At 39.7% G+C, this 144,179-nt stretch overlaps 2 protein-coding genes across 6 annotated transcripts; both read right to left on the bottom strand.

Annotated features, from left to right (window-relative positions):
* Positions 1-36,875: 36,875 nt before the first annotated feature.
* On the bottom strand, positions 36,876-136,481 carry OMA1 (OMA1 zinc metallopeptidase). 5 transcript variants are annotated; one of them, XM_047870705.1, is made up of 9 exons: positions 136,428-136,481; positions 103,925-104,449; positions 101,310-101,538; positions 98,594-98,767; positions 98,384-98,491; positions 94,672-94,800; positions 90,497-90,571; positions 54,676-54,825; positions 36,876-37,330 (listed from the first exon to the last, which is right to left on the bottom strand). In XM_047870705.1, exons 2-9 carry the CDS (start codon positions 104,428-104,430, stop codon positions 37,118-37,120), a joined length of 1,584 nt encoding a protein of 527 aa, XP_047726661.1. In that variant the 5' UTR covers positions 104,431-104,449; positions 136,428-136,481; the 3' UTR covers positions 36,876-37,117. The 5 variants fall into 5 exon arrangements, with proteins under 5 accessions (XP_047726661.1, XP_047726662.1, XP_047726663.1 ...); XM_047870706.1 differs by lacking the exon at positions 136,428-136,481 and adding an exon at positions 115,715-115,805; XM_047870707.1 differs by lacking the exon at positions 136,428-136,481 and adding an exon at positions 115,605-115,726.
* Positions 136,482-137,281: 800 nt separating this feature from the next.
* Positions 137,282-139,106, bottom strand: TACSTD2 (tumor associated calcium signal transducer 2). Its single transcript, XM_047870710.1, has one exon. The coding sequence runs from the start codon at positions 138,956-138,958 to the stop codon at positions 137,984-137,986; it is 975 nt and encodes a 324-aa protein (XP_047726666.1). The 5' UTR covers positions 138,959-139,106; the 3' UTR covers positions 137,282-137,983.
* Positions 139,107-144,179: the final 5,073 nt, after the last annotated feature.

Here is a 144,179-nt window from a genome sequence, read left to right as displayed (position 1 = left end):
TAGCCAAACTATGGAAGCAGTCCAAGTGTCCACTGATAGATGAATACATAAAGGAGGTGTGGTACATATGTACAATGGAATATTACGCAGCCATCAAAAGAATAAAATCTTGCCATTTGTAACAACATGGATGGATCTAGAAAGTATAATGCTAAGGGAAATAAGTCAGTCAGAGAGAGACAAATACCATATAATCTCACTCATATGTGGAATTTAAGAAACAAAACAAACCAGCAAAAGGAAAAAAAAAGACACCAAGAAATAGACTCTTAACTATGGAGAACAAACTGATGGTTACCAGAGGGGAGGTGGGTGAGGGAGTGGGGAAATAGGGGCTGGGGATTAAAGAATACACTTATCATGATTAAAATTTAAAAAATAAATTAAATTAAAGGAAAAAAAGTCTAGAAGCACTTGGTTTATATTGAGATGGAAGTTGATATAATGATTATTATATGATTATATAAAAACAGGAATTATATCAGTAAGTGCTGCTATAATTTGTAACAGTTTTAACAATCCTCTTCCTGAAATATTTACAAGTTCCATACTTATTAATTGTGTGGCTGTCTATCAAGACAACCATTCCACATTGCCCAGGGGGCTGAGAGTTTCCAGAGATGGGACTTGGTGTGGTGAAATCGGAACAGTCCCAGGCAAACCAGGACAGTTGGTCATCCTACCTTTCACAAGTCTCTCAACCTGTCTAAGCCCATCTTTTACATCTGTAATATGGAAGATAATAATCAAGTCTACTTGTGGGGATTAAATGCATATGTAAAGACATAGCACCCCACGTGCATGGTAAGTTCATTACACGCTGGTGATATTACTTATTATTGTTGTTGCACTCCCAACAGCTGGTTAAGATAAACGTCATTATTTCTGTTTTATAGATGAAGACACTGAAGCCCCAGCAGGGAATGAGTCACCCAAGGTGCACACGTGCAAGTCTGTTCTTTGGGCTGCATGACCAGGCATGCACCCTCAAGCCCCCCCGCCCAGGGTCCTGCCAGCAGGAAGATTCGGTTGGGCTCAAGCCCCTCTTATACCCGGGGGAAGTGCTTTTCTGCAGCATCCTGATGGTCTCCCCCTCCGTGATTCACGTCTCCCACGGTGATCTTGCACATGAGCTCCTGTTCTCGCACCTGTGAGCAACGCCTCTTGCTGCTGGATTTCGAAACCTGGGTGTGCGGCTAGTGATGTTCTCAGAAAAATGTCTCCCAGAGGAAGAGGCACTTTCCTCCAGGTAGTGATGAATTACAGTTCCCCTGAAAGGAAGAGTCACCCCTGGTGACCAGGAAGCCCGGGATGTATGACAAAGGCCTTCCATTGTAACCACTCCACTCCTATACCCATTAGGGGGCAGAACAGCCACAACCCCTTTATCCAGATAGGGAAGGTCAGGCCCAGGGGATGAAACAGGTCTCCACCTTATCAGAGTTCTATAACAGACAGAGCCTCCGATGGCACTTCAGAAATCACATCCTGCTGGGGAGACCAACCATCCTGATTTGCCTGAGACTGTCCCACTTTTGGCAGTTAAAGCCACCAGTCACACACAGGACACCCCCAGTCCCAGGCAAACCAGAATGGTTGGTCCACAGTTTCCCTGAGGGCCCCACAAACTACGTCCCTTATCCTGTTACGTAAATTTATATGCATCCTGTGCTTCTCTTCTGTAGCACTCATCACAGCTGTAATTAAGCAATCAATTGGGAAATTTGTTATTTAATTTTGTCTCATCCACCGGACTATAGCTTTAGGCAGGCATCGATCAAATCTGCACCCTTTGCTCCTACCCCACAACATTATGCAGAATGGTCTCTCAATAGGTCTTTCTCAAATAAATGAAAGATTACATGAATAAATGAATGAATTAATTAAATAATTAATTGCTCAGTAAATATTATACAAGAATATTTAGTAACCACCCTTGCTCAGATTGGCATTTCCCAAAATGTCTTCCTTCCAGGAGTTATTAAAATTACTTACAAAAAATAATGGTTTCCTGGATAAAATAAGCACCAGAATTCTGAATTAAACAAAATCAATCAGGTTTTCTTATTTTTTAGGGACCTTCATCTTTACTTAGTGAAGTGCATACTATGTTTTCCAAGTAGTTTTACCAAGAACCCTTTTAGCAAAGAGCATTTGGGGGACTTATGCTCTGCAGAACATCTTTTGAGAAATGCCGGACTAAATAAGCATGTATATTTGCTGCCAAATCCATTTCCAGTCTCCTCTGAGGCTGCAGTTATTACTGTTGTCATTGACGCCATTGCTGTTCCTTGCTAATGGGGAGGAGAAAGCTGAGGATAAGTCCCGCCTCTCTCACTGCAAGCTGGGACTCTTCAAACTCCCATACCTTCACCCTACAATGCAAGCTAATGTTTCACAAAAATAAATCACTATGCCATACTGGCTTGTTTGCCCAAAATACTCGTGAGGGATGACAAAGCTGTTCCAGCTTGTTTTTCCCAAAGCCTCCATATCCCCCTCCAATGACAAGCCCCATGATCCTACTGGACAATGGAAGGCAACTCTTTGGATATCCCTTTAGGACAGTGTTGGTGACAAAACTGCCCTTATTTCATTCGCTAAGAGCTGGGTGTTGAATGCAAGGTAGCCAGATTCCTACACAACCTCCCTGGTCATTATTCACAAGTAATGACTGATCAGTCTCCTAAATCCTGCAAAAGACAAGAGAGAAGATGGGAGAGATGGGGATGAATAGCACCTGCTCCTGAGGGGGATGAAATAATGGTGTATCTCAAAGTACATTTAGAACTATTTTGGGGGCACCTGCGTGGCTCAGTCAGTTGACTATCGACTCTTGGTTTCTGGTTCAGGTCATGACCCCAGGGTTATGGGATCAAGCCCCACATCAGGCTCTGTGCTGAGCATGGAGATTAAAATTCTCCTGCTTAAGATTTTCTCTTTCCCTCTCTCTCTGTCCCTCCCCTGCTCACTCTACACAAGCTCTCTCTCTCTCTCTCAAAATAAATAAATAAAAATAAACCAAAAACTAAATAAACTGTTTTGAAATACAGCAACCAATGACTGGGTACAAAGTTATTTGTTAAAATGAAAAATAAGGAGAGCTGGTCAAATTTTCAGTCTCAGAAAGGGCATGAATGTAGAATTTCCTACTATATGTCAGTTTAGCTCTATACATGTTCATGTATTAACTTATTCTTTCCTTAAACAAATATTTATTGAGGATTGATCATACATTGGGCAGTATGCTAGCCACAGGAAATACAATGGTCAACAAAAGGAACACGGCCTCTGCCTTCACAGAGCCTATAGATCAGTCAAAGAGAGCACAAATAATCAGGTTAACAAACTGGGACAAGCACCATGAAGAACAGGAAAGAAACATACATGGTGCTAATGACTAATGTATGACAGGATGACATGACCTACTGCAGGCAATCAGGGAAGGCCTTCTTGAGGAGGTGACATTTGGGCTGAGATCTAAAGGGTGAGCAAAAAGTTTCTCATTTAAACCCTGCAAGATAGGAGTTATAATACCAAATATCAGGATAATTTTGGCTGTGAGTAGCAACAAAAGAAATGGAAAGCAAAAGGAAATTTATCTTGAATAATATGTAGACTGAAGGAATCACAATTTCTGGGTTGCTCAGTGAAGTGGCTTATCAATGTCCTCTAGAACTAGGCTTTCCTATCTTTATGTCCTGCCATCCTCCTCAGGATGTGGATTTGTCCTTTTGTTCGACACTGTGCAGCCTCTTACAATGGCTGTCCCAACTCCAGGCATCATATGAGAGACAACATGAGTGCTTCTTTCCCTGGGGCTCCTTTTCCATTGAATAAATCCTTTCCCAAAGCCCCCAGCAGACATCCCCCTCATGCCTCAATGGCCAGAATTTTATCCCATCCCCTTTCCTAAAACAACTGCTGGCAAGTGGAAAAGAATTACCCCAATCAGCTTCGACCAACATTAACCCACTGGAGGTTTTAACACCCTCCCTATAAGTTTGTGATTGCTTAACATCTAAACAAAAACAGGATTCATTAGCAAATGAGAAGACAGGAATTTCTCCTACAACCAATTTTACAATTAGAAAATTGATATCAAAGAGTTAAATAACTTCTCTCAAAATATTTTATATTGGAGCACAGATAAATCTGATCCCAAATTCATGTTTTATTTTGTTTTTTTTTTCTCCATCTTAAAGCATGCAGTGAGGACTAGACCAGACCCAGAGCAGGGAGGGTGGGAGGTTTGCTGCTGGGCCTAAGATATGGGGCTGGTCCTGGTATTGTGTCTGCAGGTGAAGGAGCCCCAATTATGGGAAGGGAAAAGAGGCTGGGAAAAGAAAGGTGCAACCCACTTTAATGGGAGAAACTTGGGGACAGAAAACATGAACAGAAGAAATTACTATAACTAGGGTCTCATAAATGAGGCAAAGTCACAGTTATTAGAATTGAGGCACTGGCAGCCAAGTTAAGTACCTGAGTAGAATCCCATGTAATTCCCCATCTCAGTGATACACTGCACAGCTGCCTCAGCTGTGAGGGCAAGAGGGCTAAGGGAGGAGGTAGCAGGGGAGATCATGAGAACAGTTCAAAGGTGAATCATCCATACTTAATAGAAAAGAAAAAAAAAGAGAATCCATCAAAAGAAACAGAAGGGATGGCTAGAAAAGTAGGAAAAGAATAGAAATAGTGTAGAAGACCAAGCAAGACTTTCATAGGAAAGGGGTAGTCAAACCAAGGTCTGGCACAAAGTATGAGCAGAATACACTTAGATGTATCCATGCATGCATGAATGAATAAATGACTGGCTGACTGAATGATCAAATGTAGATAAAAAACAAGATATAAGATCTATCTATATATATATATATATATCAGAGGATGAAGGAGGGCAGGGGACTCTGAGTCCCCAGGGGTTGGGATCCAAGAATAAAGAAGGAGATGGAAGGCCATTGAAGATGAATGGCAAATCTCAGGACTTGTCTCCTCTTGAAAATGAACATCAGTGGGAATCAGGTTACTCCCCCACCCCCATCCCCATTTTCCAGATACAGCTGCAGAGGCAGGCTCTGCTGCCTTCCAACCCTTTACAGATGTCATGTGAGCCCTGTGACAGACTGGCCAGGCTCCTTGGAGCAAAGCCTACATTTTTTTCAAGTGATAGAACATCAAGCAGATGGAACCCGCTAGGATGAGTAAAATTTAGATAGAAGAGACCATCAAACACCAATTTTCTAAACTAAGGGGTTATCTTGAAGGAGTCCTTGTGTTCCATCCTAGGATTATTTTCAGTCACACCTGTCCTGAAATCCTAGAATGCCAAGGTCAAAGACAAGAGACACCACTTCTTTAAACATACGACCTTCATCTCCCAATCTCATGCTTTAGTTCATGCTGTCCTTTCAAAGTGAAATATCTATGGACCTCACATTCATGTGTCTCCAAAAAAGACAACTTCCTAAAGGCAGGATTGCCTTCTTATAGATACCCTCACTTAAGGCAGTTGGTTATTTCCACAACACATCCCACTATATTTATATTTATTTGATAATCTGCTTTCTCTGTAGCCCAAGATTATTTTCAGACAGAAAGTATATCTTTTTCATATCTGTACCTGCAGTGACTTGCATAGCACTTGAGTAGGATAAGTGCTCAGGGGGGAGAAGCCAGGATGGTAGAAGAGCATGGAAGGTTTTTTTGCATCTCATGTCCATGAAATACAGCCAGATCAATGCTAAACCATTCTGCACACCTAGAAAACTGATTTGAGGATTAACACAACAATCTGCACAACCTGAACCACAGATCTCAGCAGGTACACGGCACAGAGAGGTGAACTCAGGGAGAGAGAAACTGCGGAGGGCAGAGAGCTGTTTCTGTGTGCAGAGAGAGGACAGAGATGGAGTGGGGCGGGGGGGGGGGGAGGGGGGAATGGGGGTAGAATACGGGAAAAACACCTCCCAAAAGCAACTAGAGAGAAAGTGGAGAAGTGGAAACAGCCGCAGGGACTGAACTAAAAAGGGAGAAAGGAGAAAGGAGAGGGTTTAAATTCCATTATGATCTATAAACAGGGGAAGCACAGAGTCTGAAACTCCACAGCTAGATACCTGGCTCTGGTGGGTGGTGAATCCCCAGTGATGGTGCTCTGGTGGGAAGGGTGAATCCCCAGGAGCAGAGTGAAGTCCTGAGGTCTTTGGGCCACCCAGGGAGAGGTGGTTCCCCTGCTGGGAGGACTCCCCCAGGCAAAGGCCCCAGTGGACTGGGGAGAACAACCACATTCACTGGTGCTGGAACAAAGTCATTAAGGTGAAACCTAGTGCCAGATGTAAGTTGTGATTTTTCCATAATCCCTGAAATGCTTCTGCTACACAATCATGTGAACTTTTTCTGGGGCGGGCTGGCACCCAGCTGCAGTCTCTGGACGTCGGCAGCAGCATGGGCCCACGAACATTCCTGGGTGTGGCCAGTACCCAGTCATTGCTCAGTGAGACCCTCCACAGAGGGGCAAAATGGGTCAAAGCCGGAGTCCCTCAGAAGTAAGGGGTTGGGAAACACAGTCGCATCTGAGCTAAAACTCAGGAGGGAGGTGCCACCTGGGGCTTGGTCACAGACAGCGTAAAAGCGGGCAGTGGTTGGAAACCAGAGACAAAGGACAGGTGCGAGACTGCTGATGGGGAGAACAGAGTTCTGATATTAGAGACTGGGTAGCTGGGTGACGCCATTTCACCGCTCCTGCGCATGCACATATGCACCTACAAGCCCCACATTATTCCACTTGAGTAAGCTAAGCAGCGCCATCTAGTGGAGAACAGAGGCGTTGCATTAAGCCCCGCCTAACTGGGCCAACTTTACTCTTCAGGAACACAAGTCTCTCAACCTGCTTAGTTTACAAAGTATAAAGTGCTTCATAGTTTGACTTATAGGGGAAAACGAAGTAATTTCAATCGTATTTCAGTCTGTTCACTGGTCCACCTATTCAATTTTCTGTTCTTTCTCTCTTTCTGTCTGTTTTCTTTTTCTTGAATACAGAAACGAAAAAATCTATATTTTCATTTTTTATTAAAAATATTTTTAAAAATTTTAACTATATTTTTTACTTTTTTGTAAATTTTTCAAATTCTATTTTACTTCCATCATTTCATTTTATTGTGTTTCAGTGTATTCATTTTTTCAAATTTTCAAGTGATTTCCTCCCCCCCCTTGTTTCTCTAATCTATCAAGATCTTTCAACACCCAGACCAAAACACACCTAGGATCTAGCATCATTTATTTGATTTTTGTGCATGTGTATGTGTTGTTTTTAATTTTTTATTATTCATTTTTTAATTTTATTTTTTTTAATTTTAATTTTTTACCTCATTAATTCCTTCTTTCAAAATGATGAAATGAAGGAATTCACCCCAAAAGGAGGGCAGGAAGAAACGACAGCCAGAGACTTAACCAACACAGATACAAGCAAGATGTCTGAACCAGAATTTAGAATCATGATAACAAGAATACTAGCTGGAGTTGAAAATAGATGAAATTCCTTTCTGGGGAGATAAAAGAAGTAAAAGCTAGTCAGGATGAAATAAAAAATGCTATAACAGAACTGCAACCTCAAATGGGTGCCATGGTGGCAAGCATGGATGAGGCAGAGCAACAAATCAGCGATACAGAAGACAAACTTATGGAGAATAATAAAGAAGAAAAAAGAAGGAGACTAAGGCAAAGGAGCATGATTTAAGACTTAGAGAAATCAGTGACTCATTAAAAAGGAACAACATCAGAATCATAGAGGTCCCAGAAGATGAAGAAAGAGAAAAAGGGGTAGAAGGGTTATGTGACCAAACCATAGCAGAAAACTTTCTTAACCTGGGGAGAAACATATCAAAATCCAAGAAGCACAGAGGACTCCCATTAGATTCAACAGAAACCGACCATCAACAAGGCATATCATAGTCAAATTCATTGAGGCAAGGAAAGAATCATGAAAGCAGCAAGGGAAAAAAAAGTCCTTAACCTACAAGGGAGGACAGATCAGGTTTGCAGCAGACCTATCCACAGAAACTTGGCAGGCCAGAAAGGAATGGCAGGATATATTCAATGTGCTGAATTGGAAAAACAAGCAGCCAAGATTTCTTTATCCAGCAAGGCTGTCATTCAAAATAGAATGAGAGATGAAAAGTTTCCCAGACAAACAAAAATTAAAGGAGTTCGTGACCGCTAAACCAGCCCTGCAAGAAATTTTCAGGGGGACTCTCTGTGGGGAGAAAAGACGAAAAAGCAAATAAATAAATAAAGACCAAAAGGAACAAAGACTAGAAAGGACCAGAAAACACCACCAGAAACCCCAATTCTACAAGCAGCATAATGGCAATAAATTCATATCTTTCAGTACTTGCTCTAAACATCAAAGGATTAAATCTCCCATCAAAAAACATAGGATAAATGAATGGATAAGAAAACAAGATCCATCTATATGCTGTTTACAAGAGACTCACTTTAGACCTAAAGACACCTTCAGATTGAAAGTTAGGGGATGGAGAACCATCTATCATGCTAATTGTTGACAAAAGAAAGCCAGAGTAGCCATACTTAGACAGTCTAGACTTTAAAATAAAGACTGTAACAAGAGATGAAGAAAGGCATTATATCATAATTAAGAGGTCTATCCACCAAGAAGACCTAACAATTGTAAACATTTGTGCTCCAAATGTGAGAGCAGCCAAATATATAGATCAATCACAAGCATAAAGAAACTCATTGATACCATAACAGTAGGGGATTTCAACACCGCACTTACAGCAAAGGGCAGATGATCTGATCAACAAATCAACAAGGAAACAATGGCTTTGAGTAACACACTGGACCAGATGGATTTAACAGATATATTCAGACACAAATACACCCCTCAACAAGTACAAAAGGATCAAGATCATACCATGCATATTTTCAGACCACAACACTATGAAACTCAAAATCAACCACAAGAAAAAACTTGGAAAGGTAACAAATACTTGGAGTCTAAAGAACATCCTACTAAAAAGTGAATGGGCTAACCAAGAAGTTAAAAAGGAAATTAAAAAGTACATAGAAAACCAAAAAACAGTAGAACAGATCAATGAAACCAGAAGCTGTTTCTTCGAAAGAATTAACAAAATTGATAAACCACTAGCCAGTTTGATCAAAAAGAAAAAGGAAAGGACCCAAAAAAATAAAATCAAGAAATGAAAGAGGAGAGATCACAACCAACACAGTAATGACAAATGTTGGCCAGGATGCGGAGAAAGAGGATCTCTTTTGCACTGCTGATGGGAATGCAAACTGGTGCAGCCACTCTGGAAAACAGTATGGTGGTTCTTCAAAAAGTTAAAAATAGAACTATCCTACAACCCAGCAATTGCACTACTAGGTATTTATCCAAGGGATACAGGTATGCTGTTTCAAAGGGGCACATGCACCCCAATGTTTATAGCAGCACTATTGACTATAGCCAAAGTATGGAAAGAGCCCAAATGTCCATTGATGGATGAACGGATAAAGAAGATGTGGTACATATATACAATGGAGTATTACTCGGCAATCAAAAAGAATGAAATCTTGCCATTTGCAACTATGTGGATGGAAGTGGAGGGTATTATGCTAAGCGAAATTAGAGAAAGACAAAAATCATATGACTTCACTCGTATGAGGACTTTAAGAGACAAAACAGATGAACATAAGGGAAGGAAGCAAAAATAATATAAAAACAGGGAGGGGAACAAAACAGAAGAGACTCATAAATATGCAGAACAAACTCAGGGTTACTGGAGGGGTTATGGGAGGGGGATGGGCTAAATGGGTGAGGGGCACTAAGGAATCTACTCCTGAAATCATTGTTGCACTATATGCTAACTAATTTGGATGTAGACTTAAAAAGTAAATAAATAAGTGCTCAAAGCAGGTGTATTGATTGAAATACATATTCTTTACAAGCAAAGAAGTAATAATGAATGAAAGAATTAACAAATGAGGGTAAGTGAATGGAGTGACTGAAGAAATCAGTGAATAAAAAGTGAATGAGTGGTTTCTTGTTCTAGTCAAGATGGAGTGTGTGCCCTCACTCTGCCCCATCCCTATTGACAGCAACTAAAACACTAGAAAGAAAGCATGGGGTAGCTCTCTGAGGACTCTACAAAGTAAATGGTAGTAGGCAAATCTTCAAAGGAAATACACCTTCAAGTAACACAAACTAGTGCTGAATTTCTTGTTGATTTTTCCTCCAGTATTTCTCTGTCCAGACTAAAAGGCAGTCTAAAATCTAGAACTGTGTATTTGATGAACACAGAAGAAGCTCCTTCTAATTCTGGTTCAAAGAGTAGTTTCCCACTGCAGGAGGCAGAGCTTAATTCCTCTCCCTTCAAGGGTGGGCTGGATTTAGTACTCGTTTCTGGAGAACAGAGTATAGAAGGGGGGAAAAAAAAGTAACTGGACATTGGAGAAATTTGGCAGACAATACCGTAACCAAGTGATCAAGTCTAACAAGGGCAATGGTAAGAGGTGGAAGTCCTGTACCCTTGATTCAATACAGTAAGAAGGACCTTCACCTGTTCAACCCTAGTCTATCATCAGAAAACATCAGGCAGCACCTGGGTGGCCCAGTCAGTTGAGCATCTGACTTCGGCTTTGGTCCTGATCTCGTGGTTCATGGGTTTGAGCTCTGCTTTGGGTTCTGTGCTAACAGCTGGAGCCTGGAGCTTGCCCTGGATTCTGTGTCTCCTGCTCTCACTGCCCCTCCCCTGCTTGTGCTCTGTTTTTCTCTGTCTCTGTCTCTGTCTCTCTCTCAAAAATAAATAAATAAACATTAGAAATTAAAAAAAAAAAAAGAAAGAAAGAAAACATCAGGCAAAGTCAAATTGAGAAACATTTTACAAAGGACCTGACCAGTACTTATTGAGGTTAGGAAAAATCAGGAAAGCCTGGGAAAACCGTACACATGAGAGAACAAAAAGACACAATGACTGAATGCATATAGGATCCTGAATTGGATATCACAGAAAAAAGACACTAGTGAAGAAACGGGTGGATCCAAATAAAGTCTGTAATTTGGTTAATAGTATTTACTAGTGTTAATTTTTTAGTTTTGACAAATGTACCATGGTATAGTGAGAAGTTAACACTAGGGGAAGCTAAGTGAAAGTTATATGAGAAATCTCTGAATATCTAAAATTATTCCAAGATAAAAAGTACTTTTTAATAAAAATATGAAAAAAGACACACCATACAAATACTAATCATAAGAAAGCTAAAGGGGCTAGATTCCTATCAAAGTAGAAACATGGATAAGAAAATTTACCAGAAACATAATTATGATAAGAGAGACAACAAAAAACATAATCTCTCATATCCAAAAAGGACCTGTATTGAGAAGACTTCTTTATATATTCGGAATACAAGTCCTTTTGGGATATGTGAGTTGCAAATATTTTCTTCCAGATTTAATTGTCTTTCATTTTTTTGTTTGTTTTAATTTAATTTTTTTTTTATTTTAAAGAGAGTGTGAGCCGGGAAGGGGTGGAGGGAGAAAGAGAATCCCAAGCGAGCTCCACTCTCAGTGCAGACCTCAATGTGGGGCTCTGTCCCACGAACCCTAGGATCATGTCCTGAGCTGAAATCAAGAATCAGATGCTCCTGACTTCTGTTCAGGTCATGATCTCGCGGGCCCGTGAGTTCAAGCCCCGTGTCAGGCTCTGTGCTGACAGCTCAGAGCCTGGAGCCTTCTTGAGATTCTGTGTCTCCCTCTCTCTCTGCCCCTGCCCTGTTCGTGCTCTCTCTCTCAAAAATAAATAAACATTAAAAGAAAAATTTTTTAAAGAATTGGATGCTCAACCAACTGAGCTACCTAGGCCCCACTATCTTTTGATTTTTATTTTTCTTACTGTTGACATAAACATACAGACCATAGCAAATGGCTAAATTTTTCTTAAAAATAAATGACAAAACCAAGTGCTGACAAGGATATGGAGCAAGTGGACTTTTCATTGATTGCTGGTCAAAATGCAGAAGGGTACAGCCACTCTGCAAGGCAGTCTGCAGTTTCTTATAAAGTTAAATTTACAATTACCACATAACCCAGGAGTTCCACTCCTAGGTATTTGCCACGAAAAACTAAAAACATTTTCATACAAAGACTTGCATGTAAATGTTATAGTAACTCTATTCATGATTACCCAAAACAGGAAACCACATGGAAAGGATAAACAAATTACAGTACATCCAAACATTGGGATACTATTCAAGAATTAAAAACACACAACAGGGATGAATGTCAGAGGCGTAATGTTGCAGCCAGGCACACACAGAGAGTCCGGACGCCAAGGCTTTTCTTTCCAGGAAGCAGTTTTATTCGTGCCCACACATGCTCAGCGGGCTAAGACCCCAAAAGGCTGAGCGCTGAGTGCGGGGGCGGGGGGGGGGGTTGCCTTTTGTACAATTTTTGCTCCTTTGTCTCCCATAGATGGTAACATACAGTCTGATTGGAAGGTCTATATTACAGAGTCGTGAGGAAGGTCACGCATGCACACACAGCCAGGTTGTCTTCTCTTGTGAGGTTTTCCCCACATTCCTTGGAGGGGGGGGGGGCGGTGCTCTATCACAATCATGCTGAGTGGAAGAGGACAGTCTCTAAAGGCTGAATGCTGTAAGGCTCCATTTATACAACATTCAGAAAAAGGCAAAACTGCAGCGACAGAGAGCACTGGGGTTAGAAGTGGTAGGAAGGCCTGACCACCAGGGACATGAGGGAGTTTCTGGGGGCATGAGCTGCTCTGTGTTCTTCTTATGAGGATGGTTACATAAATCTACACATATATTAAACTACCAGAACTGTAAACCCAGAAAAAGGAAGTTTGTTTGTAAATTTGTATAAGAACAATAATAAATATATGCATATATTTGCTCCCACTGTAGCCTCTCTGAAGGGACTTTTTCCCTCCTCTCAGTCTATCTAAATCTATAGGCATTCTCACTAATTACCTGGAATCCCACCTCTCAAGGTTCCTGTCCTTTTGCATCCTGAAGCGTGCTGCAGAGACTTTAGGGAGACCCGGTGCAATCAGTCACCTCGGAGCCAGCCTCTAATATGCTGGTGGGAATCTATGCTCAATTCCCCCAGCTGGCTCTCTAGGGGCTGCATGTCATTGTGGCAGCTGCCCTCATGCCCTGTTTCCATCAAGACTCGTGACTGGATGGAAGAGAAACCCACTGGAGGCAGCCAGGGTCAAAGGCGTTTAGCCTAGGGCTTCTCAGGGGTCTCACAGAACCGGAGAGGAAATTCAGCAGAGCCTAATTTGCGGCCTCTAGCTCACCGGGCCTGCAGATCTCTGCTTTTCTCAGTGAGTCTGTCCCATTCTCTAGACCCTTCCTGCTTTCTTCAGCTTGCATATCAGCTCGTGTGTGTCCCCTCAATCCTCTAGCTGTGAGTCCACAAGACCTTCCCACTCCAGGGCCTACTATGTACTGGGAGCAGTCTCTTTACGTTTCCAATTCCATACTTTGGGGAAATAAATCAATTGGCTCGGCCCAACATTTTGAGTCTGCCACATAATTCTGGGCTGGGGTTATGTGCCCACCTCTGTCTGGCTCAGTAAACAACCGGGTGAAGGATTAAGTGGGCTAGGAAGGGTTAAATGGGCTATGAGCTTCTCCTTCCAGGGGCTGTAGCAAGGGCAGGCACTTTGAAAAAAATGCCACTTGATTTCATTCACAGCAATGTGGAGCTATTGATATACAACACTCCCTCGGGGACAAAGTCAAAACCATGCATCCAGCTATAGGGACGAGTGTAGTTTAGAGCAAGCTCTGAGCCTCAGTACTAAGACACCTCATCCAGCTGCCTGACTGGTGGCCAGAAATACCTTTAAGATTAGAGGAGGGTTCAGAGAGGGTGAGGCCAGGGGGCCCGCTGGTGCCAAAGGAGGCCCGGAGGAGTCGCTGACCCAGACTCAAAGTTCACCTTGAGCAAAGGCAACCAAAGCAACACAGAACAGCTTTGCTGACAGATGGAGGGGCAGGCCAGAGAAGGGCGTGGGAGGGCGGATCTGTGAAGGGCAAGCAGGCACCAGGGCAGGAAAAGGAGAGGGAATCAGAGTTTGAGGGGCACACTTCCCTGCTTTCAGAGGGTCAGCCTGCTCCTCCCCACTACCTCTAGGACCCTCCCTCCTCACCCAGGTGTTGGCAGAGAGGCCACTGCCTTGTCATTGCTAGCACAGACCTTTCTGAGACTCCATTCTGCCTACTCCCTGACACAACAACCCTCTACACACAGTTTGTGGCAATAAAGGACCATCCTCTTTTCGGGGGAAAGGTAATGTTTCGTCACACACTCTTCCTGCCTTCAAATAGTCATCTATTCTGTAAAACTCAAATTCCTCGCCTTTCCTACCACCTCACTATCACTACAAAGTAATATTCAAAAGTGATACGCAAAAGAAGGAATGAATGCTATTGTATTTAATTCTTCATGGGTTTGCTGGGAAATCTCAGGCTGGTTACTGAAGCAGTCTATTGCCTCCTAACTGTCCTTCCTCGAAAAAAAAAAGCCACAGATATATCCCCTAATTTGATAACTGTCACCCAATAGAGAGTTGATTCAGAAACTGTCGTTAAACAAGCAGGTGAGGGTGAGGGTGTCCTTCCTCCCTGCTCCATGCCACAGGCAACCCTCCCAGAGTTGTGAGATCAGTCAAAGCAGAGAAGTGTCCCCAAAGGGATGGCCCTTCTTCTTACATCAGAAACCCACAGCATGGATTCTGGAGTTAGACAGTCTTGGGCAGGACCCTGGCACTGCCTCTACTCACTACATGACTTTGGGCAGGTTCATTAACTTTTCTGTGCCTTGCTTTGTTGTCCGTGAAATGTGCATGTCTACCCATGGGCATCTGGGGCGATGAAATGATATAGGTGTGGAAAACATTCCACTATTGTTTAATATTTCTATTGCTCAGTTTCCTTTCCTTCTCCTAATGCAGGGTAACACTGTAAAAAGGTCACACAGAGGAGAAAAACTGATTTCAAACAAAGACTGGGATCTTTGGGTCCCCAGTAATCAGACAAGGGAACTGAGCCCAGAGAGGTTAAAAAAAAAAAAAATCATCCAAGGCCACACAGCTAGTAAATATCTCAGTTGGGATTAGCACCCAGGGTGGCTCCAGAGTCTATGCTCATAATCATATCATTTACCCGATGCATCTGAGAATGAATGTTGGGAGTGGGAGATAATTTAACGGGCTAGTAAAGAATCCAGAAGTGCACTAATGATGGCCCAGACGGGTGCAGGCAGTGCGAATGGAGGAGTCTGAGGACTAGGTAAGAGGGAGGGAGGATGGGAGAAGGAGGAATCAGTGCGGATTTGTATTTCACAAGCCTAGGGCTGGTTTTTGGCATGTGTAATTTAGGGTCAGGCATCCAGTTTTGGAGAAAGATGGTGACGCAAGTGATCTTAAAAATATCCACTGAATCACCAAATACTAAGTTCCTGCTATGTATGAAACCCCCCATTAGACTGTATGATTCAGAAGCACCTGAGAAGCTTATGTGTTAAATCCCAGCACTCCGACCTCACGACAAGTCAGTATCTCTGGGGGGGTGAGGCTGTAAGCACTGCTATGTTCTTAAAGCACCCCAGGTGATGCTAATGTGCAGCCAGGGTTGAGACCCCTGGAATTCATTACCTCATGGAATCTTTACAGCATCCCTATGAGCCTTTATTATTATTGTCTCAGAGAGGCTAAGTAACAGCTAAGAAGGAGCAGAGCCCGGGCTCAAACTGTAGCTTATGTAACTTCAAAGTCCATACTTTTAGCCACTATGCAAGCTTGGTGCTGAAAGAGGTTTTCAGGATTGCCACATGCAATCCCCTCTTGTTTTGCAAAGTAGATGATTGAGGTTTGGAGGTGGAAAGTGAATTTCCAAAGGTCAGCCATACCAGTAGTGTCAGAGTCCAGACCACCTGTATCTCTGGACCCTCAGCCCAGAACTCACTGCTCCCAGCCATGCCTCATTCTGTTGTAGACTAGAATATTGATCTAGAGAAGAAGCAGCAAGGAAGAGAGAAAAAAAAAAAAAAAAAAACCAGTATTGGGTCAGAGTGTCAGACGGCGCTTTCTTGTTCCCAGGACTGGAAAGACAGATGCTGCATTACAGCGAGGTAACCAGGAAGGGAGCCCCAGCAGGCCACTCTCACCCCACCACCTTTTCATGTCTGCACAACAGCTCCTGCTCAGTGACAGCCAAACCCCTTATTAAGCGGCCTGTGCCATCTTGTCTCTTGCCCTTGCTGAACTTACACAGCTCATGTTGTAGGGATTAGGGGAAAAAATCCCTCCACCCTGAGGCAGAACAGTAACAACATGGAAGCTGACTAGGAAGGCAGTTCATCGTGTTGGCTTGAAAAATAACGAAGGTGACATTTAGGGGGTTGCTCTGGCCTCCCTGTCACTGAGCCTCATCATTAATTTAACCATCTCTGTTACAGGCAAACTTTCTAGTCAGCCTTGGAGGGATGAGGAGAGGGCTTCCTGTCCTCTGTGGCCCATTAGAGATGTAGGGGGCTTCTCTCCCTCTGTCCCCCTGGTCACCTGAAATCTGGTCTCTGTCCAATTCCTGGCTCCAGTGACATTTCTGCAGGAGAGCATAATTGGCTGCTGTTGATGAGGGGAGAGAAGGCGAGAAGCACACGGGCAGGAGGGGTCTGCTAAACATCGATGTTCTGCCCAGCTGGTAGACACCATTTATCGAATGCCCACAGTGGACTAATCACTCATTTGTACATCCATTCTTTAATTCACCAATTAACTACAGGTGCCTTTTTTGTGTCAGGCACCGTGATAAGGGCTGAATATGCTACAGTGAGGCAAAGAGGCATGGTCCCTGCCTTTCTATAGCTTACATTTGGTCCTGTGCGGTCCAGTATGGTGGCCAATAGCCATAGGTGGCTACTTAAATTTAAACTGACTAAACTAACTACAATGAAAAATTCAGTTCCTCTTTTCTACTAGCCATATTTCAAGTGCTCGGTAGATACCTGTGGCTAGCAGCAAGCATAACAGATAGACAAGAAACACTTCCATCATCACAGAAAGTTCTATTGGACGGCACTGGTTTAGCGGGACATATGGACACTATGCCTATATTCTTACATCTAATCCTCATAGAACTTTCTGAGGTGATGTTGTTTCTGTTGTTTTATAATTTTTTTAGTCTAAATATATTCCAAGCAATATATGGAATATACTTATACTGTAGTGTTTATTTTATCTTTATTTATTTTGAGAGAGAGAGAGAGTGTGTGTCAGAATGAGAGAGAAAGAGAAAGAATCCCAAGCAGGCTCCACACTGTCAATGCAGAGCCCAACATGGGGCTTGATCCCACAACCATGAGATCACAGCCCGAGCCTAAATCACATGTCACTCAACTGACTGAGCCACTTAGGAGCCCCTTCCTTTATTTTAGAAAGGAGGAAACAGTGATCACCTGGTCAGTTATGGAGCCAGGCACTGTCCTATTCTAAAACCTACAAGTAAGTGAAAGGAACCAGGATCAAAGTTCCAGGTAGAAAGGTAAAGTAATTAAAAAAATTTTTTTCATGTTTATTTATTTTTGATAAAAAGAGAGACAGAGCATGATCAGGGGAGGGGCAGAGAGAGAGGGAGACACAGAATCCAAAGCAGGCTCCAGGCTCTGAGCTGTCAGCACAGCTGAACTCACGAACCATGAGATCATGACCTGAGCTGAAGTCGGATGCTTAACTGACTGAGCCACCCAGGTGCCCCAGAAAGGCAAAGTAATTTAAAGTATATGGCTTACAGTGTGACCTATTAATGTTTAAATACTAACGTGGGCCAGTTTTTTTAATGTCTCTGAGCCTTGGGTTTATTCATCACATGGGGATAATGATATAGCCACTTCATATTCTGGTAGATTGGTGGCAGGATAATGCAGGTGTGCACATCCTTAGAATGGGATGAATGCTCAGTATTTAGTAGCCATTGTTGTCATTTTGGATGGAGAAACTGAGCTCTAAATAAGAGAGCAAACAGTAGTGGTTTAGGATCAAAAACACAAAATAAACTCAGAACTCACTTGTTTTCGAAAACTCAAGAAAGCAAACATCAAAATCAGTGAGGATAAGGGGCGCCTGGGTGGCTCAGTCAGTTAAGCATCCGACTTCGGCTCGGGTCATGATCTCACAGTTCGTGGGTTCAAGCCCCACGTCGGGCTTTGTGCTGACAGCTCAGAGCCTGGAGCCTGCTTCGGATTCTGTGTCTCCCTCTCTCTCTCTGCCCCTCCCCTGCTCACACTCTGTCTCTCTCTCTCAAAAAAAAAAAAATAAACATTAAAAAATAAGTAAATAAAATCAGTGAGGAACAAGGAAAGTGGGCCCAGGATTTTGGACATTTTATTATTAACTTTTTCTGCATAACAAATTACCCCAAAACTTAGTGCCTTAAAACAACAAATATTATTATCTCCTTGTTTCTGAGGGTCATGAATCTGGGAGCAGTTTAGCTGGGTGGCTCTGGCTCAGAATCTCTTACAAGGCTGTTGTAAGAGCCAATATCAGATGAAGATATTGGCAGGGCTGTGTTAGCTAAAGGTTTGACTGGGGCAGGAGGACTTAGTTACAAGACTGTTGGCAGGAGGCTTTGTTTTCTCTCTGGCTGTTGGTTGGTCATGTTGGGTATTCACCACTCGGTCCTGTACATAGGCTTTCTGAGGGTTCTTAAGGCATGGAAGCTAACTTTCCCCACGGAAATTACCCAAAGGGGAGAGATAGCAAATGAGAGAGGATCACAGTTTTTTATAATCCAATCTTACAAGTGACATACCATAACTCCTGCCATATTCTATCGTATTAAATTAAGTCACTAGATCCAGCCCACACTGGACCAAGAGATGAGCTAAACTCCACATTTGAAAAAGAGAAGTATCAATGAATTTGTGGACATATATTAAAACTACCACAAGTATGAACTGGACTGAGTGTCCTGAGCTCCCTTCAGGCAGAATGCATGGATGGATCAACCAGAGTTAAAGGCGTAAAGTCTACACATATAAACACCATGTTACCATCCAGGAGCTTCAGCCAGATCTAGGAGGGTACCAAAAGGCCTGACCTTATCAGATGAAGAAACTGGCACCAGTGAGAAATATCAACAGTATATATGTATATATGTGGGGCAGGATAGAAAGGGCACATCATCTGTGTTATAAAAGAGTAGGAACTTATTGTGCATAAAGCCTTCCTCCTAAGGGGAGGGAAGCACCAGAAAGACCTACTCAGAAATACTTCCAAAGTTGCATTGTTTAATTTCTGACCAGAATATCTTCCCTGAATACATCTTCTTTCTTTTATTTAGCCTCAGGTTGAGTAACAGAGAAAGGGAAGGAAGGAATTAATATTCATTGAACGTTTACTATGCCATTTATTTATTTCTCACAATGATCCTATCAGCTGTCCATAGTCGTGAATCTCATTGTTCTCTAGCCAAGTGATCTCCAAAATGAGGTTGACCTACCCAGACGGCATGCAGAATGATTCATGGAAGCTTTAGGGAAAAATATTTATATATTCAAATTTAAAATAAGTAAATATTAAGGTTTACTAATGTGTAATATACAGATGGACACTGATGCCCTGATGTTCTCTTTGTTACCTACTCTTTGTGAGGGATCTTAAGGAAACTGTAAGTGTCTTTAAATGTAGAAGGGATACCTCTGAAATCCTCATTCAATTTTTGGTTTTCAATATTTCATGATTTATTTTAGTTGGCATATGTACAGTTAAGTGGATTTACAGATTATATTATCTGAAATACTAGAGTTGGGTGAAGATAATGAAAATCTTCTATACCACATAGAAGTTCACTAGTTATCCCAGAGCTAAATACTTTTAAAAGTTGTATAAAATAAAGATGAGATATACAATTATTTTTCAAAAAGTCAAGAGTTTGCAATTTGCTGACATTTTCTGTGATGAAAGCAGTTGTCGGTAGTCTCTTACAGCTAAGACAATTATTAAATTGAATCTCCGGTATGAATTGAACGTCAGACTAGATCTTTGAATAACTAGCTCAGAAACCAAGATTTTCAAAAACATACTATTTTAGTAAGAGCAAGCATTTTTGTCTCATTAATAAATTATTTTTAAATTACTGTTTATTTTTATCTCACACTTTTTAAAAATCCCGATCTTAAAAATCGCTATTTGTGTATGTTTTATGCATAAAATACTAGTAGAGAAGAAACCATACAATTGTAAACAAAGAAACATGCATACATTGGTATTGGATGCTCAAAATTTCCAAGGTCAGTAGAGGCTCAGGATCCACAAGGATTTATCTGGAAACCAGCTGTTTTTCCTAATGTGGTTGAGACTTGCACTGATTCTCTTGAAACAATTCTAAGTAAGAAAATGCAAGATCGGTGAGAAAGGAGAGAGCAAGGATGGAGACACATCAGAGATGAAGGCTTTAGAAAGCCAGAGACACTCAGGGATTGGCAAGGAGAAAGGAAGATGTGTTCTAAAGTTGTTTTCACATAAGGACAATAACTAAGGACAAAACCACAACCAACTCTCATTAACTAAATAGCTAGAAGAGTCAGAAGGTGCACATCAAGGGACACAGAGGCAAGCAAGGATTGAGATGAACAATGGTGGTCCTGTGGATGTCCCAACAGAATGCCCATGATGAGAATAAAGTCTTTCTGCAGCTGAGTTATTCCAAAGAGCTCCTGTTTTTTCTCTGTTCTTATTTTCTATCTTGATGAGAAATGTGCTGATTTCCACCCTGTCTCAGGACAAATAGAACTTTGACATATAGTTCACAATTCACGTAACTGATTTCATACACTTCTGCTGGCTGTATCTTGTTTCTGACGATTACAAATATTTCTTTCCTCCCTCAGAGGTGTTGTGGGGCATCCATGATCACTCCACTGTGCCCTTGATGCTGCAATTATGGGTGCTATTGTTTCCATCTCTCACGGCAGGAAAGTGAACCAAGACTCAGACAGGTATGTTACTTGCCCAAGGACACCTTTTAAAAGGGGTAAATGACAGAGCCAGGATTTGAACCCAGGTCAGTCTTAGGAAGTACTTTAACTAAATTCTTTTCCGTATCTCAAATGTCTCCAGCCTGGATCCCTTTGATCACCATGCATCTCAATCAGTAGCAATATTTTGGAGGTTCAGTGTTCCCCAAGCTATTTTCAAAACTTCAAAAGTCTCATAGTAATGGCTATAAGACAGGCTATTTCTTTAAGTTTATTTATTTGTTTTGAGAGAGACAGAGACAGTGTGAGTGGAGAAGGGGCAGAGAGAGAGGATGAGAGGGAATCCCAAGCAGGCTCTGTGCAAGACAGGCTATTTCTTAATGAATACAGCGTTTGTAATAAGTAAAATCTTCTAAGGGTGGAGTCAGTGATATATGAAAATCATATATGTGGTCATTGGTGGTCAGAGCATGGTGAGTCATTGCTTTAGATTTTTATGCAAAAGACAAATACCCTGTGCCAAGTCCCTTTAACTGCATATAGCATTCGATGAAGCCAGACTGCTTACCAAGTATGTGACCTCAGGCTGTTTATGTGACCTTATTGTATTTCAGTTTCCTCGTCTGTAAAATAGGGATGAACACAGACCTACCTCGTAGCTGTAAGAATATTTAAAAGTTAAAACATGCAAAGTACTTAGAACAGGGCCTGACAGATAGTAGGAAGCCAGTGACGGCTATTGTTGCTGTTTTAGCCTCACTGTCCTCATCTATAAAATGGACCGATTCATATACTATCTTTCCCATAGGCTTATTGTGAGATGCAAGTGAAATGGTACAAAAGTGCCTTACAAGCTACGGCAGGCTCCAAAGGTGAGAGTATGTGCTGTAATTTTTACTCTTATGACTCACACATGAAACAAGTCTAAGAACAGCGTATTCCAGCTGGGAAATTAAAAGCTTTGTTTCTTTTGGAGTCAGAGTGTGTCCCTGTACAGATCAATGTTGCTGAAGCGCAGAGAGATTTAATTACCTCAAGCCTTAGCGCCTTCCCCGCTGAGAGCCGAGAGTGCCTGGTGAGAGGAGTGGCTGAATGCGGAGGTGACAGGCCAGTGTGTGGGCACCTGGGGACTCCCAGGCCAAAAGTTCCAGCTCTGTTCCTAGGGCCAGACAACCTGACAAAGGCAGAGCTGGCCCCAAGGAGAAGGTGTGAACCTGTGTCTTCCATGCTGTGATGGAATCTTCCTTGGGAAGGAGGAGGCTAAGTCTGCCTTCCTTGCCCTTCCGTGCATGTGTGTTCCACGTAAGTGCACATGGCACTGTGTATGCATACATCGGTAGCCACATTCTGAGAGGTTTGCGCACCACAGACTCAGTCTCAAATGCATACAGTCACGTGAGTCTGTGTGTACATGGACCTGTGCATCTGGGCATGCCTTGTTGTATACAAAACATGAGTGGGATTGCACGTGTGCCCTTTGCCCCGAAAGGCAAAAATGCATGTCTCTGTCTTTGCTCTTGGCCCAGTAGACATGGATCTGTGCGGCCAGGTGGATCCATCTGTGTAAGTCCCTGGCTTCACAGATACAGATGAGTCTGTACATGCACTTGCCATGTGTCTCAGTAGTCCCTAGGAATCTGAGACGGGGCAGACGGTGGGGCTGCCCATAAGACGTCTGTGGAGCTGGCTCTGAGAGACACTGGGTGAATGCCCCAAAGCTAGGAAGAGGCAATTTTAGAAGAGAGAAGCTGAGGTCACAGCTGGAGGGGTCAAGGAAGTGGGGATACCAAGTGGGAGGAGATGCAGAACCTGGACTGACGGGAAAGAACACAGTGCAGAAATAGGGAAGCAGAGCATCTGGCTAAGAGATCCACAGCCGCCGGCAGGCACAGACAGGAGAGCTGGTTTTTATTTTTTCAAACAGAGTTGTTTCCTTAAAGGTGTCATGCCAGCTGCACCATGTGTATGCAGAGAAGGCATGTTTTGAGTGCTGTCTTACACATACGGAGTCTGTATTTGCACAGGGCTTTTCCAGAGTTTGACATATAGAATTGCATCTTAAACACACTGGCTTTTACTCAGACTGCATTTAGAAAGCACCTAATGTGTACATGAGGTGTTTGGGAGGGACTACAATGAAGTGGGATCATGGCCCCCTGTGCTTGAGGTTCTTATATTCTAAATGGAAGAATGAAACATGCAATGCAGAGAGAAATATAAGCAACAGAAAGAAAGCATAGGAATTCTACTTTCTAGATTTCTGTTCAAGTTTGAACTCTGCCTTTTACTAGCTGTGTGGTCTTGGGAAAGTTATTTAACCTCTCTTGAGTTTTATTTCTCATCTATAAGATGAGATAAGAACACCACCATCACTAAATTGTTGTGAGAATTATAGGAAGTAATGTATATAAAGTCACCTAACAAACTATATAGTATGAAGCAAATGTGGTAGATGTGGGCTTGGTCAGGCAGGCTCCCCGGAAGAGGAAGGAGCTGAACAGTGGGATGAGCAAGGCTCACTGTTGTCCAGGAGAGGACACGTTACCTGGATACAGAGCCCCATGGTGGACAATTGAGACCACAAAGACTTCTGGGTGAGCCTGGCTCTGCTAGTTAGCAGTTGGATGGTTCTAGCAGTTCTTGACTTTGCTGAGCCTCAGTTTCTTTATCTAACAAAGGGTGATAATGCCCAGCTCTCCAAGTGGGGTGATAAATGCCCAACTCTCCAAGTGGGGAAGATTGGAAATGAAACACATGAAGCCCTTAATAAGTTGGCTGGAGTACAGTAGTAGGAACTCAAATACGTCAGACCCTCCAACCTGGCCCCTCGCATACCTCACTACAGACCTGACTCCCACATGCAGTGGTGCCCAAAGGCAGAAGCCTTCCTACCTATGTTGAAAAAATTAGTTATTTATGCTCTGCCTTCTGCTCTACCTGCCTTCTGTCTTCACAATCCCCAGTTTCTCATCTTCTGATTATTATTTTTTTTTTATTTTTTTAACGTTAATTTTTGAGACAGAGACAGAGACAGACAGAGCATGAAGGGGGAGGGTCAGAGAGAGAGGGAGACACAGAATCCAAAGCAGGCTCCAGGCTCCGAGCTGTTGGCACAGAGCCCAACGTGGGGCTCGAATTCACAGACCATGAGATCATGACCTGAGCCGAAGTCGGAGGCTCAACTGACTGAGCCACCGAGGCGCCCCAATCATCTTCTGATTATTAAAGTCATAATATACACATATTGCTCTCCTGCTACTGTCATAGCCACTGGGGATTCAGAAACAAATTGTCGAGAGTTGTCTTTCTTAGAGCTCATGGTCCAGTAAGGGTCTGGGAGAGGGAGAGAGTAAAAACAAGGACCAAAGTAATTGCTACTCAGGGCAGGAATAGCCACAATAGACTAAGGCCCAGCTGCTGGCATGTGACAACACAGATCCAAGATTTTCCACTGAACCCAATTCCAAATCAATTTAATATTTTTTTTCAAAAGAGGCAATTTGTTGGGTATGATTTAATATGTATTTTTAATGGAATACTTCAGGCATATAAAAAGCATAAGTACAATGCACAACCATGTACCAACTATCCAGCTTAAAATAAAAACCTGACTGCATTCTCCTTCCTTTCTATCCCCAGTGGTAACCTCTCTTCTGAATTTGGTGCTTATCATTCCCTGGTATGTTTTTATACTTTTATTATATATGTATGCATGTACAAATGATGCATCCCCCCCCTTTTTTTGCCCTCCAGGTATTCATTTCCACACGTTTGCCTTTTTTTCAAATGAGGTTGCCCTTAGGGGCCATTTATTTTACACATTTGAAAACTTTATATAAACAATACATACTCTATGTATCACTCTGCACCTTTTTTGCTTTTGCTCAACATTATATTTTGAGATGTCTCCATGTTGATACCTGTATCTCTAATTCATCCATTTGTCACTGCTTTATCATATTCCATTCCATGACAATATCACCATATTGATCTGATTTCTTGGCAGTAGACACTGGGTTTGGAAAATAGAATCACTAAGTCCGTCCCTCAGAGTTCTCCAAGAAGCAGACACCAAGATAGGATTAGATGTGCAAGAGAGTTATTGGAGAAACTCATGAATGATAAGGGGTGTGGCGGGCAGGAATAGGCAGGGAGAGTCTGCAGACCATGATACAGGTCTCACACATGTGCAAGGGGAGTGGGGAGAAAGAGGATTGAATCAGAAGAATTTCTTCTTTTTTTAATTTAAGTTTTAGTTAACATACAGTGCAGTATTGGTTTCAGGAGAATTCAGGGGTTCATCACATACATACAAAGTCCAGTGCTCATCACAAGTGCCCTCCTTAGTAGCCATCACCCATCTAGCCCATCTCTCACCCTCCTCCCTCTGTCAACCCATACTTTGTTCTCTATCATTAAGAGTCTTTTGTGGTTTATTTCTCTCTTCTTTTACTACCCTTTCCCATATGTTCATGTGTTTTGCTTCTTAAATTCCAGATATGAGCGAAATCATATGGTGTTTTTATTTCTCTGATTGACTTGTTTTGCTTAGCATAATACATTCTAGCTCCATCCACATCATTGCAAATGGCAAGATTTCATTTTTTTTGATCACCGAGTAATATTCCATTGTGTGTTTGTGTGTGTGTGTGTGTGTGTGTGTGTGTACCACATGTTTATCCATTCATCAATCAACGGACATTTGGGTTTTCTCCATAGTTTCACTATTGTTGATAATGCTGCTATAAACATTAGAGTGCATGTACCCCTTCAAATCTGTATTTTTGTATCATTTGGGTAAATACCTAACAGTGCAATTGCTGGATTATAGGGTAGTTCTATTATTAGTTTCCTGAGGAACCTCCATACTGTTCTCCAGAGTGGCTGCACCAGTTTTCATTCCCACCACCAATGCAAGAGTGTTCCCCTTTCTCTGCATCCTTGCCAATAACTGTTGTTGCTTGTATTGTTAATTTTAGCCATTCCAACAGGTGTGAGGTGGTATCTCATTGTGGTTTTGATTTGTATTTCCCTGACGATGAGTCATGTTGAGCATCTTTTCATGTGCCTGTTAGCCACCTGGATGTCTTCTTTGGAAAAGTGTCTATTCATGTCTTTTGCCCATTTCTTGATTGGGTTATTTGTTTTTTGGGTGTTGAGTTTGGTAAGTTATTTATAGATTTTGGATACAAACCCTTTATCAGATATGTTGTTTGAAATATCTTCTCTCACTCTTTAGGCTACATTTTAGTTTTGTTGACTGTTTCCTTTGTTGTGCAGAAGATTTTTATCTTGATGAAGTATCAATAGTTCATGTTTGCTTTTGTTTCCCTTGCCTTCAGTGACATGTCTAATAAGGAGTTGCTGTGGCCAAGGTCAAAGAAGTTGCTGCCTGTGTTCTCCTCTAGGATTTTGATGTTTCCTGTCTTACATTTAGGTGTTTCATCCATTTTGAATTTCTTTTTGTGTATGGTGTAAGAAAGTGGTCCAGATTCATTCTTCTGCATGTCATTGTCTAGTTTTCCCAACACCATTAGTTTAAGAGACTGTCTTTTTTCCATTGTATATTCTTTTCTGTTTTGTCGAAGATTAGTTGACCATATAGTTGTGGGTCCATTTCTGGGTTTTCTATTCTGTTCCACTGATCTATGTGTCTGTCTTTGTGCCAATATCACACTGTCGTGATGACTGCAGCTTTGTAATACAGTTTGAAATCTGGAGTCATGATGCCTCCAGTTTTTTTCTTCTTCAGGATTGCTTTGGCTATGTGGGATCCCTTCTGGTCCCATAAAAGTTTTAGAATTATTTGCTCCAGCTCTGTGAAAAATGCTAGTGGTATTTTGATAGGGATTGCACTAAATATGTAAATTGCTTTGAGTAGTAAAGACATTTCAACAATGTTTGTTCTTCCAATCCATGAGCATGGAATACTTTTCCATTTCTTTGTGTCATCTTCAATTTCTTTCATAAGTGTTCTATAGTTTTCAGAGTATACATCTTTTACCTCTTTAGTTAGGCTTATTCCTAGGTTTCTTATTGGTTTTGGTGCAACTGCAAATGGGATCAATTCCATGATTTCTTTTTCTGTTGCTTCATTATTGGTGTATAGAAATGCAATAGACTTCTGCATGTTGATTTTATATCCTGTGACTTTACTAAAATTCACATATTAGTTTTAGCCATTTTTTGGTGGAATCTTTTGGGTTTTCTACTTAGAATATCATGTCGTCTGCAAATAGTGAAAGTAGAGTCAGAAGAGCTTCTGACTGTAGTACAGTTCTAAGAGTCTCAGGAAGGCCAACAGGAAGTCCCTAAGCAAAAATTATCCATTATAAGTCCCTCATGTGAGGCATGAATGGCCCAACCCAACCCTGGTACTCCTGCTGTGCTCAGTCACAGGCTGGGGGCAGTCTGAGTTACGCATCACAGTGGATATGGAGATGTGGAGGATTGGTCACCCATGTTCCCCACAGCAGGTTCTCTTGAAGAAGGTGGTCTGAGTGGTGCCAAACCCTCCATGACCATCATACTGTGATCAAAGTATGTAGTCATGGGCAAAGAGGAGGTGGATTATTACCCTGCCTGGCAGACTTTCATTCATTCACTCGTCCTCTACCTTTGAAAACAAAGTGAGATGTTTGAGAAGGCCATCATAGAAAGTGTCATTAAAGATGGGTCCTAAAGTACTCTTTCAAGCATTGCTGTTGGAGCCAGCAGTCTTGGTACGTCACTTCCACTCATTTCTTGGTGACTCTATGGAGCTCAGCTGTGAGGGATCTACAGTCAAGTCTCCAAGAGGCTCTGTGTTATGGTTCTAGAGGCAACCAGAACTGCATTTTCTTCTCCTCTCTACCACCTGGTCATTTATACAAGTCATTTCACAGTGATAGGTCTCATTTTTCTCATCCTTAGAGTAAGGATAACCAGACCCATCTTACAGAATTGTTATGGAGACTAAAATAGATGATATAAGCACAATGTTTGATACACATAGTCAGTGTTTTGAAAACCATGAGTTTGTTCCCCTGTTCCGCTAGGTTATTGTTAGGGATATAGAAATCTATTTTTGGATGCAGTTATTTTTTCCCAAACTGAGAAACATTTAAAAACTTAGAGCCCTAGTTTGCAAACTCCAGCTATCTATGGCAATCAAAGTGAATCAAAATGATGTCCACTGGACCTTCTTATTCATACCCATCACTCTTTCTAAAGCAGCATTTGTGATTAATCTCACTCTAGGGCTAAATCGGTCCCAAGCGTTTCCCAGGCACTTGATAAAGAAGCTCTCTGATTTATAGCAAACACCATTATTGAGCGGTGGCAGAGAGAGGCCATTGGGGGATTTGTCTCACTGGAAACTCTGTCTGTTGGAGCCATTTCTTCTATTTTCCTGGATGAGAGCTCAATTTATTTCAAAACAGATGAATGAGGTCCTTTTTTGCTCCCTTGCTGGGGTAGGAAGGAGACAGAAGTATAATTTTTAAAAATAAAGAATACTACTTAATATTTTAAATTTGGAAAGCTCTTCACAGCTTACACAGACATCAGGATTCAACAGAAGGCTAGGCACAAAGTAGGTCCTCAGAAAATGTTTGTGGAAGTGTACAATAATCTCCTTTGATCCTCACAGTGGGCCTGTGAGGTACACCAAGTCCATTTTTCCCATTGGACAAAGGAGGAAGATGAGGTTCACAGCTAAGAAATGTCAGAGTTAGGACTCTGATATAGACCCAGACCTGAGCTTTATCAGTCACCACACCATGGGCCTCAGTAGTCCAGGAGCTGAATCACCATGCTCATTCCTTGAGCATTCCTTGGGAAAATGCCTGAGACACTTTCCGAGATTGAAAAGCTGGTCAGCCAAGGCTGCAACTTCTTTTTCACCTGGTCTTTGGGTCCCTTTGGTTCTGTTCCAGAATACATTTATGGAGCACCTGCCTCTTACTTGGCGTTCATCTTCCTCACTTTGCTCAGATCCTGACCCTCTTCCCCAACAACCCTTACAGTCATCTTCACTTGAACATTTCCAGTGACAGAGAGATACCTACCCAGTGGAGAGGTCTTATTTGACGGGGCCAACATATTGCCCTGGAATGTAATTACCTGGACCTCAGACTTGGCTCCAGGCAGAATAGTAGCAGTGAAAAGCTTAGGCTCAGGCAGACCTGGCTTAAAGCACAGCTGTTTCACTTACTAGCTCTGTGACACTGTTATTTAACCCATAAAATGTATTCTTTAGCTCATAAAATGGAAAATAGAATATTTTATCAGCAGGAATTCTTTTGGGTGCAAGGAAGACAATACTCAATTAATAGAAGCATAAACAATAAAGACATTTAATAATCTCACTTCACAAAAAAGTTTCAAGGGAAGCAATGCCAGTGTTGGCTCAATGACAAGGTGATATGAGAGTTCTTGGTTCGTATCTTCATGATTCTCAGGTTCATTAGAAGGCCACAGCAGCAGCAAGCATCATGTCTTAACACAGTACTTGCAAAGCAGAAATAGAAGACACGTAACACTTCCAGGTGGCATGAATCTGGGGCCCAAAAGCTTGGAAGGCCTACATAGTCCAAATCATGATGTCTGCATCAGGTCACTGAGGCTCCCTGGGCTCTGATTTCTTCATTCATATGGACAGTGGGACAGTTACATCCCCCTCAAAGAATAGTTGCAGGAATCAAATACGTCAAGGGCTTGTGGGTCCTGATTTGTCAGAGGTCTCAGTAGTGAATGGTACTCTTATTATTGCTGTAGTTACTGATCTTACTGTCAGAACCTTCATCTTGCTGAGCCCTGATGACCACATCTCCTGAACTGTCCGACCTGAATGTCCTCTGCAGATTAAGTTCGAGTGCTGGTGAGCAGGCCTCCCCAAGACGGCCTTGTCCTCCCAGGCTGTGTTTCCTTCCCATTTGGACTCCTGACAGATTTCCGTGTTCTGGACCAGGCCATTGAGCAGTAACTCTGCAATCTGTTCCGGCTGTTAAATAAACTTCTCCTGCTCCCAGACGAGCTGTCACTTGTGTGTAAATACCCCTTTACGCCTGGACTATGATTTCCAAGTCAAAATTCCCATTGCATGGGTGGCTATTAGGGTCACTCCAGATTCGAAGCCCATGAATCACAGATAATAGGTTCAAACTGAGAGGTTGCTGTGGGAATTGACTGTGTGGCCTGAAGGAGGGATGATTAGCTATTGTAACTTGGGCATGTTTTTATGGCTATTCTGGGCATCTGAGGATCACTCTCCATGTCACCATCATTAGAAGAGGTAGCACTCTGAAGGGACAATAAGCAACTCACACCCAGTGCTACCGTTTACAAGGCCCATTTATGTCTGAGAGTTGACCTACGACTTCCTCCAAACAATCCTCAGATAAGGATTCTTAGAACTGTTTGCAGTGTAATCCTGGGCCAGTTACTTCACCCCTCGGAATGTGAGTGTCTTCATCTGTTACTGGGGGGTTGTTATGGAGATTCGATAATGACAAGTTTGACAGTGGACTTCACAGTTTTGTTTCCCCTCACAGCAGGCCCCGAGGCAGGTACTACGGTAGGGTAGGTGGGCACCGGGTCATTTATTTGGCAGTGATCTCAGGGAAGCACATGTGAAGAAGTGGATGAAGAGAGACGGAAGGGAGGGAAGCCTATAGAGTACACATTAATGAGGGGGTTAAAGTTCTGGGCAGTGGGGACCCAGTCCCACAGGGGACCTGCTGACAAACTGTGGAACAAGCCCTATGTTAATTTACTCACGGACATTGATCCCCTGGATATGGGACACCAAGGGTGCCCTTCTGAGGTGCCCCTGCTTGTGGATGAGTGAAATCATGTGGTTCATGTGGTGCCAGAAAAACCGTTAGGCAGAAAAGGAGGCAGCAGGGTGAGAACAGGACTGGGAACTCTCCACCCTGGCTGCAGATGAGTTCGGTGGGCCAAGGGGACAAAGGGACAAAGGGGTGGCCTCACAGGTGGTCCTGACATGCATTCTTTTTTGTTCCGTGTTGTTTTTTGTTTTGGTGGGGGGGGGGGGGGTTGAGAGAAAGAGAGAGCAGGGAAGGAGCAGAGAGAGAGGGGGGGGGAGAGAGAGAGAATTGCAAGCAGGCTCCACACCGTCAGCACAGAGCCCAACATGGGGCTCGAACCCACGAACTGCTGTCACACACTCTTGATGCACATACCTCCTCCATGCTGGCATCCTGAGCCCTGGGCATATATTTGGGCCTCATACCCATCACGAAGCCCTAACCATTCCTATGTCCATTTTCCAGGGGAAGAAAATTGAGCTTTTACAGAGGACACTCACCTATGCAGAATGAGCTGGCATCAAATCCAGCTCGGACTGCAGTGCGTGGGCTCTTAAGGGAAAGCCTAACCAGAACGTTAGCCTGCTGGACAGAACTGGGAGACTCACACTGTGAGGATCTTGCCCAGACAACGCTGAAAGGCGATGCTAGTCACTATTCTATTTTTTTTTTCTACTATTCTATTCTCATACTGATTCAAGAGGCACCTCTCGGGGTGCCTGGGTGGCTCAGGTCATGATCTCACAGTTCGTGGGTTCGAGCCCCGCATCGGGCTCTGTGCTGACAGCTCAGAGCCTGGAGCCTGCTTCAGATTCTGTGTCTCCCTTGCTCTCTGCCCCTCCCCTGCTTGTACTCTGTCTCTCAAAAATAAACATTAAAAAATTAAAAAAAAAAGAATAGATCATCTTCAATTCTGTGTTGTACTCGATCAGGCAATGGCCATCCTTTTGGAAATGACCTCTCTTAACTAATAATCTTACAGCCCAGACTAAGACAATGCTAGAATATAAGAATCAGCAGGGGTATAGCTGTTTGGATGCTGTAAAAAACATATACATGTTAACTATATTCAAAACCCATAATAATCCTGGGAAGTAATCAGGGCAGATGTTACAATCCCATGTTGCTCCCCCCAAAATAAGACTAGTCATGTTGTCCTCGATCTCTCAAGGCTACTATAACATCAGAAGAAAAAAAATCAAATTCAACTTGTCTGTGTAGAAAAACAATAATTGCTTTTAAAAAATATCTTTAAATATAGAACAACAGAACACTTAAGTAGACCATCCATCATCCCTAACCTACAAAAATATACTGGTCAAAATTAATACATGTTAATTTTACTTTATATTCTGAAGAGAAGAAGACGGCAATCTGACTTCAGACCCGTGTGGCCCAGGATGAGGTCCCAGGCCCCTTATGGTCCACAAAGATGGTACTGGGAATCTTTTAGCTATGCTTAATATTTCAGAGAGCCTAACTAAAAATTTTATATTTTCTCTCACATAATTAGGCCACCCAGACTAATTAAAATCACAAATTTTTCTCTTGGCTAGAATTTTGATAATACCAGAAATCACATGATGATCAGAGGTCCTGATTGGTGTTTGATGATATCACAAAAATTCTGAGACGTGCAAGCAGGATCACACTGTGACTTACGCCCCACACCCAACTAACTCAACTCCTAAACAGCCAGCATAGCAAGAAACGCTAGTCACGAGTCTATACCCTCCACTCCTTCAAGACAGAACTGTGTGCTGTAAAAGTCCATGCACACAGTTGGGTCATACAAAAGGGGTCCTTGATTAAAGGGCTGGGAGTCACTGGCCTACCTCTAAAGGCTATTGGTTCTCAGATAGAAGTTAGGGGTTGGTATAAAGGGGTATATACTGACAGGGTTCCTTCCAGTAATGAGGTGAGAGATATTTCTCACCACAGATTAAGGAACTCTCTGGGTCCAAATAAAAACAACATAAGGAGCACCTGAGTGGCTCAGTCGGTCAAGCTTCTGACGCTTGATTTGGGCTCAGGTCATGATCTCATGGTTCATGAGTTCGAGCCCCGTGTCAGGCTCTGTGCTGGTGGTTCAGATCTTGCTTGGGTTCTCTCTCTCCCTTTCTGTCCCTCTCCCCTACTCTCTCTCTCTCGCTCTCTGAAAATAAACAACAAAAAACCACATTATAAGATGATTAATATGAATTTTAGCCCTCCCATATATGAATGTACTTAAATATTTTTACCACCTGTCATAGAGTATTAAAATGAATGCATTTAAGAGAAAGGAGGGTTCCCAAGGGAGGGGTGAAGGAAATGAACACTCTTCATCACCACTTCCTTTATGAGATTTGCCACCTGGAGTAGCAGTAACTAGCTGGAGAGCACAGACTTTGGAGTCAGCAGATGAGGGTTTGAATCTCAGTTCTGCCACTATGAGCGGAGTAGTGCTGGGCACACAGTTGCCTAGTATCTTTGAGCTTTGGTTTCCAGATAAAGAATGTAGGTAACACCTCCCTCCGCATAGAGTGTGGTATTGCTGAGAGAGCACCGGATTACAAATCAAGAACCCTTTCCTTCTGATCCCAGTTCAGACGTTCACTTGAAGTGCATCCTCGGGTAACTTGACTCACTCCTCCAAGCTTTAGTCTTCTTCCTTATGAGTAAATAACACCACTTGTCCTTCCAATCACATGGGCTGGTTTTGAGGATAGGAGCAACGGAAAAAAAATATCTTACGGATGATAAAGCAAATACACTAATGCAAGTTTACTATCAACAGAAACAAAACTTAGGCAATATTGTTTTTGCTCAGATTAAGTTATCATTTCTGAACCAAATCTGCCAAGAATTACCTTGTTTCTTTGCCTGCTGAAAGAGGAGAAACGTAACAGGTTTTATTCCAGTTACGGAACAGGCGCTGTGGTTGTATGTGAGCCACTCTGTTTGTAGGGTGCCGACTGTAACCATCCTCAGCTCCAGCCTGTCGGGATCACCCGTCCCCTGTGGTGGTTACTGTTTCTGGGTTGCTCTTTAGAGATTGCAGTTAGCATTCAAGGTTTTGTTTCAATAGTTGCAAGGTAACCTTGGCAGCTGCTCGCAGCCATCTTGACATCAGCAGGAAGAGTGAAACCAGAGCTGAGAAAAATCACAGAGAAAAAGCCACTGCTCTGACGATATCACAATACTCTGGACTAAATCATGTCCAAAGCTAGTGTGCTTCTGGGCTTTTTTGTTAGGTGAGGCAATAAATTTCGAGGGTTTTTTTTTTCCTGTTCTTGCAAGTAAAATAATCTTAAGAAATACACCATATAACATTGAGAAAGTTTAATTAACCCTCTCAACTTCACTATCCTGATCTACAATGGGGGGTAAAATAATACCTATCACACACAGGGCTGCAGTGAAGTTCATCAGTGCTTGAAGAATGTTTAGCACGGTGCTTGGTACAAAGTAAGCCCTCAATAAATTGTGGCTATTTGTATTATGTTTGGCGCTCTACACATTATGCTAAATGCTTTCAGTACAACACCTTCCTTAAGCATCATGTCAACCTCACAACAATCTTTTTTCTTATATAATTTTTTTTAAGTGTTCCTTTATTTCTGAGAGAGAGAGAGGCAGAGTGTGAGCAGGCGAGGGGCAGAAAGAGGGAGACACAGAATCCGAAGCAGGCTCCAGGCTCTGAGCTGTCAGCACAAAGCTTGACGAAGGGCTTGACCCCAAGAACCGTGGGATCATGACCTGAACCAAAGTCGGATGCTTAACTGACTGAGCCACCCAGGCACCCCTACAAGGTAGGATTTCTTATCCCCATTTTATAAATGAAAAGAAAAATGAGGGTTAGAGACTTGAAGTGACTTGTCCAGGGTCCTATGGCTACAAAGAGGCAGAGATTTCATAACATATAACTGTTTCTCCTTTTTTATTTTTTTCATCATCCTTTGCCCCGGTGATGTGAAGTGTACATCATCAGTAAAATACCAATTCGATACCTATGTCAAAAATCATTACTTACCAGAGACATAGCAGTAAATACACATATTCTTTTTGAATTTAGTTTTAGAGGAAATGACCCGGATTACAGGGGAGTTTAGATTGAATTTGTGCCTTGTATTTACTGGCATCATGGTCCTAACAACTGAGAAACTAACCAATGACACCTAAATCCTATAGGCACATGAAAAGCCCTGTCAGTATGGTATGCAACTAAATGCAGAGCTTAGAGGTCTTTTCCATATAGAACTTAGAGCATATGTATACATATTACATGCAACTATTTAATTTCTCCTAAAACCCTGAACCAAAATGTAACATTTCTTTTGTATTTTGATCCCATGGGTTAAAAAAACGTCTTTTTCACAGGCACTATAAAGGAATTCTCTTGATACTTTCTCTGTTCCTTCCGACATGTCAACTTATATATGTTTCTAGGAAGTCCAAACAGTACAATTAGATGTGATAACGGGATGGAAGGAAATATCAACTAGGGCCTCCACGACACTATTTTCTCAGGAAATATACAGGGAAATCTGACGGCGTGTCTTACTGTTTACCTCTAGGTGACATTCTCCAAACGTCTTTACACGTTATGGAATGCCTCAGACAGGACTGCAATGACTACAACAGTTAATCTGAACCTCCTCCTTACAAATGTTATCTTGTGTGCAGATCAAGAAAGTCCTTCCCACTCATCTGTAGTAAGCCCTGGAAAATATAAGCAGCAGCCCCTGAAATTCTCCTCATAACTAGGTACATATCTTGTCTAAGGAGAGGTGTCAGTACACATCCCAAATGCGAAGTCACGGGCTTTCAGAGGCAGTGGGGAGAGGCTCCACCGTCCTAAATTGCCTCACCCCCTGCCTCTTCGTGTACATTTTTTGATGGAAAGGTGTGAGAGGAGTGCCTAGAAAGTCATCCTGCAGGTAGGTGATCCTGATTTTATAATTAGGAGATTTTTACCTATACTGAAGCCCTATATGAGGACGCTAAGACACAACCGAGGATGGCATTTGTTCCCTCTGATAGCACAGTTTTAGATATCTGAGAGCTGTGGAGACAGACTGATCTGCAGCCAGACAGATGTAGCTCTGTTCTTTCTAGGTGAGAGTCCCTGGGTGTACCACATAACCTCTGCAAGCCTGCTTCTCATTGTAAAATGAGGCCACTACAACCTACCTCATGGGGTTTTGGAATAAACGGGTCCAGCTCATAGCAGACAGTCAATAAAAGATCGTTTATTTCCCCTGCAATTCTCTAAGAAACCATTTAATGTAATGTGTCTTTAGAAAAATGTCCCTACCAGGAAGAGAACCTCAACATCACTAGACTGCATCAGTTTGGGAGTACAAATAATTTTATACACATAATAATACACTTTAGAACCCTATTTCCAGATTTCCAGAATATACAGTAATTTCTGAGTACCGCTCGGGCTGTGCCTAGTGCTTCTTCTCCCACCTCCTTCCAAACTTTTACTGATGTCTGCTGCCCAGGGAGGTCAATTTGTGGGTGGCACCTTCTCCCACACCCTTAGTGGTACCCTCAATGAGAACAGGGTGGTTGCCTTCTCTGAGAACCCCCAAGACTCCCAAATTGTAATGTCGTGAAGGAGCCAAGATGACACAACTTTGTTAGGACTTCACAACATTAGCAGCACACTGGGTCTGCAAGAAATGACCCTACCTCCTTGTTGTGTTTCTCATTGTCACTTGGACCACAAAGAGCACTCCTTTTGCCTCCTATGAAAACAGCTTCTTCAGCTTCTGCCTAGACAGTCCTTTTTCCCCTCGGAGTCCATAAGAGAAGACCAGTAAGTTCTCTATCCCAAGGTCCCCTGTTCCACATAATCCTATCCAAGTGCAAATCAACTTCTGTAAACAGTGCTTCAGACTGATGGTCAGTTTCCCAGTTCACCATAACCACCCAGACTTTGAGCTCCAGTTTAGGTTCAGGTGGAACTCTCTCTACAACAAGAATTACTGCACATTCTGACTTCTCATCCACTAGAGGTCTGCCTCCAAATCAAAACCAAGTATGAGACAGAGTAAAACATAATACAAATTTATTCTGTGACATTTTCTTCATTGAATATATTTTAAAATAGATTAAAATACATCAATATTTCATGAAAATACCTAGTAGAAGAAGTTAGATAATACCTGTAATATACATGATTTGACCCTGAATATACAATTTTTGTATTTCAAACATCATTTTTTTAAAAGGAACATAAAAATGGTAAGAATTGCTGCATTCTTCATATATCCCATGTCTCATAAATTTTAATTCAACTGCCAGTTCTTTTCTCAACTATATATGTTAAGGGTATTTGCTTCTGATTTTGAATGGTAGGAGTATCCATTTTCTGTTTCTTAGCAGTGATATTTAGGTCTTCTTTTTCCGATTCTTCAAGAAAATGCTTCATGCTGAGTTTGAACAGTAATCGAGGGTCTGGTCCAGAAAGTGGTGGGCAATTACATATCTCTCTAATTTTAAGGGCCTACAAATGAAGAATACAATACTCTGTGTATATATGTGTGTGTATATATATATATACATATATATATACACACTATATATATATATATATACATATATATACATATATATATACACACACATATATAAATTTATATATACATATAAATATATACATAAATTATTCCAGTAATTCCTACTATGCTCTATGCAAAACAGTGAAATATAAGAATACATTCTATATTTTTGGAATAAAAAGTATCTTAACTACAACATGTGATAGAGGACCATAGAGGCATTCCTGGTAAATAGTTACATTTTTATTATTTGTTTATACAATAATATATTTGAAAAAAATATCTGCAGTGACTGTCTGATGTCCTATTAGGGGTAAATGAGAGGTATCTCTATGATTTCAGTCACACTAGAGCTGACTGTGAGAACACCATTCAGATTTAAAAAGATCTGAAGACTCCAAGACTTTCTCAAGGAAAGGAAAACAAGAGGATATAGAAATATGAACATATTGAAGAAAGATACATGTAACTAGGACAGTCTGAGGGAGCATTGATGCTAATAACCTACAAGATTAAGCATATCAAAATCATGACAATTTTTAATTCCCGGAAAAACAAAATGCTACAGGAAAAGTGATCACAGAATGATGACATGGTTCAGCTGTGACTGGTGTTTACAGTTTTAAAAACAATGAATCTTGATCTACCCCAAATCACAAACAAACAGCTGGAAGAGGGAGAGCTGGATACATGTGGGTGCATGCACAGGTGTATCAGTGATAAGGGAGCCCTTCGTTCTCATCCTCTGCGGGGAAAAGTAAATTGGAAATGCTTAAAACTGGAAAGTTAGGAAGTAGCAATATGACTATGTGATGGTAGACGTGGTGGGAAATACCAAAAGAATTATTTAAGAGCTGGAAATGGTTACCCTTAAAACTGAGGGCAGGTAGGGGGATTGGAGCTTTAAATAACTAGACTTGAAGATCTATGTGATTCTTTACAGTGGTTTCATAAAGGACTTTAAGACATAAAAACTAAAATAGTGAATTAAAAAAAATTTTTTTTAATGTTTATTTTTTGAGAGAGAGAGAGAGAGAGAGAGAACACGAGCAGGGGAGGGGCAGAGAGAGAGGGAGACACAGAATCCGAAGCAGGCTCCAGGCTCTGAGCTGTCAGCACAGAGTCCGACACCAGGCTCAAACCCATGAGCCGTGAGATAATGACCTGAACAGAAGTCGGGCGCTTAACCGACTAAGCCACCCAGGTGCCCCTAAAATAGTGAATTTTTAAAGCAAAAACATTTTATATCTAATGGGGGTTAAAAGAAAGATATTTAGGGGAAGGAGCTAGTTTAGTTTCTTATTACTTATAACTTTAATTTTTTTTCATGTTTATTTATTTTTGAGAGAAAGAGAGACACAGCGTGAGCAGGGGCTGGAGGTGCAGAGAGAAAGAGAGAGAGACACACACAGAATCCAAAGCAGGTTCCATGCTCTGAGCTGTCAGCACAGAGCCCGATGTGGGGCTCGAACCCAGGAACCAAGAGATCATGACCTGAGTTGAAGTCAGACACTTAACCAATTGAGCCACCCAGGCACCCCACTTTTAACTTTTTTATAGTGATGGATGTTAAGGGATCTAAGTAAAGCTGGGAAGGAAACAATCAATGTTTGTGGGGATAGTAAAATTTTAGAAAGATTAGCCTACCAAGGTCTCACTGTTAAATATTGATGGGGACAGAGAGGAGGAGGGGTAGCTGGGGAGAAGACCTGAAGGCTGAAGGACAAGAGGGAAGAGGTACGTGGGTACCTGGAAAAAGAGCATTCCAAGTACCAGCAGCAGGGATGCAAGGACCAGAGATGGGAGTGTGCCTGGACTGTTCTAGAACAGTGAGGAAGCTAGCACAGCTGGAGCAGAGCAGGGCATGGGCAAGAGCAGATTATGTAGGCTCTCATAGGTCATAGGGTTTTAGGTTTTACTATGAGTGGGGCTGCCTCTGCTATTTGTGGGGTCCATGGCAAGAATATAAACACTCAGATACCATATGTTTAAATATCTAAAAGCAGTAAGTCAAGCTAATAAACTACTGTAGAAAACATGTTCTATTCTCCCACTTTGAGAAATACACATTCAAAATGACCCTGAAGGCAGGTACAAAACTAGAATTCTTGAATTTTGGAATGTGTAAGGTTGCAGGGAACCTACCCACTTCCTGTCACTGGTCTGCTGTCCACTCCCTTCTCCTATCCCTGGCTTCCTGGGCACTATGAGGAGCTTTGTGTGCATGTGTCCAAGGGAAGAGATCCACACAGGCCCAGAAGCAGGCTCAAAAGTGTTTGGGCAAGGAATTCCATTATCCCAAATACCCACAGTGCCACATGGTAGGGGCCATAGGTTCTTAGATGGGAATATTCCTTTAAGTTCCAAAGGAGAGAAGGGCATGCAACCAGAGGAAAACCAGAAAAAGGTCTTCTAAATGGGTAATGCCAGGGCAGGAGCTTAGATCTAGGAACACTTCTGATTCTGAAGAAGGCTATGGTTTACCAAAATTAAAGAGGAAAAAGCACTGAAGTGAAATTCTGTGGTGACAGGGGCCTCGTCTGAATTTTCTTTGTATCTCATAATCATCTACTGAGCATTAAAAAAATGTTCATTAAACTTAACTGAAAAATCAAGAAAACGTTTCACAACTATAGCACTGAAATAAACAGAAAGTCAGACCCTCAGCAAAATGGTGACCTACTGCCCAAACCAGAACACCTTTGAGGTAAGATGCTATTAAAACTCAACTGAGACATCAGGCACAAACTGAGCCTGCCCTGGCAAAATGGGGACACACAGTCCACTCTTGCTTTAACTCCTTTACAGCCATGCTGATGTCTTTTTCCAAGTGAGAAGCCGCTATGTTATGGTTGCTACATCACATGCCTGAGACCTTCACTGGTGTCAGTAAAGGGGCAAGTATGGAGCCTAGCAAGTAACAGCTGGTAAAGCTGAGTTTAGCAATGAGAGATGCAAAGCAGCAAAGGGAAAAGCAGAATGCCATCTAATCTTTTATATTCGGTAAAAGCTTTTCTCTCTCCCCTAAGTCCTTTTATTCAGTATTTTTACATAGTTCTAAATGGCCAATAGGTACACATCAGTCAGGATACATAGTCATGATCCCTGCCCTCACACAATTTACTTTGCATTTCCCCATCACTGGGCATTTGAATTGTTTCCACAGTTTCATTTTGTTTTACTTGGCTTTAATAAATGACCCTATGAAAATCTTTGCTTAAAAAAATGTTATAACTTCCATTTGGGTTTACTTGAAGTATACCTGCCAAAAGAATGATGTGAACAGAGTATACTTTTAGTTTATACAGGACCAGACTGCTTTCTATCAGAAAGGCTTTACCAACTTATAATGTCTTCAGCATACAGGCCTATTATCTAAGTTATTCACAATCAGTATAACATAAGATTTCATGATTTTTAACTAGATAATAACCATATAATTCCAAAATTAGAAACCTTAGAAATCATCAGCTGCAGTTTACAGATTGAGGAAATTTAAGCCCCAAAGAGGTTAAGTGACTGGCAGGGAACAAAAAATTGCTTGGCAAATGTTTATAGCAGCTTTATTCATAATTGGCAAACCTTGGAGCAGCCAAATGCCCTTCAGTAGGTGAATGGATAAGTAATCTGTGTTACATCCAGACAGCGGAATATTATTAAGCACTAAGAAGAAATGATCTATCAAGCCATGAGAACACATGAAGGAACGTTAAATGCATATTAAGTGAAAAAAAAAATCTATCTAAAAAGGCTACATAGCATATGATTCTGACTATATACATAACATTTTGGAAAAGGCAAACAATGAAGACACTAAAAAGATCCACGGTTGCTAGGGCTGAGCAAGGAGAGAAGGACGAATTGGCAAAATATTTGTGGGGCAACGAAACTACTCTATGTCATACTGTACTGGTGAATACAAGTCACTATACATTTGTCAAAACCCACAGAATGTACACTAAGAGTGAACCCTAATATAAAGTATGGACTCTGGGTCATAAAGATGGGTCAGTGTAGGTTCACCTTCTGTAATAAATGTACCACTCTGGCACAGGACTTTGATAGTGGGGGAGACTGAGCAAAGGCAAGGGGTATATGGGGAATCTCTCCTGTACCTTCCATGAAATTTTGTTGTGAACCTAAAACTGCTCTTAAAAATAGTCTAATTTAAAAAAAAATTTTGGGAAGAGGCACAAAAGAAGACTTAGGAAAAAAAAAGGGATGAGAATCTACTTCTGTTGTTTTGTTTTTAATCCTCTTACACTACATGCTTTCGTACTAAATTTTTTGCACCACATTGTTTCTTGAGTAAATCTTTTACTGAATAAACGTACTTTTGAGATGTCTGACCTACGTTTAATTGCTAGAAAAACTATATATTCTTCATAAAGGTATTCTATGAATATTTCTACATGTGTGAATCCTCTCCTCCAACTATCGATCAAGCAAAATCCTATTAGACCATAGACATTTCTATCAAATCTTCATCTATTTTGCACAGCAAGATTTTATCACATATGTTGGTAAAATATTTTTATTTTATACTGTCCTTTCCACGTTTATTTATTACATTTCAGGGTGTCAACATCTTTTATTTTTATAAATTCAAACTATCTTATTAAATATAGCTTCATCTCCTTAAAAGTCAGCAATATTTTCCCACAATACAACAAGAATATGCCTTTCTGTTGCCTTTACTTCATTTTCTGCATTTAACTGTATGTACTCTACATAACACGTACTTAATAAATACATGGTGGATTTTAAACAAACACCTATAAAACACAAGCTATGAATAAATCATTATAATAAATGTCATAGGGAAAACACTCTTTAAGAATCGAGAGTCTAAGAGAAAGCAGGAATGTATTCTAATAACAAAAATATACACTTCTAAGAATCCCAAGGAAGATTTGGAGTTAAATATGGAATTAGCCAACCTAAGGATTCCCACTAGACATGAAAGAAACTAACATATACTGTTCATTTTCTATGTGCCTTGTCCTGTACCAGGTATTTTACTTATCTAAATTGGCGTTATGATATGAACCACTTTTAATATTTATTTTTGAGGGAGAGACACAGAGTGTGAGCAGGGGAGGAGCAGAGAGAGAGGGAGACACAGAATCTGAAGCAGGCTCCAGGTCCCGAGCTGTCAGCACAGAGCCCGACACAGGGCTCGAACTCACAAACCATGAGATCATGACCTGAGCCGAAGTCGGACGCTCAACTGACTGTGCCACCCAGGCACCCCTGATATGAACCACTTTTAAAATCTTGGGCCCGATGTAGAGTATTTGTCATTGAAATGTCTTAAAAGAGAGAGAGGCAAGGAAAGAGGGGAAAAGGCAGGACCTTACGACACAAATACTTAAGTATGTACATAAAACAGGAGATATTATCACAATTTTACAGATGAAGAACCTGAAGGTTAGATTAGGTAACTTCTGCAAAGTTAGGTGGGTGGTAGATCCGAATTAAAACCCAAAGCTCCCAAGACCGCTGCTATTTTTATTGTACTTCCCTTAAGCATCCTTTTCCCATTATCAACTATTAGTTTGCTACATGCTAAATTTCCATGAGGGAATGTAACTGCTACTCAACTGTACTGCCCAATTTTTCTATTTTTAACCCAGTATTATTTAGCCTATCTTTCCTATTATGACCTAGCATGCTATCATTTAACAAATATTCATTAAGCATCTCAGGGACTGTCACAGGCTCTATGGATACAACAGCGAACAAGGGCCTTAGGTTGTAGGGGAGGAGACAAGACAATAAACAAGTAAACAAGATCACTTTCATTGTGTACATGAAGAAACAAAACCGTGAACTTTCTTAGAGAGCAGCTGCATGGAAGAAGGGCTATTTGAGATGGGGGGAATCGAACAAAGTCTCCCAGGGGAGATGACGTTTGTGTAAAGAAAGAGCTGAGGGAAGAATATTTCAGGCAAGAAGATTGAGTAGAGAAGCTGTGAGGAGGAAACAAGCGCAGTGTGTAATCACTGCAATCAAGGAAAACCTGGGGGAGAGGGACACATGAAAACACTGGAGAAGGAAGCAGTGGCCCAATCACCTGACTCAAAGACTAAGGAATTTGGATTTTCATTCTAAATTCAAGAGATGTCATTGAAAGGTTTTATGCAGGGAAATGACATTGAAAAGACCTTTCTGGCTGCTATACTGAAAACAGGCTGTCGGGGTTGAGGTGAAAATGGAGCAGGAGGATTAAACATGAGCTGGCTGCAGTGAATTGGGGGAGCGGGGGATGCTGGTGACTTTACTAGGGCGGTAGCAGCAGGGATGGAAAAGGCGAAGTCACAGGATCTTCTTGTGGGAGGACACAGAGAAAGAGGAAAGAGAGGGATCAAAAAGGATTCCTGAATTCTCTCCTGTGTTCACAGCATTGCTTTCATATGCTACCCACGTATCTGAGGATAATTTGCTTGCTCCGAGGAAATAATTATTGTTACTTGGCACTGTATTGTTTGTTGGTTCATGCCCAGTCCATAAATTCTTTTAAAGGTATTTTTTTTAAATCAATTTGTGAAAACAAAATGTTCATAAAATGAATAATTAACAATGTCCCTTTTTTGAAGCTAGAGTTAATTATTTGTTGAATAACAGTTCTTCAAACTTTCAAAAAATTCTTCAAAGTAAATCCCCACCAGGCCTAGCTAGGTGCTCTTTTCTTTGCTAATTTGTTATGACTATGGATTTCTAATACAGTCGTTTTTATTTATTTGATTTAATTATACCTTACCTCTTTCCCTGAGAATTAATTTGAGGGGGTACATTCTCGTCACAATTTCTACTTCTAGATGTACCCACATAGGCAGTTCTCTCTCTTACACATACACTTATGCATGCACACATTTTAATTACTTCTGATCTTGACCTGAGCCATTAATTAACACCATCTACCTAAAAATAACATGTTCTCAAGTATTTTGGTTTTCCTGCATTTTAATTATTGTAGCTTTTCTACTGATCCTATTTATATTTTACTCTTTGTCTGTCTGATTCAATAATTTCCACTTTGACACAATTTCTAAAACAATTAACTATTAAAATTTTGTTTATTTCTACTTAATTTTATTTTCCCTGTCTGGGGCACACTGTATTTCTCAATTTCCTTTCTCTTTTTCTCTATTACTAATACAGACATTTAAATTGATAATTTTTTGACATATATGTTTGACACTCAATCCATGAAAATATAACTACAACCACTACAAAATTTTTTTATTTTAAGGCATGTTCTCTCTGTTTATGGATTTCTTTATTGTCCTACATATACAACAATTTTAATTTTCACGTATTTGCCCATATTTTAATTTTTGTTATATTAATTTTAATGTACTATGTTCTGATAATTTGAACCACATTTTTATATTAAGTATACACGTTTCTGCCCAAGTTAACGACTAATATTTTTATGAAAGTTTTGTATTTTATGTATTTGTATTTTATGAAAAAATACATCTTTTTCCTAGCATTTCGTTTTTTTTTTTTAATTTTTTTTTTTCAACGTTTATTTATTTTTGGGACAGAGAGAGACAGAGCCTGAACGGGGGAGGGGCAGAGAGAGAGGGAGACACAGAATGGGAAACAGGCTCCAGGCTCCGAGCCATCAGCCCAGAGCCTGACGCGGGGCTCAAACTCACGGACCGCGAGATCGTGACCTGGCTGAAGTCGGACGCTCAACCGACTGCGCCACCCAGGCGCCCCACCTAGCATTTCGTTTTTTATGTCAGTTGAATCTTATTTTTCATATTTTCAACTCAATTCTTTGTTAATTCCTTACTTGATCTGTAGTTTTCTAAGAATAGTAGGGTGGAAGCTATAATCACAGTCATATATAAACAAACTAAACTCATACTCTATCTAATTCTTGATCGTCAGTAGATTCTGGAAAGAGAACTGCTGCTGAATACTTCGTGGCATATTGTTTTATGTGTTCCATGTATTAAAGTTTCTTCTATTTCAAAAGAAAGAAAAGCTGGTTTGGCTAGATAGCACACTCGAGTGTATTACCTCCATTGTTCGTTGTTTTATCTCTTTTCCCCTAAACTCTTATACTTCTCCAAAGTCTAAAAGGAAAAATTTAAAGTCATTCTTACTCATATGTGTCTTTAAATTTTCTCTTTATATATGGCAGCTTGTAAAATCCTGTCTTTGCAATGAAGATTAAACACTTGATAGATTTATATACTTAGGCAACATCATTTCAGGGTTTCTCAGCCATAATGCTTTGGGATTCTTCTAAAAGCCCACTCTGAGAAGTGTTATCTAAATCAAACATGTGATACAGAAATCACAGTCAAAGAAACTAAGGCGTAAGTGAAGGTTCTGGACTTTACCACTGTTATACGCAGACCGACTTGTGTCTTTTCAGTATTCTTCCATTTTTCAGATATTTTTTTTAGATGTGGGTCTTTTAGTTTGGTTGTGCTATGTTCCTTTATCTCCAGCATCAATAAGTCTTTGCTCTGGGGCATCAATTCTGCTCTTCCCAGCCTCCACTGAAACTTTTAGAGCTTGTCTGCTGTATTCACAAGTTTAGCAATTTTCTGGAATGGATGTATCTTACGTTTGTAAAATCATTCTTTCTTCTTCTGTCACTTTCAATGTAGTTAGATCAGCCTTCTCATGCCAGCTTCAGGGGGCACCTAGCCTGTCTTCTCCAATGCAGTAAAGCTTTTAAATTATACCTGAGACTTGGGGTTTTTGTTTTTTGTTCTTTTCAGATTTTTCTACTCTTTGAAGTTTATCCTACTGGAAGAAAATGGGCATTTCATGGGCATTTCAGAGGCTTTTTGTGATTGTTATTTTAGATTTAGTTTAGATGAGGGTCCTTTTGGTGTTATTAGTTAAGGGCACTCAGACGCTAAATGTCTTTTAAATACAATTACCTATGATCATCTTTCTTTCCAACTATTATGTACTCATCATCATTGTGATGTTTTAAAAACCTCTCTTAACTACCTCTTAAATCTACTCTTCATGGGAGAAAAATGTGGCTGCAACATCTTTTATTCCGTTAGATTTGATTTGGTTGGTCTGAGCTCCTTCTTCATTGTTCTATATAGATTCCTCCTGAAGACGCACATACAGGTAAGCCTTTTAAGACAGAGGACAATGATAGTCCCCTCAATCAAGAAACTTCTCAGGTTGATGAAAACCTGGCTACAGAGTCCTAAAAGCATTACCCCACAATCACGTGCTGGCCATACGAGAGAAAACCATGTTGACAAAGGAAGGGTCAGGCCACCACCATTCAAATCCCTGATCAAATGTGTCAACACTAATGTGGAGCAGCCAGATTAAGGGAATCCTAATATGAAAAGCATAGCTTCACTGCCTATAAAATATTCTTGTCAAAACTTAACTTCTGTCTATAGGTATATAGACAAACAAGTGTTAAAAAAAAGAACGAATAGGCCCAAAATAGAGTCACCTCTGATAAGCCCCACATCATCAAACCAAGACTTTAACTACTAATCTAACTGCAGTTTCAACCTCTTCCAGAAATAGAATTTTAAACCAGTAAATCTGGATTTTCCTGGTCAGCACTTAGTGAGGTAATCTGCCAGACAGTCCCCTTCTGTCCCCCAAAGAAGGATGAGGTAACCCCTCTTTCCCTGTGCCCTTCTGCCTACAGAAGTCGCTATTTCATTCAGCTCTTTGGAGCTCCTTTCCATTGCTAGATGGGATACTGCCCAATTCATTAATCACTGAATAAAGCTAATTTAATCTTTAAATTTACTCAGCTGAATTTTGTTTTTCAGCACAAGTTAGGTTAGACAATCTCACCAAAAAAACCAAAACAATCAATAAATATAGACTGTGGGGCTAGATTTGTTGAGCAAGTCAATGGCATGTTTAAAAACAAACAAAAACGGGGTACCTGGGTGGCTCAGTCAGTTAAAGGTCTAAATTCAGCTTAGGTCATGATCTCACGGTCCATGAGTTCAAGCCCCATGTCAGGTTCTGTGCTGACAGCTCAGAGTCTGAAGCTTGCTTCAAATTCTGTGTCCCATCTCTCTCTGCCCCTCCCCACTCACACTCTGTCTCTCTCTCTCTCAAGAATAAGCAGTAAAAAAATTTTTAAAAAGAGAGAGAGAGAGAAAATAAATACAACAAGGATGATGGCTATGTGACTACTTAAAAATAACAAATCCTTCCATGTATATATAAGCCTGACAGGATGATTTGATTTATTATCTTTACTTGAAAGACAAACGGATGACAACAGAAAATAAAAACCGAAAAAAATGTGAAAGACTTGGAAATGGGCAAAAAAGATCATTCGGGGTATCCTCTCCAGTGCATCCTTCAGCGTCACCTCTACCTTTCATGGTCCTAGAGTTGTTTTACAACTCTGTAAGTAGTAGAAAACTATTAACAATGCAAATACTTATCCACAGAAATGTAAGTGAACCATCTGGTGGAATGCAATTGATTATTGCCTCATAACAGATCAATTTTGCATTTATTTGTAAAGTCATTTCAGCATTCCTACTTGTCTATATTCTTATGGTTCTTAAATTCTCCTGTAAGCTCCCTGTAACCTATTACTGGCTCTTTCAGTAATAGTAAGTTAAAGAAAATCTCAGATATTGTTCATCTTATATTTGCGTAAGTCATGATTTTACCTTAAAAATTTTTTTTCCCTCTAATTCATTTTCTTTCATAAACTGCAATGAAAATTGGAGTCGGATTAGTTTTTTAAGGGGTCTAAAAATTAATTATAAACAACTAAAATTTTAATAAATACAAACAATTAAATTTAAGGCCAACTTGGCACAGGTCAATTTTCTTCTAGAAAGATAAGAAAAAGTTTTCAAATAAATTTATAATCAAACACTCCTGACGTGAGAATGATATATTATGAAATGGCTGTATTTTATTCCCAGTAACAACTGAAGTATTTATGCAATTGCTAGTGCACATCAGGATTCTTCTGGGCTCTATATATCAAGGAAAACAGTTATCAATTACTCACTCATAAAAAATAAAACTATAATAATTAGGTTTTAAAGAAAGAAAAAAAACAGGAGAAAAAAACTATTGGCCACAGAAGCTTTATAATTAGGTTAAAAGCTTCCTTTGAAAGTAGAAACCAAGTCATTTCAAGAGGAAAAAAAAATCACCTCCAATTTTTTAATGTTTTCTAAAGATATCATACTTTTCTTTCCTCTAAAAGCATTTTTTTTTTCTAATAGCCCATTCACTTCAGCCTCAAGTAGATACACATCACATGCACCATAATGTTTTTTTAAGGTTTTAGACAATGTTACTGTCAGGCTTCCTGGCTTTATATGATTCAGAGGCCAATTCAATTACAGCAGCTGCTATGATATTTGCCTTTTCCTCCACACTCTCCACGTCAGACAAAATGAAATTCTGTAAGGTGAACAGTGTACGCTTGTGTACACTGGCCAATAACGACATTTCACTTCAGTGTTAAACACCCGTATTTCCTAACTCGTGAGATGTGTAATATTAACGATTTATGCATTTACTTTGTCCAATTATAAATGCATAAGAGAGATTTACAGGAGTTCAACTCCCAGCTTCCTGAAAGTTTAAAGAATTCAAGATAAAATGAGATTAAAATGAATGCATTTATAGCCTGCTAGTAGCTATAAAAACTGAATGTGGTAAATTTGAACATCAAGATTTAAAAAACAGTTTAAAAATAAGGCTGACATTGAAAGCTCTAAGAAACATTAAGAAATAAATCTTATTCAAAATTATTATGATAATATAACCCCAAACAACAATAAGGCCATTGAAATGTTTTTCCTTTATATTCTGTCATTCTCCACCTCTTCCCCCTAACCAAGAAAAGGATGGCAGAGAGTAAGATGGTGAGAGAAACAGAAAATAAAAAATTCAGTCTAAATGCTTTTGGTTATAAAACAAATCTTACAGGTAAATTTCTACCCTGGGTTATCTTACAATTTCCCTTATTCACATCTATTCATCCATATTTTATAACAGTCTTTATAGGAAGAAAGTTAAATAACGTTATCTCTTTCAAGGACAACTTATGTTATACATAAATTTAAAATCTGAACAGTGTAAGTAGAATTTTAAAACTGTCATACCACTAAACATCAACAGGTTGATGTAACATCTGTTCTTCAATTTTTCACCCAAGTTGTTATGGTAACCAAAATACGTGGAGTATTTGTTTCCTAAATTTAACTGATTATTTCAAGTAAATAAAATTATAGCATATCAGCTTATTAACTACAAATATTATTAATACTATAACCCTATACTTATCCTTTTTAAATGCTAGTGAATTATATTTAATAGGCATTTCTACATGCTTTATACACATTAAAAGAATAGCAAGGGTATATATTTTTTCTAACTTGGGGGCATTTTCTTGATTTAAAAGCAAAACAACAACAAATAACTAGTCTATTTTCTAAACAATATACTAAAGTACTTCAAAATTATACGATTTTAGTGCTTTGTAGGAGCTATAGATCACATTCTTTCCAAACATAAGTCAATCCTATTACTCTTCTAGTCCCCTGCTCAAAATTCTCCACTGGAGGCCCATCTGTGAGCAAAATCCAAAGTCCTTACATTGACTACAAATCCCACGTTCTCCCTTGCTTCCCCATCCAGCCACACTGGTTTCCCTGTAGTCTCTCATATACACCAGGCTCACTCCTGCCGTAGGACCTTGTAGTACTTACTATTTCTTCTGCCTGGAAAGCTGTTGTCCTAGGAAGCCACATGGCTCATTCTTTCATTTATTTCAATTCTTCATTCAAATACCATCTTCTCAGTGAAACCTTCTCAGACTGGCCCCATTTCAAAGAGCTATTCCAACACCTCTACCACCTGTGCTCACACGTTATCTATCTGCTATGGACTGAATTGTTCCCCCTGTCCCAAATTCTTACGTTGAACCCCTGCCCTCTAATGTTATGACAGTATTTAGAGATGGGGTTTTGGGAGGTAATTAAGTTTAGATGAGGTCATGAACGGGGAGCCCTCATGAAGGGATTAACATGCCCTTACAAGAAAAGAAAGAGACATCAACACGCTATCTCCCCCCATGTAAGGACACAATGTTCTAGAAGGCAGCCATCTGCAAACCAGAAAGACCTTACCAGAAACTGAATCTGCAAGAAAATTATTGGATTTCTGGCCTTCAGAATTATGAAAAAATTAATTGCTGTTGCTTAAGCCAGAACCTTGATCTTGGTCTTCTAGCCTTCAGAACTGTGAAGAAATTAATTTCTGTTGCTTAAGCCACCCAATCTCTGGTTGTGGCAGCCCAAGCTAATACATTGTTCTTCTTGTATTTTCCTCATCAACAGTCATTACTAATATGCAATGTATCAGTAATTTATTCTGTACATTACTAATTAATGCTATTTACTGTCTCCCTTTACTGCATACATAATAAGCTTCATTAGGGCAAGGTTTTTTGTCTATTATGTTCATAACATCTATGGTCTGACATAACATGTAATCAATAAATATTTGTTGAATGCACAAAATACAGATTTTAAAATAAATGTTGATATGCTATGGTAGAAAATAATACATTTCTTTGATGATATTCAAGGAATCCAATAAGAAATATATAATCTTTAATAAGCTAAATTTTTTTAGAAAATAAAAATTATCAAAATTTGGGTTCTCACAGAACCAAATCATTTACTTTCCTGATTTTCCTGATCTTTTCTCCTCTTATAAATCTGATTTACCAGAAGCTCAATCTTTATCCTACTAATTAAATAGAGAAACTACCTTATACAGTTAAATCTGTCTAGCATCTTTTTCTCTGCTTACTTCCTAAGTGAACTCATCCATTCTGCTTCAACTATAACATTTTCAAGTAGCTCTGAAATCCTCATCTCTTGCCTAGATTTCTTTGTCCTATGGCGCGGTATTCCCAACTATCTTTGAGATGTGTATCACTTCAGGATTACTGTCAGCAATGTCAAAGACAGAAGCTTTAGATAGAATATAACACTGCACTCACTTAAGTAAAAAACAAAACAAAACAAAAAAACAACAAAAAACCAAAAACCAATGACAACAAAAAGTAGTCTTTATTAGTAGTAGTCTATAGATTCACATAATTCTATATACTGCCTGAGGAACTGCTTTCTTTCATTACAGAAATTAGACTTACAATGTTAGGGAATTCCAATCTCTGAATTATGACTATGTATTCTAATTAACAATATACTCTTGTACTATCAGTTTCACTTCAACCACTGAATTATTCCCAATATTGTAGTAGAGTTTTATTACTTTCAAATTGAATTTAATCACTTGGGGGGAAAATATAAGAAATTATATGAGGTTTTCAAATTAAGTTTCTAAACTAGGATAGTTTATTTTTAGAAGAAAAAAATCTCCCAGTGTTTTTCATCATTGGTTGCCAAATAACATTTGCTTCTCCAATCACTTTTCCTCATACTTACTAATCAATTCATTATTATTTTAAAGACTTCTCTAACGCATATTTCTTACAGACTTTAGGACAGGCTTCAGATGAAAGTTGGCTAGAAGTCATTATTCACTTTACGCAAACCATATACTTTTAGAATTTCACTGAGCAAATATGCAAAGAAAAGAAATTCTGAAAGAAAACCATGTGGTTATTATGACTTTAGAGACAGGCTAAACCTCCCAAGGTGGTACAAGGTCCCGGGTCTCAGGGAGGACCAAGAAGATTCTCAGAGCCAGTGACCTTCAGCACTCATAAATTACTAATGAAACACATATGATACCAGTTCTATGTTGCCCTATTTTAAGATGAAGGATTATTATACATTATATCAAGTAAATTTCACTTATGTTTCTTTCTCAAAATTTTTTCCTTCAAATTAGGAGTATAAACGAAGTATATTTAGAAAGGTCTGGCTATCCCCCAGTTCTCATGAAAGGTACAAAGTGTGCCCAAACTGTCAACAGATTCTCTCATTATTCCTTTCAAGATATATCCAAAATCTCACCACTTCTCTTTCTCTCTTCCACCTCCATAACGTCTTACTAGGATTATTGCAAGAGCCTACTAGTCTCTCTGATTCTGCCCTTGCCCCACTACAGTCCACTCTCCACACAGGAGCCCCAGTGATCACTGTAAAACACAGGAGTCAGGTCAACTCTGCTGAAAACCCTCTACTAGCTTTCCCCCATCACTTGACATAAAAGTCAAGTCCTTACAGTGATTTAGATGACCTTCCATCGTCTGTTCCCCTTAAGTTTCAAGCATTCTCCCACCTTTCCTTACTCCATTCAGCCCCAATGTCTTCCTTGCTATTCCATGAACACACCCAACATGCTGTCACTTTAGGTCCTGTGCACTTGCTGCTTCCTCAGCTTAAAAGACTCCCTCCAAATATACATAAGATTGGCTCCCTGGCTTCTTTCCAGGTTCTATTCAGTGAGGCCCTTCTTACACATGAACAGAAACTAGCAGACTTTCTCCACTGCCCAGTCCTCTCTATTACCTTTGACATGCTTTATATTTCCCATCGTGCTTATCACCACTTGACATACCACACGTATGTTTGTTTATTATTTGCATTACCTAAGTAAAATGCTAGCTCCAAGAAAGCAAAGCCTGTTTTGTTTTGTCCTTGCTCATTCCCAGCAATAGAACACAGAATAGGAGATTAGTAATGAGTATCAACAAATACTGATCACATAAATTAATGAATGAATCTTGTGATTGTTTCTTATCTTAACTAGATGCAGGCTACTATTCCTTCAAATTGCATACCACTACATTTCAACTTTTCTTATGAGAGGTCATATTCCCTGTTGTATTAAGAATCAATTTGTTGGGGCGCCTGGGTGGCGCAGTCGGTTAAGCGTCCGACTTCAGCCAGGTCACGATCTCGCGGCCCGTGAGTTCGAGCCCCGCGTCAGGCTCTGGGCTGATGGCTCAGAGCCTGGAGCCTGTTTCCGATTCTGTGTCTCCCTCTCTCTCTGCCCCTCCCCCGTTCATGCTCTGTCTCTCTCTGTCCCAAAAATAAATAAATGTTGAAAAAAAAAAAAAAATTTTTAAAAAAAAAGAATCAATTTGTACTTAGCATGAAAGTATCAAGAACCATATCTTACTTCTATTGTATCCCCTGTACCTACTAGCATCATTTCTTTCTTATAATATGTACTCAATATTTCTTAAGTTGAATTTGAAGTTATACTGAAAGATAGTTTTATAATACACCTGGATCTGTTGTCATCCTTTAGCAAACAGCCCAATACCAATTCTTAAATTCTAAAGAATATTCCGCTTTTACAACCAACCAGCAAATTTAATGCAAGTGAAACAGAAAAGAGATGTAGCCTGGCTTAGAGATGTCTGACATGCATTCTGCACTGATGTGATAACTAAAGAACACATTTTGAATGATGTTAAGTCAAAAGATTTTCAGAAGATAGTAAAAACTACTTGAGGGAAAGCTGCTTCAACTTGATCCATTCAGGAGTTCTACCCAAAAACAAACAAACAGGGGCGCCTGGGTGGCGCAGTCGGTTAAGCGTCCGACTTCAGCCAGGTCATGATCTCGCAGTCCGTGAGTTCGAGCCCCGCGTCAGGCTCAGGACTGATGGCTCAGAGCCTGGAGCCTGTTTCTGATTCTGTGTCTCCCTCTCTCTCTGCCCCTCCCCCGTTCATGCTCTGTCTCTCTCTGTCCCAAAAATAAATAAACGTTGAAAAAAAAATTTTTTTTTAAAAAACAAACAAACAAACAAACAAAAAAACCAAAACACTACACAGCACATACTTTACCTTTATAAACAAATAACTAAAAAGAAACTAATACAAAGAGATTTTTTTTCTAAGAAAACAAATTCTAGCATCAATATCAAGATAACCAACTGACCTAAAAATTTGGTACAAGTCATTAATGGGTATTTTTAACAAGCTTTTTAACAAAGGTTAAATCACCAAGAAGATACTAAATTAGGATCAATATGTTGAAAAAAAATATGCCTTGAGTTTTAGACTTTAGCCAAATCAGTTAAGTTTAAAAGGTATGATACTAAAAAGGTTAAAACATCCACCAACAAGAAAAGTCAACTCTACTCCAATTTATTCCCCAAGACTTGTGGACAAACAGGATTTTACTTTTCAGTCAAGTCTTTTGAAAACTGATAACCCATGATTACAGTAATCAAAATAATTGATAGGCTAGACTAGAACTCTCTTTTTCTAAACATAAGAAGTAACAACATTAAAAATAAGTGATACAGTAAAAATAAAGTCTTGCCTTATACAGTCTTAGCTCACCTGAGGTATGAGTCTATCCAAGTGCTCAGCTCGATTTCCATGAGAAGGGTGTGTGGATAACCATTCTGGCAACTTGGGATGACCCTGGAGGCTATCTGCAAATTCCATCTGCTGCCAAAACACTGAACTGGCTCTGACGTCCACACAAGCCTAGAACAAGAATTAAATGACAGAAAAAAATGAACTTAGTTATGAGAACATTTTTAAAAATTTATCTTTATGTCATTACATTTTAAAGGCATTTTCTACCATTATTTGCACATGATATATCTGATCAAGGACTGGTATCCAAAATATAAAAACTCAACATCCAAAAAACAAATAAACCAATTAAAAAAATGGGCAGAAGACATGAAGAGAGATTTTTCCAAAGAAGACATCCAGATAGCCAACAGAACATGAAAAGATGCCTATCGTCACTTATCATCAGGGAAATACAAGTCAAAACAACAAGATATCACTTCACACCTGTCAGAATGGCTAAAATCAAAAACATAAGAAACAACAGGTGTTGGTGAAGATGTGGAGAACAAGGAACACTGGCGCCCTGTTAGTGGGACTGCAAACTGGTGTCACAGTGAGAAACAGTATGGAGACTCCTCAGAAAGTTACAAATAGAACTACTTTATGATCCAGCAATGCACCATTGGGTATTTACCCAAAAGATACAAGAGCATGAATTCGAAAGGATATTTGCACCCCTGTGTTTACAGCAGCATTATTTACAATAGCCAAAATATGGAAGCAGCTCATGTGTCCATCAATTGATGAATGGATAAAGAAGATGTGGCATATATATACAAAGAAACATTATTCAGTCATGAAAAAGAATGAAATCTTGCAATTTGCAATTACATGGATGGAACTTGAAGACATAATGCTAAGTGTAGTAAGTCAGTCAGAGGAAGATGAATACCATATGATTTCACTCATATGTGGAATTTAAGAAACAAAACAGGGGCGCCTGGGTGGCTCAGTCAGTTAACTGTCCAACACTTGATTTCGACTCAGGTCACGACCTCACAGTTTGTGGGTTCAAGCCCCAGGTCAAGCTCTGTGCTGACAGCGTGGAGTCTGCTTGGGATTCTCTCTCTGCCCGTCTCTCACTTGTGATCCCTCAAAATAAATAAACAAACACTGAAAAAAAAAAAAGAAACAAAACAAACAAGCAAAGGAAAAAACTTGACACAAAACAAGAAACAGATTCTTAATTATACAAGACATACTCATACTAGAGGGGAGAAAGTGGAGGGATGGGTTAAACAGGTGATGGGGATGAAGGAATGCACTTGTGATGAGCACCAGGTGTTGTATCGAAGTGTTGAATCACTGTATTTATACACTTGAAACCAATATAACACTGTATGTAAACTGGAATTAAAAACTTAAAAAAAGCAAAAAAAAAGTAGCAAGAAACAAAGAAAAAGGCATAAGAATGAAAAAAATTTTTCTATCAGTATTTTAATAAAAGAATAATATACTCATTACTTTTAAAAAAGCTCATAAAATATAGTATTAGAGAAGCCCAGAAGAGAATGCCCACCCTCTCTCTCCATGTATAACATTGACAGTACACTCACTCCCAAAGATAACCCATTATTGTCAGTATGACATATATTAAGAACACGTATTGAGGGCAAAAATCTTCCACACAAATTAGTATTTTGTTTTCATAAAAGAAAGGTTTTAAAATCTAATCCATCATGCCAAGATGGCAAAACAACATGGAAGATTTTTTGCGTCTCTACTCCATGAAATGCAGCCAGATCAACACTAAACCATCTTACACACCTAGAAAACTGACCTGAGGATTAACACAACAATTTGCAGAACCTGAACCACAGAACTAGGCAGGTACACAGCACGGAGAGGTGAACCAGAGGAGAGAGAAGCCACAGAGGGCAGGGAGCTGTTTTTACTTGCAGAGAGAGGACAGAGACCGGGGGGTGGGAGGGAGAGTATGGGAAAAGCACCCCCCACCAAAAGGAGCTGGAGAGAAAGTGGAAAAGTGGAAACAGCCACAGGGACTGAACAAAAAAGGGAGAAAGGAGAAAGTAGAGGGTTTAAATTCCATTGACTCTATAAAGAGGGGGAGCACAGTCTGAAACTCTGCAGCTCAATACCTGGCAGTGTTCTGGTGGGAAGGATGAATCCCCAAGAGCAGAGACCAAGGTCCAAGGGGTCCATGGGACACATGGGGAGTTGCAGTTCCCCTGCTGGGGACATTTGGTAGAGGCTGTGCAGCCACCCCACAGGCAAAGGTACCAGCAGACCCCGGAGAACAACCACATTCACTGGTGTTGGAACAAGGATGTTAAGAGCGAAGCCTGGAGCCAGATGTGTGTTGTGATTTTCCATAAACCCTGAAACACTGCTGCTAAAAGATCATGCAAACATTTTCTGAGGCGGGCTGGCACCCAGGGGCAGTCTCTGGGCATCAGCAGCAGCACAGTCTTGCAAACATTCCTGGGGGCAGTCCACACCCAGCCATTGCTCAGCGAGACCCTCCGCCAGAGGATCTGAGTGGGTCAAAGCCACAGTCCCTCAGAAGTGAGGTGTTGGGAAACACAGCCACATCTGAGATAAAACTCAGGATGGAGGTGCTACCTGGCAGCCTGACAGCTTAGTCACAGACAGTGCAGAAGTGGGGAGGGGACACAAGCCGGAGACTAAGGAGGGGTGCTTGACTGCCAGTTGTGGAGAGCACAGAGTTCTGATACTAGAGACTGGGTAGCAGGGTGACACCATTTTCACCCCTCCCATGCATGCACATACATGCCTAAACACACCACAGCAATCCACCCCAGTAAGCTAAGCAGCACCATCTAGTGGAGAACTGAGCCATTACACTAAACCCCGCCCAACTGGGCCAACAGTGCTCTTGACAAACACAAGACTCTCAACCTGCTTAGTTTACAGACTATAAACTGCTTCATGGCTTGACTTCTACGGGAAACCAGTTGTATCATTCTTAACTCTGTTTGCTGGTCCTTTTATTCAATTTTTTTCTCTTTTCTCATTTTTGAATACAGAAAGAATTTATTTTTATTTTCCATTATTATTAAAAAGAAGATTTTTCTTTCACTTTTTTCTACTATATTTTTTACTTTTTCATAAATTTTTAAAATTCTATTTTACTTTCATCATTTCATTTTATTTTATCGTATTCATTTTTCAAAATTTCAAACGTTTTCCTTTTTCCTTTCTTTTTCTTTTGTCTTTGTTATCTTTTCTTATCTTTCCCTTTTTTCTCTAATCTGTCCAGCTTGTTTCAACAACCAGACCAAAAGACACTGAGGATCTAGCATCCTTTATTTGATTTCTTTGAACGTTTTTAATTTTTTAATTTTAAGGTTTTTTTTTCTTTTTTACTTTATTAATTCCTTTTTTTTCCCCTTCAAAATGACAAAACAAAGCAATTTACCACAAAACAAAGAAAAGGAAGAAATGACAGCCAGGGACGTAATGAATACAGATACAAACAAGATGTCTGAACCAGAATTTAGAGTCACAATAATAAGAATAGTAGCTAGGGTTGAGATAAGATTAGAATCCCTTTCTGCAGAGATAAAAGAAGTAAAGCTACTCAGGATGAAATAAAAAATGCTATAAATGAGCTTCAATCTCAAATGGATACCACAGGGGCAATGATGGATCAGGCAGAGCAACAAATCAGCAATACAGAGGAAACTTAGGGAGAAAATGAGGCAGAAAAAAAAAGGGAGACTAAGGCAAAAGAGCATGATATAGAAATTAGAGAACTCAGTGACTCATCAAAAAGGAATAATATCAGAATCATAGAGGTCCCAGAAAATGAGAAGAGGGGAAAAGGGGTAGAAAACTTATGTCAGCAAATCAAAGTGGAAAACTTATCTAACCAGGGTAAAGACACAGATATCAAAATCCAGGAAGCAAAGAGGACTCCCATTAGATTCAACAAAAACCGACCATCAGCAAGGCATATCATAATCAAATTCACAAAATACTGAGGCAAGGAAAGAATCATGAAAGTAGCAAGGGAAAAAAAGTCCTTAACCTACAAGGGAAGACAGATCAGGTTTGCAGCAGACCTATCCACAGAAACTTGGCAGACCAGAAAGGAGTGGCAGGATATATTCAATGTGCTGAATTGGAAAAATATTCAGCCAAGAATTCTTTATCCAGCAAGGCTGTCATTCAAAATAGAAGGAGAGATGAAAAGTTTCCTAGACAAACAAAAATTAAAGGAGTTTGTGACCACTAAACCACCCCTGCAAGAAATTTTAAGGGGGACTCTCTGAGGGGAGAACAGACAGAAAAAACAAAAACAACAAAACAAAAAAACCACAGTCCAAAAGCAAAACAGATTAGAAAAGACCAGAGAACACCACCAGAAACTCCAACTCTATAGGCAACATAATGGCAATAAATTCATATCTTTCAGTACTCAATCTAAACGTCAATGGACTAAATGCTCCAATCCAAAGACACAGGGTAACAGAATGGAAAAGAAAACAAGTTCCATCTATACGCTGTTTACAAGACACCCACTTTAGACCTAAAGGCAACTTCAGATTGAAAGTAAGGGGATGGAGAACCATCTATCATGCTAATGGTCAACAAAAGAAAGCCGTAGTACCCACATTTGTATCAGAAATCTAGATTTTAAAATAAAGACTGTAACAAGAGATGAAAAAGGGCATTATATCATAATTAAGGGGTCTATCCGCCAAGAAGACCCAACAATTGTAAACATTTATGCTCCAAATGTGGTGGCACCCAAATATATAAATCAATTAATCACAAACATAAATAAATGTGTTGATAATAATACCATAATAGTAGGGGACTTCAATACCCCACTTACAGAAATGGACAGATCATCTAAACAAAAAGTCAACAAGAAAACAATGGCTTTGAATGACACACAGGACCGGATGCACTTAACAGATATATTCAGAACATTTCATCCTAAAGCAGCAGAATACACATTCTTCTGCAGTGCACATGGAATATTCTCCAGAAGAGATCACATACTAGGACACAAATCAGCCCTCAACAAGTACAAAAGATTGAGATCATACCATGCATATTTTCAGACCACAATGCTATGAAACATGAAATCAACCAGAAGAAAAAATTTGGAAAGATAACAAATATTTGGAGACTAAAGACCATCCTACTAAAGAATGAATAGGCTAACCAAGAAGTTAAAGAGGAAATTAAAAAGTACACGGAAGCCAATGAAAATGATAACACCACAGCCAAAACCTCTGGGACACAGCAAAGGCGGTAATAAGAGGAAGGTATATAGCAATCCAGGCCTTCCTAAATAAGGAAGAAAGGTCTCAGATACACAACCGAACCATACATCTCAAAGAGCTGGGAAAAGAACAGCAAATAAAACCCAAAACTGGCAGAAAACAGGAAATAATAAAGATTAGAGCAGAAATCAATACTATCGAAACCAAAAAAAAAAAAACAAACCACAAAACAAAACAACAACAACAACAAAAAACAAAACTGATCAATGAAACCAGGAGCTGGTTCTTTGAAAGAATTAAAAACACTGATAAACCCCTAGCCAGTGTGATCAAAAAAGAAAAAAGGACACAAATAAATAAAATCAAGAATGAAAGAGGAGAGATCACAACAAACACAGCAGAAATACAAACAATAAGAATATATCATGAACAATTAGACATCAATAAAATGGGCAATCTGGAAGAAATGGACAAATTCTTAGAAACATATTAACTACCAAAACTGAAACAGGAGGAAATAGATAATTTGGACAGACCCATAACCAGTAATGAAATCAAATTAGTAATCAAAAATCTCCCAAAAAACAAGAGTCCAGGGCCAGATGGCTTTCCAGGGGAATTCTACCAAACATTTAAAGAACAGTTATCACCTATTCTCTTGAAGCTTTTCCAAAAAATAGAAATGGAAGGAAAACTTACAAACTCTTTCTGTGAAGCCAGCATTACCTGGATTCCAAAAACAAAGACCCCACTAAAAAGGAGAACTACAAACGAATTTCTCTGATGAACATGGACTCAAAAATCCTCAACAAGACACTAGCCAACCATATCTAACGATACATTACAAGAATTATTCACCACAACTAAGTGGGATTTATACTTGGGATGCAGGACTGGTTCAATATCTGCAAAACAATCAATGTGATACATCACATCAATTAAAGAAAGGACAAGAACCACATGATCCTCTCAATAGATGCAGAGAAAGCATGTGACAAAATACAGCCTCCTTTCTTGATAAAAACACTCAAGAAAGTAGGGATAGAAGGAGCATACCTCAAGATCATAAAAGCCATATATGTAAGACCCAATGCTAATACCATCCTCAATGGGGAAAAACTAGAGAGCTTTCCCGCTAAGGTCAGGAACAAGATAGGGATGTCTACTCTCGATTGTTATCCAACATAGTATTGGAAGTCTTAGCCTCAGCAATCAGACAACACAAAGGAATAAAAGGCATCCAAATCAGCCAGGAGGGAGTCAAACTTTCACTCTTCGCAGATGACATGATACTCTATATGGAAAACCCAAAAGATTCCACCAAAAGCTATTAGAAGTGATCCATGAATTCAGCAAATTTGCAGGACATAAAATCAATGCACAGAAATCAGTTACATTCCTATACACCAATAATAAAGTCATAGAAAGAGAAATCAAGGAGCCAATTCCATTTACAATTGCACCAAAAATAAAATACCTAGGAATAAACCTAACCAAAGAGGTGAGAAATCTATATACTGAAAACTATAGAAAGCTTATGAAAGAAATTGAAGAAGACAAAAAAAAAATATTCCATGCTCCTAGATAGGAAGAACAAATACTGTTAAAATGTCAATATTACCCAAAGCAATCTACATATTCAATGCAATACCTATCAAAATAACACCAGCATTCTTCACAGAGCTAGAACAAAAGACCCTGAATAGCCAAAGCAATCTTGAATAAGAAAAACCAAGCTGGTGGCATCACAATCCCAGACATCAAGATGTATTACAAAGCTGTAATCATCAAGACAGTATGGTAATGGCACAAAAACAGACACTCAGATCAATGGAACAGAAAAGAGAACCCAGAAGTGGACCCACAAACGCATGGCCAACTAATCTTTGACAAAGCAGGAAAGAATATCCAATGGAATAAAGACAGTCACTTCAGCAAGTGGTGCTGGGAAAACTAGATAGCGACATGCAGAAAAATGAACCTGGACCACTTTCTTACACCATACACAAAAATAAACTCAAAATGGATGAAAGACCTAAACACAAGACAAGAAGCCATCAAAATCCTAGAGGGGAAAGCAGGAAAAACCTCTTTGACCTCGGCCACAGCAACTCTTTATTCAACATGTCTCCAGAGGCAAGGGAAACCAAAGCAAAAATGAACTATTGGGACCTCATCAAAATTAAAAGCTTCTGCACAGTGAAGGAAACAATCAGCAAAACTAAAAGGCAACTGATGGAATGGGAGAAGATATTTGCAAATGACCTATCAGATAAAGGGTTAGTATCCAAAATCTATAAAGCACTTATCAACCTCAACACCCAAAAAACTAACCCAGTGAAGAAATGGGCAAAAGACATGAATAGACACTTCTCCAAAGAAGACATCCAGATGGCCGAACAACACATGAAAAAATGCTCAACATCACTCATCATCAGGGAAATACAAATCAAAACCACATTGAGATACCACCCCACACCTGTCAGAATGCTAACATTAACAACTCAGGCAATGACAGATGTTGGTGAGGATGGGAAGAAAGAGGATCTCTTTTGCACTGCTGGTGGGAATGCAAACTGGTGCGGCTACTCTGGAAAAAAGTATGGAGGGTCCTCAAAAAACTAAAAATAGAACTACCCTACAACCCAGATACTGCACTCCTAGATATTTATCCAAGGGATACAGGTGTGTTGTTTCGAAAGGGGCACATGCACCCCAATGTTTATAGCAGCGCTATCGACAATAGCCAAAGTATGGGAAAAGTCCACATGTCCAACAACAGATGAATGGATAAAGAAGATGTGGTATATATATATACATACAATATAGTATTACTCGGCAATCAAAAAGAATGAAATCTTGCCTTTTGCAACAAAGTGGATGTATCTGGAGTGTATTATGCTAAGCGAAATTAGTCAGAGAAAGACAAATATCATATGACTTCACTCCTATAGGACTTTAAGATACAAAACAGATAAACATAAGGGAAGGAAAGCAAAAATAATATAAAAACAGGGAGGGAGACAAAACATAAGAGACTCTTAAATATAGAGAACAAACAGAATTGCTGGAGGAGTTGAGGGAGGGGCTATGGGCTAAGGCTTAAGGAATGTACTCTTGAAATCATTGTTGCACCATGGGCTAACTAACTTGGATGTAAATTATAAAAAATAAATAAATTATTAGATAAAAAACAAAAGAAAATAACAAGAATATGTTAATGCATATACAATATAGAAATATGTAAACTGCGAAATCAATAACATAAGGTGTGGTGGGGGAGGAAAAGTAAAAGCATAGGGTTTTTGTATGTAACTCTTACCAGCTTAAAATAAGCTATTTTAACTATAAAACATTTTATGTAAGTCCCACGTTAACCACGGAGTACCTATATAAGATACACAAAAGAAAGACAGGAATCAAAGAATATCAATACAAATATCAGCAAACCACAGTGACAAAAGGACTAAAGAACTATTAAGACAAAGAGAAAACAATTAAAATAGCAACAGTAAGTTCTTTCCCTATTAGTAATAACTTTAAATGTAAATGCATGAAACTTCTCACTCAAAAAATAATGTCTGAGAGAATTAAAAAATAGATCTAACCAAATGCAGTCTACCAGAGACTCATTTAAGATATAAGGACACAATGGAGATTCCTCAAAAAACTAAAAATAGAACTACCCTACAACCCAACAATTGCACTACTAGGCATTTATCCACGGGATACAGGTGTGCTGTTTCAAAGGGACACATGCTCCCCCATGTTTATAGCAGCACTATCAACAATAGCCAAAATATGGAAAGAGCCCAAATGTCCATCAATGGATGAATGGATAAAGAAGATGTGGAATATATATACAATGGAGTATTACTCGGCAATCAAAAAGAATGAAATCTTGCCATTTGCAATTGTGTGGATGGAAGTGGAGGGTATTATGCTAAGTAAAATTAGTCAGAGAAAGACAAAAATGATATGACTTCACTCATATGAGGACATTAAGAGACAAAACAGGTGAACATAAGGGAAGGGAAATGAGAATAATATAAAAACAGGGAAGAGGACAAAACAGAAGAGACTCATAAATATGGAGAACAAACTGAGGGTTACTAGAGGGGTTGTGGGAGGGGGGATGGGCTAATGGGTAAGGAATCTACTCCTGAAATCATTGTTGCACTATATGCTAACTAATTTGGATATAAATTTTAAAAAATAAAAAATAAAATAAAAAGATACAAGGACACATACAGGTTTAAAGTGAAGGACTAGGAAAAAAAATATACTATGCAATTAGTAACCAAAAGAAAGTGGAGGTGGCTATACTTAAATCAGACAAAATAGACTTAAAAACAAAAAGTGTCACAAGAGAAAAGGGCCATTATATAATGACAAAAGGATCAATAAACATGGACACTATAATAATTATAAATATATATGCACCCAACATCAGAGCATCTAAATAGATAAACATTGATAGAACCGAAGGGAGAAACAGACAGCAATACAATAGCAGTGGGAGAATGCTAGAAGCTACTTTAAGTAATGCACAGAACATTCAGATAGAAAAATCAAGATGGAAACAGTGGACTTTAACACTATAGACCAAATTTATCTAATACATATATACATTAACATAAGCAGATACTCATCTTCTCAAGCATACATGGAACATTCTTCAGGACAGATCACATGTTAGGTCACAAAGAGTATCTTTTCCAGCCACAATGAAATGAAAGTAGAATTCAACACTTGAAGGAAAACTGAATATTCACAAATATGTGCAAATTAAATGACACACTCCTGAACAACCAATGGGTAAAATTAAAAATGAAAAGGTAAATTACAAAATATTTTTGCAACAAACAAAAACAAAAATACAACATATTAAAACTTACACAATGCAGTAATAGGGGAGTTTATAGCAATAAACATCTACATTAAAAAAATCCCAAATAAACAACCCAACTTTATACCTCAAGGAACTGTAAAAAGAAGAAGAAAGTAAGTACAAAGTTAGCAGAAGGAAGTAAATAATAAAGATTATAGGAGAAATAAACAAAATAGAGAAAAGTAAAGCCAATAGAAAAAAAAATCAATGAATAACAGCTAACCTTTTGAAAAGATAACTGAATTAACAAACTTTTAGCTAGAACTAAAAAAAAAAAAAGATTCAAATAAACAGTCAGAAATGAAAGAGGAGACATTACAACTAAAGTCACAGAAATAAACAAGATGCTAAGAGAAAACTACAGTTACATGCCCCCAAACTGCATAATCTAGAAGAAATGGATAAATCCTGGAAACATAAAACCTACTCAGACCAAATCATTAAGAAACAGAAAATCTAACCAAACCTAAAACAAGCAAGAAGATTCAATCATCTAACAAAAAAGAAACGTCCAGAACCAGATGGGCTTCACAAATTAATTCTACCACACATCTAAAGAAGAACTGACACCAATCCTTGTCAAAATCATACATAAAAGTTGACAAGGAGGAAGCACTTCCAATCATTTTGCAAGGTCAGCAATATCTTGATACCAAAGCCAGACATTAAGAAATATTAAGAAAACTGCAGACCAAATGTCCTGATAAACACAGATGCAAAACCCCTCAATAAAATACTAGCAAACCGAACCCAAGAGCTTACTGAAAGAACTGTAGAACAGGGGGAGTGAGGAGAAATGGCAGAGTAGGAGGATTCTAAGATTATCTCCTCCCATAGATATATCAAGGCAGGAACTACATGCTGCGCAACTCACGGTGTAAATGACCTGAAGACTTACAGAACAGATCTTCCACAACTGAAGACATAAAGGGAAGGTCACAACAAGAAGGGTAGGAGGGGCACAGACACAGTAGGGAACCAAACTTATGGCATAGCAATCAGTACAGAGGAGAAATAGTAACAGGTGTGGAAGAGGTAGGGGATCAGGCCCAACATCTAGCACTTCCAACCCTGAGGACCCGAACCAAGAAGGCAAATTCCCATAACAGGTGGCTTTGAAAATCAAAGGGGCTAAATTCCAGGGGAGCCAGAAGGCTATAGGGAACCGAGTCTCTGTGCTTAAAAAGTCAGGGCCCTGTATTACTCAGTCAGAGACCCAGCACAGAAGCACCGATTTGAAAAGCATCTGTGTTATACATGAAGGTGATTTAGTGTCTGATTTTAGGATATATGCCAGAGCGGTAGGAATCTGCAGATTTCTCTGGGAACAGAAGTGATGACAGGCTCCATTCTTCTTGTCATCCTTTAGCCTCATTGGCTGGATGTTGTAGGAACCAGTTCTGACACTCTCCATCACTGTGCTGGCACCATCTGCCCCATTTCAGCATTCCTCTACAAACCTACCCCAGCAGGTACTCCAAAGCAGCAACCGCCCTGCCACACATGGCAAGCAGCCAGGCCAGGAGCAGTGCCGCTTTGAAGTGACTGCTGTCCAGGAGAGGGGAGCAATAAATCCCACCCCCTAGCACGGCTATAGTACCTACAGCCAGGTTTCTCAGCCAGGTGACAAGCCCTGCCCACCAGTGCACCCACAGCAGTCACAGGAGGTCATCACAGACAACGAGGCTGAGGGCTGGCCCCATCTACCAACATACCCAAAGTGACTGCCACCAATCCTCAGCCAGCTGCACGAGGGGCAAGCCATGTCCACCAGCGTGCTCATAGTAGTTTCAGCCACTTGTCGTTGATGGGAAGGCTAAAGGCCAGCTCCGGCCACCAACACACCCTCAGTACTCACAACCAAGCCACAACAGGAAAATGCATTCAAGCCCACACAGGTGCATTCAAGCCCTAGAGCACCTGGTTCTGGTGACTAGGAGGGACTGTGCTGCTGGGCACTACATGACACCTTTGACATAGGCCACTACTTTCAAGACCAAGAGACATATCTGACCTAATTAATACACAGGAACAAACACAGAGTTAGACAAAACGAGAAGACAGAGGACTGTGTTCCAAACAAGAGAACAAGACAAACCCTAGGAAAAGAACTAAATGAAATGGAGGTAAGTAATCTATCTGATGAAGAGTTCAATGTAATGTTCATATTCACCAGACTTGAGAGAAAAGTGGATAAACTTCAGTGAGAACTTCAATAAAGAAATATAAAATATAAAATATAAAATATATAAAATATAGAAATATAGAAAATATTAAAAATATAAAAAATATAAATATAAATATAAAAAAATATAAAATATAAAATATAAAATATAAAAAATATAAAAAAGAGCCAGTCAGTGCTGACCATACAATAACTGAAATGTAAAATACACTAGAGGGAATCAAACGCAGATTAGAGAATTCAGAAGAACAGATCAGCAATCCAGAAGACTGGGTAATGAAGAGCAACGAAACTGAACAACAAAAACAAACAAACAAAGAAATAAACAAAATAAATATGACAAAGGAGGAGAAATTATACAATGGGGAAAAGGCAGTCTCTTCAATAAATGGTGCTGAGAAAACTGGACAGGTACATAGAAAAGAATGAAACTAGACCACTTTCTAAAACCATACACAAAAATAAAATGGATTAAAGACCTAAACGTGAGACCTGAAAACATAAAAATCCTAGAAGAGAACACAGGCAGTAATTTCTTTAACATTGGCCATAGAAATATTTTTCTAGATATGTCTCCTAAGCCAAGAGAAACAAAAGCGAAAATAAACTCTTAGGACTACAGTAAAATAGAGAGCTTTTGTACAGAGAAGAAAACCATCAACAAAACACAAAGTCAACCTACTGAATGGGAAAAGATATTTGCAAATGATATATCTGATAAAGGGTTACTACCCAGAATACACAAAGAACTTCTTAAATACCTCCACACCAAACAAAACAAAACAAACAAACCCCTTAAATAACCCAATTAAAAAACAGGCAGAAGACCTGAATAGATCTTTATCCAAAGGCATACAAATGGTCAAAAGACACATGAAAAAGGGCTAACATCACTAATTATCAGGAAAATGCAAATCAAAACCAAAATGAGATATCACCTTACACCTATAAGTAAAGCTAAAATCAAAAATCAAGAAATAACAAGCGTTGGTGAGGACATGGAGTAAAAGCAACCCTCACACACCATTGGTGGGAATGCAAACTGTTGCAGCCACTGTGAAAAACAGTATAAAAGTTTCTCAAAAAATTAAAAACAGAAAAACCATATGATCTAATAATTCTATTACTGGCTATTTATGCAAAGAAAACACAACATTAATTTGAAAAGATACATGCACCCCAGTGTTTGCTGCAGCGTTATTTACAATGAACAAGATATAAAAGCAGCCCAAATGTTCATTGATAGATGAATGGACAAAGAAGATGTGATATATATACACACATACATACAATGCAATTATTACACAGCCATAAGAAAGGATAAGATTTTGCTATTTGTGACAACATGTAGAGAACCAGGGTGAAAAAAATTGCTAAGTGAAAAAAGTCAGATTGAGAAAGAGAAAAAGCATATAATTTCATTTAATGTGGAATCTAAAAACAAATGAATAAAATAAACAAAAAGCAGAATCAGATCTATAACTACAGTGAACAAACTGATGGTTGATGGAGAAAAGAGGGTGGGGGAATGAACAAAATGGGTGAAGGAGAATGGGAGATATAAGCTTCCAGTTATGCAATACATAAGTCACAGGAATAAAAGCCACAGCACAGGAAATATAATCAATGCTACTGAAACGTACTGTATGACAGATGGTAGCTACACTTGTGGTGAGTATGGAATAACATATAGACATATCGAATTGCTATGTTGTACACCTAAAACTAATATAACATTATGCATCAACTGTACTCAACTTAAAATTTTTAAAAATAAAAAATAAACATAGAAAATTTTATAACAAGGATATAGGTTAAGGGACCTCTGGGACATTAAGCACATTAACATTTGCATTATAGGGGTCCCAGAAGGAGGATAGAGAGAAAGAGGCAGAACATTTATTTGAAGAAATAATAGCTGAAAACATCTCTAAGCTAGGGAAGGAAACTGACATCCAGTTATAGGAAACTAAGAGAGCTCCAAACAAGATGAACACAAGGGGGTCCACACCAAGACAAATAATAATTAAAATGGCAAAAATTAAAGATAAAGAGAGAATCTTAAAAGCAGTAAGAGAAGAGCAAACAGTTATGTACAAGGTAAACTCTGTAAGGCTATGAGCTGATTATTCAGGGACATTAACACCGAACTTACATCAATGGATAGATCATCCAGACAGAAAATCAATAAAGAAACAGTGACTCTAATGACACCTTAGACCAGATGGACCTAACAGATATATACAGAACATTCCATCCCAAAACAGCTGAATACACATTCTTTTAGGTGCACATGGAACATTCTCCAACACAGATCACATGCTATATTACAATATACACCTCAATAAATTTAAGAAGATTGAAATTAAGCATCTTCCCAACCACAACAGTATGAAATTATAAATTACAAGAAAAATACTAAAAAAAAAAAAACGGACGCTAAATAACATACTACAATACAACCAATGGGTCAGTGAGGAAACTAAAGAGAAAATTTAAAAATATCTGAAGACAAATGAAAATGAAAATAAAACAGTTCAATATCTTTGGGTGACAGCAAAATCCGTTCTAAGAGAGAAGCTTATAGTGATAGGAGCCTACGTCAAGAAACGAGAAAAACAGCAAATAAATAATCTAAATTTACATCTAAAGAGACTACAAAAAGAACAAAGCAAGCCCAAAGTTAGTATAAGAAAGGAAATAATAAAGATCGCAGCAGATATAAATGGAATCTAGGAGCTGGTTCTTTGAAAAGATAGTCGGAAATCCTTTAGCCAGAATCATAAAAAAAAAAAAAAAAAAAAAAAAGGAAGCAGCGTCAAATAAATGAAATCAGAAATGAAAGAAGTTAAAACCAACACCACAGAAATACCAAGGATTATAAGAGACCACTATGGAAAATTACATGCCAACCAATTAAACAACGTAGGAGATGACAAGAAACTATACACAGAAGACCCTAAAGATTCTACAAAAAACTACTAGGACTAATAAACAAACTCATAGGGGCGCCTGGGTGGCTCAGTCGGTTGGGCGGCCGACTTTGGCTCAGGTCACGATCTCGCGGTCCGTGAGTTCGAGCCCCGCGTCGGGCTCTGTGCTGACAGCTCAGAGCCTGGAGCCTGTTTCGGATTCTGTGTCTCCCTCTCTCTGACCCTCCCCCATTCATCCTCTGTCTCTCTCTGTCTCGAAAATAAATAAACGTTAAAAAAAATTGTTTTTTTAAATAAAAAAAAATTTAAAAAAACAAACTCATAAAGTTGCAAGATACAAAATTAATATACAGAAATCTATTGCCTTCATACACACTACTAACAAAACAGCAGAAAGAAATTAAGAAGACAATCCCCTTCACAACTGCATTAAAAAGAACAAAATACCTAGCATTAAATTTAACCAAAGAGGAGAATGACCTGTACTCTGAAAATGGTAAGAAATTGATTAAAGGAATTAAAGACAACACAAATAAATAGAAAGATAGTCCATGCTCATAGACTGGAGTAATTAGTATTGTTAAAATGCCCATAACTACCCAAAGCAATCTACAGATTCAATACAATCCCTGTCAAAATACCATTTCTCACAGAACTACAACAAATAATCCAAAAATTTGTATGGAACCACTTCAGACAAGAAAGTTAGCTGAAGCAATCTTGAGAAAGAACAAAGCTGGAAGTATTACAATCCCAGATTTCAAACTATACTACAAAACTATAGTAATCAAACAGTATGGTAATGACACAAGAGTAGACACAGAAATCAATGACCCAGAACAGCGAGCCCAGAAATAAACCCATACTTACATGGTCAATTAATCTATGACAAAGGAGGCAAGAATACAGAGTGGGGAAAAGAGAGTCTCTTCAATGAATGATGCTGAGAAAACTGGACTGCTACTTGGGCAAGAATGAAACTGTACTACTATATTACTACATATCCAAAAAGGAACTCAAAATGGATTAAAACCTAAATATAAGACTTGAATTGATAAAACTCCTACAAGAAAACATAGACAGTAATCTCCTGAACATCAACCTTAGGAATACTTTTCTGGATATGTCTCCTTCAAGGAAAACAAAAGCAAAAATAAACTGAGATGACCTCAAACTGTAAATGGTATAGGAAACCATCAACAAAATAAAAAGGTAACCTACTGAATGAAGAAGATATTTTCAAATGATACAACTGATAAGTGGATAATATCCAAATAAAAAACTCATACAATGCAATACCAAAAAAAATATCCAATCAACAAATGAGCAGAGAACCTGAATAGGTATTTTTCCAAAGAAGGCATGCAAATGGTCAACAGACACATGAAAAGATGTTCAACATCACTAATCATCAGGGAAATGTAAATCAAAACCACTATGAGATATCACCTCACACCAGTCAGATGGGTAGTATCAAAAAGGTAAGAAATAACAGGTGTTGGGAAAGATGTGAGGAAAAGGAAACCCTTCTGCATTGTTGGTGGGAATGCAAACTGGTGCAGCTACTGTGGAAACCAGTATGGAGTTTCCTCAAAAAATTAAAAACAGAAATACCATATGACACAGTAATTTCACTTCTGGGGATTTACTCAGAAAAGAAAAAATGAAAACACTAATTCACAACAGACAAGATATGGAAACAACCTAAATGTCCATTAATAGATGAATAAAGAAGACGTGGTATATATATATATATACAGTGGAATATTACTCAACAATTTAAAAAAATGAAATCTTGCCACTCATGGCAACATGGATGGACTCAGAGGTTATTATGCTAAGTGAAATAAGTCAGAGAGAGAATCACAAATACCATGATTTTACTTAATATGGAATCTACAAAACAAAACAGATCAACAAGCAACAACAAAAAACCAGAAACGGACTCACAGAACTCATTGCCAGTGGGGGGTGGGGAGGGGGGGTGGTAAAGGAATAGGAGAAATAGGTAAATAGGTATAAAATTCCAGTTATAAAATAAATAAGTCACAGGGATGAAAAGTACAGCATAGGGAATATAGTTAATAAGATTGTAATAACTTTGTATGGTGACAGACTGTAATTACACGTATCATGGTGAGCACTGTGTAATGTATATAATTGTTGAATCACTATGATGTATCCTTGAAATTAATATGTCAAGTATACTTTAATTTTTTTTTAGTTTTAAAAATAAATTGTACTAGCCTGAAAAAAAATCATACACTATGACCAAGTAAGATTTATTTTTGGGATACAAAGATGACTCAACATACAAAAATCAATTAATGTAATATACTACATTAACAAAATGAAGGATAAAAATTACATGATAATGTCAACAGATGCAGAAAAAGTATCTGACAAACTTCAACACCCTTGCATTAAAAAAAAAAAGTCAACAAACTAGGAATAGAAGGCAATTACTTTAACATAATAAAAGTCATATATGAAGAAACCCCAGCAACCATCATATTCAATGGTGAAAAATTGAAAGCTTTTCCTCCAAGATCAAGAACACTCTTGGGGCACCTGAGTGGCTTAGTCAGTTGGGTGTCCAACCCTTGATTTCAGCTTAGGTCATGATCTCACAGTTTGTGGGTTTGAAACCCACATCAGGCTCTCCACTGACAGTGTGGAACCTGCTTGGGTTCTCTCTCTCTTCCCCTCTCTCTTTGCCCCTTCCCCACTCAAGCTCTCTCTCAAAATAAATAAATAAACATTTAAAAAATTTTTAAAAATTCTTGTTACTTTTATTCAACATAGTACCAGAACTCCTGGCAAGAGCAATTATGCAGAAAGAAAAATAAAAAAAGGTATACATATCAGAAAAAAAGAAGTTACCTGTTTGCAGAGGGCATGATCTTCTATGTCGAAAACACTAAGGATGCCACAAAAGAAAACTGCTAGAATAAGTGAATTCACCAAATTACAAAAATCAACATATAAAATTCAGTTGTGTTTCTATATACTAACAACAAACTGTCTGAAAAGAAAATTAAGAAATAATCCTGTGGCACCTGCGTGGCTCAGTCGGTTAAGCATCCAACTCTTGATTTCAGATCAGGTTATGATCTCATGGTTTGTGAGATCGAGTCCCATGTCAGGCTCTACGCTGACAACACGGAACCTGCTTGGGATTCTCTCTCTCTCTGCCCCTGCCCTGCGTGCTCTCTCTCAAAATAAATAAATTAATTAAAAAAAAAAAAAAAAGAATCCCACTTAGCATCAAAAACAATAAAATACTTAAGAATAAATTTAACTAAGAAGGTCCAAGACTTGTATACTAAAAACCATAAAACATTAATCAAAGTAATAAAGAAGATACAAATAAATGGAAAGATACCTGTGTTCATGGATTGGAAGACAATGTTAAAATGCCCATGATATCCAAAGCCATCTACAGATTCAATATGATGTCTATCAAAGTATCGATGGCTTTTTTTATAGAAATAGAAAAAACAATCCTAGGGGTGCCTGGGTGGCTCAGTCAGTTGAATGTCTGACTCTTGATTTTGGCTGAGGTTATGATCCCACAGTCATGGGACACAATTCCAAGCCCTGTGTTGGGCTCTGCTTAAATATTCTCTCTCTCTCCCTCCCTCCCTCTACCCTGCTTGTGCTCCCTCTCTCTAAAACAGAATAGAATACGGCAATCCCAAAATTCACACAAAATCACAAAAGACCCCAAAAAGGCAAAAAAATCTTAAGAAGAAAGGCGGAGGCATCATACTTCCTAATTTCAAGATGTACTACAAAGCTACAATAATTAAAACAATATTGTCATAAAGACAGACATACATACACACCAAATGAACAAAAAGAAAGTTCAGAAATAAACTGTAGTCAAGTGATCTTTGACAAAAGTGCCAAAAATATACAACGGGAAAAGTATAGTATCTTTATCAGATGGCACTGGGAAAACTGGATATCCACATGTAAAACAATTAAATTGGACCCTCACTTTACACCACAGACAAAAATAAAATTAAATTAATTAAAACCTTAAACATAAAATTTGAAACTTGTGAAACTCCTCAAAGAAAACATAAGAGGAAAAGCTTCATGATATTGATCTTGGCAATGATTTATTGGATAAGACACCCAAAGCACAAGCAACAAAAGCAAAAACTGACACATGGGACCACATAAAACTAAAAAGCTTCCGCACAGTAAAAGAAATAATTAACAGAATGAAAAGACAACCTACAGAATGAGAAAAAATATTTGCAGACCATACAATTGATAAGGGATTAATATTTAAATACAAGGAACTCCTACAACTCAATAGTAAAAAAACAAATAACAGTGTTAAAATTGGGCAAAACACCAGAACAGACATTTCTTCAAAAACAACATACAAATGGCCAATAGGTATACTTAAAAATGCTTAATATCACTAGCCATCAGGGTAATGCAAATCAAAACCATAATGAGAGATCACCACATCTGTCAGGATGATTATGATTAAAAACATAAAAAGTGTTAAGTGTTGGTGAGAACACAGAGAAAGTAGAACCCTAGTACACTGTCAGTGAGAATGTAAAATAGTGCAGCCACTACAGAAAACAGTATTTAGGTTCCTAAAAACAAAAATTAAAAGGTGGGTGGAGCCTGTTTGGGATTCTCTTTCTCTCTCTCTCTCTCCCGCCCCCCTCTGCTCCTCCCCCACTCGTGTGCTCTCTTTCTCAAAAAAAAAGTTTTTTTTTAATTTAAAAAGAAGGAAATCCTACCATATGCAACAACATGGATGAACCTTAAGTACATTACACTAAGTGAAATATGCCTACTCACAAAAGGACAAATACTGCATGATTCCACTTAGGTGAGGTATTTAAATAGTCAACCTCACAGAAGCAGAGGGTAGATTGTGGTCACCATGGCCAAGAGACAGGAAGAAATGGGATGTTGCTATTCAAAAGGTAGAAAGTTTCAGTTATGCAAGATGAATAAATTCTAGAGATATGCTGTACAACATTGAGTCTATAGTTACCAGTACTATGCTATACACTTAAAAATCTGTTACGAGGGTAGATCTGAGGTTAAATGTTCTTGCCACAAGAAAAAAAGAGAAAAAGTGACAATCATAGATTGAAACAAATATTTTAAAAATATTCAGCCCAACACAAATCTAATTCACTTGCCTCAATAAAAACTATGACAAAGTAAGGAACCTGTGTTTATCAAGTGTCTGGAAGTATATTAAGAAAAGATGGGATAATTTCTAGACAAGTAAAACTCTTAAAACCAGTAATGGTCACAGTTGACCAGAGAAATAAGAAAATACTTCAGTGAAATATATAAAATATTTCAGTGAAATATATTAGTCCTGGAATAATTTTTGAGGCATTATACTGGCATAATGAGAAGAGTACAGGTTTTAGAAACAGAAAGACCGGGTTCAAAATATCACTTATTTACGGGGCACCTGGGTGGCTCAGTCGGTTGAACGTCCAACTTTAGCTCAGGTCATGATTTCACGGTCTGTGAGTTCAAGCCTTGCATCAGGCTCTCTGCTGTCAGCGCAGAGCCCACTTCAGATCCTCTGACCCCCTCTCTCTTCCCCTCCCCTGGCTGCACATGCACATGTGCGCTCTCTCTCAAAAATAAACACTTTTAAAACAAGCACTTATTTATTTTGACTAATAATAACTCACATGGCACTATATGCCAAGTACTGTTCTAAGCATATAACAAATATTAACTCATTGAATCATCATAACAAATTTATGAGTTAAGTACTATTACACTCATTTTACAGATCAGATGAAGAAACCAAGGCCCACAGAGGTCAAACAATTTGCTGAAAGTAACAGAACACAAGTAGACTGGTTAAAAAGTTTGTGACCTTGGACCAATAACTTAGTCTCTGGGAGTCTCAGATACATCTGTAAAAATGAAATTAAAGCAGTGGATCATTAGGATTAAATGTGATAACTTTTGTAAAATATTCAGCCCAGAGCCCAGAACCCAGAACCCAGTGGGTACCATTTCTACTCTTACTTTCCCCTGGTGAGCAACTAATATTGCAGGATGTTAGGTTTGGTCATAAGTGATGGTATTACAAATTTATAACTAAACAAGGATTTAGTTTAATTCAGCCTATAATACCAATATGCACGAATATGCATTAAGGGACATATTAATTGACAACAAATTTGTTACTATTCAATTAGAAACTCAGTGGGATATGATATTCATAAGAGTACAATAGTACTCTATTCTTACATTTGAACATTCCCCAATGTTCAATGCCAGAAAAAATGTATAAATAAACCTAGACCTAGTATATCCTACCTGTAGCCAAAGCTTTCATTAGAAATGTGATGATGAAAGTGTCTCTAAAATTTGCTCTCTATTCACCTAGACTCTGGAATAAAACTCTTGCCAGCCATAATCCTAAGAAGTGAAGTCTGACATTAGCAGTTCTGAGTCATTTTTCAGAATGCCATTAACACCGTACACTTGTCCCAGTCCCTCTGGCATCCTCGTCCGTATTCCACACAGACACGTGGTAGGTAAAACAGTCATGTGAGATAATATTACAAAGGACTGTGACAAAAGGGTGGGTGGACTCCTCAGAGGTAGAAGAATACACTGAGGCTATTTTAACGTTTATTTATTTTTGAGACAGAGAGAGACAGAGCATGAACGGGGGAGGGGCAGAGAGAGAGGGAGACACAGAATCGGAAGCAGGCTCCAGGCTCTGAGCCATCAGCCCAGAGCCCGACACGGGGCTCGAACTCACGGACCACGAGATCGTGACCTGGCTGAAGTCGGATGCTTAACCGACTGAGCCACCCAGGCACCCCTACACTGAGGCTACTTTAAAGTAAGACTTAAAGGCACCAAAACAAATATCAAAATGGTCATCTTAGGAGCAGTGCTACAGAAAGCCAAAATTGTTCCTAGTACATTAGAATATTATAAAAAGTTCCATTTCAGAAACAAATGTACCTTTATCCTCGAAGAGAAAAATCTCACTATCTGTGAGACCTTTGGCAAGTTACTTAATTTCTCTATCCCTTGGTTCCATCTGTAAGATGAGGATGATAATAGCACCTATACCTCATGTGTTAAAGAGTTATTAACACATGCAAACACTCAGAACAGTGCCCAGCACAGAGACGTTAATTAACATTACCGCCATTGTTGTCAATATCATCAGCGTTCTCAGTACAACTGTCATCAATGTCAGCATCAACTATCAGGAAACTGGTTCATTTCGGTCTCTTTCATACATTCATTTTCCCATTACTTCTGATGACATCACTCTCTAAAGCTCACTTTAATCTGGAACCCAGTTCTTGTCTCAACATTTTCTAGTCAATAATTAAAAAGTGCTCTTTTCCAATGGTTTCAGCTAAACCATTCTCAATATCTGCCAATTCCTCTCATTAAAAACAAAAACAAACAATAAGAAAAAAACCTTGACTTATTAAAACTATGTTATATGCCCTAAGAGAAATAGATTTCCAACATTTTTTAATTCAGTTCATTTTAATGTTTTTTTGCACCTTTTGACTGCTGACATGTCAGTTCCTCAATCAATACAATAAGGTTTTAATAAACTTTCATGTACATATTTTCCCTATCCTAGATAAAGTTTTATCATAAGACTCAACATTGAAAGCTAAAATCACTGCAACTAAAAAATTAAATGAATACGCAAAAGCCTGTCTTGTTTCTTCAGGTAACATAATGAGGTTCAAAATAAGATGTAAAGCATGATGTATGTATACTTTATGAAAACTGACATTTATAACATACTAGTCAATGAGATGTTCTCATTTACTGGTTTCTATTCTCAAACAAATCACTAAACAAATCATCTTAAAATCTTTGTGTGATTTCTCACACAAATCATCTAAGGTATCAACCCAAATAGAACAAAAATAGTCAGTTTGCTATGACAAAGGCTCAGATTACTAACCTGGAAAATTCTGAGACCTGGATTCTAGCATGGGCTCTTCCTAACTAGGTGTATGTTACAGGAAAAACCGCTTTACCTCTTTGGACCTAATTTCCCTATCTTAACAGGGTAAGGTTAGATAATCTCCAACTTTCCTTCCGGCTACAAAAGTCTATGATTTTAACCTACTATTTTACAGAAAGTTTAGAATTTAAAGTCGATTTTATTTATTACCTATTTCTGTCACTAGATGGTGCTATGTGCATAGTTATCCATATTACTTGAAGAACTCATCTGGCAACATCTCTCAACAGGAGCAGTTAGAAACTTTGGGGGCTAGACAATTCTTCCCTATGGAGGGCTCTCCAGGCCATTATAGAGTATTTAAGATACCTCCCTGCCATCTCTCACTCCTGCATGCCCATTAAACACCAGTAATCTTTACTATTCTAATCACTGTGACCATCAAAACAACCCTATACGGTGGTCTACTAAAAGGCTGCTTGCTCCTGCATTACAACCACTAAAAGAAAATGTTTCCTTTTTCATATTTAAGAAACAGATACTAAAAATAAAAATTATTTAGCTGTTAGTGAAATCAGTCATTTCTGTAAATGAGTGTCAAGTGTCAAATTACCTCTACAGTGACAAATAAATCTACACACACAAAATCAAAGACTTAATTTGACTGCCAGCTAGTAACCAACATCTTGTTATTATTCTGTGATTAAGTCACACCTTAGTCCAACCAATTTTTACCAACCCTGTATTAGCCTTTTTGATAATTTATATAATGATAAATTTAATGTCTTATAAATGAAAAATTAAAACCATAGAAATGTAAATATACAAAATAAGCTCACACCCAATAACAAAGCAATAAAAAAGGGGAGACAAGCGGCCTATTTTCAAAGAGGCCTCCTGAGTAACTTGATTTTAATGAATTTTCCATAGTCTGTTTAGCCCTTGGCCTTGAAATCACATAAATCTAATGGGACAGCACATGACCAATAGATCCATCTCACAGGAACAGTTCCCATTAACCAAGTTCACAAGATTGATAGAAAAGCAGAATATCACCTTATTAATTTGCTGCAATAACTCTAACTGCCAAAACTACCAAGGGCACAGAGCATTTGTGTCCTCAAGCCATCATGTTCTCTCTCTTTTAGGCATGGTACGAAGGAAGCCACGTTATAATCAGAAGGTTACCTAATAAGGACAGAATTTAGGAATAAGATAATTATGTTCTGTGATTTGAATATTAAGTGGCAAGAAGTCAAGAAAGTCTGATTCATCAATGTTCAAAGAAAGGATATAAGCCACAAATAAGAATCAAGAATAGGACATGCAAAATAACCCTTTTGGGTAGATACTGTCGTGATTCCCATTTTTCAGACTAAAAACGGGTCTCAAAAAGGTTAAGTGATTTGTCTACAATTACACAAAGAAAGTAAGAGTTCAAATACATGTCAGTCTGACTCTAGAGTCCAAGATCCCAACCACTATGCTGGATAAGATATAAAATCCTGAGAACTGCTAACAAAGAAGGCTCTACCTTTCAGTTTTATCTATTGACATTGGTACTCTTGAACTCTATCTACATTTTAGCCATACTGAATTTTTAACTCCTGGACTAAGCAATCCTTTCTTTTGCCTTTGAACATGCTGTCCACCATGCCAAAAGCACCCCCATTAGCATCTTCATCAGGATAATTACTCTTTAGCTTTCAGATGTCTGCTGTAAATATCTCCTCAGTCTTATCTGTAGGCCAAGTTCTCATCCCTCACTAATGTGACATCTCTACTCTACTCTTTCAGGGGATCCTGTGTATCTCTATCATTATACTTTAAGGCATAAAAATCATTTATTGAATGTCTTTTTTTTAATTCAAATTCTGACCTTCATCAAGGTATTATGTAACCCTACATCCTAGAAGATGATTAGCATGTATTAACAAATATGAAAAAGAATGTGCCAATCAATAGTCGGGGGTTGGCCAACCCAGAATCTGAAAAATCTGGTGGCAAATGCTGGCCAGTGTCCACTTAAGTCTCACCTTGAGAAAGTGAATATCCCAGCTAACTAGACCTAATTCTTATTTATGGCAAAGTGGAAGGGAATACGATTTGGCGTCAGTGAAAGCTGTCATGAGACTGGGACAGTTGTTTGGGTAAAATGCTAATGATGGAGACAGAAACATATTGAGATAAATTTTATAGGCATAACTACTGACATGTGATGAAAGATTCCATGTGAATGATAAAGAAGAAGGAAGCACTAAGGAGGACTTTAAATTTTTTCCAAAAGCAACTGAATAGAAGGTGGTATAGAAGGAAGACTAGAAGTAGATGTGAGGGAAAATTAGGGATACAATGACTATATTAGGTTTGAGATACTTGTGTAATAGAGTAAATAACAGGTAGATTTCTTTTTAATTTTTTTTTTTTTTTACTTTTAACATATATTTATTTTTGACAGAGAAAGACAGAACGTGAGTGGGGGAGGGGCACACAGAGAGGGAGACACAGAATCGGAAGCAGGCTCCAGGCTCTGAGCTGTCTGCACAGAATCCTACATGGGACTCGAATCCACAAACCATGTATCATGACCTGAGCTGAAGTCAGATGTTTAACCAACTGAGCCACCCAGGCGCCCCGTATTTTGGTTTTAATTTTTCTGAGTATAGTCGAAACATAGGCATATATTTAAATATAAATGATTAGAAGACTAGTGCTCTTAGGACTTTAATTGTATTACTTCTATAATGTAGGTCCTATTACTGTTCCTATCCTATAGATGAGTAAAACTGAGGTTTAGAAAGGATAAAAAACTCACCCAAGATCACACAGTTAGTACTCTACAGCTAGCAAAGCAGATCTCAAACTTGGGCAGTCAAGTTCCTGAGCTCACTAATTATCACTATATTACATTGCTTCTTTGGCAGATGATTGATACCTTCACATCATGGGGACTCCAGAAAGGTTCAGTATTTGGTACTCAAGAAAAAAAGGTAGAAGTATAAGGTTCAAATAGAGAATTAAACAAGAGACTCCACAATGAATGGAATAACCCCACCACCCTCTCCCGTTCTAACCCTTAAACAATGACAGCTAGCTTTACAAGATTCTTCTGCAAAGACACTTGAAAAGCCAAGAAAAAGAGCCTATATATATTCCACGTGAAAGTTCCCAAAGAAAGAGCTAGCTCACTGCCCTATCATCTTACAGTGAAGTCCACTATCCCAAACTATGTACACAGAGCTTCTGAAAAGTTTCTTAGTGCCTTTTTATAAAATATGGATGGACAATCATGAATTACAAATTTGGGGATATACACTTCCACCCATGAGACTAACTGGTACTGGATTCATCCTCCCACTATAAATAACCATAAAGCTGGACATTTGCCTTACGGACTACATAAGGCAAACATTTTCAGGTACTGGACAAGAGGCAAGACAGGACTGTGATTCTTTTATTTATTTTTTATTTTTTAATGTTTATTTAATTTTGAGAGAGAGACAGAGTGCGACTGGGGGAGACATGGAATATGAAGCAGGCTCCAGGCGCTGAGCTGTCAGCACAGAGCCTGACACAGGGCTCAAACTCACAAACCATGAGATCATGACCTGAGCTGAAGTCGGACGCTTAACCGACTGAGCCACCCAAGCGCCGCAAGACTGATTCCTGACATAAAGAGAAATACTATGTACTGTGATCCCCAGACTTGCTCCTGCTCTCTTGGCCTGGGGGCAGTTTTCTGACCACAATGTAAGGGGGTAGAACCCAAGCAGAGAACATGGTAAGTTTGACTCAGCTATGGAGTTAAAAGACAAGAGTTTAGGGCTGCCAAGAGTAGTTGGAATTTATGGGTTAAAGCATCAGAAGGAAGCTCATCCCAGAAATTGGCAGAGTTTCCTTGGGTTCCTTAAACTAGCTTTCATCACAATTAAAAATGTTTGCTCTGCAAAAAAACAAAAAATAACAACAACAAAAAACAAAAACAAAGTTTGTTAAGAAAAGATGAGCCACGAGGTGCCTGGGTGGCTCAGTCGGTTGAGCATCTGACTTCAGCTCAGGTCATGATCTCGCAGTCTGTAAGTTCGAGCCCCACGTCAGGCTCTGTGCTGACAGCTCAGAGCCTGGAGCCTGCTTCGGATTCTGTGTCTCCCTGTCTCTCTGCCCCTCCCTCGCTCATGCTCTGTGTGTGTCTCTCTCTCTCTGTCAAAAATGAATAAACATTAAAAAAAATTTAGAAAAGATGAGCCACAAATGAGGAAGAACTATTTTCAAATCACATATCAACAAGTGACTGTATCCAAAATGTGTAAAGAATACTCGAAAGTCCACCATAAGAGAAGAGAAAATCCTATTAGAATATGGAGAAAAAAAACTGAATGATACTTAACCAAGGAGGAACAGAGATAACACATAAAAACATTAGTTAGGTTATGAAAGATTAAATCTTCCATAACAAGAAATCTTATGTCTAAACCTAATGAGTCATCAAGTTACAAAATAAACATATTATATGGAAATATAGAGGTAAATAACTAAAGAAGTTAAGGTGACTTTATTTCTGGGGTATAAGGCAGATGGGCAGTAAGGGCTGTTATTTCCCATTATGAGTTTACAATACTAAATGACCTTCTATACTATAACAAAATGTGTGGCTACACACGCAAATATACACATATTTTCAAAGGGAAGCATGATTCATAGTGTCAAATGCTACTAAGAGAAAGAACAAGATAAAGGTAGAAAAGTAAGCATGGCATATGACAACATGGAGATAGACAAGTTTATATTGTGAAATATAATTGTGGTAAAGGGGTAAGATCAGAAACAAAACTGGAGCATGGGCTTTGAAAACATACACACTTGGGTCTGAATCATGATTTTACCATTTTGCACCTATAAGAAAGTAACTTAACCTGTCTGAGCTTCAGTTCATTTATCAATAAAACGGAGATAATGATAATAATAACTACTTCATGGAGCTACTATGGGATTAGGTTAGACAACACAAAAAATTTAAGCTCAGTTATTAGAATACGTTAAGTATTGGGGCTCCTGGGTGGCTCAATTGGTTAAATGTCCGACTTCGGCTCAGGTCATGATCTCACGGTTCCTGTGTTCAAGCTCCACGTTGGGCTCTGTGCTGACAGCTCAGAGCCTGGGGCTGCTTCAGATTCTGTGTCTCCCTCTCTCCCTGACCCTCCCCAGTCATGCTCTCTCCCTCTCTCAAAAATAAACATTGGAAAAAAAAAAAAGAGTATTATGAAATGGCAGATAATGGTGTTATTATCTAAACAGGTGATGTCACAGAATAAATGTGACATATAAATGTAGTATATATTTATATTTAAATATATTTAATATATTATATTTAATAGTATATATTATATTTAACATATTATATTTAATATATAAAATATATTTAAATATATACATTTAAAATGTAGTATAAATATAATATTTGAAGTTCTTAAACTATTTAATTTTGAGGTTTCTCCCTTTTGATAGGAAAAAAATACTTATACTCAGAGATGGCGTTTTTATATCCTAAGTGCTCCATAAAAAAGATATTACCTGTATCACTATGTATTCATGACTTAACATCTGTAGCAATATCGTTTTCTCCTTTGAACTAAATATAATATCACAACTGGCAAAAGGTCATCTACTCCACATTACAATATTTAGATGTGTTTTAGAAAATGAAATGATAGTTTTCTCTATCCAGATGCACTGGATAAAAAATGTATGGCTTCCATATTATAAATAATCAAAAGAATATCAATATTTACTAACCTCTCTAATTCCATTCTTCTTTCTTAAATAAAACAGAAAATTTAACTTACCAAGTCACCCAAAAACACAAAACTGGCATTTGATCACTCAAAGTAGTAATTCCCATACCTGCCTAGACAGCAGAATCACTTGGCAGTTTCTAAACACATTTAGATTCAGGGTCTCATCATCTAGCTACTGACTGAGAATTTCCAAGTGGGGCCTAGAATATGTATTCTTAAAATCTACTGAGAAAAACATTTAAAAAAAGGCAATCTTCAAAACAAGAAATAAAATAGCCAATAAAAAGGAAACACCCTCAACTTTACTACTAGGAAAGAAAATGCAAATTTTTAATTAAAAGCTATGAGATTCCATTTTTTGTCCAAATTAACAAAAATTAAAGATACTAGAAACAGTGCTGATATGCACGTAAAAAAAAAGGCATTCTGATATGTCACTGGTTAAGATTTGCTACAACATTCTGTAATAACTGGGAGTATCTTTTTTTTTTTTCAAGAGAGAGGGAGAGTATGAGTTGGGGATGGGCAGAGGAAGAGGGAGAGAGAAAATTAAGCAGCCTCCATGCCCCATGCAGACAGAGGCCTATCGGCCTGAATCTCACAACTGTGAGATCATGACCTCAGTCAAAATCAGGAGTCAGACACTTAACCAACTGAGCCATCCAGGCACCCCTGGGAGTATCTTTTAAAAATAAAAAGGTTGGGGCGCCTGGGTGGCTCAGTCGGTTAAGCGTCCGACTTCAGCCAGGTCACGATCTCCCGGTCCGCGAGTTCGAGCCCCGCGTCGGGCTCTGGGCTGATGGCTCAGAGCCTGGAGCCTGCTTCCGATTCTGTGCCTCCCTCTCTCTCTGCCCCTCCCCCATTCATGCTCTGTTTCTCTCTGTCTCAAAAATAAATAAAAAACGTTAAAAAAAAAATTTAAAAAAAAAAAATAAAAATAAAAAGGCAATACCGGAAAAGCACAAGGAACATAAGGATATGTATATAAGGATGCCAAATGCAGTATTATTTGCAATTTAAACAATAATGAAAAACTCTGGAAATAACCCCAAAACTCATTAACAGATACATGATTAGATGAATTAGTGACATTATAGAATACTGAATCGCTATTAAAAAGACTAAGAGACTTCCTCTTCTAGCAGTGATGGAGTAAATAAATTATAGCAGACCAATGTTCCTATCAAACACAATTAGAAAATCTATCAGGTGAAAGGGACTAAGAGGTAAAAACTTTCAGTTATACAATAAATAAATCATGGGGATATCATGCTTAGCATAGGAAATATAGTAATACTGTAATAACTGGCAACAGATGGTAACTATACTTACCATGAGGATTATTTTGTAATGTATAAAAATACTGAATCAATATTATATACACCTGAAACTAATAGGATACTGCATGCCAATTTTACTTCAACAACAAAAAAAAGAAAATCTGGATAAAATATAAATAATATTTGTTCCAAGGTATTGGAGAGTTACTGAGTTAGCCAATACTAGAAAAGCCAAAATCCTAGGAAGAAGGAAAGCTCAGGGAGAGGGGTCTTATCCGTGTGTTGCTCTTGTTTTCAGCAAAATCTGTTAAATTCTAAGAAGTGAAGGGCCAGAGGCTAAGAAAACTAGCAGAACTCAAAAGAAATCCAAGCAGAAAGAGGTGACTAAGGAGTGCTTATGGCTATCCAGCAGGACTAAACATCAAAACTTACAAGTCAGGCTTGATGAGGCAGCCAAATTTGAGAAGTCAAGATCTGAAAGACAGGAAAGCAAAGACAACACCAGATGCCAGTTCACCAAGGCGCCTATCAATTCTAAAGCTGCATAGGGCACTCTTTAAAACAAAAAGTGGATGAAAACTGAGATTTCAACATCCTCATGGTGCTGGCAGAACAAAAAACTGAAGTTCAAAAACCACTACAGAGAAGGAACTTAGTCAATCCTCCATTCCTTCAGTAGACTTCCCGACAGTAATATCCTTATGAATGAAGGTGAAGTAGAAGCAAACTGAAATTTAAAAAGACTCAGCCCAGGCTGTGACTGACTGAAGGAATCCGCTTTATTCTAGTTGTTCTCCAGACTAAAGGCAGAATCCTCAGTGATGGAATAAATTATCATTCAGAGCCAAAAGTACTGTTTATATGAAATGTTCAGAATTTGATAAAAAATGGGCAAGCATACCAAGAAACAAGACCAAAGGCAAAAAACAGACAAAAGAAACAGACCAAAAGTTAATAAAAATAATAGTTAACAAACATGAAGGTTTAAAAAATTATGATAAACATATTCAAGAAAATATGAAGAAAGTTACGACAAAACAGAATTTCACCAGCGAACTGAAATTTATAAAAGAGAATCAAATGGAAATTCTAGAATGGAAAAATACAGTAACTAAACTGTAAAAGTCAAAGATGAGTTTATGGCATAATGGACACAGCTCAAAGTAAGATTAATGAACTACAAGGCAATGACAGAAAATATACATCCTGAAACGTGTGTTATCTGTGGAAACTATGAAACAGATCTGCTAACAGTCAAATTATTTTAATCGTAGGTATTGGCACATTCCAACAATCTGCACTATTCTAGGGTGTGACAGTTTAAGAGTAAATATGGTTTGAACTTATTCATGTTTAGAGGGTGTCTGAAATTGAGAACTAGGCAGATCTATTTACTCAGATCCTAAGCATGGCCCTAAGGAAAATTGCTTGAAGAAACTGGATCCCAAATATTATAGCTGGAGAATTTTTACAACATGTCCATATTCAAGTGGAGATCAAAGAAGCTCAACTAAAAGAACTATGGACTGAGCAAAACTTCTTTTTAAAAAAAGGGCTGACTTAAAAATTACAACTTAAACTTTGGAAGAACCAAGGTGGTTGGCAGTGGGAGGAATCACAACATGTGAAACTCCTGAAATAAAAATATATTAACTTTTGGGGCGCCTGGGTGGCTCAGGCAGTTAAGTGTCTGATTTCCACTCAGGTCATGACCTCATGGTTTGTGGGTTCCAGCCTCATGAGTTTGAGCTCCTCGTCGGGCTCTGTGCTGTCAGGTCTCTCTCTCAAAAACAAACACACATTTTAAAAATATATTTAAAAACTGTATTAACTTAAAAAAAATTTTTAATGTTTATTTATTTTTGAGAGAGAGACAGAGTGTGAGTGGGGGAGGGGCAAAGAGGGAGACAAAGAATCTAAAGCAGGATTCAGGCTCTGAGCTGTCAGCACAGAGTCCAATGTGGGCTCTGAGCAGGAGGCTGGAACTCACAAACTGTGAGGTCATGACCCGAGCTAAAGTTGGAAGCTTAACCAACTGAGCCACCCAGATGCCCCTGTATTAACTTTTAAAAAAATAAATAAAATATATCTGTGGACTGCAGTATCCTTGAGACACTAAAAATATAGTAAGGGAGGGGGGCACCTGGGTGGCTCAGTCGGTTAAGTGTCCGACTCTTGGTTTCGGCTCAGGTCAAAATGTTACAGTTCAGTGAGTTCAAGCCCACGTTGGGTTCTATGCTGGCAGCATGGAGCCTGTTTGGGATTCTCTCTCTCAACCTCCCTCTCTGCCCCTCCCCGACTCATGCTGTCTCTCTCTCTCTCTCAAAATAAATAAACTTCTAAAAAATACATACATGGTAAAGGTAACAAACTGATGGCTGGCAGCAGAGAGGGGTGAGGGGACAGGCAAAATAGATGAAAGAGCAGGAGAAACAGGCTTCCAGTTATGGAATGAATAAGTCACAGAATGAAAGATATACCAGAGAATATAGTCAATGGGACTGTGACAGCATCGCATGGTGACAGATGGAGCTACACGTACAGTGAGCATAACATACAGAGTTGTAGAACTTCTGTCTTGTATACATTAAACTAATGTAATATTGTGTCAACTACACTTCAATAAAAAATACAAAACACAAATATATATGTACATTAGAAAACTTCATAATAATGTTGAAAATTTAAACGAAACAGAAGTTCCTAGAAAAACAAAACTTATAAAAACTGACACAAAACAGAAAAATGTGAGTAGCTCTATATCTATTAAAGAGACTGAATCTACAACTAAAGGCCATCCCACAAAGAAACCTGTAGGCCCAGGGCACCTAGGTGGCTCAGTTGGTTAAGAGTCTGACTCTTGATCTTGGCTCAGGTCATGATCTCGCAGTTGTGAGTTCGAGCCCTGTGTCAGGCTACACATAGTCAGTGCAGAGCCTGCTTGGGATTCTCTCTCCTTCTTTCTCTCTTCCCTTCCCCACTCACTTGCTCTCTTTCTCTCTCTCTCAAAATAAATAAACTTAAAAAAAAATAAATCTGTATGGTTTCTACCCACAAAATCTCCAAACATTTAAAAAATAAATATCCCTAACGTTACACAAACTCTTCCAGAGAAAAGAAAAAACCACTTCCCAACTCATTATATGAGGCCAACATAATCTTGATACTAAAACCTGACAGGACATTACAAGAAAAGAAAAGGCCAAGCCATTATCTTTTATGAATACAGATAAAACATTCTAAATTCTAAGCTAAACATTAGCAAGCCAACTTCAGTAATATATTGGAAGAACAATATTATTGATAAAATTGGGTTTACTTCAAAAATAAAAGTTGTCCTAGTGTGTAAAAAAATCAATATAGTTTACCACATTAAGAGATTAAAGGAGAAAATTGATATAATCAATATAAAAAATGTATTTGATAAAATTTGTTATTCATAATTTTAAAAAATCTCTTAGCATATTAGAAATGGCAGGGAAACTCTTCTAAAAAGTCAGATTAAAAAGAAAAACAACTTAGACATCAGAATGGTGAAAAATGATGATGAAGAAACAAAGGTGCTCACCGTCAACATTGTACTAAAGTTTCCGGCCATTTCAATAAGGTAAAAAAAAAACAAAAAAACAAAAACAGAAAGTACACAGACCGGAAAGGAAGAACTAAATCTGTCATTATTCACAGGCAGCATAAATGTGTATATATAAAATCTAAAAGAATCTACACACTATCAGAATTAAGTGGATTTAGCAAGGTTTTTAGATACAAGGTCATTTATAAAAATAAAGTGCATTTCTATATATGAAGAAGTTTATTTTTTAAATAACACTTTACAATTAAAATGTCAAACATTTAGCAATAAATCTAACAAAAGATGTATAATTCCTATACACATACACACACATTTAGAAACATCACTAAAATTATAAGAATATCCATATAAATGGACAAATATATCATTCATGGATTGGAAGATTTAATATTATTTTTTCAGTGTTTATTTATTTTGAGAGAGAGAGAGCACGGGGAAGGAGCAGAGAGAGAGGGAGAGAGAGAATCCCACGTAAGCTCCATTCTGTCAGTGTAGAGCCTGATGTGGGACTCAATCGCATGCCCCTGAGATCATGACCTGAGCTGAAATCCAGAGTGGGATGCTCAACCAACTGAGCCACCCACGCTTCCCAGGAAGACTCAATATTTTTGACAGTAGTCAACTATCTCCAAATTCACCCAATTGCCATCAAAATTCCAAGCGTATTTTTATACAGGCATGTAATTTGATAAAGTGATTCTGAAATGTATATGGAAAGGAAAAGGACTAAGAATAGCCAAATCAATCTTGCAGAACCATGCTGGAAGACAGAAGTTACCAGGTATCATGTCTTACTACAAAGCTACATGACAATGCAGTATTGGCTCAGAGACAGATTAAGAGGCCAAGAGAATACAATAGGGAGTCCAGAAATAGACTCCTATATAGCCTCCCACATTTATGACAAAGAGACACTCAAGAATAGTGGAAAAAGATAACTCTTCAATAAACAGTCCTGAGGCTATTAGATATCCACATTGGAAAAAAATTATCTTGACTTCTTCCTCATTTTATATTTTAAAAAGCTAATAAAACAATAAGCTTCTTGGAAATAAAAACAGGAACAATTTATTGAAATAGGCCAAGATTTCTTAACCAGAACACAAAACACTCTTACCTTTATAGCCAATCTGTGGTCCACTATTTGGGAACCTCTTAATCTATGTAGTCAGAGAATTCACTTAAGTCTTATTACGTAACATTCAAATAACTACTTTTGCTTTTGTGAATAGTAGTATCTTCATTAATGAAATTAAATCCATAAAACTAGAAGTTCATATAATAGTTTATTTTTATACCTAGGACTTTTTAATAACTACTGGAAACTCAACAAAGATCAAATACAATTTGAATTTAATGTACAAAGTGGCATTGTTTTTACTCCGCTTTAAAAATGCAGTTTTACTTCTAATATTAAATTCTACTACGAATAATATCAGTTATCACAGATGATAAAAATAGGAGCCAGACATGAAGTTCCCTGTAAAGGAGACATGAACAAAGCCAACCTAAATCATAGTAAAGGCCCAGGGTGCTCTCTGTGCCTAGCAAATGTAAGTCATTGGCTGCAACAAAAATAATCTCAAAGACACAGAGTAATAAGTCTGCTCCTCTACCATTTATTTAAAAGGTAAAAATTCAATCTGCTCATTTGGGATCATAGCTACAATAGCATAAACCTTTCTCTGAGGGGAGGAAAAATAGTCTTACGTTATTTTACTCAAGCCTTCTTAGATCAGTGAAACAAGGGAGAATAGTGAAATAAAGATAGTGTATCAGTTTACAGAGGGCACAAATTTAAAAGGTATTAATGAAAAATTTCATACAGCTCTCATTCTCTCCTCATACCACAGCTCATTAAGACAATGTGTATTTATCTTTTACTGTGTGAAGGACACTGTGTAGTCTCAACTACTAAACATTTTACCTTTGCAGCAAGCTGTAGTCCAATTTTGTCAGCTTCAGCCTCCAAAGTTCTACTGTATGGTCTATCAAACATATACTAAGAAGAAGTAAGAAATAGAAGTTTCATTAAGGATATTTATCATTTCACAACAAAATAAGTAACAAAGTGAGATTTTTAAAATTAATTTCATGGAGTATCTAGGATAAAGGTTTTATGCTCGCGATGACTGACACTTAAAGAACACCATGGTAGGGGCGCCTAGGTGGCTCAGCTGGTAAGCATCCAACTCTTGATTTCAGCTCAGGTCATGATCTCACAGTTTGTGAGTTTAAGCCCTGCCTCAGGCTCTGTACTGACAGTGCTGGGCCTGGTTGGAGATACCCGCTCAACTGTGATCTGGAAGCAGATGGTTCTCCGGACATACTGTCAGAGGTCTATAGCAGCCTAACACCACGTCACAGTGCCTACATTGTTCACATCACTTTATCTCACCACATAGGCATTTTATCATCTCACATTATCACAAGATGGTGAATACAGTACAGTAAGATACTTTGAGAAGGCCACACTCATGTAACTTTTTTTACAGTATATTATAATAGTTCTATTTATAGAACAATTCATCTCTTACTGTGCTTAACTTACAAACTTTTATCATAGGTATGTATGTATAGAAAAAAAACCCATACTGTAAATAGGATATGGTACTATCTGAGGCTTTAGGAAACCACTGGTGGGAATATATCCCACCCTCCCTCAGCCCTATGGATAATATTGGGGGAGGGATTACTACTATACAGGTATACCCCTCTTTCAAAAGTTTGCCTTATGCTACTTTGCTTTTACAAAAGACCTACATTAGAACGTGTTCTCACTAACCAAAAGAAATCCAAAGAGTATGTTTGCTTTTATGAAAAAGCCTAAAAGTGAAGTGACATAACATGAATTTTAAGAAAGGAGAGGATTTCCTAAGAAAGCTTCTTAACGCAAGCTTTTATTATGGCCAAGGAACATTCTGACCTTGCAGTTTTAAAAGAAATTTGAAAAAATATGGCTATATAATAACCACTGACACTACTAGAGAATTTATTTCAGTTAGAAAATTAACCAGAGAGCAGAATTTTCCTTCTTTGATAAATTATCTTAACTCCGTCTTTCTAAGTATTGATTAGTTAGGAAAATGAAATTTTCTTCCAATTTCAATAAAAAAATACAAATAGATATCGTAACTTTAACTTCCCTAATTACTTGTATTTATGTGAATGCTTTCCAGTTAAATTCTAATTTTCAGTAAGTACTAAAATTTGTAGGAGATGGATCAATAAGCAGGACTTTTGAGAACAGAGTTATTTATTAATAGGGGAAACAATTTCACAGAGGTAGCTACATGTCAGTGATGTCTAGAAATAATATAATCAATCTAGTATATAACCATGAGATAGGACTTTCTTCCTTCTCGATCATGACTTTTTAGGTTGTTGAACTATATTATATAGTGTCTTCACTCTCAATGAGCAGTCTGGAGGGGTCGATCAAGTCTACTGATAGTATAACTGGTTTAAAACATTGGCTTTTTTTTTTTTTAAGGATGGAAACTTACATTAAGTCCAAATGCTGACACTTATTAACTGTTAACACTCAGCTAATTGTTTAACCCATCTAAGCCCAGTAGCATCATATGTAAAATGGAGTAGCACAGGACCAACCTCCTAGAGTTGCAGACAGGATAAAATGAGCAAATGATAATAACTCCTATACTGAGTCCTCATTTTGTACTAGGTACCGTGCTAAGTGCTTTAAATCACTGGTTCTCAACTGGATGCGATTTTGTCCCCCAGGGACATATAAAAATGTTTGGAGACATTTATGATCATCACAACTATTGGGCAGGGGGAGTGCTACTGGCATCTAGTGGGTAGAGGTCAGATATTTACAGTAGATGTTTAGAGGCTACTGAACATCCTGCAATGCACAGGACAATTCCTCACAACAAAGAATTATCCAGTCCAAAATGTCAGTGTTTAGATTAAGAGATCCTACTTTAGGGATGCCTGGATGGCTCAGTCAGTTAAGCGTAAACCCGACTCTCGATTCTGGCTCAGGTCATGATCTCAAGGTTCATGGGTTCAAGCCCTGCACTGGGATTCTCACTGACCCTGTGGAATCTGCTTGGGATTCTCTCTCGCGCTCTGCACCTCCCCTGTCCTCTCAAAATGAATAAAAACTTAAAAAAAAAAAATAGGTCCTATTTTAAATGTATCATTAAACCAACAACAGTGCTTTGAGTAGCCAGTATTATGCCCATTTATAGATGAAGAAACTGAGACCTATAATTAGTGAAGTAATCTGCCCAGTATAGAACTTAGGTCTAACAGCCTAAATTCAAACACAAGTCCATCTGTTCACAGCCTGTATTCTTAACCTCTGTACATAATTATAGTGCTTATCCTAATGCCTAACATATAGTAAGTACTCAATACATATTAGCTATTGTAATTATTACTAATTAATACCTGGTAGCACGCTATGACGGCTGCTACATTGTACCTAAATCTTTTAAAATTACAAAAATAGAGGACTCCCCAATGGTTGGTTATGTAAAGGCCCCTCCTTCTTCCTTCATCTCTTCCTTTTTCTGGCAAATAAATGTCAGCAATTCCCCCTCTTTAATAATTCACTATCAGCATCCCCTCCTGCTCTTCAATCACAAGGAACAAGGCTTTCTAGAGAAAGAAACATTTCCCCATCACCAAAATCATGGGGGTGGGGGTGGGGCTTGATTTAAGGAAGAAAAGTTCAAAGAGAAGTAATCACTCTATTTTTAGTTTAATTATTAATTAGTATATGAAGTAGCAGGATTCATCAAGTTTTTTTTTAATTTTTTTCAGAGAGAGCACAAGTGGGGTGGGGCAGAGAGAAGGAAAGATAGAATCCAAGGCAGGCTCCAAGCCATCAGCACAAAACCTGACCTGAAGCTTGAACTTTGAACTGTGAGATCATGACCTGAGCTGAGATCAGGAGTCGATGCTCAACCCACTGAGGCACACAGGCACCCCTTCATCAACTATTTTAAAGAAAAAACAGCCACAGGTTATATTTCCTATAACAAAATCTTCAGATTCCAATACAGAAAAAAGTGATGTATTGATAAATGGGGTAAACACTACATTAACTCCTTTGACTTCCCGACACATAATGGAAATAAAATTCAAAATATGAAATCCTATAACCTAAGCAATAACCATTCTTTTTTTTTCCCCTTTAAGAGCCTTTATTTCAATATAAATGCAGCCAAATGATATGGTAACACTGAATAAAAGACTTAGTTATCCAATTTCAAAAGCAATTTGTCTCAAAGAATTTTACACATTAGATTTAAACAGTACCCAGATGGCACAATGATGGTGCTCCACAAATCATTAAATAAACAAATAACAGATTGTTCCTGAAGAACCAAACCTCCCAGGACAAGAGGAAACATGTGAAGAAAGATGTAAAATAAAATAATTAATCATAGTTAACAAAGCAATTATCAAAACTGCAAGACCTACTTTCAGTAGTGAAGTGTTTTGAACAAAATGCGGGCCTCAGTAAATTTTATGACATGAACACCATTATACATAAGTACTAGAAATGAAAGTGAACAAACACCTAGTAAGATTATCCTTTCACTATTGTGCAGGTAACCTTAGTATAACTGGGAGTGAGAGGATGAGGATGGTAAAGCAGCTTTAGCTAATTCTGTGCCCATAAAAATTTACAGGTTTTAAGAGTTCTACATCAAAATGCAAACGTTTGGGAGAAGGGAGAGTCATCCAGAAAGTATACCACAGTCACTATGAGAGACAAAAGTGAAAAGTTTGAAGGTAAAGTGACAAAAGGAAAGAAAGGATCTGTGACCGCGTTTTCTCTAAGACCAATAACTATATAACACTCTGCCCCTAAATCTTCTGTTAGCCAAAAATTGCTATGCCCTTGAAAATCATCTATCTCCATCATTTAAAAGATGTAGTATTTTCTAATTTGAATGCTCATTTTTAAGAATGTCCCCTAAAAATGAGAAAACATATGACTAAAAATTAGTAGCTATATTTCATGATACGTGAAAACATCTCTTGTATCTGTTACTTTATAGTAATCTTTAAAATATCCTCACCACATACCTTTAAAAACCCAACTTATTGTCTCACACTTACCTCCTGCAGTTTAGACTGTATCCACTGGCCCAAGAGTGCAAAACTATCTCGAGGACAAACAGCCCAAATCATTGTGAGAAAAATCATACCTAGGAAATCCAGTAGGTGAACCAAGCTAGCCTTTTCTGCCTGAGAATAATCAAAATAATGAAAATTACATTTAATAAATTAAGACAGTGTAACCTTAGATTTTCTAGTTCATGATGTGTAATCACATTAAATAATTACATGTTTAAACTTACCTTCACCAACTAAGATCACATGTTCTTTTTCTTCTGTGTGTTTTTCTTTCCATCCCTTGCTTACAGGTATAAACATTCATTCAACTAACATGTACTGAACCACTTACTATAACTCAGATACAATGACAGTTCATAGATATGAATAGAAGTTCACTAACCTATAGTTCTTATATTAACAAGCATAATAATCTTGTGAGATAGGTACAATTATCCCTCTTTTATAAAGAAACTAAGATGGGAGAAACTAAAAGAGGTGCCAAAATTCACACAGCTATTAGTAAAAGGACAAGGAATCAAACCCAGAAGTTTTAGTTTCTAATGTTATTGCTAAATTTTTTTTATTTTTTTTTATATATATGAAATTTATTGACAAATTGGTTTCCATACAACACCCAGTGCTCATCCCAAAAGGTGCCCTCCTCAATACCCATCACCCACCCTCCCCTCCCTCCCACCCCCCATCAACCCTCAGTTTGTTCTCAGTTTTTAACAGTCTCTTATGCTTTGGCTCTCTCCCACTCTAACCTCTTTTTTTTTTTTTTCCTTCCCCTCCCCCATGGGTTCCTGTTAAGTTTCTCAGGATCCACATAAGAGTGAAACCATATGGTATCTGTCTTTCTGTGTATGGCTTATTTCACTTAGCATCACACTCTCCAGTTCCATCCACGTTGCTACAAAAGGCCATATTTCATTTTTTCTCATTGCCACATAGTACTCCATTGTGTATATAAACCACAATTTCTTTATCCATTCATCAGTTGATGGACATTTAGGCTCTTTCCATCATTTGGCTATTGTTGAGAGTGCTGCTATAAACATTGGGGTACAAGTGGCCCTATGCATCAGTGCTCCTGTATCCCTTGGATAAATTCCTAGCAGTGCTATTGCTGGGTCATAGGGTAGGTCTATTTTTAATTTTCTGAGGAATCTCCACACTGCTTTCCAGAGCGGCTGCACCAATTTGCATTCCCACCAACAGTGCAAGAGGGTTCCCGTTCCTCCACATCCTCGCCAGCATCTATAGTCTCCTGATTTGTTCATTTTGGCCACTCTGACTGGCGTGAGGTGATACCTGAGTGTGGTTTTGATTTGTATTTCCCTGATAAGGAGCGACGCTGAACATCTTTTCATGTGCCTGTTGGCCATCCGGATGTCTTCTTTAGAGAAGTGTCTATTCATGTTTTCTGCCCATTTCTTCACTGGGTTATTTGTTTTTCGGGTGTGGAGTTTGGTGAGCTCTTTATAGATTTTGGACACTAGCCCTTTGTCCGATATGTCATTTGCAAATATCTTTTCCCATTCCGTTGGTTGCCTTTTAGTTTTGTTGGTTGTTGTTAAATTTTTTTTAAAGGAAATAAATGTGCTCATTATGCTTATACCTTATACCTTTGGATAGACTAAACACTGCTTAACATATGAAATAGTTAAAACAAGAAAAATTCAGAAAAAGACTGGAAATTTATTTTTAGTAAAAAACTTCTGGACTTCATGACCTAATATATGAAGTATGATTCATTTATGCAAGTTTGCAATTTTACCACTCTGGTATTTCTCAGTAGGAAATTGAGTTCTATAAAGTTTTATATTTATAGCACTAACCAATTTTACTTAAAATAGTTGTTTTAAGTAATAATTTCTAAATACAAGTTTAACGCACTGGATTGTTCACATTCCCCATTAAAGATGATTAATAAATGCTGATAATACAGGAATCATTACTTGAACATATGAAACATGGCTGACAACTAAAAATAATCACACGGAACACTTCTCGTAACAATATAATCTGTCCTCACAAAGCATTCTTTGCTTCATTATACAAACTGTGTGTCATGAAAAACAATTATGGAATTATTTTAGCACAAAAGAATAACACTACAAATGATGAAGTCATTATAAAAGAGAAAATCCTCATTATTAATTATTAAAGAATATAATTATCCATTACATAGTCTTAGAAAACTAAAAAAAAATTTTAAATATGTATTTGTGGAAGGAAGAAAACATGGAGACTGCTAAAAGAGAAAATATAGTGCTGATGATGTCTAAGGCCTCTACAAAGAAATATCAATAACTACTTTCAATTTTTAAGACTGTTATTTTCTTTTTATGTCTTATCTAATTAGTGTTCTGCACTGACAGAGATGACAACAATATGCTGAATGAGACAGTGAACTAGAGGCCAGAAAAATAAAGGTGTATGTAAAATGAGTATCTTTTAAATGCTAAAATTGGCCAAAACTGATTTTGCAGTTATGAAGTCTTTTCTTGAAAGACAATCTTTTTCGATTGCTTAGATTTATTCTTATATAGATCTATTTAAGGAAAATGTTTTTTTATATTTTTCTATAATTCAGAAGAAATAAATGAGATAATTACTGTTTGTGCTTCAGAAAAGCACAACTGTGACCCACCTCAACTTATTAGTACTTTAAGGAATAGACAGAATTTGAAATGACTTTTAAGGAGATTAATAACACTAGCATTTCCATTTAAAGTTAATATTACTTACATTTCTGACATAACATTTCACAATCCTTTCACTATTTACCTTCATGTTTTCAACAGAAAATACACCTCTCTCTAGTTAATGTGGACAAAAGAAATATACTTATTTTTAATAAAAATAAATATATGAATAAACAAATACATTAGCTTTTTGTACTCATACCAAGTCAAACAGATGTGTATTCACAGAACCGTAAATCAACCTGAATTCTATGATCCATTAAAAAAAAGGCTGCCAATACCCAGGTAACTGTGGTGAAAGAAAGCAGGGCTGGATTTGCAAACAGAAGACCTGGGTTAAAGTCCCAATTGGCCAGTTGACCACATTACTCATGTTACTCCAAGTCTTTTTAAACATTAGTTTCCTCATATATAATGTAGGGATATTAAATACATACTTAATGAGGATGGTATTAAAATTATAATTGAGAAGGTATGTTTAAAAGCTCAGTAAACTGTAAAATGGCAAGGTATCATTATTATTACTCTGCATTAATTATATATGGCATATCATTCTAGAGATTTTCAGAGATGCTCCAAGCCATCTTCTGAGAATGAATAAAAAAGCAAGAAAACTGATTTACCCACTTAAATAGTAATATCACTTTCATATAGTTAACTTTCAGACTAGATTACAAGTATGTTAATAATTATGGAGAGTTTAAAATCTAATTTGAAATAATTAGAGGTTGAGAATAATTACTTTTTAGCAAAAGAGACAGCTGATAAAAATAGTACTTAACAGAAACACTAATTATTCAGGTATCAAATACTAAAGACCATAAAAATTCTCAAAATTAGCCAGTCATATTTTTTCAGGTAACAGAGTAAGTCAACTGCTAAAAATTAAAATACCATCTTTTAAAGAAAAAGAAAACTGAAAAGATTCAGTTTTACAAGATTTAACTTGCACACTTCAAAGCAGTTATTTCAACAACTGAACATTCATCCTAGGTACTTACAGCATGCCCAAGTACTGCATGTGCTATTTCATGGCCCAGAAGAAAGGAAAGTTGATGAATATCAGTTACACTATTTAAAAGCCCAGTGAAGATAAACACTTGTCCATTCTGCACCATAAAGAAAATAATGTAAGTAATTGGAACACCTTTTTAAAAAAACAAGGATATTAAATTTACGATTTAAAGTTAGATGGGAGAACATTTACTTACTGGAAGCACAAAGGCATTTATATCTGGGGAATCAACCACATGAATAGTCCAATTGATCTCAGAGATCCCTGGAATATCTTTATTGCACTCAATCAAATGATAAACCACTTCTTTAACCATTAGGTATCGGGCATCCTTCTCAGTTAGCATATCATTTTTAAACTCTTCCATCCACTGAAAGATTAAAAAGTCATCTTTATTTTAAGAGAGTTTTAGCTCAGCAAAATGTTTATATTGCTTCATGAAGAGTTAAATGGCTACTTATTGTTGAACATTTTAATTTTTAATTATGTAAAAATCTACATATACAAAACACTTCAATTCTTAAATTTGAATTATTCATGCAAAGGCAATGTGCTTTCTCACAAATGGAATAAATTCTAATAACTAAGATTTTTCATATAAATTGGTTGAAATAAAACTTTCATCTTTTCTATTAGCCTATAAACAAATAAAATGTTTAAATATTATTTCTACTTTCCTAAATATTTTAGAAAACAAAATACTGCCTAGGAAACAAAGATTTCATATAAAGAAGAACAATATAAAAGAAAATTACTTTCATAACCCACTGACTGGAAAAACACCCTATACTTAATTTAAAAAGTTAAACTTCTAAAAAGAAAAGGACATTTTGGGGACACCTGGGTGGCTCAGCTGGTTAGGAATCCAACTTCGGCTCAGGTCATGATCTTGAGCCCCGCGTCGGGCTCTATGCTGACAGTTTGGAGCCTGGAGCCTGCTTTGGATTCTGTCTCCCTCTCTCTCTGCCCCTCCCCAGCTCAAATTCTGTTCTGTCTCTCAAAAATGAATAAACATTAAAAAAAATTTTTTAAAAAGGACATTTCATTAATTTTAAGTGTTTTATTCACACAGAATGATAGGAAATTACTGAAATTTTAGAACTAACAGGCATGTCATTTTCTCTACACCATGTTGAGTAGGACTAGCCACTGTACGAACACACTTTCTGAAGCTATATTCAGGAGAAACCCTTTCAAGTATAGGAAAATTAAGGATGTTCTGAAAATATCACATTAATTTCCATAAAACGTGTAGCTTCGTTCACATATAGATCAAGAAGTTTAGAATCTTCTTCCCTTAGATGTATTAAAAATAGATGATTTTGTAGAATTGAATCTGCAATAGTCTTTATATCAATACCATTTTTTAAAAGCACAAGTCACCAATGTAAATAAACTGAAACAACTATTAACCCATATGAAGGAAATAAAACAAGCAAAATTATATATAATTATAGTACTTTACCATATCCCTATAGGAACATGTGCTTGAATTTTAGTATCAAGCAGGTTATTATACTTGTAGGCTAAAAAAAAGAATATTATGTACATATATATTATTTTTTAAAGCTTCTGAGTGAGACGAATGGTGGAAGATACACAAATTTAACACTAGGCCTATCTCAATCTTTCCAGAACACTCTCCTCAAACCTGCTTCAGACAAGACTACCCTAGAAACATCTCCAATCTCTGTAAAAGCTCTACTAGAAAAGATGCATCTTTTTTGTGAAAAAACATTGTTATTTCTTTTTTAAGGTAACTTTCCACTGACAAACTCAGAAGCTTAACTGAAATAAAAAGACATAAAGACTTCACCAAAGTGGTCAAGTGAGACCATGAGACATCAATTCAATAAATACTCATCGAGTATATACTAGGTGTGTGCTCACAACTGGAGAAAGGGTCTGTCCTCAAGAAACTCACTAGTGGTATAAAATGCTTAACTATCTGAGTTACTGTACTTTCTAAAGAAGTAAGGCTTCTTGGGGCTCCTGGGTGGCTCAGTCAGTTAAGCGTCCAACTTTTGATTTCAGCTCAGGTCATAATCTCATGTTTCCTGAGTTTGAGCCCTGCCACAGGCTCTGTGCTAGGAGCACGGAGCCTGCTTGGGATTCTCTTTCTCCCTCTCTCTCTGCCCCTCCCCTGCTTGCACTCTCTTGATAAAAATAAAAAACATTAAAAAAAAAAATGACTTAAGGCTTCTGAATTCCAACTGGATTTTGCATTCAAAAAATATAATTGCCAAAAATGAGGTTTTGGAAGAAATTACCATATTCTACATTACTTTCAAGGTACAAAAATTCATATTACATATCTACTTATCCAAAAAATATGTACTAAACACTACCTTCTACATTGTGCTAGTACTTAATATAAAATGATAAAAACAGACAGGGTCTTGGTTCCCAAAGAGCTTAGTCTAACAAAGGAGACAGATCAATAAAGAAATAATTATGCAAATAACAATTATGTTACCTCCATGATAAGTGATTTAAAGGAAAAGTACAGTATGCAAAGAGAAAATAAAAGCAGGAGACCTGACCCCAATATAGCCAAGCACTGGACACAATTATAAATGAGCTGATTCATAATTCAGTCTGTATGAAGGATTCCCACTAGAGCATAATGTAGCCAACCTGCCTAACCCAGTCTGGATAATCAAGGAAGACTTTCCTGAGAAAGTGACATTTAAGGTGGCATGTGATGAGCAGGAATTAGCTGGATGAATGAAAGGAAATGCAATGTAGGTAGCAGGAACACTAAGTATGCAACTTTGGAGGCCTTTTGGGAAAATGCGAATTTTCTATCAAAGACTAACATAAAAAAGTAGTGCATCTTTCATACTTAAGAAACTTTGCCGCTTTGAGTATTATATTAAGCAATCTAATTATAAACAATTCTTACTACTTACTGCTTCATATTCCAGTTCGGATAAAAGTTTGAAATGTTCTTTCCCCAATAATAGTAGCTTATTCCTTCCTGTGATAGGACTCACTTCCAGGTGAGTAAAATAAAACACTACAAAGAGCAATCCAAAACTACTGAAACAAAGGAATAACTTCCATTTATTCTTCCTTAAACTTTCTTTAAATAGTTCCTTCTTGTTAGGAGGAAGTGCCTGCCACCATTTCCTTATGCCCCTAGAGCAGAAAGAAAAATTCAAAGTTCTGACAATAGTATCAGCACGTATCAAAAAAACTTAATCTTATACTAGAATTCTATGTCATCAAATACTTGAATTTTTGTGAAATATTTCTCTGTATAGATGAGTTTTCTCCATTTATAAAATTCTTAGCTAAATGATGAAAAAGTAACCAGTTATAAAAATTCTAAAGCTCATTTAAAGTTTCTTCTTATTTTAAAGGTGAACACTAAATGAGTAGCTATTTTACAACTACCACTAGTTAACATTTATTGACTGTTTACCTCATGCAAGCTGCTGTTCTAATTGTTATACATATGTCATCTCACTTCATCTTCACAAAAGCCCTGTTACCAAAGATAAAACTGAGACAGAGAGAACTGTCCTAGGACTTGTCCAAGGTTGCAGAGGTGATAAGGGAAAACCAGGCAAAGAAGACCATGTGATCCTAGAGTATGGGTACTTAACTACTTGATAGGGATGATCTGTTCAAATAAACATCTGAGGGGTTACAGCACAATCATCTATACCTGTAACCACAATTCACTCCCCCTGCTCATCAGACTTCCAGCACAATCTGCCAGTACTTCAGCAAGGTACAAGGGAAACTACCTCAGCATTGATTTTAGAAATAAACACTGCTCACCAGCAGAAACTTCACTATCCCCTCAAGAACATAATAAAGGAAAGGTAAGAAGGGCATAAACATCGCAAACAAGAAAATGAGAGAATGTGTAGTTAACACATGGAGGTCTAATTTCTACCAGGCAACAATACTCCCTGCTGGTTATCAGAGATTACAGACATTTTGACAAGCAATGTTTTCAACAACAAGACAAAATTTTTCCTAGTGAGTTCATCTGTGAAATCACAACAAAAGTTTAAGATATACACATCATTCTCTTGACAAAATCCATCTTACAAAATAACTTCAAGTTATTTTAATTTTATTAAGTGACACTCCTAAGATGCCTCAAAGTGTCCCAACCTGAAAAGACTTAGGCCAGACTATGAAGTATATTTATTTCCCATTTAAAACTTCCTATGACTTATCATCTGCCTTCAATGTATGATGAAAACACAGCAAAAAGAAAATGTAAGTGATTACAATGGAAACAACAACCAAAAGTTAAAAATAATATTAAAAAGGATGAGAAAGAGCCATTGGCCTAAGACCCTGGGCTGAGTTATGACAAAGATCCTCTCTTGCACCAGACTCTACTCAGGCTCCCCTGAACTTTTTTCAACTAGGCCTCACTTCTGGACTTCTGTATTCATCTCTGCATTGTCCAGGTTTAGCAAGAATCCTGCTAAGTCAGGTTAAACAGAATTTCCCCATCCTCCGTATCTTATCACCCTCGATACCTGATCGAGTTCCTCCTCATTCTCCAGCCTCCAGATGATGTCTGATCACACTCACCTGCCTTCAGCAAGAAGCCTAGTGGGGTCAGGTTAGGGAGAATCCCCACTTATTCCTGATGCTTCGTCTGAGTAATTTTCTATCCACCAAACCCCACCCTGCTTCTCAGCTATAAATTCCCACTTGCCCATGGTATATTCAGATTAACTCTGGTTCTATACTTAGGTCTCTCTTCCCCTACTGCAAAAGTTCTGCATAAATCTGTGTTTACTGCTTTAACTGTTGTCTAGCTCTGGTCTTCTCTGACAGTCGTTACCTACAACTAGAGCTAACACAACTGTATATTTTCTGGGTGCCAGTGTCAAACCACAGAAAACTGGGTTGGTTAGTATGAGAGTAAGAGAGCTAGAAAGGCCTTCACAGTCATCAAATGTAAGAATGACGAGACAATGCTTAACTTTACCTTTCTTCATTCTTCATGGAGCAAATAAGAGAAAACAAGATTAACTATGGGGGGAGGTTTAAATTAAATAAAAGATACTATTTAGCTGTGAAAACATATTATGAAGGACTACCCAAAAGAAAATAACAAAGATGTGATGGAAATAGAACTGAAAAATAAATGCTAATTAAGCATTAACTTGGCTAGGAATGAGCCTATTCTTAAATAAGTGAACTCCCAGTTTCATGACCCGTTGCCTCAGATTTCATAAAATAAAAAGTTATGTTTTTAAGTATTGTTCTTACAAACTATACCCAACATTTCTCATTCTTGTAATCAAAATAGAAGATCGTTTAAAAAGTGTCCTATATAATTTTTTAAAGATCTCATTTTTATACTATAATATGTAGTAAATTATTTCAAGATTAAATCATTTCTAACAAAACTGGGTAGAACCAACCGTTTGGAAACTTCATTTTGAGCTAAATATGGGAGGGAAATCTAACAAGTTTTCTTTAAAAGTATAGTTTTACAAATACCTTTTAAGTTTTTTTTGTTTGGTTTTTTTTTTAAGCTTTTTACCTGCCTACAATGATTGCAAATAGTTTCTGCACTGGTTTAAGAATAATCAACAAGAGAGGAACCGGAGTGGCTTGAAACCGAGGAGAAGTGTGGAAACTCCTGATGTCTCTCTCTCTCATGCGAAGACACTTTAGGGGACGCAATACTGAGAGAAAAGGAGCTCCTGCAACTTCTTCTATCAGGAGCTGTCTTGAAAAAGAGTCATTCCGTGCACCACATGTTGGGGTAACCATCCAAATTTCTTTATGGCTCACGCTCAAGAGGCATCCTGGTCTTTTGGTATTAAGAGTCCTATAAGAATAAAAATTTTTAGGCAGAAAAGTCAACCTATCACACTGCTGTACTCCCAGACCCTGATACTTATTAATTGTATGAGTAATTTGTACTTGATGGCAGTCTGGTGAGGTGACAGCTAGTGTGTTACACAGTCTCCAGTTGGTCAGCAAATGAAATCGGAAGAAAACACAGTTTCTAGTAGCAGACTGCAGTCCATAGATGAAGCTCATCTTTCTTCTCCTGGATTATCTGGAACACAAAAAATAAGTTATAAATACCTCTGGAAATACTTATTTATAAAACTGTTGCTGTTCAGTTGTTCTTCCCTTGACACATCTCAGACTGAATTATCTTAGGTTTCTGCTCACCAGCCCTATAGCAATGCCTCTCAGCAATACAAACCAAAGAGGTTAAAAAAAAAAAAAAAAAAAAAAAAAAAAGGTTTTGCTCACTTCTTTTTACTCTACAACATATACTTTAGAAACTTGGTTGTTATTTTTTTTTTCTTCTTTCATTTTTTAGTTTTGCTTGGGGGAAGTCTGTTTTTATTTTAACAGTTAAATTACTGGGGATTAAGAAATGGATTAAACAAACAAAAACAGTCAACTTTAGTAATTGGCAGTAACTAGGAGGCATTACAGAAAAGCATGTAATGGAATAGTAAGATCTAAGTTTTAAAATGTATTTTTTAAAATACAAATTTGATGCAGAAAAGCATTTGACAAAATACAGCATCCTTTCTTGATTAAAAACCCTTAAGAAAGTAGGGATAGAAGGATCATACCTCAAGATCATAAGGGCCAACACAAAAAAAACCCACCACTAATATCACCCTCAGTGGGGAAAAACTGAGAGCTTACCCCCTAAGGTCAGGAACATGATAAGGATGTCCACTCTCATCACTGTTATTCAACATAGTGTTGAAAGTCCTACCTCAGCAATCAGACAACACAAAGAAATAAAAGGCATCAAAATTGGCAAGAAGTCAAACTTTCACTCTTCACAGATGACACGATACTCTGTGGAAAATCCAAAAGACTCCACTGAAAAAATGCTAAAACTGATATATGAATTCAGCAAAGTTGCAGGATATAAAATCAATGCACAGAAATTGGTTGCATTTCTATATACCAATAATGAAGCGAGAAATCAAGGAAACGATCCCATTTACAACTGCACCAAAAGTCATAAAATATCTAGGAATAAACCTAACCAAAGAGATAAAAGATGTATACAATGAAAACTATACAAAGCTCATGAAAGAAACTGAAGAAGTCACACAAAAGAATGGAAAAACATTCCATGCTCATGGTTTGGAAGAACAAATATTGTTAAAATGTCAACAGTACACAAAGCAATCTACACATTCAAAACAATCCCTATCAAAATAACACCAGCATTCTTCACAGAGCTAGTAAAAACAATTCTAAAATTTGTATGCAACCAGAAAAGCCCCCGAATAGCCAAAGCAATCTTGAAAAAGAAAACCAAAGAAGGAGGCATCACCATCCCGAACTTCAAGCTGTATTACAACACTGTAATCATCAAGACAGTATGGTAATGGCACAAAAACAGACACTCAGATCAATGGAACAGAACAGATCTCAGAAATGGACCCACAAACGTACGGTCAACTTATCTTTAACAAAGCAGGAAAGAATATCCCATGGAAAAAAGACAGTCTCTTTAATGGTGCTGGGAGAACTGGACAGCAACATGCAGAAAAATGAACCTGGACCATTTTCTTACACCATACACAAAAATAAACTCAAAATGGAAGAAAGACCTAAACATAAGACAAGAGGCCATCAAAATCCTAGAGGAGAATACAGGCAGCAATCTCTTTGACTTCAGCTGCAACAACTTCTAACTTAACGGGTCTCTGAAGGCAAAGGAAACAAAAACAAAAATGAACTACTGGTACCACATCAAGATAAAAATCTTCTCGGGGCGCCTGGGTGGCGCAGTCGGTTAAGCGTCCAACTTCAGCCAGGTCACAGTCTCGCGGTCCGTGAGTTCGAGCCCCACGTCAGGCTCTGGGCTGATGGCTCAGAGCCTGGAGCCTGTTTCTGATTCTGTGTCTCCCTCTCTCTCTGCCCCTCCCCCGTTCATGCTCTGTCTCTCTCTGTCCCAAAAATAAATGTTGAAAAAAAAAATTAAAAAAAAAAAAGATAAAAATCTTCTCCACAGCATGGAAACAGAAATAATCAGCAAAACTAAAACGCAACTGATGGAATGGGAAAAGATATTTGCAAATGGCATACCAGATAAAGGGTTAGTATACAAAATCTATAAATCGTTTGTCAAACTCAACACCCAAAAACCAAATAATCCAGTGAAGAAATGGGCAAAAGACCTGAACAGACACTTCTCCAAAGAAACATCCAGATGGCCAACCAACCCATGAAAAAATGCTCAACATCACTCATCATCAGGGAAATACAAATCAAAACCACAAAGAGATACCACCTCACACCTGTAAGAATGGTTAACAAGTCAGGCAACAACAGGTATTGGCGAGTATGTGGAGAAAGAGGAACCGTTTTTGCACTGCTGGGGGGAATGCAAACTGGTGCGGAAAACACCGCACTCTGGAAAACAGTATGGAGGTTCCTCAAAAAATTAAAAACAGAACTACCCTATGAGCCAGCAATTGCACTACTAGGTATTTAACCAAAGGATACAGGAGTGGTGATTTGAAGGGGCACATGCACCCCAATGTTTATAGCAGTGCTATTGACAATGGCCAAAGTATGGAAAGAGCCCAAATGTCCATCAACAGATGAATGGATAAAGAAGAGGGGTGCCTGGGTGGCTCAGTCAGTTAAGCACTGGACTCCAGTTCAGGTCATGATCTTGCAGTTCACGAGTTCAAGCCCCACATCGGGCCATTTGGCTCTGTGCTGACAGCTCAGAGCCTGGAGCCTGCTTCAGATTCTGTGTCCCTCTCTCTGCCCTTCCCCCGATCACACTGTTTCTCTCTCTCTCTCAAAAATAAATTTAAAAACAAATATGTGGTATATAGATACAATGAAGTATTACTCCTCAATCAAAAAGAATGAAATCTTGCCATTTGCAACAAATTGGATGGAACTAGAGTGTATTATAAGTGAAATTAGTTAGAGAAAGACAAATATCATATGACTTCACTCATGTGGAATTTAAGATACAAAACAGATGAACATAAGGGAAGGGAGGCAAAAATAATATAAAAACAGGGAGGGGGGACAAAATACAAAAGACTCTTAGAGAACTGAGGGTTGCTGGAGGGGTTTGGGGTGGGGGGATGGGCTAAATGGACAAGGGGCATTAGGGAGGACACTTGCTGGGATGAGCACTGGGTGTTACACACTGGATTCTCCTCCTGAAATCATTATTGCACTCTATGTTAACTAATTTGGATGTGAATTTAAAATAAATACATATTTAAAAAATAAATATAAAATAAAATACAAACTTGATCCTTTCACATATAATCCTGGCACTTTTAATTGGGGTCAAGATGGAATACGAGGAACTGAAAACAAGTGAAAAAACAGAATAAATACAACAATGGTTTCAAAACACTGGACATTAGGCAATGAAGAACAAGTGACGCCTGAGAGATGGGAAATAAATTAACTGAGTCCTACAATTGCCCCAAGTTCCTGCCTGGAGAGTTTCCCGGCCACTATGCAGAGAGGGCAAACCTAGCACAGCCCACAGGTGGCCCTAAATTGGAGAGATGAAGCTGGGAGTTCAAGTAGGTCATAGTAGCTAGACCTCGCAGAGCACAGTATGAGAGAAGACAGAACTGTGCAGAAAAAGAACTCCAGAGTGTGTCCTGCAGAAAAATCTGCCTCCTATATTCAGCTGAGTTCTGATCAGGGCACTCATGTGAGGAAAGTCCTTGGAGGTGGGAAAGAATCACCTGACAGGATTAGAGGAGCAATATGCAAGACTCATGGAGCATGGAGTATCCGGCCTATTTCCACTCTTCAAAGCAGAAACCCTTTTAACTCATGGGGGACTGCGTAGAGTACTCAGAGGGTTTTGCCTCATTAGAGAAAAAGCAGTCCTAGAATAAAAGTTACTCTAGCTCTACCTAACAAAGATTAAAGGCAATACTCAACAAGATCAAACTGTTTCTAAGTAACTAAACCACATTCTAGAAAAAAGCTCAAAAACAGTTGTTAAGAATACAAAAATATCCACCACTTAACAAGGTACAATTTATAATTAAAAATTGCCAGGCAGCAAAGATGCAGGATATGTAAACCTTAATTAAGAAAAACACTAATAAAAACTAACTCTTAAGTAGCATGAATGACAGCATTGACAAAGATATTGAAGTGCTTATTATAACTATATTCCATGTGTTTAAGAAGCTAAAGGTAATTTGAGAGTGTTAGACATGGAATATGTTTTTTTTAAAAGACTTACATTGAACTTCTAGACAAGAAAACTAGTGTCTTCTATGAAAAATACGCTAGATGAAACTAACAGCAGGTTAGATATTATAACAATGAAATAAAGACTTGTGAATTTGACGGATCAATAGAAACCAAGAAAACCAAAATAGAAAACCAAGAGAAAAAATGCACAGAGCATCAACAAGGTATAGGATAACTCAAGCGGCCTAACATATGTATAACTGGAGTCCCTGAAAAGTGGGAAGGCATGGTAGGTAGACAATAAAAAGAAAAAAGAATGGCCAACATTTTCCAAATTTGATGAAAACTGTAAACCAACAAATCCAACAAGTTTAAACACACACACACACACACACACACACACACACACACACACACAGAGTAAACACAAAGGAAACTTACTCCAAGGCATATCCTAGTTAAATTTCTTAAAACCAATTGAAGAGAAAATCTTAAATTTCACATTTTAGATGAAATGGATCAACTTCCTGAAAAACACAAACTACCAAAGCTAACTCAGAAAGAAATTGATCTGAACAGCCCTATATCTATTATTTTAATTTAACTTACAGTTAAAAACCTTCCCACAAAGAAAGCTCCAGGCCCAAATAGCTTCACTGGGGAATTCTGTCAAACAGTTACGGAATAATTAAAAATAATTCTATTCAAACTCTTCCAGGAAATTGAAAAGAAATGAATAATTTGCATTTCATTCCATAAGACCAGCATTACCATGCATGATACTAAAGCCAGAAAAAAACTTACAAGACTATAAAGTACTATCTCTCATCAACACAGACAGAAAAAATTCTTAATATTTTAGAAAATCTAATTCAACAATACATATAAAGACAGTACATCATGACCAGTTGAGGTGTGTCCCAGGAATGCAAGGTTGAAAGAAAAATTCAGCAATCAATGTAATCACCCTATGCACTGAAAAAGAAACACCACATGATCATCTCAATAGATACAGAAAAAGCATTTGATAAAATCCAACACCTAACCCTGACAAAAAACTCTCATAAACTAGGACATCTACAGAAAACTGTAACAGCATATTTATTGGTGAAAGACTATACTTTCCTCCTAAGATCAGGAGAAAAGCACAGATGTTCACTCTCACCACTTAAATTCAATATTATACTGGAGTTCCTAATCAATACAATAGAATACATACATAACTAAATAAATGGCATCCAGACAAGAAATATAGAAGTGGTCTTTATGCCTATACAATAGGATCATCTCTATAAAAAATCCAAAGGAATCTACAAAAAAAGCTCCTACAATGAGTTTAGTTAGGTGTCAGGATACAAAAGCAATATACAAAACAAATCTTATCTCTATATACTAACAAGTGATAGAAGCCAGACCTTACTACCGCCAAAAAAGTGCATACTCTATGATTCCAGCTCTATAATATAAGCTGTACAAAATGCAAAGTAATTATACTTACAGAGAGATCACTGATTGCCTGAGGATGGGAAAGTAAAGAGGATCAGGAGAGGGATTATAAAGTTTTGGAGGCAATGAATATGTTCACTATTTTGCTTGTGATGTAGGTTTCACAGGTGTACACAGAGGTCAAAACTTATACTATATAGCTTACGTATGCACAATTTATTTTATGTCAATTATAAATCAATTAAGCTGTTTTTCAAAAGATACTAAAACCAGGTAACAATCAAATGCAATGTGTGAACTCTGATTAGATCTTAGTTTGAAAGAAAAAAATCAGCTTTGGAAGACAACTGGGATTAATGGGGGAATTCACATATAGATTTGCTTTTAGGTTATTTTAGGTAAGTATTGCTTATTAGGTTATAATGATGTGGTTATGCAGGTGAATAATTTATACCTGAGATACTTGCGGAGGTATCTCTTTATGATGAATAAAACTTACTTTCAAATTATATCACACACATACACACACACACACACACACACACACACACACACTTACATAGGACATAAAGCCAATGCAGTAAAATATTAACAATGGTATCTAAGTCCTGGTTATATATGTGTTCATTAATTTTTTTTTCAATTCTTGTTTCAAAATCTTCATAATTAAAGTTGGAAGAAAATATGTAAATCTAACTCAACCTAAACTAATACAATATTATCTAGAAAAATAACTTCAGAAAATCAGTTTTAATAAACAGTATTACCTACATGTCAGACTATTTAAAAGTTACTAACATTTTTTATATAACATTCCACCCTTGCATATAACATAAAATGTGAATAAAGGGCATGACAAGTAAACATTAACTCCGAGTTAACCCTTTTGGAATTACTACCAATTTTAAATCAGAGTCCACACTTAATACATAATAATCTGATGTTATTAACAAGATACTTTCTAGTTTTTTTTCCTTTTTTAAACCAAGCTGAAAGTAGTAAAATAACTGACGTCTAGAAATCATTTCAAAATTAGTATTTGAGTAACCAGTAAGTTTCTTCATTGGCTAGCTGGCTTATGAGTTACAGATGCAGCATGAAATTCAGTCCCTGCCCTCATGGATGTCATAATCTAGTTGAGGGGGGTAGGGAATGTATCTAATAAGACTATTATGGAATAATAAAATACAGTTCCTTATTAAGCGTTATGCACTGTTATGAATTTTTAAAAAAGAAAGGACTTCCATGAGTAGCACAATAGTTCAAGGCAACTATTGTTTTTTATGCTGTTTGGGTAGATGCAGAAAAAAAAAGTTTTTAAAGAATTGTTTCAAATGGGGAAGTGTACTCAAGGTTTAACAGCAGAAAGTCTTTTGCTAGAAGTCATACTACAAAAACAACACAAACCCACATTCTTTACTATAGGAGATAAGCTTCAAACACTTGTCCAATCACATGCCCACTTTCAAAGGGCATCCTATAGCCTCAACTTAAGGGATAGGCCCAGACTGTCAATCTTCCCCAGAGACCCCTTCCACTGGCCACAGAGCCAGGCGTGGACGTCTGACACTGACAAGACTTTTGGTGAGGCAGTATCAGGCAAAGAAGTACAAGGGTATGTATAATTTGGGGCTGTACTTGGTGCTACACAAAGTAGCACGCAAGCAAGAACCAGGAACCAAAACCCTTGCAAAAGAACTGGATCAAGAGAAAGGACGATGGACTCGATCAATGTGCAGAAAGTAAAAGATCATGAAGCCTCAGGGAGAGAAAGAGAGAAAGAGAGGGGGCAAGACTCATACCCTCCCGGTTCCCAAGAGTCCACTGTACTTCCTAAATTTAACTGAGCTACATGAGCTTTTACTCTATCCCTAAAACAATTCCCTCTCTTTAAAGGGAAGAGTATCTCATGAATAAATGACCTCTGATTTAAGAGGTTACGAGGTATAAAAGTTACACACTTCATACATAAGCTAATAACATTTTAATATACATGCTGTTTATTACAACTGAGGGTTCCTTCTATACTTTGCAAAGCCAAATTCCCGATTTTCAACACTGAATCAGTTCCAGATTAGTAGTGGATTATCTCTGCAGTGACTTTATCATACAACAGATCTCAATCCACATTAAATCAGTCGTGTCAATTCTGCATCCTTAATGTCTCAATCTAGCCCTTCCTGGGCTCCGTGGCCTTAGGCCGTGGATGGCTATATAACCTCTAATCTCTCTGCCCATTTTACCACCAACTCCTACCCCTCCAGTTCGTCCCCCCCAAACAAGAAGTAAAGCTATCTAAAATACAAATCAGACAACAGAATCCTCCTCCCACAACTCACATAAGCCCTACATTGCTAAATATAAGGCAACCATTTTTTTTTAAATGGAGATTTGTATAGTGACAAAGATATACAAATCTTTTTTTTTTTAATTTATTTTTTCAACGTTTATTTATTTTTGGGACAGAGAGAGACAGAGCATGAACGGGGGAGGGGCAGAGAGAGAGGGAGACACAGCATCGGAAACAGGCTCCAGGCTCCGAGCCATCAGCCCAGAGCCTGACGCGGGGCTCGAACTCCCGGACCGCGAGATCGTGACCTGGCTGAAGTCGGACGCTTAACCGACTGCGCCACCCAGGCGCCCCATACAAATCTTAAAAATAACAATACTACTTGCCAAAATTCTGTTATCAGGAATGGCAAATTCAGATGTGTAAACCAGCACTGCACAACAGAAACTTCTGCAGTCATAGAAATGTGTCTTCATTGTCCAATGTGCTAACTTCTACCTATGGCTACTGAGCACTTGAAATGTGGCTGGTGTGACTGAGCAAAAGAATGTTTTAGTGTTCACTTATTTATTGTAAGAGAGAGAGCGTGCGCTCATGCCTGAGCAGGGAAGGGGCAGAGGGAGTGAGAGAGAAAATCCCAAGTAGGCTCTGCGTTGACAACAAGGAACCCAACGCAGGGCTCAAACCTATGAACCATGAGATCATGACCTAAGCCGAAACCAGATGCTCGACCGAACTGAGGCACCCAGACACCCCTTTAGTTCATTTTAGTTCATCTAAAACAAAATGGCCATAGGTGACTAGTGGCTATTGTATTAGCCACAGTGCTAGTCTGTAGAGTCCAGGCAAAGCCATCCTGACATAAATGCAGATTCACGCCTATCTAAAGAAGATGCAACAAGTGTAATGGAATTTGAACTTAGTGTTACCAAACAGTTCAATGTTTTCAAGAAAAGCAAGCAATTCAAACTTTATGTGGAAGTTAGCAGTTTTAAAATGCTAGCAACCAACTTAAAACAAAAAACAAACAAAGCTTATTAACCACCTTGACCAAACCAACATACACAAGACCCCATTCAGTTTTCCATCTAAATGATGTCATTCATTCATTAAATATTTAATGAGTGCGTCCTACATACCGTATCATACCATTCTGGATGCTGGAGATAACCACAAAAAAAGAGACAAAAATCTCTGCCCAATTTGCAGCAACAGTAATGCTGCAATATGCTAACATACACAAATACAAATAAATCTAAAGCAACACATAGCAAACTATTCATAGTGGTTATTTTGAGTCACTGTAAAGGATTTTCATCTCACGTATTTCTGTGCTGTTCAAATTTTTACCAGGTGTATTATTTTGTAAGCCCCAAAACTAACAACTATTTTTGTAATTCCCAACGGTTTCCGTGGGCTTCAATAAACTCCTGCATATGAAAGACCAGGCCTCTCATAATGCCACCTCCTACCATTTCTCCAGCCACCTTCCCCGGCTGTCCTTCACCCATTCCTAAGCTCCAGACCCACTGATTTACTTACACCCCTCAGAAAACCTCTCATCTCTAATATCTATGCGCATCAATTGCACAGCTTAGCTCTGCGATTATAGCAAGCAAAGTCTTGCTCATCTCTCATGACTTATGTGAAATTAAAAAAAAAAAAATTCTGACACAGAAGGTACAAGCAAAAGCCCCAAACATTACATGAACATAAGTAAAAACATTATCACTGACATCACTGACAATAAACTGTCATTTAGAACAGAAATGGAGCCTGATATTTTGCAATCCCTGGCTTATCCTTGAGAAATGGTAAAAAAAAAAAAAAAATGGGGGGAAGAAACCTATTTATACATTTCACAGAGCCAACGCTAGACTACACAGAGCCTAAGAAGGACTCAGGGCTGGCCTATCCTCTTCAAAGAACTAGAGCAGGTCAACAAACATGGCTGGCAAACTTCAAGGATTACTAAATTAATGATGTGAGAAAATTAAGCAATTTGGATGGTTAGCCTCTAAGACCATTTCAGATCCTTAATTCTTTAAGTACCATCTCAGAATGAGCAAGTACAGCACTCACTGGCACTCACAGCTGAAGCCTGGAAGACAGTTTTAACAACTCTGCTGAAAATGACTATTTCTTCTCTGGTTTCTATGGAAACAGCCGTCAGGTTGGCAAAAATAGGACATGTACTTTAAAATAATCATTCAAGCAAAGTACACACATGATGGAAGACTTAAAAAAAAAAATAAATTGGAAGGCAACAGCCTTGGTTCTTAAGCTTCCAAATGTCAGACTGCATGCACCCCGTCACCACGGCTGAGATGATGGATATACACCCGCTGCATTTCAGCGAGGGATACACGGTACTGGTTGGGGTCCCTACAGTGGATCAATCCCTGAATTCCAAATGAGGTCTTTTCGTCGCCCCGGACTAAAATTGCTCATTGAGGACTGCATGGCACAATAAAACTGTTGCTCAGCTTTACACAGGCAAGTGACATTATTTAAAGAGTATAAAAAGCTCTTTTTGTAAACAAGTTTATGAAGAAAGTATCAAAACGCCTTTGCACTGGTTACACGGGAAATGTTGGGTTCTTCATTGCAGGGTTTAGGTAGGAAAACTTATGTTGTCTACTTTAAGAGTTGAGGAGGAAAGAGAGGGACTGCCTCTCAAGTTGCTGTAGGCGGTTGGAAGCGGTTTTGCACGGGTGAAGGTGTCGAAGTGAGGCACACCGTGCCGTCCGCGTTAATAAATACTACTTTAAAAAAGGAGCTGCCAGGGGCGCCTGGGTGGCGCAGTCGGTTAAGCGTCCGACTTCAGCCAGGTCACGATCTCGCGGTCCGTGAGTTCGAGCCCCGCGTCAGGCTCTGGGCTGATGGCTCGGAGCCTGGAGCCTGTTTCCGATGCTGTGTCTCCCTCTCTCTCTGCCCCTCCCCGTTCATGCTCTGTCTCTCTCTGTCCCAAAATAAATAAACGTTGAAAAAAAAAAAAAAAAAAATTAAAAAGGAGCTGCCAAAGAGAAAGGATGAGGGGAGAGGGAGGTATCTTCTCGGAAACCACATCCACCTGCTAACTAGCAACTTCCCGGCCGGCAGAGTAGCACCCTGGGGTCCCTGCACTCCACGCCGGGAGAGGGGGGGGAAGGGAGGGATGAGACACAACTCTCCCGTACCCCTTTTCCACTCACCCCTCTCCCCCGGCTCTCCCCAACCCTTTCCCACACACACCCGGCGCCCCTCCGTCCCTTCCCCCCAGGCCTCGCCACCCCACTCCCCTCCCCGTGCTCACAGGGCTCCGCCTCTCACCCCGGCGCCCCTCGAAGTTCTCGCACTCTGCCCCCACCCCTGGGCCCCGCCCAACTCGTAAAAGGGGGACAAAGACGTCCCCACAGGACAGACCCTAGCAGTGGCGAAAGCGAAGACGACTCTTCAGACCGGCCCTTTGCGCAGGCGCATACCCCATCCAGAAGCCCCGCCTCCTTACTTCCTGCCCTCTGCCCGGTCCTTGGCGCCTTTTGCTCCGCCCACAGCGGGCAGTCGACACACCCGCCCGTAATCTTCCTTCCCGAGGGCCTCCGACGGGGAGCGGACCGTGGCGCTCTCACGCCCCCGTGTGGCTAGAGGAGGGACGTGGCTGCGGGCTGTGCTGTTTGCCTGGCACGTCTTCTTCACTTAAGTCCTTGGAACCTGATTTGGCTCCTCTAAAGAATGATCCAGGCAAGGCTGTGACCGCTGAGGATTCTAAGGCAGTGCTGGCCAAAAGAAAAGAGATTCTAGAGGGTTTCTGGAGCCCAAAGACTAAGGTTTCTTGGTTTTAAAGTTGCAGTGCTAGAAGTAGTCTTTGGAGTGTGAGAATTTGCTTTCACCTGACTTTCTGGAATGGCACAGTTTAAGAAAAATGAAGCATAACCTGAAGCATCTAGAAGTTAACTGAAAAGAGATGGCTACAAAACAATGGGTATGGTATGTCTCATTCATGCCACCAAAAAATATTTATCCAGCACCAAGTGCATCTTTCATGGAGCTTGTATCACAGTGAGGAGATCTAGGCAATAAGCAAGCAAACAAGCAAATAAATATGGTATCAGATAATGGTATGATTCTGTATTAGTTTGTGATATTTATATTCTCTGCACAATGAAAAACATCTTAAAAGATATAAACACTATGAACAATTTTACGTGTCGCTTTTACAGGATTATAAGCAATGTTTTCTTTCACCTTGCTTATTTGTGTTTTATAATTTGCCTTTTACTTTGAAGGAACTATCCTGGCAGATCCCTGACCACTGGTTCCCTAACAACTCAAGTGACAGGTCTCTGAATCTTCATGGGTTTATGTGAAGTGCGTGTATCTTTCCAAGGTCTCCAATGTACTAGCTATCTCTTGCTCAGCATGCCTGATTAGCATGCTGTTATCAATAGAACAGATAGGGTTATATTATTAGCAGGCTGTTATCAATAGAACAGATAGGTTCTCTGGGATGTCCAGGTGGTCCCGATCCTTTTGGACTGTATTATGACAGATCGCAGAGATAGCACAATGACTATAATCAAGTCTACTACATGATTACATCTTCAGTTGTCTATAAACCATTCTCCTGGTTTCTGAAGTGGCCAGACTGGCAAATTAAATGGAGACATGACAGGGACAACTACTCTGTATCTATTAGGTCTTTAATGGTGGCATTAATCTCTACCATCATCACCCTAGCCCCTTGGATGAAATATTGGTTATTTATTATCTCAACTCGGTAAGGAAGGGACAGTTTTAGTGGCTTTCACCTGGTTTTCCTCACCATGAGAACTCAAGGCCAAAGACCTAATGTGGAGCTTGCTCTCAATATATACTCCCAATTATGCACTCAGGGACTGAGGAAAGACTAGTGGATAGGTCCACGCTCCCATGGACTCATTGTAAACTGGATATTATACAGACCTGTGCTCATTACCTGACCCCCATAAGTCCCCACTCTTAAAAAGAGGCCATGATAACACTTTGAGTTTCTGGGCAACAAGATCCTCTGGACTCTGCAAAATTTCTGGGTACCTCTCTTTCCCTAACATATAGTTGGCTGTGAAAATGGCCATAGGCCACAGAGTAATCATTGCAGTAATATCTGTTTCTGTGTTGCAGGGTTCTTCTTCTTAGGGAATGGATTCTTCTCAGTCAATGGATTCTGTGGTCCAGGTCTGAAGATTGACTCAGATCTGAGAACTGTACAGGAAGTGCGACTTTTGTATTAAGGCAACCACCCTCAGACCCCTCTTCTGCCATTCTTGCCTTCTTCTGGTTATAGATATCAAGCAGCACCTTATTGGCTGCCCATCTATTTTTCCCCTATGGACACCTTGTACTATTATTAAATACCTTCACAGCACCTGAGGGTCAAGTACCCATGCAGCCCCTCTTAACTTGCCAGCTATTATAGTAATTACGGCCTCCAGGCTTCTGGTGGTTAAAGTCACCACCTAGCTTCTATCGCTTCAGGATGCTATCATTACCCTAGAGACTACCCTAGCCCCCTCTGAACTTCTTAGTGATGCTGGTATTTCTCTCACTAGTGCATTTCCCATTGCCATTGAGTATGGCCTGTCCTTTGGACCTCCTGTGGAGCATAACCCTCTGTCTGACCTTTTGATTCCACACAATAAATCCTTCGAGCAAGCTCACTTCCCTCAGGACCTCTTTTCTTCCCCTACAGTCTGCTAGGGCAATTCAGCTGCCTTCTTCCCTGGAGACTTCCCTTGACTGAGGTTGATATAACCGGCCTCATCAAAGAATATGCCTTCACCCCAGGAAACAGCATGCATTCAGTGACTGATGTTTTTTATTTTTATTTGTTTTAATTTTTCCTTTCCTATTTGAGTGTGTGTGTGTGTGTTGTGTGAGAGAGAGAGAGAGAGAGAGAGAGAGAGAGAATCTCAAGCAGGCTCCATACTCAGCCTGCTCCACACTGTGGAGCCCAGTGTCATCCCACCCTGGATGGGATCATGACCTGAGCCGAAATCATGAGTTGGATGTTAACTGACTGAGACACCCAAGCGCCCGCAGTGACTGATTAATTTAGGAGATATAAAGGCCTGGCCCCTGTGCCTTAACTGAGGACAACCCCATAAGGCCACCCCAGCTCCAGAGCTCTCCCTAGGATTGGTAAGAAGAACCACTTCTCCCTCTGCCCAGGCCTCTGTCCCTTATTCACTTATAGGTGTTGTCCCTGAGGACCCCTCCACTGCACCCCAAAAACCCTGAACACAGAGACTCAGAGTCTGTTTCCAGGGAACCCAACCCAAGGTAACTCGGGTTTTCTCCAGAAGTGGAAGCTGCTTGGATACAGAAAGACTTTCATTTATACCTCCCAGAGGAAGTACCAGAAGCTGAATACTGAGTAACTCCGAAGAATTGTGAGGCTTGGCTTGTTTTAGAACCGGGTGTAGACAGAAAGAGCTCAACAGATAGCACAACTCTGCTGATCTCAGTTCAAGTTGAGAGCCACACAAGATGGCCACAGGACTTGAGAAGGGTCACAAGTTTGGTAGGCTGTAATGGACAGGTGGTTCCTTGACTGAAGTGGCCTTTCATTTTTCTTGAACATGTGCCAGGCATGACTGTTCCAGATGTTGGAAATGACTGGTTCTGGGTCTGAAGTCACCCAACATAGACAACTGCAGCAATATAGACAACTGCCTGTTCTACTCCAACAAAAAGTAGCTCAGCATTTTCTTCATCCATGGGCTTGACTGACTTTACTTTCTTCTCTCAGCCCAGCCTTTCTTCCCACAGAACATGAACAGACATGTCTTTAATTTCTTTTCCTTTTTTTTTTTTTTTTTGGCTTGAAAACAGTGGTCACACCAAGTTCTAGTGTGTTATTGCAACCTGAATTGTTATGCTCTAGCTCATTGAGTGGTCTCCCTGCCTTCACCTCATTCCTCTTGTCTAACCAGCAGCCACCTGGACCCAGGTCCTGAAGCTGAAGCCTAGATGATACAATGGGGGTCAACAACTCCAAGGCCACAGCTTGGACACAACCTTGCTCGCTACCCTGGGATGAGTTTTCCAGAGATTCCAGTTGAGCACTTTTCTAAGAGTCAGCACAAACTATTACTCCTTTATTGCAAAAGTAAACCATTTTTTAAATATTTATTTTTGAGAGAGAGCCAGAGCACAAGTGGGGGAGGGGCAGAGAGAGGGAGACACAGATTCCGAAACAGGCTCCAGGCTCTGAGCTGTCAGCACAGAGCCTGACACGGGGCTCGAACCCATAAACCAGGAGATCATGACCTGAGCCGAAGTCGGACACTTCACCGACTGAACCAACCAGGCGCCCCAAAAGAAAACTATTCATACCAAGAAAAATGAAACAAAAAAGAGAAAAGTACCCTTAACCCACTACCCAAAGATAATTAATCACTGTTAACATTCGGATATGCCACTCTCTTGGAAGTCAAGATTAAAATTAAGTATTTAAAACTTGGATAGAATGAAAGGTTTCTCGCTGTCCTTTTAATGTGCAGTCCTCTGATTCTTACCCATGTAAACATTTTTCCATGCTTATATGCTTTTCGGATTTCTTCTTTGGCAAATCTCCTGTCCATGCCCTCAACCCATTTTTCTATAAAATATTCCTTATTATCTTATGGTCTTACAAAAGTACTTTGCATAGTTAAGAATTGTCTGCCGTTTACGTAATAAACATTTCCCCTGCTTGGCATCTGTCTTTCAACTTAGTTAATTCGTGTATGCGGATATATGTACTTCAAAAAATTTTTGGTATAAACAAATCTCTCTGACTTCTCATGGTGGTTTCTGCCTTCGAGATTTATTTACCGTCTGTCTCAAACCCAAGATTATATGTTTACCAATATTTTCTTCTGGTATTTGAGTTTGTTCTCTCTTAAATCTTCATCAGGAATTCATTTCAGTACAAGATCAGACAGAAGAATATAACCTACAATATTTTCTGAATTATCAGGCCAGTGGAGCTTTTACAAAAGACACATGCAGGTGCTGTGCCCATGGGAGGATCACCAAGGTAACTGCTGTCCCAACAGTTTACTGAATAACCCATCTTGTCCTGACTGATTTGAAGCGTCACTTTTGGTATATACTAAATCCTCTGCTTCTGGGCTTTTCTCTTTTGTTCCTTTGTCTGTCTGTTCTGGCAGTAGTGCGTGGTTCTAATTTTACAGTACGGATTTTATTTTCAAATATTTTCTGGCTCTTCCTAATACACTTGACCTTCAGGATGGACTTTTGGAATAACTTTTCAAGTCCTCCCCACCAAAAAAATGCACTGGGACTTTAATTCTGTTATTGCTGTTTTTAAACTTAGATTAATTAAGGGGCACCTGGGTGGCTCAGTGGGTTGAGCATCTGACTTTGCTCAGGTCACGATCTCAAGGTTTGTGAGTTCAAGCCCCGCGTCGGGCTCTGCTGACAGCTCAGAGCCTGGAGCCTGCTTCAGATTCTGTGTCTCCCTCTCTCTCTCTCCCTCCCCCACTTAGGCTCTGTCTCTCAAAATATGAATAAACGTTAAAAAATGTTCTAATAAATAAACAAACTTAGATTAATTTTGAGGAATTTTATTCTTTTGCAAGGTTGACTCTATCAATCCAGGAAACTTGACATGTGTCTCCATTTACCCAGGTCTTCTTTTATGTCCCTCCATAAAGTTTTATAGTCTTCTTATATGGGTCAAAGCAGTATATTTTTTAAAGGAACTATAAACTTTGACTCCTTAGGATTATAAAATCTCCGAACTGGAAGGGACTTAAAAACCATCTTGTCACCCACCCAATCTGTTGCTGAGCCCACCTCTTGAACAACCAAAGATACAGGATGAATTTTCGTGTTGTTTTTTTTTTAATATAATGACATCATATTATATGTATTCTCTGTGCCTTCCAGTTTATCACTTGAACAACAGGTCTTGGAAAAAGTTCTGACCAACGTATATAGATCACCTTAATCCATTTTAATCACTGCATGGTGTTCTATGGAAATGATATTGCATCATTTAATTTATCACCCCGCTGTCCCTCGACATTTAAGCTATCCCTGTCATTTTGCTGTTACAAATATCTCAGCTTACAACCTTGAACCCTTACTAAAATCAAAGTCCCCGAAATTCTAGAGCACAAGACCAGTGCCTGCAAAGTCCCCCCTCCTCAAACTCACCACTAGGTGGCACAACACCTGTTCAAAGAAAGTCTGACTTCCCGATGTCCTTAGATTCTGTTCAACAAACGTTTATTGAACATGCATTATACAGTAGGCACTGGAATTTTTTAATACACTAATTTCAATAAAATAAACAAGTTCACTAATTCAAAATCACTTACGGAATGCACACTGCGTGCCCGGCACTGTGTTTGTCTGGAGAGTCCAGGGAAAACTAACAATCCCCTGCTATTCTAAACTCCAACAACTCTCAAAATAAAACAGGAGTCATTGCAACATGGTACCCACTTACTTCTAAGCCCCAGGCGAGTCCACACAGTAGGCCAAAAGACCAGGACAGCAGATTCTCAAATAATTTGGACAATCACTTAAATGTGTCATGAGATTTCCACACTTACGTTCCCAGGCTCTTGCACATGCCATGTTTTCTGTGTGGAAGACTAATTTGGTGTTCCTTCAGAAGGACACCCTGAGACAAGGAATCAGATGCAATCATTCATTTGGGAAGTGATCCCAGGCAGCACCAGTTGGGGAGCAGAGAAGTGAGACAGGGAAGGAAAGGAAGCCAATAAATGATGCATTAACAAACGAGTTACAACTGGGGGCAGATGGAGAGAGTCCTTCTGATGAATGTGGGAAGACCGTGTAACACACACCTCAGAGTTTCCAAACAGAGGGATGAAGTTGCTGGTCTATTTATCCACTAACTCCAGCTACTCATTGGTTGAGGGCTGTCCTGGGGATGATTAATTCTCTAGCACTTCCAGCCTCCTTCATGTGCTCCTGGAAGCTCAGAAAAAGCCTCCAGCAAAGGGATTCAGTCGCTGACAGCTGCAAGCTGAACCAGCATGTGCAGAAATATGGGCCAGGCACCAACATGCCAGTAGGTATGAGTGGGCACCAGTAGCATCTGCTTGCTACAAATGCCTTTTCTACTGTCGCCTGGCTAATTTATTCTTCAAAACACAGGGCAGTAGTCGCCCACTCTGGCAAGTCTTGTATGCATCTGCACCAGGCCTGGTGACTTGTCCCACTTTTCTGTGCACCAGGAGCATTTTGTGCTCATGTCATTCCTACTAAGACTATAAGTGGTGGCTCTGAGACCCAGGTTGGCCCACTCTAAATCCCAGAACAAAATCACTAACATGCTTCCATACAAGTGAGCTCCTTGACTTGTAGATCCATGACTCCAATCTCTGCCCCTGTCTCCATGTCATGATCTGCTCTGGGTTTCTGTGAGTCCTCTCTTTTTATAAGGACACCCACCGGTCATTAAATTGGGGGCCCACCCTAAGTCCAGAATGATGGCCTCTCAAGATCTTCAGCTTAGGGGCGCCTGGGTAGCTCAGTTGGTTAAGCATCCAACTCTTGATTTTAGCTCAGGTCATGATCTCAGGGGCGTGAGATCTCTTCCGGGGTGCCTGGGTGGCTCAGTTGGTTAAGTGACCGACTTCGGCTCAGGTCATGATCTCGCAGTTTGTGAGGTCATGATCTCGCAGTTTGTGAGTTCGAGCCCCGCGTCGGGCTCTGTGCTGACAGCTTAGAGCCTGGAGCCTGCTTCGGATTCTGTGTCTCCCTCTCTCTCTGCCCCTCCCCTGCTCATGCTCTGTCTCTCTCTGTCTCTCAATAATAAACATTAAAAAAAAAATTAAAAAAAAAAAAAAGGTTGTCTCTCTTCCTCTGCCCCACTTCCCCACTCACATGCTCTCTTTATTTATAAATAAATATCCTCAGCTTAATTAACAACTACAACAATTCTATTTCCAAAGGAAAGTTAAAGGAGATAACTTTCCTTTGGGGCCCTTAAATTAGGAGAATATAGGACTGGAACGATTGGTGGCCATCTTGCCCATGATGTGGACAAAGCTGGCCTAAAAAACAAAGCCAACCCAGAAGCAGAATAAAGATATGAAGAGAGAAATAGAAACCTGACATTAGTTGAGCCCTTGGATCCAGCCATACCTGAAGCTAACATCTCCCCTTCTCACTTTCCAGTTACGAGTCAACAAATTTCTTTTGCTTACACTAGTTTGAGTTGTTAACACTTGCAACTGGAACAGTCCTTGCTGATACACTCCAGTGTTGCACATCTGCTGTCTCTCTCCATCCATTGTCCCTCCCTCTTGTTCTCATACCTGACAAATCCCTATTTATCCCCAGGTCTCAGTTCAAGTAGAACTTCCTCAAGCAGATCTTCCCTAAACTGATACCCACCTCCACCCCAGATTCCATCAGTTTTCCCTAATGGATGTTGTCATAGCCCCGTCCTCCTTTCTCATAATAATCATCCCACATTATTGCAATTGCCTTTGTATTGATCCTCCTGTCCCCAAATCACTAATGCAACATAGTCATGAAATATAGTCAGTGGCTAATGTCTAGTCACTCACAACTTAGAATATTCATTTGTTTTCTGAAAAGTATAGTAAAATAAACAATGACCAAGCCTAACTATTTCTGTGTGGCTACTAGATAGTTGTTTAATATGTCCTGATTAATTTTTAGTATATAAGCCAGTAATTGCTTTTACTTAGGATTTCTTAATGAAATAATAATAATATATTTTTAAACTCCCCAGGCTGATCAAAGAGAATAATTAGAAGAGGATAAATATACTCATGAAGGATGAAAATTATTGCTTTAATAGTATTTAGTGGTCTGATTAGACTAAATAAAGGAAGAACCCAGTTTGCCAGTTCTTTAAGCATTTTCTGAAGATCTGAGTTAAAGTCTAAATAATACAGCACCACAAACTGCCCTTCTTTTAAATAATTTCTGCATTTTTTCCTTGATTATTAAAACCAGTTATAATCATTGTGGAAAACTTAGGAAATACATAAAAGCATAGCTGGAGACAACAGAAAGCTCTATTATCCCCATGAATGAATATTTGCATTTTATTTCTGTGTGCATCCATAACCAGACACCAGCTCAGATCCTGGCTCTTACCCCCAAGGATCCTCCTGCTCTTACCTTATGCTCCTCTGGGGTTCCTGATTTCACTTCTCATGGTCCTTTACCCCGCAGAAACAAAGAAATGCCTTTTCCTTCTTGATTTCCACACAAATGACACTGCCCATACAGCACACTTTCACGGCCAATTTGTACTGAAAATTTGGCAGTAAAGGCAAGGAGGAAATTTACATCACAGGTCCATATGCATCATTCATTCATTCATTCATTCAGCAGAAATAGCCTTTTAAAAAAATGGAATATTAGAATTCCCTTTTCTCAGTCAAGTCACACACTAGGGGTTCTGTGCTGGGTTAAATAGTATCCCCCCCCAACCCCGCAAAATCACGTCACCTAGAAACCGTGAATGTGACCTTATTAGGGAAAAGGGTCTTTGCAGATGTAATCAAGTCAAGATGAAGTTTCACTAGATTAGCGTGGGTCCTAATCCAATGACTGGTGTTTTACAAGAAGAGGGAAATTGGGGAAGGACCCCCTTGGGAAGGAGGCCGAGGTTGCAATTTTGGTGCCACAGGCCAGGGAATACCGAGGACTGCTGGCAACCACAGCAAGCTAGAGAATGCTTTCCTAGAGCCTTCAGAGAGAACACCACCCTGCTGACACCTTGACTCTGAACTTCAAGCCTCCAAAGCTATGAGAAATAATTGTTTTCTGTTATTTGAAGCCACCAAATTTGTTGTGCTTAATCCTGGCAGCTCCAGGAAACTAATAGAGGCTCCAACCCCTGGCCAAGGGATCCTTTCTCTGCCCCCACCCCCATAACCTCCCCCCCCTCCCCCCCCCATAACCTCCCCCCCCTCCCCCCCCCCCCCCCCCAGCATCCACCCACTGCCAAAAAATTCCTTCTCCCTTCTGGATGCAAAGCAATTTAGGTTATTTTGCTCCTCCCCCAAGCAAGGGCCCTTCCTTTGCATATCCAAAGGCCCATTCGTGGCTTCCACTAAAGGCCTGGGGCCAGGGAGGACTTCCCTTTCTTCTGCCTCAGCGGCTGTTCAAAGAAAACTGAGTGAGCAAAGATTGATCCCGACCCTGATAAAAATTAAAAAAAAAAAAAAAAAAGAAGGAAAAAAGGAAAAGGAAAGCAGTTATGGTCAGCTTTGATGTAAAACAGCAAATTGTGCATATAAAGTAACAAATTCCATTTTTGTTTTTTAAAATGGAGTGGGGGGCACTGGGTGGTTCAGTGACTTGAGTGTCTGACTTTGGCTCAGGTCATGATCCCATGGTTCGCGGGTTCCAGCCCCGCGCTGGGCTCTGTGCTGTCAGAGCCTGGAGCCTGCTTCGGATTCTGTATTTCCCTCTCTTTCTCTCAAAAATAAATACACATTAGGGGCGCCTGGGTGGCGCAGTCGGTTAAGCGTCCGACTTCAGCCAGGTCACGATCTCGCGGTCCGTGAGTTCGAGCCCCGCGTCGGGCTCTGGGCTGATGGCTCAGAGCCTGGAGCCTGCTTCCGATTCTGTGTCTCCCTCTCTCTCTGCCCCTCCCCCGTTCATGCTCTGTCTCTCTCTGTCCCAAAATAAATAAACATTGAAAAAAAAAAATAAAAAAAAAAAATAAATAAATACACATTAAAAAAATTTTTTTTTAATTAAATAAAACAGAGTGGGATCATTATATAATTTTGTTTTTCTTCCCCGGCCCCATATTAGAAAGTCCTCAAGGGTTATACTATAATTTGTACAGATCCACAATTCCTTATCTTCAAATCCAAATTGCTCTGAAAACCAAATGCTGTTTTGAACGTTTGGTGCCAGCTCATGTGGCAGTAAAGCTGACCTGAAGTGGCCTACGGCTATTTACGGTCTATTTATACCAATTAGTGTGACTATAAATAAGTTTCATGGCAGAAACCTGTCTCTATTGAGGATGCTGCCGCAGACCCTACTGAGGGGGCTAGATAACATGTACCAAGTTCTCCTAAAAACCCAAGATTCTGAATTGGGCAACATTCTCTCGAGGAGTTGTGGACCTGTATGACCATCCCCCTGCTGTTGGATATTTGGGCTCCTTTCAGCGTTTTGTTATTATAAGTTTTCTGCTGCAGGAGACACATCTTATCTGTGAACCTTTGTGTGCATCACTATTTATCTCCCCAACATAAATTCCTTGACATGGAATTAGGAAATCAAAGAAAATAAACACTTTTAAGGTCCTTGGTGGATATTACCAGCTTGTTTTCCAGAAAGGTTATACAATGAACACGTCCCTCACCAGCACTGAATAAGACCCGTTGAATCAATTTCACAGAGAAGAATTTTTATCCCACTTTGCTTTGAAGTGCGGTAATTACTGGTGATGTTAGATATATCTTTAAAAGATGTTTATAATCGGGGCACCTGGCTGGCTTCGTCGGAGGAGCATGTGACTCTTGATCTCAGGGCCTTGAGTTCGAATCCCCACGTTCGGTGTAGAGATTACTTAAATATATAAAACTCAAGAAACAAACAAACAAAAAAAGATGGTTATTATCATTTCTAGTTCTTCTTCCGGAATTGTCTATTCAGGACCGTTGCCCATTTCCTACTGAAGTCAGGACCATCTCATAAGGTTGTTCTGTGTATGAACTGCACCAAGACAAACAGGGTGCAGTGGCTAAAATCAAGTCTGACTCCAATCATCTACCTACCTGTGCACCCTCAACTGAGGGACACTTTTTCCTTCTTACAAAGGCTCCTGCATACTTGTGTACTTGGCAAGCCTGCACTACAAGACTGGGCCCAACTACATGGGGTGTCTTTTTCTAATTTATCTGCCCAGAGAGGGGAGCCCTTTTTAATTTGCACAAAGGTACCTAGCTAAGGCCTTGATTAGATCATTGTTTTTCTAATCAATTTGCCTCAGTTCTTTATATAGTAAAACTATTAACTTTTTGCATATTATTTTGTGCTGTATTTTCCTTGCTTATTATTTTGTATTTGTTCCACTCATAAATTATTCAAATGCATTCCATATTGCTTTTCATTAACAAAACCTTCATGGAGTTCTAAGTGGCTTTCTTTCTCTTCCTTTTGCGACTGAATATTATTTTGAGTGGTGAGATACGGGAAGAAGCATATGAAATTTACCTCCTTGAATGGTTAATCCCTGATGTCGAAGGCCAGAACTAGCCATTTGGGGGAACATCTATACCCACCTCATCTATCCAGCCATTTAATCAGTATTAATTATTGAGCATTAAATACTGAGCACCTGCTATGTTCCACGAACTGTGCTAGAATTTGAAAATGCAGAGGTGAATAAATAAAAAGAAACAGCTCTTTCTTTCATGAACTTGCATTGGACACTGTGTATTCAAGTTTAAAGGAACTATTAACATTAGCTAACATTTATGAGAGCTCACAGTGTGGCAGGCACTAGCTTAAGTACTCACATGTACTAGCGTATTTACTTATCTCACCAACCCTTTGAGGAGTATACTAGTATATACTAGTATATACTAGTATATACTAGTATACTAGTGTCCCCATTTTACAAGTGAGGAAACTGAGGCATGAGGAGTGTAAGTACCCAGATCCAAGATCACACACTGACAAGCAGCTTTGCCAGAAGTTGGACCCAGACGTCTCAGCCACCTGCCTTCCTACAGGACTCTTACAGATTGGTCACTTGAACTGCCTACTCCAACCCTCCCACCCTGTTCTCAGATGGTTGCCCCTAAACAGCAGGCAGTGGATGGACGATAATCACAAATGGCAGACACTCAAGTCTCTCGGTCTGGGGCTCTGCTCCTACCAACACCCTCCCCCTCCACGGGTCAGTGGCCCCCAACCTCTGACATGGCCTTGTCTCCTGGTGCCAATCTGGGCTTGTCCTTCTGTCTCCATTTCTAGTTTTGATCCTTCCTCGTTTCCTTCTACATCTCATTCTCCTCTTTCTGCCCCTGAAGAGCTGGGGTGTTTGGAGGCACAGTGCTAGTTCTTTTCCCTTTTCAGTCTTTTACCTTTCCCTAGGCAACGGCATCCGTGTTTGTGGTTTTAAGTACCACTACCAGTGCCTTTCAAAACCTATATGCCGGTGCTTCCAGAATTCCCAGCTCCCGCCCATAAAACACCAGACATCTATATCCAATGCCTGGGCTGAACCCAATATGTCTGAAAACGATCCTCACCAATTCACTCCCACCAAAGATGTTCTCACTGTGTCTCTGCCACAGGGAACAAATGGTACCACCAACCAGTCACAAAGGACAGAAACCTGGGAACCATTCTTGATACCTCTCTCCTCCTTACCACCCCTATATCTGAATCCATTCCCAAGTCCTACTGATTCTGTATCCTAAGTATCCCTCCAAAACACCCACTTCTGTCCATCACCCCCACCATCCTATACACCTGCTCTCAGGCCAAACTATCTTTATCTCTCTGAGATTCTTTTTTTCTCGTCTTCTGTTGTTTCCTTTCCTCTACTCTCTCCTTTTTAGTCTGTTCTCCGTACTCCAGCCAGTGATCTTTTTAGAACACAATATGACTATGTCATCCCCTGAAAAATATTTTTTCAACAATTTCCCTATGCTCTTGTCTGGTGCATATTTCCCTATGCTCTTGTCTGGGGTGAAGCTGTGTCATTAGGGAGGAGGGGGCCCCTTTTTCTCCATGCAAACGTTCTCACCAGCCCATATGCCAGTCCTTGCATGGCAGGGTTTAGTTCAACTAGAAAGGATGCCATTTTATGTGTGCACAGAGGGCATGCCCTTTGCTAATTTGCACAAAGGTGAAAATATTTAATAAGCTTGAAAGGCCTTCGATAGTCTGTCCTCAGCCTACATCTCCGGCCTCATGAATTACCACCCTCCCCTTGTTATCTATATTCTAGCCATGCTGTACTACTCTCAGGTACTCCCTGTGCTAAACCACACTCCCTGTGCTCCAGGACCCTTGCACATGCTGTTCTTTCCTACCAAAATGCTTCTCCTCACTCACAAATAGCATCTACTGTACCTTGCATCTCAGATTAAATGTCAATTCCTTAAGAATGTGACTCTTGCTAAGACTAGGTCAGAATTCTATACATGCTCGTTTTCTTTACAACACTTACCTCATTTTTAAATTGTGCCCTTACTTATGTGATTGTGGAGTTAATAAGTATCTTTGCCCCTTGCCTTTAAGTTCCACAAAGGCAAGAACTCTACCAGTCAGATTGTTGGTTGTAAGCAACAGAGACATTTTAATAGCAACATGCTCTACCCAACTGAGCTAACCGGCCAGGTGCTAAGAAACTGATTCTAGTTAAATTTAATGAAAAAAAAATTATTGGGAGGATATGAGTAAGTTCACAGAGTCAATGGGAAGACTGGAGAACCAGATTCAGAAAATGGTAAGCAACTAAGGTTCGCTGGACAGTAGGAACATGGCCAAGGTCAAGCAATGAGACAGTCTGATGGAAATGCCCCACTGATGCTGCTACCAGTGGGGGTACACGGCAGCCATGGAACAGCTGTACACATTGCTGGGAGTAATTGAGCAGGTGGCCTGATGTACCTTCATGTCCTTTAGATCAGTGTCCAAGGCAGGAAGGTTCAATGGCTGTGCCTGGTCACATGCCATATCCCACCAGCCAGGGAACAGGGTCATCAGGCCTCCCACTAAGATTCACAAAATGAGGTGCTTCCCCCATTTAAGAAGGTTGTGGGGATGCCAGGTAAGTTGGATTAAAAAAAAAAAGGGGCGCCTGGGTGGCGCAGTCGGTTAAGCGTCCGACTTCAGCCAGGTCACGATCTCGCGGTCCGTGAGTTCGAGCGCCGCATCAGGCTCTGGGCTGATGGCTCGGAGCCTGGAGCCTGTTTCCGATTCTGTGTCTCCCTCTCTCTCTGCCCCTCCGCCATTCATGCTCTGTCTCTCTCTGTCCCAAAAATAAAAATTAAAAAAAACGTTGAAAAAAAAAAATTTAAAAAAAAAAAAACTGACAAATGAACACCAGAGAAACCAAATCTGTTCAATTCATGATATATTCCCCCAATTAGCACAATATCTGACTTAAAATAAGACAAAAAATACTTGAAGGAATGAACGAGTGATCTACCCTCAGCATCCTTAAAGACACAGGTTGTCCAACTTGGGACTGCTTCAGGATAACCACCTACAGTCACTCAGGGTGTCTACACTGCAGGTATACCCAGAACCAGGCAAACTGGCCATTCAGTCAAGCTTATTTAGGCAAGATCAGAAGACAAGAGCTCTGTGAGGTAGAATCAGTAGATATTATCAGACCCATTTGATGATGCCAATGTGAGGTTCAGGGAGGTGAACTACCACATTTAAGATCACCTAGCTGAAAAGAGAAAACCAAGACATAAAGTATAAACTTGCTGACCTAGTTGATACCTTCTATATCACATTGTGGTTCAATGGCAGATAATAATGTGCTTCCCATCAAAATAGTTGGGTGGACAGAACATTCCCTCAAAGAGCATCAGCTAACAAGGGATTTGAGAGTAGTGGGTAGTACTAAGGAGACTGAGTCACATGCAGTGTGGGAGCCCTGAGTGCACAAGCCTTCTGAGGATTAGCATGAACCAGCCAAGGGATTGGTGTCTCTGTCTTTTTCAAGGAGACATGATGCCATGCATTGGTAAGCTGCCTGCTGTTAATGTGTTCAAACCATCACTGCGTATCTTTTTTCTTTCCCTTCTCACCCATCTCGGTTTGGCCTCCTTGCACAGCGTGGACGTGAATTTCCCCCTAAATCAAGGACATATGGCTATGTGGGACCTGGGGAGGCAGCTCTCCTGCCTTCAGTGTACCCTAGAAGTGAATGGGCCCAGCCCCCTCCCCCTCCCACCCTCCCGACAATTCCGTCCTGAAGACTGTCATAAAAAAAAGCAATCAAGAAACATCTAGTGGTATTTAGCAAAGACAGAATGGTTTCAGGAGGGAAATTACAGCTGGAAGATGTCCACCAGGGTTCTCTATTGGTTGTAAAAGAAATCAATTATGTTCCCAAACAGTCCAGGGATTCTATCTAGGTCCCTGAGACTAAGCGTCTTCACTACTTGGCATGGAGTGTGGGTCTCTACCCTGCAGTGTCATGAGGTAGGGTGTAGTGGTAAAACACAGACTCTAAGGAGGGGAGCCCTGGATTTGAACTCTAGCTGTACTCCTTACCAGCGATGTCATTGCTGGAAAGTCTTTTTTTTTTTTTTTTTTTTTTTTTTTTTGCTTTAGTTTCCTCATCAGTAAAACAGGAACAGCAAAACATACTTCATGTTCATGGGGTTGCTGAGAAATAAATGAGAGCATCAGGATGAAAACACCGTAGGGCAGTGTTTGCCATATCCTATGTGCTTAATAAATGGCAGCCATAGGTATCAGTTCAATTTGACACACTTTCCTGAGAGCTTATTAGTTGCCAGGCACCCTGGACAACACAGTGTGGGTTATAGAAATAACTCCCCAGAATCCCTTTTTCCCCTTGGAAAGGCTTGGTTCAAAAAAGGATGGAGGAGAGGGCCATGGGAGAAACAGCTCTTCTGTAACTAAACACAAAAATGCACCCTGCCTTACAATTCCACAGAGGCAAGATAGTATATTGGTTACGCACATGGATTTGGGGGCCATCTTCTATGTGGTAGACAGAATAATGCCCCCCATCACCAAAGATGCCCACTCCTAATCCCCCAAACTCGTGAATATGTTACATTACATGGCAAAAAGGACTTTGCAGATGTGATTAAGGTTAGAGACCTAGAGAATGGGATAATCTAATCTGGCTTTATGTGGGTAGACCCAGTCTAATCACAAGTCCTCGTGAATGGGGAACCTTGCCCAGAAGCGGCCAGAAAGAGATGAGACATGGTGGAAGAATGGTCAGAGGGATGTAGTGTGAGAATTCAGCTTGCCATTGCTTGCTGCAAAGAGGAAGGATGGGACTACGAGCCAGGGAAAGTGGATTGCCACTACAGACTGGGGAAAGCCCTTACTTTACACTGCCAGTAAGAAAGCAGAGATCTGGGATCTACAACAGAAAAGGAAATGAATTCTGCCAACAACCTGAATAAACGGAAGATAAAATTTCCCCTGGTATCCCCAGAAAGGACCACAGCCCTGCAGGCAGCTTAATTTTTAGCCTACTGAGATTTATATAGGACTTCTGACCTGGAGAATTACCAGATAATGAATGTGTGTCAACACAGGAAATTAGCAAAAACTAATATGCTCTGGCTTGCAAATTTACAAATTGGGAGGCAGTACAGCACACTGGATTTGAGGGCCAATCTGCCCGGTTCTAATCCCAGAAGTGCCACTTACTAGATCTGTGACCACAGGCAAGTAATTTCACCTTCAGTGTCTTAATTTTTTCATCAGTTACACGAATAATAATACAGCCACTCAAACTAGCGAAAGAGTATGTTAAAGTAAAATAAAAGACTATTATAGAGACCTATAATTTCAAAAGCAAGACATTTATTTCCTTCTCATATCATAATAAAGGTGGGCCACTTGGCAAGGGCAGCTTTTTCTTTTTTTGTATATAATTTATTGTCAAATTGGCACCCAACAGGTGTCCTCCTCAATGCCCATCATCCACTTTCCCCTCCCTCCCACCCCCCATCAACCCTCAGTTTGTTCTCAGTTTTTAAGAGTCTCTTATGGTTTGCCTCCTTCCCTCTCTGTAACTTTTTTCCCCCTTTCCCTTCCCCCCCCCGGTCTTCTGTTAAGTTTCTCAGGATCCACATATGAGTGAAAACAAATGGTATCTGTCTTTCTCTGCCTGACTTATTTCAGTTAGCATAACACTCTCCAGTTCCATCCACGTTGCTACAAAAGGCCAGATTTCATTCTTTCTCATTGCCAAGTAGTATTCCATTGTATGTATAAACCACATCTTCTTTATCCATTCATCAGTTGATGGACATTTAGGCCCTTTCCATAATTTGGCTATTGTTGAGAATGCTGCTATAAGTATTGGGGTACAAATGCCCTTATGCCTCAGCACTCCTGTATCCCTTGGGTAAATTCCTAGCATGCTATTGCTGGGTCATAGGGTAGATCTATTTTTCATTTTTTGAGCAACTTCCACATCTTTCCAGAGCAGCTGCACCAGTTTGCATTCCCACCAGCAGTGCAGGAGGGTTCCCGTTTCTCCACATCTTCTCCAGCATCTATAGTCTCCTGATTTGTTCATTTTAGCCACTCTGACCAGCGTGAGGTGGTATCTCAGTGTGGTTTTGATCTGTATTTCCCTGGTGAGGAGTGACATTGAGCATCTTTTCATGTGCCTGTCGGCCATCTGGATATCTTTATAGACACTTTATAGACACTATATAGACACTTCTTTATAAAAGTGTCTATTCATGTCTTCTGCCCATTTCTTCACTGGATTGTTTTTCAGGTGTGGAGTTTGGTGACTTTATAGATTTTGGATACTAGCCCTTTTATCCGATATACCAACCAGGTGGCCATGGCTCTGCCTTTGTAAATAGGTGACTTCCAAGGTTGTTCTAGCTCCCTAATAGTGGAAGTCCAGGGACAGAGACATCCCCTTAAGAAAGTACAATGGAAGTGCTATTCACATTGTTGGAGAGAGCTTAACCATTTCTAGTTATTTTTTCCCCAGGTTCTTGGGGGCCTTGCTGTCATTCTAACAAGAGTGATCATTTACAAATACATACTCAATTTTTCATGTCTTCTATCTAATCTTTAAATTTTTTTAATGTTTATTTATTTTTGAGAGAGATACAAGAGACAGAGTGCAAGCAGGGGAGGGGCAGAGAGAGAGAGAGAGAGAGAGAGAGAGAGAGACATAGAATCCAAAGCAGGCTCCAGGCTCTGAGCTGTCAGCACAGAGCCTGATGCGGGGCTTGAACTCACAGACCGCAAGATCATGACCTGAGCCGAAATCAGTGCTCAACTGAGTTACCCAGGCGTCCCCTAATCTTTTTTTTTTTTTTTAAGTAAACCTATCCCCAACGTGGAGCTTCAACTCAAGACCCTGAGGTCAAGAGTCGCGTGCTCCACCAACTGAGCCAGCCAGGCGCCCCTCTTCTATCTAATCTATAAAATCAAGCATATTAGATAAGACTCTACCTATTTCACAAAGGCGCCTGGCTGGCTCAGTCAGTTAAGCATCCAACTTCGGCTCAGATCAGGATTTCACGATTTGTGGGTTCAAGAGCAGAGCCTGCTTGGGATTCTCTCTCTCTCCCCCTCTCTCTGCTCCTTCCATGTGCTCTCTCTCTCTCTTTCAAAATAAATAAATAACTTAAAAAAAAACACCTAAGAAAAAATGGGAGTCTAAAAGTCCACATAACTTCAAATCCCATACATTTTACACCTAACCAAAGTATCTCTCCCATTTAAGTGGTACCAAAAAGCTAAAGAACAACACGACAATTTAAGAACAGAAATGATCCAGAAAACAATAAACAGGAGACTAACTAGGGAGACAAGTGGAGCAAACACTAGACAAGATAGAAATCCAAGTATTGGCGCTCTAGGGTAATGCTGCCACTATGTGCCTGACTTGGGAAAATCCATTCTCCTCTCTGGGCCTCTATGTCTCCATCAGCAAAATGGAGTCGCGGATTCAATGATCCTTTTTCCAGCTCTGACGTGTGGTGATTCTATTTGGAAAACACTGAAGCCAAAAATATGTGAGCAGGGGAAAAGGCTATGATTTTTAAAATCGCTCCAATTAAGGAAATAGCAAGAGTGGAGAAAGTCCCGGACCGAAACAAGGAAGCCAGATGAGCCTCCCACAGGGCTCACAAGACAAGCCGTGACCTGTTTGGTGAGCCACACCTGCTCCTCACATTCCTTCCAAGGGCAGTCCCAGGCCTGTGCACACAGCAGTGAAGAGGAATTCTGAGGGGAACTCCTGGAGGTAGAGACTAAACCCCAGAATATAGCTAGTTCTAGATACTCCTGCCCTCAGCAGATGCAAGCTGAGTTTCAAAACATACGTGTGAGGGGTTCTTCCTTAACACAAGTGAAGAAGAAAGGTGTCTCAACCCGCTTGGTGCCTAGGAGAACAGCCTGGGCTAGGAAGCCAAAGACAAAAGTTCTCAACCCTGGCTTTAGCACACCGAGGATGTGTGATTCAGAGCTACCCAAGCTCTTTGGACCTTGGTTTTCTGTCACGTGAAATGGATAAGGTCTATAGGAGAGGAGCTAATTTAAGATACCCTGAACTCTAAGCGCTCATATTGTTCCAGGCACTTTATCAATTACTTCCTTTAATCTTGGCATTGATGAAAGAGATCTGTAGTTTCATGCAACACAAAGGGAAACTGCAGAGAGGTAAGGGACTTACCTACTTACCTGCCTAGTGGAGAAGGATTCGAACTCAGGTTTGTCATCACTTGGGCTATTTCCAGGAAGCCCATGTCTCAAAGACGATTCATGTACAAAGTGCTTTTGTGAAGTATTAAGTGCAATAAAGTGCAAAGACTCTTAGTCCTGAATTAATGCAGAAATTTAGAAATCATCCAGAAGGGACCGTCTATGAAGAAATTGGCATTTTCAGGGCTTTTTCCTTTGTTTAGCCGCCCACTCAACCCTCAATCTGTTTATTTTGTAGGCAGTCAGGTGAGTTTTTTGAAGTGACTCTTGAAACAATGGCAGTCTGCTGTAGTAAAAAGAATGCCAGCCTGTCTAGTTTCCAGCTGTGCCACGGGAACATTCATCTCCAGAAGTCACTAGCCTGTTCCCTCTGTAAAACGAGGGGCTAGGTTTGAGGGGCCATGGTCTCTTGAGCTAAGCTGGCTATTCAGTGACTCAGGGAAGCTGCACTCACACTATTACAGTTCCCATTCTGGCCCCGCCCCTTCCACTTTGAGGAAGCCAGCCAACATCCATCTTCTCCCCCTCCCCCTCCCCCTCCAAGCCCCATCTGAACCAGAGAGGACTTTGGGGGGGGGGGGGCGGCGCCTTAGCAGGGTGCTTACAGATTTAGGGATCCGCCAGCCACAGCCCCAAGCCGGAAAGGCCGCAGCTGAAAGATACCTCCCCCATTTCTTACCTGTGTTTCAACCTTTGTGGGGCAGGCAGAAAACCACAGGGCAGGAGTGGGAGGAGGCAAGATGGATTCCAGGGGAAGAAACTGAAATCCTGATTTAGCTATTTGCTGTCAGGGGTAGCAACCACTCCCTCCTTTGTGCACACCCATTGTTGCCCGTTTCCCAGTAATTACCCTAACTTGTTTACCTGCAGGCTCCCCAACGGTGCCCTTCTAACACACTCCACATAAATGAATGCGAAGGGGTGAAAATGAGGAAGTAAGCATGAAGGAGCCAGGTTGCCAGTTTTTACAGCTAATAGGAAGCAGAAGTTTTTAAAGTGTATTATTGGTGAAATTTTAGGAAAACAACCTGGGTGCGTGCCACCCCGGCACTTCCACGGCCAGAGAGTAAGGCCCACTACAGACTAGCTGTAACTACTTGGAAGCTTCCTTTAACCTGTCTGGGAGCCACAATACTTGGCAATTAAGTAAACTGCCAGGGGCTAAATGGACATAATACCACTACTTGAGGCAGGGCAGGCATTCAAAGAACTACCGCATTTCTCCACTGGAGGTTCTTGAGAGAACCTAAAACTGGTCCCCTTTGCCTACAACAGCAGCTCGTTTTAGCCGCCTCCTTCAGACCCACCCTTATGCAGTCTGAGGGAGGCTTCCAATCTTATTTAGAAAAGCCAGTATTTAAACCAGCCTGTTAATGCATCTCAGGAAAACAGGAGAGGCAAAATGAAATGCCTGCTCCTGCAAAAAATAAAATAAAAAAGGTGTTAGGATTTGAAATGAGAAATCTGAGCCCAGGGAAATGAGAGGACCTGAAAGTGATATAAATCTGGAGCGAGTTTTCACAAACTCCCATCTTTTGGTCTGTGCCTTTTCCATATTTTATTACATTTGTGTTTTTAAAAAATCACATTAGCATTATCAACGACAAAATATGTACAAACATTTTACAAAAGAAACATTACTAATACCAGCTATAATAAGGGCGGGCTGAAGCACAGACGCGAAGTTTCGGAGGCAGAGTCTGCCCTCAAAAGACATCTCAAATGTGTTCAGGCAGTTGAGACAGGCTTCTTTCCCGGTGACAAGCACATGTGGTCGGTAATACAAACGACAGCAAATGAGGACACTACACGGGCTCAGTTGGCGAAATCCTCTTCTCACCAGGAAGGCCACGACACAAGTGGAGCTAATCAAATAACTTAACCCTGGATAGTAAAAGCGCCGTTCCCCCCACCTAAGCGCATTTAAACCTTCAACATCGATTGCAAACGACGCTGGACTGTAATACAGACACGTGGTTCTTAGAACCCTGCGCCACACTTTAACTCTTCGAGCCAGGTTTCTTGTTGGACCCAAAGGGGAGGAATTTTAGAAATGCTTTCTCTGAAGGCAGAAGTCAGAAAGAGGTGACCCTGAGCCCAGAATCTATTAGACTTCATGGGGTGGGGAGAGGCAGGAATTGGAAAAGAGAAATGTCTCCTTTGGGCCACGAGTCAAGAAGCATGGCTCACTTTGGTCTGGGTACCCCGCCCTACACCCCCCTTCCCCGCCGGTACCTACAAGCTCGGTTCCTTTCTCAACTCCCCCAGTTCTTTGACCTCCACCTTCTTGTACTTCCCCGACTTCCTCCGGTTGGTGATCACCAGGACGGCCACGCCGGCGACGAGGGCCACCACGACCACCACGATGACGGCGATGAGGCCGGCCGTGAGGCGCTTCATGGAGAACTCTGGGGGCTTCTCGTCCAGGTAGTAGATGAGCGTCCGCTCCACTAGGAGGGGCTCGCCGCGCACGCGCACGTCGAGGCCGCCGCGACCCGGGAACAGCGATTCGCCCTTGACGTCCCTCTCGAAGTAGTAGGCGGCGTCGGCGATGTCCACGTCGCCGGGGGCCTTCTCGGACGCGTTCTGCCGGAGCTCGATCTGGATGGTGGGCCGCTCGTAGTGCACGGCCGCCACGAACCTGGGGTGCAGCCGGTAGCGCTCACGGAAGAGCCGCCGCAGCTCGGCGTCCAGGTCCGAATGGTTGAAGGCGCGGGCGGCCGGGCGGTGGCGCAAGTCGATGAGGATGTGGTGGGTGCGCACCAGCTCGTCGCAGCGCAGACTCAGGTCGCCCTTGTCCGTGCGGCGCACGCCCACCGAGTTCACGCACCAGCACACCGACGTCTGGTTGCACTGGCGGGCCTTGAAGCGGCCGTCGTGGTCGCAGTCGGGGTCATACAGGCCGTCGTTGTCCACGAGCGCGTGCTCGCTGGGCCGCACGAGCGCGCGGCCGCTCTTGGGGGTGCTCATGCGCGCCTTGAGCAGCAGGCACTTGGAAGTCAGCGTGGAGCAGTCCACCGGGAAGCCCGAGCCCAGCGCGCGGCACTGGCAGCGGCCGCCGGGGCCGTCCGCGCGGCACAGGGTCATCTTATTGGTGGCGCACGTGCAGTTGTCCTGCGCGGCCACAGGGCCGGTCGCCGCCGCCAGGAGCAGCAACAGCAGCAGCGGCAGCGGGAGCGACGGCAGCGCGAGGCCCGGCTCCCGGGCCATGGTGGGGACGCGGAGCGCAGACGGGACGCGGGCGATCAGGCGCTGGGGACTCCGCGGGGCTCCGGCTCCGAGCTGGGACAGTCTCCGGGCATCTGCCGCTGGCCGCTCCCTCCCGCTCTTATACTCCGCCCGACCTGCCCGGCTGGTTCGGCCGACTCACCCTCTGGTATTTGGGTGACACATCCCGCCCCCCGTCACCGTCCCACGGAAGGCACAGCCCGCCCTGCGCCGCCCGCGATAGGATCAGGGGAGCGGTGGCTGCTCCCGCCTCCTCCGGACCGAAAGCCCGGGAGAAGAAAACCGATACTCACCTGCGGGCTGCGGGGGCCCCGCCCCCGGCCCGCCCGACCCCACCTGGGGAGGGGCCGCGGTCGGTGCGGCCTCCAGCCAGACCTCCGTGGGCGTCCTGGCTGCCCTCCTGGACGGGAATTCTTAGGGATTGCATTGAAAAGTAGGGTCGTCTCGCGCGAGGTCGTCTCGCTTTTGTCCCCTATCCTCTTGCCTTTCTCGCTGCGTTTCCTACCCTCTATCGCTACCCTACCCCCAGGTCTTATAGTAGCAATCAGTTGCATAGTTTACAGTTCACAAGCATTATCTCATCCTCTCCTAGGTCCTGACAGGTATTATGGACAATGTTTCAGACCCATTTTATAAGCGATGCAGTCGAGGCCGAGGCGTAAAGTCACTCAGCCGTCAATATCCTCAGATCCTTCGGAGGGGTCTTTGGTATTCTGCCTGGCAGTTATGAAAACTTACATCAATGTGTATGGAAACTGAAAGTTAGGGAGTTTTTGTTACTCACCGTATCATGAGTAAAACCCAGGTGTCCTGGTGTCCAATGCGTCAGAAGTTCTGTTAAACACCATTTTCCTTTACACACACACACACACACACACACACACACAGAAACAAATAATGTTTATACATGAACTGAGTATCAGAGACAAAAAGGAACTAGTTCTTAAAAAGAACAAGCAAGAGTATAAGGGGTTCTTTGTGCAACTTGATTCTAAAAGAGTAAATCGTTGCTTTTCTTTCTCTGTGTCCCATATAAGTTGCTGCACCACTGCAAATGAGGAAAGAATACAGACTGTGGGAAATTGGCTGGTCTGCCTCTGTGTGGCTACTTTAATGGGATGGAGGGGTTGCAATCTCTTTTTTGAATCATTGAGAAAGTCCAGGGTTTCAAAGCTGTGGTAAAATTAACAATAATTAGCAAGCTGTAATTATTCCCAGCTCGTCCGTTCAAAGCACATTTTATGTGTTCAGCATTTAATGAACACCAGCAGCAGTACAAGGGTGTTGTTTAACACATGAAAGCCAGCGAGGCCTCTACCCCATTAATTTTCAAGCAATTCCTGAGGCGGGCAGGTGGAAATACAACATTCTGCATTTATAGGTAGAGAAAGCAGAGTCACGTGAGGGGCAATTTCTTACCCATAAGCCCCGGGCATTGTGGGAATGCTCCCCGGCTCTCTACCACCACTGTCTCTGTTTGTATGTTCAGGTTCTTTTTTTTTTTTAGGTTTATTTTATTTTGAGAGAGAGAGAGCATGTGCATATGAGCAGGGGAGGGACAGAGACAGAGACAGAGGATCCCAAGCAGGCTATGCACTGTCAGCACAGAGCCCCATGCAGGGCTCCATCTGACCAACCTTGAGATCACGACCTGAACCGAAATCAAGAGTCAGCCAGTCAAGTGATTGAGCTACTCAGGCACCCCCCTCTGTTTAGGTTCTTGAACCAAAAGCCTAGTCAGGTTCCAGTGTCTTTTCCCTTCTCCAACACCCAGTCCTCCCTGTGGTCAGAGAAGGCTTTCTAAATCACAAATTTGTGTCTATCTCTGCGGAGAACAGAGTGGGAGGTGCTCTTGGCTCTTGGTATAGAATTCACACTTTTTTTTAAAAGAAGGATATCCATCACACAATTTAAGTTTATTTATTTTTGAGAGAGAGAGAGAGAGAGAGAGAGAGAGAGAACAAGCAGGGAAGAGGCAGAAAGGGAGAGAGAGAATCTCAATTAGTCTCCACACTGTCCACGCAAAGCCCAATGTGGAGCTTGAACCCATGAACCGCGAGATCATGGCCAAGCTGAAATCAAGAGTTGAATGCTTAACCGACTGAGCCACCCAGGCGCCTGTAGAAGTCACACTTTTTAAGTGGCAAACAAGATCATATATGACCTTGGGCAAGCTACTTCTCTATGCCTCAGTTTCCTCATCTGTAAAATGGGGATAATAAAAGTACCTACCTAACAAGGTAGGTATGAGAATTAACGTAGATAAACTGCCTAAAACAGTATCTGTTCTAACAGTGTCTGCACTTAGTATAAGCATGGATAGGGGTCAGCTGCTGTCGTGGTTACCACCACCATCAGCACCCTCATCTTGATTCTGCTAGTGTCTCCAGTCTTCTTCACATTTTCAAGCCTTTGTCAAGTCATGTACTCTCCCCTCATCTATTTAGTGCATAATTGTGCATTTCTACTGAGCCCTTGGATCGCTTCCAGGAAGCCTCCCCTGAGAGGCCCTGTCTATCGCACTCAGGGGAGTGCTCCCTCTCTGTGCTTTCCTAAATCCTGTAATGCACCAGACTTTTCTGGGCTTCTGTCTGCCCACGTGTAAAATGGAGATAATAGCATCTCTCTATTTCATGAGACATTCCAACAACCAAATCTAAAATAGATGAGACGGTAGATACCAAAGTTTTGTAAAATGTAAGACACAGTCAACATGTCAGGTTGCATTTTTATTTTTTAAATATCCTTTTTGTTCTACCAGCTCCTGACTAGGTAGCCACAATCCTCTATACGGGGCAGAGCTACCTGCTTGTTAGTCCAGTGCTTCCCAGGCTGGCAGCAGGAAAGCTAATGGGGAAGAGTTCTCAGGACTGAGCAATGTCCACAATGGTGCTTTGGGCTGCTTAGCTATATCAGCCCCAAATGGCTGGACCTTTCTCAGGCGAGAGCTCTGAGGTCTCCAAACCTTGGCCTTTTTCATCCATGGTAAGTGTTTGGGGGATGCGGATAAAAGGAGCCCATTCTCAGTATCCTCTGTGGAAGATGGAGGGCCACCCCACCCTCTTTCCTTTCTTAAATTCTATGATCTGCCAGGCTTTCCCCCAACAGGCACACAAACACTATGATAAGTAATGTTTTTGTCTTGTTTTTACTTTTTAAATTTATTTTGATTTTTACTTTATTTTAGAGAGAGATCACAAGCGGGGGAGAGGGGTAGAGGGGCCGAGGGCGAGGGGGAGAATCTTAAGCAGGCTTCATGCTCAGCTTGACATGGGGCTCGATCCCATGACCCTGGGATCATGACCTGAACCTAAATCAAGAGTCAGTTGATAGTTTTGGTGCTGCTTGTTTTTTATTGTTTTTGTATAGATTCTTTTGGGAGTTAGTTGGGAAATATTTTATTATTTTTTTTTAAGTAAGCTCTATGCCCAACATAAGGCTTGAACTCACAACCCCAAGACCAAAAGTCACATGCTTTGCTGACTGAGCCAGCCAGGCGCCCCTAAGATGAGCTTATTAAGTAAGCACAGCCTCAGCTCTGATTCTCCTTTCTCGTTTCATCCCTTTTCTGAGTAGGTCTGTAAAATTTCACGTTTTAGCTTTAGCTCTTTGTATTTTTTTTTTTCATTTTAATTTTCAAGTATTTAACAAAAGCATCCCATGAACTCAGCCTTGTCAAATGTATACCAGGGACAAGAACCAATCTGAGCACTATAACCCCAGCGCCAGCATATATTTAGGGGCTCGGTAATGTTTATTGGGTTAATTAACATTGAGTTGTTCCCAGAATGTTACAGTATCAATATACATTCCTGGGAGTGTTCATTGTGACCATTTCAATTCTCTGCTGTCCATTTCTCATCGCCTACTCCAACCATGAATCTCTATCCTTACCCTAACGCAACCTTCAAACACCCAGTTTCAAGGAAGACTGAGTAATGATGAACTGTTACTTTTGCTTTTATGCATGATCCCAAACTTTCATCAGACTGTGCTACAGGGAATAGAGATAGAGTCTGACAGTCTATGAGCAGATGGGGATTCTGGAGGCAAGCAGTCCAGTGAGGTTGAAGGAAAATGGACTTTGGATCTAGTGAGACTCAGGCTCAAATCCTAGTTTCACATAACTTACTGGCTGTGTGACTTTTAACAAGTTACTTCACCCCTGGGAGCCTCAGTTTCCTTAATTATAAAATTTCATGTCTATCTCTTAAAACTTAATGTCTCCATCTCCCCAACATCTGTGAAAAGGATAAGTTCCCACCTTGTGATTATGAACATGCTTTTCTTCAGTTGAAGTTCCTACTTCTCATATGTTCTTATACTCTGTTTTCTAAACTGGTGTTGATTATCTGACTTCGCTTGGTATGAGACCAATAAGGGTGTGATTTATTAAAAACAAAACACAAGAACAAAACTCTAGCTGATTAGTAAAAAAAAAAAATACTTACCATCTATAATTATTTTAATGACTCAAGATAAAGAATATAAAATACCCAACACAGTGTTTGGCATGTACTAAGTAGAATTAACCTTAGCTGTTATTATCAGCCATCTCAGGAGTGTGAGGATGCTTTGAGATCATTAAAGGTTTCTGCACAAAGCTGGTGACTGTGGAGATTGCCAAAGATCAGACCCAAGGAGCTGTTTGTTAGGGAGGGGAGCTGCCCCAGGGCCCTTGTCATCGTGGCCCCCTATTTTACAGAATGTGGAAACAGAGACCTTGGGAGGAGAAGAGAAGGGCTTGATCATGGTCACATGCTTGTGCGTGGTAAGGCCAGGCCTAGAATCTGGGTCTCCTGACAGCACATGTACATACAAATTAACAAAAATGGAAGAGGACTGAAGGAGTCAAGAGGATAGAGTCTCATCTCATGTTCCTTGGATTTTCTTTTCTTTTTCTTTCTTACCCTTAGAAAGTTCTGGTTTTGCAAAAGGCAAAAAAGAGCTACTTGTGTAGGGCATAGCAGAGAGCCCACACCTGAAACCCTAGGACTTAGGCCATTAACCACAACTTCCTCCCACGCTAGAGTAGACGTGTTCCTTGCTGTCTGCGTTGCTGTGATGAAACAGCTTGTGCTTGAATTCTGCACTGCCAGGCCAAGGGCAGGTCTTTCTGCTTGGTTTCCTTTTTTTTGTAGAACAGCGATGATGTTGCCTCTTAGTGACGTGGTGGGGATTCTATGGTGTGACATTTGTGAAG

This window comes from Prionailurus viverrinus, chromosome C1 (genome assembly GCF_022837055.1).
Source record: "Prionailurus viverrinus isolate Anna chromosome C1, UM_Priviv_1.0, whole genome shotgun sequence".
NCBI classification, from domain to species: Eukaryota; Metazoa; Chordata; class Mammalia; order Carnivora; family Felidae; genus Prionailurus; species Prionailurus viverrinus.
This window is presented reverse-complemented; position numbering and strand designations above follow the sequence as displayed.

What these genes read in the sequence shown, in the direction of transcription:
- OMA1 (XM_047870705.1), bottom strand. Translation starts at nt 104,430, where the DNA reads ATGAGCTTCATCTATGGACTGCAGTCTGCTACTAGAAACTGTGTTTTC. An exon ending in TTTGCAATCATTGTAGGCAG is followed by an intron (nt 101,539 to 103,924) that starts GTAAAAAGCTTA and finishes TTTCTGCTCTAG; the next exon opens with GGGCATAAGGAAATGGTGGC. An exon ending in GACTACAGCTTGCTGCAAAG is followed by an intron (nt 54,826 to 90,496) that starts GTAAAATGTTTA and finishes TTCTTGTTCTAG; the next exon opens with GCTTGTGTGGACGTCAGAGC.
- TACSTD2 (XM_047870710.1), bottom strand. Translation starts at nt 138,958, where the DNA reads ATGGCCCGGGAGCCGGGCCTCGCGCTGCCGTCGCTCCCGCTGCCGCTG.